The sequence below is a fragment of the Culex quinquefasciatus genome, chromosome 1 (assembly GCF_015732765.1).
Source record: "Culex quinquefasciatus strain JHB chromosome 1, VPISU_Cqui_1.0_pri_paternal, whole genome shotgun sequence".
Classification (NCBI taxonomy): domain Eukaryota; kingdom Metazoa; phylum Arthropoda; class Insecta; order Diptera; family Culicidae; genus Culex; species Culex quinquefasciatus.
The window spans coordinates 73,698,857-73,843,035 of NC_051861.1; the positions used below are offsets into that span (position 1 = coordinate 73,698,857).

Genomic DNA, 144,179 nt, shown 5'->3' on the forward strand with positions numbered 1-144,179 from the left:
TTAAAACTATTCTGGGCAAAATCGATTAAGCCTGTGCCGAGATATTCCAGTGACATTGATTTGGTACACATGTCTACATACAGCCAAACACACAGACATTTGCTCAGCTGGTGATTCTGAGTCGAAATGTACAAATGAAGGTAGGTCTAGGAGGTCTAAATATAAAGTTCATTTTCCGAGTGATTTTATAGCCTTTCCTCAGTAAGGTGAGGAAGGCAAAAATGAAACACGGTAAAAAAATGGGTGATTTTTTATTTAACGTTTTGTCACTAAAACATGATTTGCAAAAAAACACTATTTTTATTTATTCTTTTTGATATGTTTTAGAGGACATAAAATGCCAACTTTTCAGAAATTTCCAGGTTGTGCAAAAAATCTTTGACCGATTTATAATTTTTTGAATCAATACAGATTTAAAAAAAAATCGAAATATTGGTCGCAAAAATTTTTAAGCTTCATTTTTCGATGTAAAAACGAATTTGCAATCAAAAAATACTTTGATGAAATTTGGATAAAGTGCACCGTTTGCAAGTTATAGCCAGTTTTAGGTCACTTTTATCAAAATAGTCGAAGTTATTAATTTTTTTTAAATAAGGGCTCATGTATGCTTACTTTTGAAAAAAAAATTTTTTGAAAAGCTTAGAAAATTCTCTTTATTTTGCTTTTTTGAACTTTGTTCATACGACCCTTAGTTGATGAGATATTGCCATGCAAAGGTTTAAAAACAGGAAAAAAATTATGTTTTCTAAGTCTCACCCAAACAATCCACCGTTTTCTAATGTCGATATCTCAGCAACTAATGGTCCGATTTACAATGTTAAAATATGAAACATTCGTTAAATTTTCCGATCTTTTCCAAAACAATATTTTCAAAACTTTAAAATCAAGACTAACATTCCAAAAGGGTGTAATATTGATTTTTTATCGTGAATATAAAACGCATAGCTTGTTTTTTTTTTGTTCAATAACGAGTTAATTTCCGTTACAAAATCGTTGCAATTTATTTTTTAACTAATTTTATCTTCAAATAAATGTGAATACAACTCAGACTTGATTATTCAAAAGTCTTTGAAATATTAAAAAAATGCATGTTGTTATTCAATATACAATCAACTATTAAAATTTGACTAAAAAGGGATCACAGATCTCGAATTTGATGTTATTGTTGCTGTTATTGTCCCACACAAACCTCAATCAAACTTTGTCAAAAACGGATATTTTTATTCGAGAAATAACTAATCAACAATAAAAGCCAATACACATTCTATGTTAATATTAAACAATCAACAATGGTGTTTACAAGAAATTGACGAAGTTATAGCTTGGTTATCGCCTCCGAAATATTGTTTTCGATCTAAATTAAAGGAAGCTTTAGTAGGTTAACAAAAAGTGTGGTTATATTTATTTGCCTACAGACATGTTTCCACTTGCACTAAAGGTTTTAAAACATAAAACCTTATCATCGTAGGAGAAAATCCTTCACAACGATCACTTAAACAATAATACTCTCTCACGAAAGCTCTCAGTTTTATTTTAGAACCAAAGCTCTTATTCAAAACACTTCTGAATAAAAGTATAGTAATAATAATGGCCGATGGCTTGAAAAAACAGCGATATTCTTCCGCAGCTCAACTGTTTTGTTTTTTCAATGGTGCCAGCCGCCACACCATTCTGCACAGTCCGGCACAATTGCGGCAGCTCATGCTTCCTGTGAGAGTGTGGGGTTGGAGCGGCAAAACAAGCCGATTGTTCCGGACCGAGGCCGGGTTTTGGTCACTTTGGCCACTCCTCGCTAAAACCGAGTGCACAGGATGGCAGGCAGCTCTTGGATATTTTTCAGCAAATTGTTTTAATGTGAATGAAAAGTCTGGCAAAAGGAAAGAATTAAATAAATATTATTTCTACTTTCCGCATTTCAGCGTTTCGTGGTGAACGAGGCTCGAACTCGACCAACCACTTCTTTGGCTCAAATCCGAAATGAGTGGAAGTATAAAATACTGCACTGGGACGTTCATGAATGAAGCCGTTTTTGATAAAATAATACGAAAAAGGGTTAAAGCTGTAGAATATTTAGAATAACCTAAAATTTGGGTTTTGTTCAGTTGGTATCAATTAACAAATATAAATATAAAGTTTTAATTAATTCGTAAATAACACGAGAATACCAAATTTTGGTATTACTTGGGCAAATAACAGCGACCAAATGTGCCCTTGGTTGCCCAGTAATAGATGGTAAAATACCATGAAATCATACCAAAATCTTGTATGTGGAAGGGCACAACAATACCAAACCATGTTATTCCAAGGGTAAAATAATACCTCAAAATAAAACCATTTCAATACCAAGTTGAGGTCTTCTGGATTTTGTACATTGCTTGAATACCAAAACTTGGTATTGCCATGGTTTTATTTTTAGGTATTCCCGCGCCCTTGGAAAATCAGATTTTGGTATTTCTGTGGTCTTTCACATACATGATTTTGGTATGATTTGATGGTATTTTACCATCTATTACTGGGCAACCAAGAGCACATTATGGTCGCTGGTATTTGAACAAGTAATACCAAAATTTGGTATTTTCATACCATTTTTAGTGCAGCAGTTGCAGTTAGTGAAAAAACGGAAATTATTCATATGCAACAGCCAAATCTACTCACCTGATGATTCCATGTTGTTATTAGTGATATTCTTCACCACACCGAATGCATTTGTCATTGATGAACGGCCTCTGCTTGAAGTTCTTGAAGCTTCTGAAAATAACAAGATTGAAAAATAAGTATTATTAAAATGAAACTGAATTGAAATTCACCAAAATTCATTAATCTGTCGATTGACTCGTTTTTCAAAGTATTTGGTTATCCTGATTTAGAGATATTTCAACGTTTTTGAAAAAATATTAGTGGGTATATCACACTAATTTTTAAAATCATCTTTAACATTTTGGGTTTCAAGTCATTTTAGCGCAAAATTAATTAACTCGTAATTTTTTTAACAAATATCCCATAGTTTCAGAGAAAATTGATGAAACCTTTCAATATTCAAATAATACCAAAATGTGCCATCCTGACTTAGAAAATTTTCCACAATTTCAAGTCATTTCTGTAGGGGGTATATCAAAAATGTTTAAAATCAAGTTTGAAATTTCCGGTTTTGAATGAAAGCATTCGCTTTGAGCCATCATTTTAGCGCAAAATTAATTATTTTGTCAAAATTGGTCAAAATTTTCCCATAGTTTCAGAGGAATTTGATAAAACACTTTAATACCAAAATAATACCAAAATGTGCCATCCTGACTTAGAAAATTTTCCACAATTTCAAGTCATTTCTGTAGGGGGTATATCAAAAATGTTTCAAATAAAGTTTGAAATTTCCGGTTTTGAATGAAAGCATTCGCATTGAGACATCATTTTTGCGCAAAATTAATTATTTTGTCAAAATTGGTCAAAATGTTCCCATAGTTTCAGAGGAATTTGATAAAACACTTAAATACCAAAATAATATCAAAATGTGCCATCCTGACTTAGAAAATTTTCCACAATTTCAAGTCATTTCTATAGGGGGTATATCAAAAATGTTTAAAATCAAGTTTGAAATTTCCGGTTTTCAATTAAAGCATTTGCTTTGAGACATAATTTTAGCGCAAAATTAATTATTTTGTCAAAATTGGTCAAAATTTTCCCATAGTTTCAGAGGAATTTGATAAAATACTGTAATACCAAAAGAATACCAAAATGTGGTGTTCGATCATTGACAAATTCTGCAATTTTGCAATATCAAAACAATACCTTAAATTAGTATGATACCACATTTTGCTCTTGCATAATCCTTAAGACAAATTTTAAAGGGTCCAGGAACACCAAAATTTGGTATTGATACCAGAGAAAGGTATTATTACGCATTTCCCTTGTTATTTACCCATGCTCGGGTTAACGACCCCCGGGTCTTTTGTGGGCTCTGTTGCAAGTTTCTGCTCATTTCTAGGCATCCGAAGGTTATGTGTGAAGAGTCACCCAATACCTCCTTTACGCAAATGGACCGACGTTTTACTTCCCCATCCGATAGAAGGCCAGGAGGATAACCACCGCGCCACGAGGCCCTCCAAGAAGGACAGACATTGTGATTATATGGAACAAATCCGGGCGGGATTTCGAATGTTGTTTCCAAACTCAGAAAACCAAATACTTTGTTTGGTTGGACTAGAGCGTCCAATTTCCCGGGGCTATAAATTTCCCGGGAAACGGGAAATTTTCAACCAATTTCCCGGGAAATCCCGGGAATTCCCGGGAAATTTTAAATATATTAAAAAAAGTTCAGAAACAATTTTCAATATACAGCAATTCCATTTGAAAAGAGCCTAAACCAAAAAAAAAGTTCTCCGATCGGGCTCAAAATTTTTCTGGGGGTTCCTTGGCCAAAATAATTAGACCCGTATTTTTTTGTTTGGCCATTAGGGTGGCCTACATCGTGCTAGGGTGGTTCAAAAAATGGCAATTTTCGTCATTTTTCGCAAAAACCACTTTTTTCTAAAAATCATATCTCCGCGCCATTTCATCCGATTTTAGCTGTCTTAGACGCAAAAGAAAGGTGATGAGTTTGGCTATTTGGGAAAAATAGTAAAAAGTTCCAAAATCTAGCTTAACTATTGAAAAAGTCGTATGAAAACTTAAAATGGCGTTTTGACCGTGTCTGGACCAAAGAGCCTATGTCTGAAAATATTTTATCGGATTCCTCGGAAAATTTCACATAACATATCAAAAATTGGCGATGTCGAACCGTACGTTTCGAGATATGATTTTTGAAAAAACTGCGTTTTTCGACGCGCCACGCGCAAAAACGGGAAAATGACGAAATCGGCAAAAAATCAACTTTTTCCACTAAAACTGCGATAACTTTAAAATTTCAGCGATGACCTATAGATGTTATGGTACCAAAAGTTGCGTCTCTCAATTACGAAAATTTTGGTACCCAGACAAACTTTAAAATCAAGACTAACATTCCAAAAGGGTGTAATATTGATTTTTTATCGTGAATATAAAACGCATAGCTTGTTTTTTTTTTGTACAATAACGAGTTAATTTCCGTTACAAAATCGTTGCAATTTATTTTTTAACTAATTTTATCTTCAAATAAATGTGAATACAACTCAGACTTGATTATTCAAAAGTCTTTGAAATATTAAAAAAAAATGCATGTTGTTATTCAATATACAATCAACTATTAAAATTTGACTAAAAAGGGATCACAGATCTCGAATTTGATGTTATTGTTGCTGTTATTGTCCCACACAAACCTCAATCAAACTTTGTCAAAAACGGATATTTTTATTCGAGAAATAACTAATCAACAATAAAAGCCAATACACATTCTATGTTAATATTAAACAATCAACAATGGTGTTTACAAGAAATTGACGAAGTTATAGCTTGGTTATCGCCTCCGAAATATTGTTTTCGATCTAAATTAAAGGAAGCTTTAGTAGGTTAACAAAAAGTGTGGTTATATTTATTTGCCTACAGACATGTTTCCACTTGCACTAAAGGTTTTAAAACATAAAACCTTATCATCGTAGGAGAAAATCCTTCACAACGATCACTTAAACAATAATACTCTCTCACGAAAGCTCTCAGTTTTATTTTAGAACCAAAGCTCTTATTCAAAACACTTCTGAATAAAAGTATAGTAATAATAATGGCCGATGGCTTGAAAAAAACAGCGATATTCTTCCGCAGCTCAACTGTTTTGTTTTTTCAATGGTGCCAGCCGCCACACCATTCTGCACAGTCCGGCACAATTGCGGCAGCTCATGCTTCCTGTGAGAGTGTGGGGGTTGGAGCGGCAAAACAAGCCGATTGTTCCGGACCGAGGCCGGGTTTTGGTCACTTTGGCCACTCCTCGCTAAAACCGAGTGCACAGGATGGCAGGCAGCTCTTGGATATTTTTCAGCAAATTGTTTTAATGTGAATGAAAAGTCTGGCAAAAGGAAAGAATTAAATAAATATTATTTCTACTTTCCGCATTTCAGCGTTTCGTGGTGAACGAGGCTCGAACTCGACCAACCACTTCTTTGGCTCAAATCCGAAATGAGTGGAAGTATAAAAATACTGCACTGGGACGTTCATGAATGAAGCCGTTTTTGATAAAATAATACGAAAAAGGGTTAAAGCTGTAGAATATTTAGAATAACCTAAAATTTGGGTTTTGTTCAGTTGGTATCAATTAACAAATATAAATATAAAGTTTTAATTAATTCGTAAATAACACGAGAATACCAAATTTTGGTATTACTTGGGCAAATAACAGCGACCAAAATGTGCCCTTGGTTGCCCAGTAATAGATGGTAAAATACCATGAAATCATACCAAAATCTTGTATGTGGAAGGGCACAACAATACCAAACCATGTTATTCCAAGGGTAAAATAATACCTCAAAATAAAACCATTTCAATACCAAGTTGAGGTCTTCTGGATTTTTGTACATTGCTTGAATACCAAAACTTGGTATTGCCATGGTTTTATTTTTAGGTATTCCCGCGCCCTTGGAAAATCAGATTTTGGTATTTCTGTGGTCTTTCACATACATGATTTTGGTATGATTTGATGGTATTTTACCATCTATTACTGGGCAACCAAGAGCACATTATGGTCGCTGGTATTTGAACAAGTAATACCAAAATTTGGTATTTTCATACCATTTTAGTGCAGCAGTTGCAGTTAGTGAAAAACGGAAATTATTCATATGCAACAGCCAAATCTACTCACCTGATGATTCCATGTTGTTATTAGTGATATTCTTCACCACACCGAATGCATTTGTCATTGATGAACGGCCTCTGCTTGAAGTTCTTGAAGCTTCTGAAAAATAACAAGATTGAAAAATAAGTATTATTAAAATGAAACTGAATTGAAATTCACCAAAATTCATTAATCTGTCGATTGACTCGTTTTTCAAAGTATTTGGTTATCCTGATTTAGAGATATTTCAACGTTTTTGAAAAAAATATTAGTGGGTATATCACACTAATTTTTAAAATCATCTTTAACATTTTTGGGTTTCAAGTCATTTTAGCGCAAAATTAATTAACTCGTAAATTTTTTTTAACAAATATCCCATAGTTTCAGAGAAAATTGATGAAACCTTTCAATATTCAAATAATACCAAAATGTGCCATCCTGACTTAGAAAATTTTCCACAATTTCAAGTCATTTCTGTAGGGGGTATATCAAAAATGTTTAAAATCAAGTTTGAAATTTCCGGTTTTGAATGAAAGCATTCGCTTTGAGCCATCATTTTAGCGCAAAATTAATTATTTTGTCAAAATTGGTCAAAATTTTCCCATAGTTTCAGAGGAATTTGATAAAACACTTTAATACCAAAATAATACCAAAATGTGCCATCCTGACTTAGAAAATTTTCCACAATTTCAAGTCATTTCTGTAGGGGTATATCAAAAATGTTTCAAATAAAGTTTGAAATTTCCGGTTTTGAATGAAAGCATTCGCATTGAGACATCATTTTTGCGCAAAATTAATTATTTTGTCAAAATTGGTCAAAATGTTCCCATAGTTTCAGAGGAATTTGATAAAACACTTAAATACCAAAATAATATCAAATGTGCCATCCTGACTTAGAAAATTTTCCACAATTTCAAGTCATTTCTATAGGGGGTATATCAAAAATGTTTAAAATCAAGTTTGAAATTTCCGGTTTTCAATTAAAGCATTTGCTTTGAGACATAATTTTAGCGCAAAATTAATTATTTTGTCAAAATTGGTCAAAATTTTCCCATAGTTTCAGAGGAATTTGATAAAATACTGTAATACCAAAAGAATACCAAAATGTGGTGTTCGATCATTGACAAATTCTGCAATTTTGCAATATCAAAACAATACCTTAAATTAGTATGATACCACATTTTGCTCTTGCATAATCCTTAAGACAAATTTTAAAGGGTCCAGGAACACCAAAATTTGGTATTGATACCAGAGAAAGGTATTATTACGCATTTCCCCTTGTTATTTACCCATGCTCGGGTTAACGACCCCCCGGGTCTTTTGTGGGCTCTGTTGCAAGTTTCTGCTCATTTCTAGGCATCCGAAGGTTATGTGTGAAGAGTCACCCAATACCTCCTTTACGCAAATGGACCGACGTTTTACTTCCCCATCCGATAGAAGGCCAGGAGGATAACCACCGCGCCACGAGGCCCTCCAAGAAGGACAGACATTGTGATTATATGGAACAAATCCGGGCGGGATTTCGAATGTTGTTTCCAAACTCAGAAAACCAAATACTTTGTTTGGTTGGACTAGAGCGTCCAATTTCCCGGGGCTATAAATTTCCCGGGAAACGGGAAATTTTCAACCAATTTCCCGGGAAATCCCGGGAATTCCCGGGAAATTTTAAATATATTAAAAAAAGTTCAGAAACAATTTTCAATATACAGCAATTCCATTTGAAAAGAGCCTAAACCAAAAAAGTTCTCGATCGGGCTCAAAATTTTTCTGAAAATTTAGACCCGTATTTGTTTGGCCATTGGCCTAGTGCTAGGGTGGTTCAAAAATGGCAATTTTCGTCATTTTCGCAAAACCACTTTTTCTAAAAATCATATCTTCGCGCCATTTCATCCGATTTTAGCTGTCTTAGACGCAAAGAAGGTGATGAGTTTGGCTATTTGGGAAAATAAAAGTTCCAAATCTAGCTTAACTATTGAAAAGTCGTATGAAAACTTAAAATGGCGTTTTGACCGTGTCTGGACCAAAGAGCCTATGTCTGAAAATATTTTTATCGGATTCTCGGAAAATTTCACATAACATATCAAAATTGGCGATGTCGAACCGTACGTTTCCGAGATATGATTTTGAAAACTGCGTTTTCGACGCGCCACGCGCAAAAAAAATGACGAAATCGGCAAAAATCAACTTTTTCCACTAAAACTGCGATAACTTTAAAATTTCAGCGATGACCTATAGATGTTATGGTACCAAAAGTTGCGTCTCTCAATTACGAAAATTTTGGTACCCAGACATGTATAGGTCATCGCTGAAATTTTAAAGTTATCGCAGTTTTAGTGAAAAAGTTGATTTTTGCGATTTCGTCATTTTCCCGTTTTTGCGCGTGGCGCGTCGAAAAACGCAGTTTTTATTTTCAAAAATCGTATCTCCAAACGTACGGTTCGACATCGCCAATTTTGATATGTTATGTGAAATTTTCCGAGGAATCCGATAAAATATTTTCAGACATAGGCTCTTTGGTCCAGACACGGTCAAAACGCCATTTTAAGTTTTCATACGACTTTTCAATAGTTAAGCTAGATTTTGAACTTTACTATTTTTCCAAATAGCCAAACTCATCACCTTTCTTTGCGTCTAAGACAGCTAAAATCGGATGAAATGGCGCGAGATATGATTTTAGAAAAAGTGGTTTTTGCGAAAATGACGAAAATTGCCATTTTTGAACCACCCTAGCACGATGTAGGCCACCCTAATGGCCAAACAAAAAAATACGGGTCTAATTATTTTGGCCAAGGAACCCCCAGAAAAATTTTGAGCCCGATCGGAGAACTTTTTTTTTGGTTTAGGCTCTTTTCAAATGGAATTGCTGTATATTTAAAATTGTTTCTGAACTTGAGTTTGTGTGCGAGCTTCGTCGGAGGATGACAGGATTAGGCCTGCGCATCCTTTGGTGAAAAAAAAGTAGTGAAAAAGTGAAACAAAGAAGAAAATCCGACGAGTTGGTCGGGTGTCTGGGCCAGGTTGTGTGCGAGCTTCGTCGGAGGAGGGGAAAAATAATGAAGTGTTATACAAATGCCATTTATTAATCATTATATACGCGCTGATCCCTGTTTTGCCTGATGGGATTGGAAGTTTAAAGATAGTTCGAGAACCCGTCTGGTTCTTGCTCTACGTTTAGGCCGCTAGGATCTCTGCCATTCTGAAATGGGTCATTGGAAGCAGCGCGAAGGGTTTTAACCACCTAATACCCGGGACTGAGATATGTTGTATCAGCATAAACCAAGTCTGATACAAACTATACTTTCCCATAATTTCGCTGCCGTGCAGCGGTATTGATTGACCACACACACACACATTGAAAATTGTTTCTGAACTTGTTTCTGATTAATATTAAGCAAAAAATTATAAAGGAATGTAATTCAAATTGTACTTACATCTCATTTGATCATGGTAATCAAAAAATTGTTAAACAAACTCTCTATCTTACTTTGGCAGTAAGGGGTTTATATATATTTTATTAACGAAATAACACCAGTAATTCTATTAAAAATCATATCTACATTATAGTAAATCATTTTCATTATGCAAAATCTTTTTCCAGTTGTTTCAAAAATTAATATCATCAGAAAATATTGTCGACATGAAAATTTCTTATAATCTGATACATTTATGAACTTAACAATGAATATAATTAAACAAAATAATGATAAGTTTTCTCATAATTTTTTTTCAGAGCCTTTTCAAAATATTGGTTCCAAAAAGTTAAGAAATTGTATACTTCCGCTTGAATTTCGGGAATTCCCGGGAAATTTACAAATTTCCCGGGAAACGGGAAATATTTTTTCCCGGGAAATCCCGGGACGGGAAATTGGACGCTCTAGGTTGGACCAATGTGTTTTAAAATATGTTTTGAAAAAATACCATTTAAAGATACTAGAACTTTACTTTTAATGTCTTGCTCAAAGGTACAAAAGTTTTATTAAAATAAACTAAGCTTACAATAACACTTTTGCAATTTAAACTTTGTTCCAGAGGAACAAAGATGGTGAAACCATAAAACGCAACAATGCACATCATTGTTCCTGCTACTCTTCTATTTACCTTCATACTGGTTCAAGTTTATTCCACTCAACTGACTATCCATTCCATATGTCCATACCGACCAGACCAGACCAGGTCCATATCATCCACCCACATAATCCAACTTATCATAATCGTAATTTGTATGAAAAAGTAAGCATTTGATGCATACATGATGACGATGACGAGCTTGGTGCTGCCACACACTGGCAATGGCACTGGATCCACCGGAGAGTGCATCTTTTTTTTCGTAGAAACTCCTTCTCGTTGGGTGCAGCACACAGCTCATCATCGTTTTGGCTGGGAAATGCACCGGTCGGTGCTGGTGAGTCCACCAATAGCAGTTTTCCACGCTGAGAACAGACAGCAAACCTGGTATGGTGCCAAGGTAGGACCTCGGGGATGTGTTCTCCCGAGTATTTTGGGGCTGTCAGTGATACTCGCTTGATGGTTATGAACCCGTGTGTCCTTCATGTGCTTTGTACGATATTTCTCAGTTAAAAATAGTAATACGAGCGATGAAATTTATGAAAATAGCTATCATAAAAATTTTGTATACACTTATCATCAGACAAAACTACAATTTTTTTTTAGAAAAGCCTATAACATCCAGTGCTTTGTTCCCGAGCATGGGCAAATAACAAGGGAAATGCGTAATAATACCTTTCTCTGGTATCAATACCAAATTTTGGTATTCATGGACCCTTTAAATATTGTCTTAAGGATTATGCAAGAGCAAAATGTGGTATCATACCAATTTAAGGTATTGTTTTGATATTGCAAAATTGCTGAATTTGTCAATGGTCGAACACCACATTTTGGTATTCTTTTGGTATTACAGTGTTTTATCAAATTCCTCTGAAACTATTGGAAAGTGTTGACCAATATTCACAAAATAATTAATTTTGCGCTAAAATGATGTCTCAAAGCGAATGCTTTCATTGAAAACTGGAATGATTTCAAACATTTTTGATATACCCCCTAAAAATGACTTGAAATTGTGAAAAAAAATTCTTAGTCAGGATGCCACATTTTGGTATTATTTTGGTATTTAAAGGCTTCATCAAATTCCTCTGAAACTATGGGATTTTTTTTTTTATAAATTTTGATGAGATAGTTAATTTTGCGCTTAAATGACTTCAAGCCCAAAAATTTTAAAGCTGATTTTCATTTTTTTTATATACCCACTAAGATTAAAAAAAATAAAGTTTGAAATTTCTCTAAGTTGGGATAACCAAATACTTTGAAAAACGAGTTAATCGACAGATTTGGCGAATTTTGGCGAATTTCAATTCAATAACACTTATTTTTCAATCTTGTTATTTTTTAGAATCTTCAAGAACTTCAATCACATGCCGTCAATGACAAATGCATTCGATGTGGTGAAGAATATCACTAAGAACAACATGGAATCATCAGGTGAGTAGATTTGGCTGTTGCATATGGATCATTTCCGTTTTTTGCAACTGTTGCACTAAAAATGGTATGAAAATACCAAATTATTGTATTTCTTGTGCAAATACCAACGACCAAAATGTGCTCTTGGTTGCCCAGTAATAGATTGTAAATACCATGCAATAATACCAAAATCATGTATGTGGAAGACCACAGGAAACCCAAAATCTGATTTTCCAAGGGCGCAGGAATAACTAAAAATAAAACCATGGCAATACCAAGTTTTGGTATTCAAGCAATGTTCAAAAATCCAGAAGACCTCAACTTGGTATTGAAATGGTTTTATTTTGTGGTATTATTTTACCTTTGGAATATCATGGTTTGGTATTGTTGTGCCCTTCCACATACAAGACTTTGGTATGGTTTCATGGCATTTTACCATCTATTACTGGACGACCAAGGGCACATTTTGGTCGCTGTTATTTGCCCAAGTAATACCAAAATTTGGTATTCCCGTGTTATTTACCCCTGCTCGGGGTGTTGAAATCAAATCGTCGCCATCGTGCTAACTTGTCGTACGTGCATTTTGGGCCAAATTGAGTTAAGAACGCCATTTTGTGCAGCTTACAATGCCTCACCTTTTGACCTTCACAGATCCCCAAAATTCGATTTCAATCCTGAGATATTCAACAAAAACCGAAAAAACTCCGTGCATTTTTGTCACTTTACATATGAAAGTGGTTTCAATCTTGTCGTGCTATCTTGTCACTCCATGAAAATTGATGTAAGTGCGACAAAAGGGCAAAGGGATTTCAGGCCAGGAAAGTCAGGATGCGTTTGTCGCACGTACAAGCTAGACTACCGTAAACATTTGTAATTATAACTCAGGACTCCAGCAACCAACTTCAACCAAACTTTGGGACAATGCACAGAATGGTGAGCCAAACAAAACGTGTTTGTTATTGTTTACATTGCGTGCTCCCGTTTTTGAATATTCATGGTCAAACATTAAAACGCGTTTTTCTCGGAACGTCAAAATGGCGGGTGCGACAAGATAGCACGACGACGTCGAAATGGAAATCCAGTTTTTCGCGAAAACTTAATACGTAGCTTTGTGAGTGGGACAAACTTGAATTCTAGAGTCTTTTTAAAGGTCCATAAACATACAGTATGTAAAAAAAGTATTTACACCCCTTGGGCACTATGCATATTTTGTGATGAAACTATTACTACGTTTTGTTCAGAAACTCATACTAAACATTTTGCTACAAAAAGCTCGTGAAAAGATGGTTTATATGAACAGTTCTATAACAAATACTATCACAAAAATCAAAAAAGGAGCAAAAAAAGTGTGTACACCTTTCAAAAAATTAACATAACCTTCTTTGTTGACAAATCACCATAATTCCAGTCTCCCAACTCCAAATAGCCATACTTGACTGATTAAAAAAATTATTCGGATTGAATGTAAAGTTTACCAACTACTTGGTAAAAAAGTTAATGGAACTCTGGAAATTATATGTAAAATGTATCTTAACTTATTTTTGCATACTTTTAATTTAACTGAACGTCAATATATAAATAAATAAACATTATGGAGGTGGTATAACACCGGTTTGGGGGTCTTTGTATCGCTAGAATAGATTTTTCGTTGGAATTGGGTACCAACCCGAAATTACGTCGTCGGAAAATCCACCGGCATCCGAACTGGTCTCTGATTTACAAGTCAATCTATATAGAATCGAAAAGGGCGTAAAAATCCGATCTTTTGATACCCATATATCTAGGTTTTCTATATTTAAAAACCCACGTTTTAAATACCTAGGTTAAAACGTTGTTATGGTTTCGTTTGAGGAACCTGCCAAAAATGTATGCAATTTAGTAATTTTTGCTCTCGTAGATCAAACTTACTTTTTGCCCAGGTGTTTAAAAACGTGGGTTTTATAGAAAACCTCCCCAGCAAAGCTGTTCCCTGGAACACGAACTATGAGCTGGGGCGCAAAACGCGAACCAAAATGCACCGATTTTACGGGTTAAATCTCATTAAAACTTCAAAGTCAAAGTGCCAGGTCCTGTCGCAACCAACCAATCAAGCTTATATTTGCGATTCGGACTCAAGACAAGGAACTATTAATGGACATTGTTTTTTCTTTCAATGTTTGGTTGGTTAATTATTAAGAGGAGTGACTGTCTCATGGTAATGGTTCAAAACTATACTTAAATTCAAAAAAAACGTTGCTTAATCCACCTTTAGGTGATTGGTGCCTTCCTCACATTCATAAAGTAAAGACACTACACATCCTCAAAACAGTGTATAAATAACACTTATTTTTATCAAATTATATGAGATCCGGCCTCAAAAAAGTGCATCAAAAACACTAAAGTACTCATAATTTTTGATAGGGTTGTCAGATCTTCAATCTTTTGGGCTTGTTGGAAAGGTCTTTTGATTACCTATCCAACGATGGGTTGCATGATAGATCCGGCCAACTTTTTCATCAAAATATTTGAGATCCGGCTTCAAAAAAGTCTATAAATAACACTTAAGTGCTCATAACTTTTGATGGGGTTGTCTAATCTTCAATCTTTTTAACGCGTTGGAAAGGTCTTTTAAATACCTTTCTAGTAATATATAGCATGGTGGTTTTTCTTACAAAAACCACCCTTTTTACAATCTTCCGAAGTTTAGCTAAAATCGTTTTTTTAGCATAACTTTTGAAGTACTTTTCTAAACTTCATAATATTAACTAGGGTCTTGTGGGACCCCAAGACGGATCGAATGAGATCAAAACGGTCCAAATCAGTTCAGCCAGTCTGGAGATAATCGAGTGCATATTTTTCGGTGCACGGACTCACATCCAGACACACGCACAGACATTTGTTCAGAATTTGATTCTGAGTCGATAGGTATACGTGAAGGTGGGTCTACGAGGTCAAATAAAGAAGTTCATTTTTTGAGTGATTTTAAAGCCTTTCCTCATTGAGGTGAGGAAGGCAAAAAACGTTTAAATGTGAAATATCGAAAAACTTTTAAAATTTGATATATTTGGCCTCTTTTGACTAAATAAGTCTGTTTACCACTCAAAAGATTCGGAAAAAATCTCTTTTTTCAGATTCTATAAAGAAATCCGAGATTGACCACTTGGTCACGGAGACATTTAGGAACATACTGGGGTAGGTTTTTGCCTGGGTTATACAACCCAATCTACAGGTCAGGGTTATCATCACGCAATCAATCATATAATTTATAAATAACAAGCTAAACTCGACAAACTTCGACTTGTCTAAGGATACCAAGTCTTGCTGAGCAAAATTCCGTACACTTTGCCGATATGACATCATGGTATAACAAATACTGTCAAGAGATAATTTATATAAATTTGAAACTAAAAATATAAAACTGTCTCGTTTTTACATTCTACACATTTTACTTTGCTTATGACTTGCACATTTAAAAATATTCTTTGCGATCTGCTGAATCAAATCTTCAGGTACCGTCAGTGGGGGTGAGATTGGGTCAAAGTATTTTTTACGGATTTTACCATTTCTCAGGTTCTTCTCAATGAAACTAAATTCTGTTAAAAGGGTTGTGCAAGGGACACCTTAAGATGACTTTGCTGAAAAAAATCTCGTTCCTAGAACAAATCCTGTCATTTTAGCAGCTGTCTAAAGTTGAGGTACGCTTTAGGCCAAAAATGACCTCTCGAAAAATCAACTTTTTAAATTTTTTGATAAAATTGATCAAAAAGTACCCAGATGTTTTAAAATCTCTACTTCAAACATTTTCGCATGTCAATGCGATTTCCTCGAACAAGAAACACTGTTGGATTACTTGTTTTTACTATCTTTGTATTTGAGTATCATTTTAGTTTCATTTGACCCAATGTCACCCCCTCTAAGGGGTGAGATTGGGTCAATTTTCAAACGATTGCCATTTAAGGTAGAGTCCATCACATTACACCATATTTTGGGAAAATGTTAGTAAACTATCTAAGTCCAATTCTACGATAAAATATGTTCGATGTTATTTAAATTGTTTTTGTGAGGTGCACCGTTTTTTTGACCCATAGTCACCCCCACTGACGGTACTTTAATTTTTCGTTCAACGTTTAATAGTTTTCGAAATGTCAAGTTTGCTTATAAAAATAATGTCTTTCTCATGAAAACATTCGACAGTTTAACTTCCGTCCTTCCAAGGATCCGAAGTTTTACTTCCTCATCAGATAGAATGTCTTATTTAACATGTGTAACACAAAAGCTTATAGGACCTTTTAAAAAAACGCTCTAGATTTGCAATTAAAATGTTTACATGTATTCACAAGCTATAAACAACCTTTGGATCTTTATCGGATTAATATGTTTTTTAAGGAATTTGAAAAGAACAATAATTGAAAATCAACTGTGAACTGAGGAAAACTCGGAAATCTGTCCAAATTATCTCTTTAAAACAAATTGACAAATTAATAAAATTGTTTACGACAAGTTTAACGACTGTAGATTCTGGTTCTGCTTTTTGTTGGCTGTGACAGTCGGGGCAAATGAAACACCGTTTTTTCAAAATTACTCGACGTTTCGACTCTCTGGTTTGAGTCTTCTTCAGGAGGATCTAGGGTTTATTGAAGACATAACTTAGTTTAATCCCTCCCAAATGTGTCCAGCCACTTACTTCGTGTCAGACAGTGTCCCAAGTCCGGATTGCTTACACAAAGCTTGGTCGGGGTGGGGTTTTGGAGATCCTTTCGTCCAGACCGGCTAGCAAAATCGAGTAGGAAAATCAACATATCGCACAAGAAGTTGTTTTGTTCCAGACTCACCCCAAAATAGTAGTGAGGCCACCGTGAAATCTGGAGTTCACTCGATTTTGCTAGCCGGTCTGGACGAAAGGATCTCCAAAACCCCACCCCGACCAAGCTTTGTGTAAGCAATCCGGACTTGGGACACTGTCTGACACGAAGTAAGTGGCTGGACACATTTGGGAGGGATTAAACTAAGTTATGTCTTCAATAAACCCTAGATCCTCCTGAAGAAGACTCAAACCAGAGAGTCGAAACGTCGAGTAATTTTGAAAAAACGGTGTTTCATTTGCCCCGACTGTCACAGCCAACAAAAAGCAGAACAAGTAATAAAATTGTCTAATTAGAAAATGCTTTGGTCAGATCCCGATCTACCGCTTAAGAGGTGGTTACGCTTCCGCCTCGTAAGCGGTAGATCGGGGTTCAAATCCCGGCTCGGACCAACACAACTGGTGATCTTTTCCCTTCTGGAATCGATTGCTTAGTAAAGGGAAAGTAGTGTATCGTCACAAACTGGACCTTATCACGACACCTTAGGGAGGCGACCTATGGAATGTTAACATTAATCCTTACATGTTAACATTAAGTTGAGAATGAAACTGCCACTGAATCCGCTTTGTAAATGCCGGCCCCGATACTCTTCAAGGGTGTTCCCCTCAGGAACTGGGAAAGATTTACTTTTTTTTTGTCAGATCAGAAAAGCGAATCAATTTTAAAAAGTTGTCAAAATTCCGTATAAATCTGTATTATGCGACAAATTCCATACACAAATTCCGGCCTGTTAAAAATCCGCGGAGAGAGTCGAAAATCCGTACGGTAAGGACAAATTCCGTAAATTGGTAGCCTTAGTTTTTTTTTCGTTGGTTGATGTTTTAAGCTGGTTTGCTTATTCAGCATCCTGTGATCAAAATTTGAGTGTACGTAACTTTTCCTATACAATCTGCAGATTTGCTGGAATCGGTTCCAGAGTGGCCAAATTTTTCAATTTTTGGCGTAAGAACCTTCCTTGGACTTATACGAACCCAACGCAACAAAAGCACCTAGATCCGACGCTGCGTATTGAACTGATTCGTGTTCGAACAAACCTGTCGAAATGTTTGATATGTATAGATAGAACACAGACAGTCTGTGGATAGAAGACGACATATTCGAGAAATATTTAGCATGTTATTTTGGTCCCGGACCACCGGATTTGAATTAGCAGCCCTTCCGAAACTAACTACAGAGGACATGATGTCGAATTCAACATCAAGTCTAATATGGCTTCAAACATGTCAAACAACACGCATTTTGACTCAGGAATTGAAATTTGACATCCTCGGAATATCCGTAACATGGTTCCGATGGACCAATTTTGTTAATATCACAAGTGTACCTTCCGACGTGAGTTTTAGCTTGGGAACTCAAATTTTACACCCAAAATCAATTCAAATTTACATCCACAATCCGATCTGATTGCAAAAATGGAAAGTATTGCTTCCGGCATAATAAGATCTTACAGATATTGATGGCCATACTAAAGACGTATAATTTGAACTCTAAACCCAAAATCAGAAACACACCGTTCAAATTAGTTACCCGATTCAGCTCATTATAGGTATTGTTCATACTTTTTTCGGTTTCAATGTTCAATGTTTCACTAAAAACATCAATAATCACAACAAATACAGTTTCGGATATGATGAAAGTAAAAGCCGCACAGAATTTATTTCGTCAAAATCAGCATTTCGTTTATTTTTTCCTTTTTATCTAGATGAGAATCAATTGACTTCAAATCCTTATGGCCTATAGAGAGATTCTGTTTGTTTATTATATACAATTGACAGGGGTTTACAATTCTAATGAAGTATAGGTTCAGTTTTTTACAAAGATTCGTTTACTTGCACTATCTAAAAAGTATCTCAGATCACTAGAAGTAATATTTGCATTTCGTGTTTTAAAATCTCGGCTTTATGTACAATTCCATAGAGGGGGGTTTTGATATAGATTTGATATACTCTTTTCTCTCTGTTTCTTTGCAATATTTTTGTTTTGTTTTCTGTTCTTTTTCTTCATTACTTGTTTCAGCGAAAACTGTATAATATTTTAACTAAGTACTTAAACCACTAGCTATGTATATATACCTTCAAAGAATAACTACTTATCAGTCAAGGGGGATCTTTGCTCTCATCTCGTAATATCTCTTATAATTGTGTTTGTGTTCTCCTCTTGTTGGTTTGTCTAAAACTTAAACGATAATAAAAAATAATTTGGTATATTACACACTCGCAAACTCGGAGTACGTTTTTCTTCTTTTTTTGCCTAATGCTCAATCATCTTTGTAATGCTAGCTTCAATTTCCACCGTGGTTTCAACTCTTCTTCTGCTACTTCTGTTTCTGCACATTAAATGCAATGACTGTCAGAGTTTTCATCTCGTTTTCTTCTGAGAGCTGCTGAGTTTCCCAGCAGAAGGGAAAATCAGATGCACTGAACACCCTGTGCTTGCTGTGTGTTGCTGATACTGCCCAGCTGCACATTGCATTGTACCTGAGCGATGCTCTGTGTGTGCTCCACTACGAACGGCGGGCGAGGGAGACGCGCAGGCAGGTCCACCTGGAATCCCTACAATTGTGTGTACACTCAGTTGAACATTGTAAACAACAATGTTGAGTTAGGCAAGACATTTTTCAATGTGTTGTTTTTCTTAAAACTTGGAAAAAATAGATCATTTTGACCAGCAATTCATAGAATACAAAAAAAAAAAACAAATTTATTAACGAATTGAGAAAAATATAAATGACCAAATTTAATCAACATTAGAAGACTTTTCTGATATTTTTTTATGTCAAAAGAACTATTTTTATTATTTTTATTATTTACTTTGTTTTATCCATTTTAAATGATTTTTGCATTGAATTAAATGTTCTCAATTTATTTAGTTCAACTTATAAACGAAATTAACAACAATCGTTTCCTATTCAACTGAGTGTGACCTTGTGTATGTGCCTGTGCCTGTGTGTAACGCTGCGTCCTTGTTTCCATCGCCGTCGCGACGCTTTGCTGCAGCGCAGCGTCCTCGACGTCGTTTCGCGAGAGTGAGAGCTGAATGCTTTCGTTTTAAAAGGGATTTTTATCTGTTAAGTGGGAGGAGGAGTAGGGGCATGGGAGTAGAGCGGGAGCGTTGGCAAAAACTTAATACGTATATGAAATCTTGTTTCTACATCTTATCTCCCGACAGCGTCGTCCTCTGCAGGGGAGCTGCTTCTTAAGTGGAAACTTTGTCGTACACCGGTTTCGTTTCTAGTTTTTTTTTTGCTAAATCTCGTTCAATTTTACGCTCTGGCAATATTTTTAAAAGCTCAAACCACAAATGCAACATTTTTTTCGGCGCTTTCTCTGCCCTTTTTTAAAAGGATATTTTTTGTGTGTTAAAATAGCTTCACTATCGATAACAATTTCCAAGCGTACGCGCTATCTCAGCTGAGTTTTTTTTATTTTGTGTCGTTTTCTAAAAAATGCATTACAGATTGATTTTCCCGATGCTTTCATAATACAGCGAATTTCTTTTTTTCCGTTGAGTGTATTTTTATATCTCTGCTACAAAGTTTTAAAGCTCAAGCCGAATTTTGTTTTGTCATTAAGCTACGATAAAATTTCGAATTTTCGATTAATACAGACTTCGCTAAGAACAAGTTTCAAGATAAAACACTATCCAATTTTTCTCTTTGTTTTTGGTTATCTCTTCTTCTCACGTTTCTTCATATAATTTTCTCTTTGTTTCGATTAATAAGGCCACGCATTTTCGTCTCTCTTTTACACAAGAAGAAGAAGATTGTTACGTCTGTCTCTCTCTCTTTAAACGGAGGGCGGCGCGCACTGAACGGAGGGGGTGGCGACATTGGCGAAGGCGAAGCGTTGCGGATGGTTGGGAGGGGGTGAGGATCACACATACATACAAGGTGGAGGGGGGCAGCATGAATAAGAGGGGCAGTAGAGCAAGATTTTGTTTTCCACTCCAGACAGGACGAGCGACATCGGCGAGCTTTACTTTCGATTTCATCTAGTTTTTTTTTGCGTTTCGCGTAGAACGTGTTAAAAGTTAGACTTTGTTGCTATGAATTTAGTAACAACACAGTTGTGTAACAACAAAAGGAACTACTGTGGGAATTGTCAAGTACGTTTTAGTGTTAACTATTCGTTTTTTTGCTGTTGGAAATGTTAGCAACAGAGAACAGACATCCCAGCTCGAACCGCAGCCTACTTGTTTGGAAAGTTGCAACGTTTGTCCGTTTGGGACGCTGCTATCGCAGAAGAGAGCTGTCATCTTTAACGTAAACAATCACATGGAAATGCAAATGGTTGCATGGATGTCTGCTTGCTGCGCTTTCGAACGTGATGCAGTAACAATGAGGAGATAGAGAGATAATAAATAAAAACAATGAAGATAATCCTAGGTTACTTGTATCACATTGAAACCTCCCTCGCGGGCGCTCGTCCTTGACTTGGGGGAAATTTGCTCATAAAACACACCTAAGCTGAGGAGGCAGTAAATAACGACGGGATTCCGCGACGCTTACGCTAAACGTGAGTCGCCAAGGCACCCTTCCGCAGATCCCCGTTCGCTGGAAGAATAAACTGCCCCGGGCCGGGACTCGCTCCGGACTGCGTGGGCAGTGTCGGCGTTGGTTGGCTGCTCTGCTGGGAGGTCTGATCCATGCTGGAGTTGGCCGCCGCTGTAGACGAAGACCGAATTGACTCGGGACTCGTTAGGCCGGACGTGATGCCGACTATGCTGCCACCGTTGTTGAGTAACGGGCCGTTGCCGACGCCCAGATTGACGCCCATCGAGAGCAGCGAGTTCTGCTGCCCGCGACCGGCACTGTACGGTGGCGGGGCTGGAGTGACCGCCGGATTGGCCGTACTCGGCGGTGGAAGTGGCGGAAGCTGGGCCGTGCTACTCCGCAGGTACGGATTGCCGTACGTTGCGCTGTACCGCGGATCTATGCTCGGAGCAGTCATCAGAGAGGTATCTGAACAAAAATAAATAAAATAGACCCCAATCAGTCATCAGCCACTCCTCGATCGTCAAAAAACTACTCACTCATTAGACTGTTGGACAGCGAGCCCATACCGTTGCCGATACTCGGCAGTCCGTTGTCCTGCCGCAGCTCCAGCCGGTTCCGGGTCAGGCTGAGGTTCCCGTTTGGCATCTGGTGGTGACTCTGGCTGTTGGTGTTTACGTGCAGCGGCATGTTGTAGTCGTGCGCGTAGTCCACGTACGGCACGTAGCCACCGTTGCTCTGGCCGATCTTGGACTGGAGCGTGCCGAGACCGTCCGTGAAGTCGCCGGAGTAGCTGTGCCAACAAAAGTCCTAATTAGTTTCTTCTTTATACGTGTAAGTTATGAGCTATCCGATTATCCTAGCTATTATCCGGACACAAAAAATGTTATCCAAACCTTGGGATAGTATGATAACTATCCGAACTATCAAATCTCATAAAAAGCCCATTATCATTTTATAAAGGTTGACACACAATATCCGATAACGAGTCTGTATTGGGAAGACATTGAACCCGGATAATAATTTAAGTTTTGTTTCTGTTATGTGGATAACATCTGAATACAGTCCAGACTCGATTATCCAATGTCACGATTATCCAAAGCCCCGATTATTCGAAGTTTCGATAATCTGAAGGTTTGTATGCGACTTATATTTTGTAATATTTTTCTAAGACCTTCGGATAATCGAGTCTGAACCGTATTCGTCATTTTGAATCTTTGCTGGAACAATCTGTTATTGTTTTTAAAATAGAATTTTAAGTCGAATCGAATATTGTCTTGTCCGGATATGCGAAACCTTCATTCAGGATAACAATCTGGTTTAAGTTTTTGTACAAGTATAAACCTTTTACAATCCATTCAAAAACTTAGACTTCCCTAAGGTCATTTTCTGAATTTGGATAACTAAACTCTGGATAATATTTAAAAAACTGTTATGTGTATGCAAGGTTTCCGTTTTGATAATCATTGTTTGTCGAATTGTTTGTCTAAATATAAAAACAATCGGATATCAAAAAAATTCTGGCTTGCAAAAAAAAAAACAAACACTCACCGATAATCACTCGGAATCCGCACCGGTCCCGCCAGCGGAACTCCTCCACCGCCGCCGGAACCATTGTTGCCGCCACTGTTGTTACTTCCCCCGCTGGACGACCCTAGGATGTTCATCGCGAGCCGTGTCGCGATGCTGTCCGTGCCCGAGCACGTCTCCGAGTACTCGTGGTCGCGGTCGATCTTCAGGTCGCTCACGTTCGACGACCGGTCGCTCTCCTTGCACGCCTTCTCGGTGATGTAGTGTTGCTGTGGGTGTGGGTGAGAAAGAGGAACGGGGCAGGTTGATCGTTAGTTGGGATCGTTCGATCGAGTGGTGGTGATCTTACCTCAGGAATTACATCCGCCGGCGGTAGCTTCTTTTTGCTCTTCTTGACGCAGAAGCACATCGCGATGATGATCATGATGATCACCAGAATGAAGCCTCCGATTGAGCCGAAGATGATCACGGGCAGTAGGATCGTGTCTGAAATGAGGGGAAAAGGTGGTGATCAGTTTGACTGTTGACGGTCAGGGCGTTAATTGAACTACCTTTGCTAACTTTGAAGTCGATCTCGATCGAATCCATGCCGTACTCGTTGATCACGGTGCAGTTGTACACGCCAAAGTGCTGCTTCTGGCTGTTGTTGATGATAAGCGTCGATCGTACGCCCTCCGGTTGGTGGTTTTCGAGGATCGTGTAGTCGTTTTCGTTGGTGATTTCCAGCCCGTTGTAAGTCCAGATGATTTGCTTGGCTTTCGGCACGGAGATTGCTTCGCACTGAATTTGGGAGTTGTCGTTGACGGCACCGTATTGCGCTCGCTGCGACCGGATCTGGGGCGGACCCTTGAGGTAAACCGACGCTACGGTTTCAATCTCCGGGAATCCCATCACGCTAGCTTTGCAGAAGTAGTTTCCGGCGGTTTCCCGTGACGCCACGATCGTTATGTTGGCGGTCGTCGAAACCACTCGGTTGGATTCTTCGTGGATCCAGATGACTTCCGGCTGGGGATTTCCATCGACGTCACAGGAAAGAGTTACCGGTCGATCTTGATCGGCTTCGACAGACTTTGGTCGCGATCGGAACGTGGGACCGTAGCTGATGTCGAGAATTTCGCTCTCCTCGCTTTTGCCAACGGCGTTGTGAACTTCGCACTTTACGACCGCGTCGTGAAACTTTTTCGACACGTTGTGAATGATCTAAGCGGGGATTTTAAAGTTAGGACTAGACGGGTAAAAGAAGCAATGGACTTACCATTTCTGTGGTGTAGTCTCCGACGACCAGCTCATCGTTGATGTACCACTTGTAGCTTACGTCGTTCGGGTTGGAGTCGGCGTGGCAGGACAGGCGCACTTCGGCCCCCTCCGGTATCCGACCACCGGCCAGCGCTCCACCAATGACGGAAACGCTAACCTTGGGCGCGTACTTGACCTCGAGCTTTAGCTTCACCGATCGGTACGTCCGATCGGCCGTGTTCTGGGCCTGGCAGGTGAACGAAGTGTTGTGATGCTCCTTTTTGGGGGTCAGCTTCAGGATCGATTTAGCCGTGTAACGGCCGGTATCGGTCAAGGGTTCCTTGACGTACTCGATTCCCTTGGTCATGACGTTACCCAGACCGTCGATCCAGGTGATCTGTTTGAGGACAATCGGGATAAGTTGATGGTACGGAGAGGGGGGTTTTGAGAGGGGATCTTACCTCGGCGGCTGGTTTGCCTCCGACCGAGACACACTCGAGTTCGATTTCGCGATCCTCGGTCGTTACCAGGAAATCTCCCTGGATGATCTTGGGGGGCTCTGGAGGAACCAGAATTGTGATTGAAGCGAAACGCGATCGTATTCCGGGGGTTCCTGTGAGGAAGGGGCAAGAATGACTTTGGGGACTAACAAAAGGGAATCTACAACAAATTTACCATCTTTTCCGGGACTAACTTGGCACTGGTAGCGCGCCTCGTCGTCCAGCATCACCGGGTAGATCTCGAGCGAGTAGTCGCCCTCCTCGTCACTACCGATCATGGAGTATCGGTCGAAGCCGCTCAGGTTGCGGTGCCAGCCGAGCCCAAAGTCATCCTTGGTCCACTGCAGCTGACCGACCTTGGACTCGACCCGGCAGGGCAGAGTCACCTTGGACCCGACGATCGCCGTTTGATCCTGAGGTTCCATTGCGAATCGTTGCACTCCGGTGTGGACCACCTTGGCACCCCGTCCAGCGGGGATCATGGTCAGCAGTGCGAATAGTATGAGGTTTCGTACCGTCGTCATTTTTTCGGAGAAATTGGTTGTGTTTTAGGTTCGATGATCCGATTCCTTTTACGGAACACGGTTCGGACCAGACTCGCGTTGTGCGTTAATTAAAGTTTACAGATGTGTGGGTGCTCAAAAGAGTAGTGCTTATCGGAATGGATCTGCTACCGATTTAGCGACATTGCAGATCGCTTTGGGGCGGCGTTGTAGCAGATCGACGATCGATTAGTGACACAGATCGTGCATCATGTTCCGAGAAGTACGCAGCCAGTCTGTGGGAGAGGAACAGGAGAAAATTGAGAATCAATTAGTTGAAAGTCATCAAAGTGATGGATTAGTTTGAACGCCTCAATCAACGAGAGAATTTGGGCTTACTTTCGGCTGACGATGGAACAAATTGATAATTTGAGCCAATCGCGGGAGATTCTGGCAATGAACTCCAAGAACATAACCTCCTAAATCCACGTAAAGTCGTACAACATAAGGAACACGGTCTGTTAAGAATGGATAAACCAGCGGTAAATCAAATTTCAAACGACACAATACGACTAGATCTCGGTCGTTTTTACGGAATTGGCACAGACAATAGGGCCGAGGGTCATAAAAAGTGCTCTTTTTCTCCAATTTTCCAGACCTCCCCAACGAAAGTGGAATAAATTTCGTCAGAACATAAAATCAAATCTCCTGCTAAAGCAAACACATGAACGAAAAATCCTAAAGTTCGATTGAAAAGTCATAAAACTCGAGGCTCGTTGGAGAAATTTACATGCCGCGAGTTCCCCGCGAGGGGTCCAACTATGGCGGGCTAGAATGACAGAAAAAAAAGACATCATCGTAAAATCCGGCAGCTAACGTTGAATCCGCCCCCCACAACGAAGCCGGGAGTAGAAATCAATTGCGCATTTGATCGGAATTTGTCCCTTTTTCCTCCAGTCGCTAGTCGCGCTTTCGAGACTGCCTTATCCAAGGGTGTCGAATAACTTTATAGCACACAGTCAATTACGTCCAATTATTGTCGCTTTAGACACTGGAAGTGCGCCACCACCTGTTCCTGCCGAGGGAGGGGGAGGGGGGACGCAGGAACACACACAGGACTGACACGATGCCGGCAGGTGATTGACACGCATGGCTTGTTTGAACTTTGATTGGAGGTGATAAACTTTCAAAGGGACAACAACCCTCGTTTGAAAACTGTGAGCGGTAGGTTGGTCCAGAAGTTGAGCGTGAATTAAGATTAAATTAAACTTGTTTTGAGCAAATTTGTTCAAAATTGCAACTTGATAGGATGAACCCTTTCAGTGATACAGCATTTTCGAGATTTGCAACACCCACAGCATACAGTCAAGATTATCTCTATGATTATCTATTATGATATCAGTTCTATTTTTTGTAATTTTGATTTAAAAAGAACATGGGAGTAAAATTATCTTAAACTTGTAAACCCTTTTGAGGGGTTTTTCCTCTCGGTCAGTCAAAAAAAAAAATAAATTATTCGCTCTACAGCATTGCCTTGGCGTTCTCGATTCCTGCTCGAAACTAGGTATCCGAAGGCTTAATTGTTGAGGCAATTGCAAACCTCTTTTTACACCTAAGATTCCATCCCCGGGATTCAAACTGCCAACCTTTGGATTGTTTGTCCAACTGCCTACCAGCGACTCCACCGAGGCAGGACCCAGGGAGACGACTCCTACACCTGGATTGAGCTAACGACCTAAATTTCTAGGTTAGACCGGGGCCAACATTTACTTCCCCATCCGACAGAAGGCGTGGTCAGACAAATCTCGTCTCGAAAAATGCCACCGGGTCCGTCTAGGATCAAAACCAAGCCGACTGGGTAAGAGGCAACCACGCTTACCCCTACACCATGGTCCCGTCTCGGTTAGTAAAAGCGATTTTTGAGTGTACGATATCTATGGGATTTTCTTTTAAGACATTTATCAGTATCTTTTTTTGAGACTTTTATTGTCGAACTCTCATCAGAATTTCAACCTGGAACCAGCCTAATTTGTTGCATCATCGCAGAAACTAATTATCCTCGTCAGGCAGATATTCATCAAAGATTAACCTTTCTCTGCAATCGTCGTCTGAAATTCGTTCAGGGGCTTCCCCCTTGCCCCCTTTCTACGCTATCAACCTCTTTTGATGCATAACCATCATCATCCACCAGAGAGTTAGGAGAGTGAGACCGACTACCCCAACAGAAAATTCACGCCCGAGTGACATTCATAACTTTATTGCACTCACTCATTTGGCTACTGGAATTAAGCGAAAGTGGGAGAGGATGGCGGGTGGAGGTAAAACTCTGCTCTCATCGTGCACAAACGTGTTTATTTTTCATCTGCTTTTCATTTTGCAGCAACTCAAGTGGAATGCCACCCGCCCCCTCTTAAGGAGGTGCCGAGGGGGTGACTTTGAACAGTTTCACTCTGTTTCACTTTATCCTCAGTTGAGTCCTTCGTTCTCAACTTATCCCCTCCCCACTTCGTCCTCCGAGAGCGAATTGAAAGAAAACGCAATTAATTAAGCACAAAAGATAAGGGCTTCTTTGCTCGCGAAGGAGTCGTCGTCGTCGACGTCGTCGTGGTTGGTTCTTGAAACAAGAGAACGAAAAAAAATTGTGTGCCGGGATGAAAGTTTACAGAAACTATTGCACGGTTTACTTTTGAAGAGCGAAGCACTAAAAGAAGGTGGGGGTTTTTCTTTTCGGGGTTTGCGGTGTGGTGCGCGGTTTGGGGGAAATTTACAGTTTGACAAGTTGAAGTGCTGTTTACTCGTGGACGATTGACGTGGTTTTGTGGGGTAGGGTGAAAAACTGGAGTGGTGGTCTTTATTATTTGACGGATTGCGAAACTTTGTACATGTCGGTTAACATTTGGTTAAAATTTGACCCGGTTACGGAATGGGAAAGATGTTTTATTCAGAGGTAATTTTGAACTTGCATCTCTCATCTCTCATCTCTCATCTCTCATCTCTCATCTCTCATCTCTCATCTCTCATCTCTCATGTTAGGTTTATATACTCATGTTAGGTTTATTTACCCCTGACTCAAGGCGGTTTCAAAAACACCCAAAAAGCAAAAACTGGAAATTTGGTTTATAGTACCTTTAAAAAAACTCCAGATTTTATCTCAGAGAATTGTTTGACACTGTTTTGAGGCTGTACTGAAACTGTCAATACATTTTATTAAGACTGTCTTAAAACTGTCCTATAAACTGTCCCAATACTAAAGTTTTGAAATGACTTTTCGAGTAGGTATATTGTAAGTCCGTGTTTCAATGTGTCTCGAAAGCAACATCATATGTTTGCCTTGGAAATAATGAAATAATGAAAATAATTAAGCGGAATTAATTGGGGACACAATGGAGATTTTTCCTTATCCCCTTAAAAAAAATGACCATCAACACTTTTCGTATTTCAAATCCATTTCCTAGTCCTTGGTGTGCGGTGGAGATTGAAGCGGCCGGCAAAGAACGACTGACATGTTGGTGAGAATCTGCTTCAGGTGGAATTGTTTCTATTTTCAGTTATTAATTCCGAGACATCTTGGGCTTATGCAATCATAACGTCACATGGCGAAGTCCAGTCTGTAATCCGCCAAAATCACCGTCTCCTAGCGAAACGAATATTGTAAGTCCGTGTTTCAATGAAACTTTTTTGTGTATTTTTGTCTAGTTATTTTAGGATCCTTCCAGTTGTAATGAGCTGTCAGCTTATAAGCTCTCATGACCTTTTAATCACCTAATGTAACGTTCTCTATCAATTCCCTCCAGAACGAGCAATAAAAACGGTGCTCATGTGTCGAAATGTTGGTGACACCCCTTCCCAAGGACATCCCCCTCAACCGTGCCCTAATCTGATCATAATGAATTGTCATCTTTTCGCCATCAACGTCAAGACGCCAACAGCTTTTGGAAGGGAGCGAGAACGAACCCAGCTTGGTGACATCCCGATATCGTGCTCCCCTCGAACGCCTCCTGATATTCGAGGGCAGGCCCAATCCGCTTTCCGACAATTTCCAGCCCAAATAACACGCACGCATGCTTCCACAGAGTACAGGCTAAAAGCCTAATCTGAGCCGGGGGTGAAGTACCATCACTCACCGAGTCGTGCGAGATTTCTTCTCCTCGGAACCCTTGTCTTCTCGGAAAGATCCCGTCCGCAATGAAGACGTTGCACAAGACGACGGAATCAGCAAAATACCTGGGCGATGTAAGCTTCTTACTGGCTTTTCCTCTATTGAACTTAGCACTTGTAGGAAAATGATCCTTTTTTCGCTCGCCGGAACGGACAGAACCGCAGAATCCGGCAGAGGACGTGGCAGGAGAAAACGGCTCCGTAAGCTGCTTTCCAAATAAATGGACATTTACCACACGACAGTCGTCAGTCAGTGACCACCAGACGGAGGACGGAGGACTTTCCCGACCGGGTTGTCCATCATCCTTTACGTCTCGATTGAGGAAAGCGGAGAAGTTGCAGCGGGGATCTAAACAACACTCAGTTACTTGTGAAAAATAAGTTAAAATTTTTTAGAAGAAGTTTTTTCGAGTGTTCATTCCACCAACACCATGCGGTTAGCACAACCAAAAGCTCTCGCGCACAAGCTTACGCTGCGCAGGCCTGGTTGACAACTGCAAGCTTTCAGCTCAAAATGCGTTCAATGGAATGCTTTGTAAGAGCAGTTCTCTAGGATTTCGGTCATTCGATTTTTTTTTGTATTTTTTAATCCGACTGAAACTTTTTTGGTGCCTTCGGTATGTCCAAAGAAGCCATTTTGCATCATTAGTTTGTCCATATAATTTTCCATACAAATTTGGCAGCTGTCCATACAAAAATGATGTTTGAAAATTCAAAATTCTGTATCTTTTGAAGGAATTTTTGATCGATTTGGTGTCTTCGGCAAAGTTGTAGGTATGGATACGGATACACTGGAAAAAATGATACAAAAAAATTTGGTGATTTTTTTATTTAACTTTTATCACTAAAAATTGATTTGCAAAAACACTATTTTTAATTTTTTTATTTTTTGATATGTTTTAGAGAACATAAAATGCAAACTTTTCAGAAATTTCCAGGTTGTGCAAAAAATCTTTGAGCGAGTTATGATTTTTTAATCAATACTATTTTTTCAAAAAATCGAAATTTTGGTCGCAAAAATTTTTCAACTTCATTTTTCGATGTAAAATCAAATTTGCAATCAAAAAGTACTTTAGTGAAATTCTGATAAAGTGCATCGTTTTCAAGTTACAGCCATTTTTAAGTAACTTTTTTCAAAATAGTCGCAGTTTTTTTTTTTTAACATGCACATGTTTGCCCACTTTTGAAAAAATATTTTTGAAAAGCTGAGAAAATTCTCTATATTTTGCTTCTTCGGACTTTGTTGATACGACCCTTAGTTGCTGAGATATTGCAATGCAAAGGTTCAAAAACAGGAACAGGAAATGTTTTCTAAGTCTCACCCAAACACCCCACAATTTTTCAATGTCGATATCTCAGCAACTAATGGTCCGATTTTCAATGTTAATATATGAAATATTTGTGAAATTTTCCAATCTTTTCGAAAACAATATTTTCAAAATTTTCAAATCAAGACTAACATTTCAAAAGGCCAAACATTCAATATTACGCCCTTTTAAAATGTTAGTCTTGATTTGATTTTGAAAATATTGCTTTCGAAAAGTTCGGAAAATTTCACAAATGTTCCATATATTAACATTGAAAATCGGACCATTAGTTGCTGAGATATCGACATTGAAAAATGGTGGGTTTTTTGGGTGAGACTTAGAAAACATCAATTTTCCTGTTTTTAAACCTTTGCATTGCAATATCTCAGCAACTAAAGGTCGTATCAACAAAGTCCGAAGAAGCAAAATATAGAGAATTTTCTCAGCTTTTCAAAAATATTTTTTTCAAAAGTGTGCAAACATGTGCACTAATTTTTAAAAATGAAAAACTGCGACTATTTTCAAAAAAGTTACATAAAAATGGCTATAACTTGAAAACGGTGCACTTTATCAAAATTTCACTAAAGTACTTTTGATTGCAAATTCAATTTTACATCGAAAATGAAGTTGAAAATTTTTTCGACGAAAATTTCGATTTTTTGAAAAATCAGTATTGATTAAAATTCATAACTCGGTCAATGATTTTTGCACAACCTGGAAATTTCTGAAAAGTTGGCATTTTTTCTCCTCTAAAACATATAAAAAAATAAAAAAAATTAAAAATAGTGTTTTTTTGCAAATCAAGTTTTAGTGATAAAAAGTTAAATAAAAAAATCACCAAATTTTTTTACCGTGTATCATTTTTTTCCAGTGTAGTCCGTATCCATACCTACAACTTTGCCGAAGACACCAAATCGATCAAAAAATTCCTTCAAAAGATACAGAATTTTGAATTTTCAAACATCAATTTTGTATGGACAGCTGCCAAATTTGTATGGAAAATTATATGGACAAACTAATGATGCAAAATGGCTTCTTTGGGCATACCGAAGGCACAAAAAAAGTTTCAGTCGGATTAAAAAATACAAAAATTAAAATTGAAGAAAAAAGACCGATTTCGTAGAGAATTGCTCGTAAACAAACGTTTATAATCATTATTTTACCAACCATACAAATATATTCGTTAAGTGTTATCGCATGGATCGCAAGATTGTAAGGTTAAAAAATTTTCAGCAGTGGAGGATTAGTAAGAAAAATGCCCTGGTGTAATAAATTTGGGATAAGATTTTAAAATAAATAAGGTCTAAATTGTACAAGAAAGATGAATCAAAAACCAAAAATTCAAAATAAAGGGAATTTCAATTTGATTTTTCCAAACCACCGAATGTAACCCCAAGAAAGGTCCTTTGAATTGCAAGTGTGAGTCCGATCCACTTGAGGTGTTTCTTTGACCTCCATCTAGCTCCTCTTTTTCTAGTCCCTGACCAGTCGGTGCGTTGTTTGTGGGTGGACGGACCCCGGGCATCAGCTTCAGAACCAATTTGGATGGATGTCAATTGACGAAAATCTAATTTCTAGTGAAACCTTTCGAGCGCAAATCGAACGATGACGATTGGAATGGATGTTTGTGGACTGCTTGGGCGAGCAAAAAACCTTGACAAGGATTAATTTGAGAGGGCAATGAAAGAGCACAAGTAAGTGATTGAAAAATGTTTTGATACGGGAAGAGTCACTTAGACTTGATGGGCACTAATTGAATGGTATTGAGCAGATGTGGTTTGATGGCAATTTCAGATTGTTATTCTTAGAATTTTATAAGGACTTTTCTCAAGCAATTGATCATCTTGAATCTTGGAATCGACGAACATAGCATACACAGAGCAATCCTGTTGAATTTGGCCCAATTGATTTTTGGTTAAAATTTGTGGAGGAATTTGAAAAGAATAAAAAGAAGCAAATGGTTGAAATTTGAGTGCAAATACGCAAAAAAGTGTCAAAAATCGACCGTTTGGATTACTTAATTTAGAAAAAAAAAATGACAAGGTTGTTTCTACACAGTGGACATGGCCATCGGCTTATCCCCGTAAGAACGCCGATAATCTGCCTACTAGCTCGGTCGTGAGAAACACCTTTGCAATCACCCCTCGGGGGGCCAACCAGCAATCCATCATCCTTCGCTCCCCACATTGGCACCTTACAGGAAGCTCAGGGATTCAGGCCCCCTTGTCCGACGAAGACGACGACACAATTGGGGATGAAATCCCTGCGGCGGCAGCACGTTTACGTTTTCCCAGGCGGGCGCCCTTCGTTTTCTTGTTGTTCCCCTAGTTTACGTTAATTTCAGATAATCGATGCGTGATAATCGCTGTTTTGTCCTTTTTCCGAAGGGGCGGTCCCCAACCCGAGACCCCATCCTCCCCTCTTTCTGTCTACACCCTAAACAAAGGCTGGCAGCAGTTTTCCCATAAAGCCGATTAGTACTGTTTCGTGTGCTGGAGCTGGTGGATCCCGTTGTCGGAAGGAGTAAAGACAGTAAGCCAAAGCACGGACTACAATTGGCCGCCCGAAGGGCCGCCGTCGCTTAACTTGCATGCAAGCAAAATTCATTGTGTTGTACCAACCGCCCTGTCCTATGTCCCGTCCCAAGCGATGATGCATAGGACCAACATGCCCGCAAACCCACACACACACACACGTGCTCTTCGGGCTAAATGGCGCTAAACATCAACTTTTGCTGGTGTGTGTGTGTGTGTGTTGGTGTCGGCTCTTCCCAATCCTGGAGAAACAATCCCTTGCGGGTACCGACCGTCGCCGTCGCCACCACCCCCGCCAGCAGGCGACAAGCGGTGGAGTGGTGGACAAACATCAAAAACGGCATCAGCAAACAGCATCCCTTCCTGCTGGTTCCCATCCTACCCAGAGCCGGGGTATGACTGCGGGGCGGAGGAGGCTTCCGCTCCAATGGAAGGCGCCGGAAAAACAGTTGTCACACAATGTACACCTTCTTCTTCTTCTTCTACTTCGTCTGCGCGTCCCCCCTTAAGGCTAGGGCCATCCTTTACTGGGGTTTTCCTCTGCTGCGTTTGGGAGGAAAAGGGGGGATGGGAGGCGTCATGAATGATAAAACTATTGTTAACTGTTTTTCACCCTGGTGTTGGAATGACGGTGGTGTTGGTGGAAATTGCTATGGATCCTTGCCGGTCCGGAGTGTCTAGTCTCTGTGTATACACAAATTGAAGGTATAGGTACTAACACAAACGTTGCAAGAGGAAGTTTTCATTGCTAACATGTGTCCATGTGGCGGGAAATCAGCTGATGTGGAGTGGATTTTGAGCGAGGAGTGTGCGTGTGATGTTTAAATTTGAATAAATTTTTGGGTAATCAGCGCTGATGAGATTTAAAGTTTGGTACAACAGAATTCACGTGGTTTTATTGGACGATTTTAAATTCGCACCTATGTGTTTCACTTTTGAACTACGCTACATTCAAATGTCTCTGATTAGAAAATTCATCGAATTACATTTGTTATTTATTGATTTGCTTCAAGCCATTTGACTCAAAATTACGAAAAAAAATTCAGTCTAACTTATTTAAACTTATTACTTATACAAATTTATGCCATTTCAGGGCTTTCTGTGGCATTTTTTGTAAGGCTATTTGAAAGCAAGTTTAAGAACACTGAATTTAAGCAATTGTTTAAAAAAAATTGCAAAATGCCCAAATGTAGCCTGAATTGTTTGTACATTGGCACTAAAAAGCATTTTTTTCAACCATATGTTTTGTTACTAAAACATGTGAAATCTGCAATGACGATAACATTTTTTTGAAAAATACGAGTTGTAGGTTACTAAATTGCACTTCATTTGCCCCCATTTTTTTCGTGAATATGTAATAATACGTATTTATTCTGTATAATTTTCTCCGTAGAAATGCCAGCAAATATGATGCGATTTAATATTCAAAGAGTGTGTTTGTCCTCCACCTGAAAAATAACGAGACACACCCGAACAGACGGTAATAACTAAATTCATGCCATTTCAATAACAAATACTGTTAAAATATCAAAAAGTGTTATGCAATATTCTTGCAAAATCCATTTTTGCATAAGAGTTCAATAACAGTTTATGTTATCATAACGAAATTTGTTATTGGTCTGATATTGGTTGAAAGCCAAAACAACTTTGGAAAAAAAAAATTGTTATGGAAGAAAAGCTCAAACCGTTTGGGATGATCGGATTAGTTGTTAAAATAACTAAAAATAATGACAAAGATTTGTTCGAAGAATAACTAAAATTGTAGTGTTATTAGTCTGTTATAACAATAACAATTCAATAAAAAAAATATCATAACGACGAATAACAAATCTTGTTATAAATAACATAAAATGTTATTAGTTCGGTATGTTCAAATATCAAAAAATGTTATTCCCAAGTTATTTCCGTCTGCTCGGGCAGCCAAATTTGAATACACTTAAAAAAAGGTACAAATAAAATGAATAATTTATATTTTAGTTGGACCGTAATTTTCAACAACAAATCCTTTCCTCGAAATAAGATTAGTGCCAAGCTCGATGCATTGATCGAAATTGCTTGAAATCTATTAATTTAGAAACGCAGATTTTTTTTAAGGAAAGTATTCCAATTTATGAAAAAAATAGCTTACGTCGCATCATTAAATAAACGATCAGAATTACAAACTAGTGAATCATAATTAACCGTGTAACTATCCCAGCTCAATGCCCACTCAAGGTTGTTCAGGGCAAAAAGCTGCGACAATTTTCATTCCACTACTCCAATAGAGAGAGCTTACAGTTTGAGGTGTCGGAGCCAACAAGCAGGGTTGCACTCTCAATAGTGTCATAATTCCTCCCCACCCGAGTGGGTAGGCGACGGCCATGCAGCGGTCGGTCATTCCGGTTAACTTGGGGCCGCGGTGACGGCGCTAATTGTGGGTGGTTGCGATGCACTGACTGCTCCCCACAGCAGGCCATGACCGTCTCGGGGCGATAAAAAAATGCAACGGAAACTAGATCGTGCCGGATTGGTGGCGCCACCTCCACCAGGATTAACAGCGCCATTTTTTATCTCCTCACCCAAAGTCATCAAGTTGGCGTTGCAACAGTGCGAGCAGTGCAAGCGCTGAGGAATAGGTTTAGTTCGTGTTCGCAAAATCGTCCCACTTGCGTTGACTGCGGTTTCAAGCGAGCTGTTACAGATGGGACAGGGTTGCCACTTTTGGTCTGCCACAAAGCGAACGTGGCATGATCCTGTGAGGAGCACTGCAAAGTCTCCCCAGGATATCGTAAATTAGCGCCAAACGGGGTGGAATATTGGCTAATTGCGTTGGTTCTTGCGCTCGTCGTTTCCCACGCATCGGTGGCCACCACCGCACAGAGAGTAGCAGGTCCTACTAGAGCAATGCAACGGCGTCCAGCTTGGACGTTTGATCTTTCGACGAGGATGAGCTCTCGCGTGTTTTCAGGCGTGGGCCAGAACTCGATTGCAACCTTGCGATGACGTCAGACGTTTGTCTATTATTCCCCCGGAGGCTATTTTGCGAGCGCGGGATTATGATGTTTGGTTTTAATTAGGAACTCGTGCGCGCTTGCGGGGGTTTGTGCACAGTTGCAATTGAAATCGAGACACGGATTGGGCTTTAGGGGGGTGTGGACAGTGGAGTTTGAAATCAAAAACTAAAATCCACAGCTACCGTCTGTTATTGAAAGGTGCAGTTTTGGCTAGTATTCTGAATTATCTCGAAAACTAACATGAGCATTTTGCTTTTCATCAGATCCAATAAAGAAAAACATTCCGTATTTCTAAGACAGAGAGGAACCACTAGATTCTAGGGGAAATATATTGTTATATACACTGTACACAAAAAAATGTTCTTCCAAAAAATCACCATCAAAATATGAATTAATCAAAAGTTATTTTCATGCCATTTAACATGAATAAATTCGTAAATAATACAAAAAATCTCGGGTGAGTTTTCAAAAAGCCGTAAGAGCCACTGTGACCTCTGACTGAATGCTTTAAAAGAACAAAAATTGATTTAGAGGTTTTTTTTCTGAATTTTTTTTTCTTAAAGATCTCTCAGCTAGATAAATCTATTTAGATATTTGACCCTCACTGCAAAAGCATACGAATTGATCTCAGTTGAAATGTTCTCCAAATCTCTGAATTGCAAATGTAACATCCTGGAACAGAACTGTAAAATCCTAGTTAAACACTTATTTGAGCTGAATTTTGTAAGAACAAACAATCGTTGTCCCTAGTAATTGAACAGTCCAAACCAGTTTCTGAAAATAAATTCGCAAATCGCCGACATTGTTCAACTATATATTTTTCCATGTAATTTTTGCACGCTGAATATGAAATCTACCCTCAGAATTGAGCCACTGTTTAAAAGGAACAATTTTTGGTCATATTTTCTGTTTCTATGTAAAATAATCACATAAATCCATAATAATACAATATACTACCAAAAATCTTTTCCTTTCGGAAAAAAACTTGTGGTGAAAACTTGCCTACAGAAATGATCCTGTGAAGCACAGTCTTAAAAAAAGACTGAATTGAAGTTTCTCAAGAAACACTTGATGAAATGCAATAAATTTAAATGTAAATTGATGTGTGAGCTACTTAGCAAGCCTTCGTCGTGAATAAGCCATCTTCTGAAGTTTAAATTATGCGATCATTAACTCGGCGCGCTCCACATTCCCTTAAAGGGGCCGCACTATCAGGATGAAATCCGCTTACCCAAACAGGTCCTGAACCAGTTTTTAATGTCCTAGACGAACAGAGAGAGACAGCGCGCGCCGATCATCGACCCGGCAATTATTTGCATTCCAACGCACTTGTTTTTCCCACCCTGCTGGTGACATTGTCCACCGATGCGACCATACCGCTTAAATCGATACTAATTGCCCACACGATCACCGCATGACCATCGCACAGTTAGGAATCTGGCCCGTGGGCAGTTTGAACAACCCTTGCGGGAATCTAGCGGTATTGAAATCTCATACCACAGTCACCGTCACCGGAAGATCGTCGGTCCAATTAGTGGCGAGGTGCGCGCGTTCCTGGGACTTGCCTTGGCGGCGTGCCGTTCTAGTCTAATTTGCACCCTTTTTCGGCGACCAAACGTGCCAAATTTGTTCATCAATATCGTCGACATGCGTTGAGGGTCGTGGTCGTGAGGACCACTTTGCACCTCCCGTGGACGCCAATCGCTCTCACTTCAGCGGGCTTCGCTAGAAAATTATTCTCAATCTTGGAATTGGCCAATTACTCGACACGGCAAGAGGCCGACTTCTCCAGCCTCAGTAGCAGCTGCTGCTGTTCTCTCTCTACATGATAGGCCTCCGAGAGTGGGTTATTATTTATTGCCATAAATTTTGGAATCGCCTTCGAAGCAGAGCAGACCAACAACATCAACGACCAATAGCGCGAAAAAGTGTAAGAGAGCGAATCTGCAGCAAAATCAGAAAAAAAAAAACAAAAAAAGTCAAAGTTCCACGCGGTGGCGGCAGGTCGTTCTGAAGACCTGACGGTTGTCGCAGGGTCGAACTTTGGGTCCCGCCCGAGGGCAACACGCAGCCTGAGTTCGAATCTGGTCCCCCACCCGTTGAGAGTTGGTCGTGCGACTCTTCTCGAGACTCCTCAGGATGCTGCTGCTGGGTCATATTAATAACAACATCCGCGGTAGGGGGGCAGAGGAGATTGGGGCGGTCAGTTGAAGAAGATGAAACCATCAAACCAGCAACCAGCCAAGCAAGAAGCGCACGGTAGGAGCAACAGTCCAGAAGAAGGGAGAAAATCAATACATGACGGCAAACGACGACGGCGGAGGCGACGCACACAAGTGTGGTGGTTTAATTTGATGCGCTCGCCGTGGAATAAATTAAAGGTAAACACAGAAAGGGGCAGCGGTGAAGAGAAGTCGCGCTGGGCTCGGCTGTGAGCAAGCAAAGTGGTCGACACGCCAGAGAAGTCGATGCGGGATGGCGGGAGATCCTTCCTTTCGTTAAATAGGGTTCGCAAGACTTAGTAAAGCTTCGAAAATGAATAATCAAAATCATTTTATTCAAGCAAATGAATGTATAATTTGCAAATATCCGTGAAATTTAATTATGAAATTTCAGAGTTGAACAGATATGGATGATTTTTGTTTCGATCCATTGATTTACCCAAAACTTTAAAAAAAACTTATTTAAAGTTTTTTTTAAGCAAAATTACCTTAACAAAATTGCAAAAGGTCTGATATATCATCAAAATAATTTGTTGGCAAGTTCTGTGTCTTTTTGGATATGTGAACAAAATTTAAGAAAACGTCTAACAGTCATAACACTTTTAAATCTGGCTAAGACAAAAATAGTAGTTTATGCAACAAGCATGTTTGGGCTCTATTTGAAATATTCTGTTTTTTTTTATTGAATTTCCGTACCGTAAAAATGGTATTATTTCGGGATTTTTTCTCAATACTTCGATATTTTGAACATTTTTCGAAACATTAACATTTTTTTTGTTTTCCTCTTATAAGACCGTTGCAAATATTTTTCAAAGTTTATGCCGACCCACCCCCTTCAAAGGCAGCCTGACTAATCCGGGGCAAAACAAAATATTTTTTCGAAAAAAATCAAAATGTAGAAACCCCCACCCCCTTGAACCTTTGACTTTGGTCAGAGCCGAGGGACATAAACTTCAAAAAATATTTGCAACGACCCAAAAAAAAAAAAACAAATTTAAGGCTTGTTTGCTTAAAAACGGTTTAAAAAACGACATATACTATTGAAATTTCTAAGAACTGATAGCACATTTGATTTGATGAATTTTCGTTGTCATTTTTAAAACAGCTGAAAAAACATAAACAATCTCATAACTTTAAAAGTGACATAATTTGATTAAAGACATAAATTAAAATGTTTTTTATTTGAAGAATACTTTCAACCAGTCCTCATTGCAAACCCTACCACCACACACCACGCCAGAGAGATCGCTCAAATCGCATCAATAAGCCGAAAATTAACCTCGCAGCAGCATCCTACCTCGTCCCTAATCCCCCCACCTAGTGCTACCATCGTCCTCGCGCCGTCACTGCGCGTCGTTGCGCTGCATGGAATTATGAACCAGAAAAACAGGATCTCTACACACACACACACACACACACACACACACACACACACACACACACACACACACACACACACACACACACACACACACACTTCTACAACTCGCGCGGACTCAATCTCGCCGAGGCTTCCTTCATGCCCACGGAGAGTGGTAAGCCCAAGTGTCACTTAGGGTGACCAAACGGTTTGGACCTTGAACGATTTCATTTTTTCATTGCGTTTATTCAAACAATTTACTTCAAAATTTATACAAATAGTTGAGAATTTTAAATTTAGATTTTCTTTATCATCATATTTTTAAGATCATTTTTGTCGTCACCCTAGTGTGGCTCCATCCCAGAAGTATAAAATATAACTTGCGTGTGTCGTTTTGTGTATGTGGTGTTGTACACTTTGCTCTTAATTTCGTGATTATACCCGTGATAGCCGTCGTCGTCGTCCTCGACTTGGTGTCTTCTTGGCTGTTTTCCACCTCATCGGTTGAAAATTTCCACTTGCTCTCTCTCTCCCCCCTGCAGCAGCCTTATTATTATTATACTTTATTTTTCCACTCCCTCCACCTTCCTTCTCTCGCGCGCGCCACCAATCTCCCCTGATATTGGGATTGACCGCAAATACACACCTATATGAAGCGGTTTGACCAGGTACCAGCATCAACATCAGCACCCGACGTGGTCCTTTGTTGTGGACTTCGCGGATGCAGCATAATCATCAACAGCAGCAACATCGGCGGAGCCCTTCGGGGCACATTCAAGAAGCTTCGCAGCAAACGCAGTGCAGTAATAATCGGACGACCGAAGAGAAAACCCCCGAAGAAGGATACTGTGAGAACTTCTGGCAGGTGTCTCAAGTTTCCGAGCGAGAAAGAAAGGAGGAAAAAAAAGGCTCCGCGAAGAGGAGGAGAGGCGGAAAAAATCAGGTTATTCGCTGCGAGGAGAAAATGGATAACAAGAAGAAAGAATTAAAATAACCTGCATCCAGTTGATTACACGTTACAATCCCGATGGTAATGACTTTTTTGTACTGCTCGTTGCGTCTCGCTGTCCGTTGAAGTCTCTGGCCCTCAGCGTCATTGTCATAATTTTTCATCTCGCGTCGAGCGAGCGATGTTGGAAAGTTTTTTTTTTACTTTTCTTGCTGAAGAGAGCAGCGAAATTCTTAAAAAATGGATTGAATTATTCGTACATCAACACATTCAAATATCCTTCGATTTATTCAGTAAGTGGCAATATCCGCAATATCCGTACGGTTATCCGCATTATCCGGATGGTCATCCGCGTTATCCAGATAATTATCTAGACTAACCGAAAAGATATGAAAAGCCTGAACCACCTACAGGTGGATTCAGCCATCTTTTTTTTTCGAGTGTCCCCCTTTCTTTCCTTTCCCGATTTGGAAGAAACCTTTCTGATTGGTTTGACATCGCACAGCTGCATGCACTGCTTGCTCCCGCAACATCGCCCCAAATTCCGACCGAGAGTCCTGTTTTCGACGAGGTTCACCACGAGAGCACTTAATGATTGAAGGATTTTGACCTCCGAGGACCACCGCCAGAAAAAAAAAAACTTTGCACAACACACACACAGGATTTGTGCTTTTGCGCTCAATTTAATCCTTCTGCACTTTGGCAGGCTGGCATTTGCTGAAGCTTGTCATTACACTTCATAATCACCTCTCTTATTTCTGATGCTGTGGCTGCTGTTGGTGGTGCGTTTTTCCTCTTGCCCTAAGCCGGTTTGCCGTGGAATGTCGTCGAACGTCCGTCGGTGATAAATTACAGTGTTGCGAAAGGACTTCTTCTTGCGCATTTTTTTTTGTTCTCTCACTTCAAACCGCACACGAGGACGTAATCAGTCTTGTGGTGCGAATCTAGTCCCGCCGAGGGCCGCAGAAATGTTGTAAATGTCGCTCGATACGTTTTACATTACACGACGCGCAGTGTCCGAGCGTGTCGCGAGCGCAAAAATGTGGTTAATCTTGTTTGTGCCTCGCAGGAAAAAGAGAGCAGCATCCGCTGTAATGAAGATGCACACCGCTCGATAACATGTCAATGCTGGTGTGCATCGCAGCTCTGCGAAACTAGTCGTCTAGTCCGGAGGAGAGACCGGCGAGGACCCCAGGCCAATGGGACAGAAGAGCACGGGTTCGAGAGACATCCCACTACCGCGTGATGACTATTCACTTAATAAATGGCGAACGCGCATTAACTTGGCCGTCCCCGTCGTTTCGCGCGCAACGGTTTTGGCCCTCGACGCGATGATGGCCTGGCCAGGGCACGGATGACGATAATTGAAACTCGAGCTCGCGCCGCGTAATGGAGGTCAGGAAATGCGTGCAGGAGAGTGCAGTTTTTGGAATTTCTCTTCTGATCGGGGAGGGTAACGGTCATCGATCGGTGAAATTTGTCCTAATTGCAATGGAATTAATGAGGTGAAATTCAATAAAATTTTCTATGAGACGAAATCATCATATTCACTCAATTTGAATACGTGTCAAATTCACCTTAACTAGTTTTGTTATTTTAGAGACTGTGAACTTCCAGAAACGATAAATAAGAGGCGCTTACTTTAAATTTCAACATTGAAACGTCAACTTCGAGTCGCCAACATTAAAATGTTACCTTAGACACACTAAATGAAAGACGACAATTTTGAGACGCGAAGATGCTAGCTTAGAGACGCTTACTTCGAGACGCCTACTTTGCGTTACTAACTTTAAGACGTGAACTTTGTGACACTGTTTTCTAAACAGCTCTTTCAGAAATTCTGACACTGAAAAGCTTACTTTGAGACGCCAACTAAGAAATACTGACTTTGAGACGCTTACTTTGAGACACTAACCTTAAGATGCCAATTTGCAATCTTTTAGACATCAGGTTTGAGACGCTTACATTGAGATGTCAAATTTGTGGAATATACATAAAAACAGTTGCTTGAAACTCTATCTTTGTCAGGCCTACATTGAGTTATCAACTTTGAGACGACTATTTTTGTAGGTCATCTTCACGAGCTTGAGACAATCAAAACCAGATAACTAACCCAGCTGTTAATCAAACCTTTAACCTGGTCGATCAGAACCACAACTTAGGGCAATAATTATGTGTGTGCCCCACAAAAGCTCACAACTACCAAACTCTTTCACCGCAGAGCTCCCGGAGGCCGGCTCCCAAGGGAACTTAAAGTTGTTAAAATTTTACTGCCGATCTACGACAACGACCCGACCCCACAATCTCCCAGCGGGGGTGGCTCGTGAGTGTTTTGTCAATTTATCGTAGTCTTTACACACACACCGAGCATATGTCTATGCTCCCAGCTCACGTATGTCGCGCTGGACTAGCACCAATATGCTTCCAACGGCAGAAACCAAACTCCCAGCAAAGCCACTTGCTCAAATTATCATATTCGTACTGTACTGTGAAGGGGGGCACTTTCCGGAGTTGGTAAGCCCATTCGCAGAAGAGCTCAAATAAACTTACAACACCCTCGGAGGATTGGGGCGCCCGCGTCGTATTATATGTGGAGCATCTTCATCCAATATACGGCATGGCCAGGATTCTGGTCTTGCTGCTGCTGCGGCAACTCCCGTGGTCTCGTGGCAATCCATTTATGAGGGCGCCGGAAGAGGCGCACAACCAAACGGAATCAACTCAGGAATTATGATGTAAGTACATCATAAATATGACACTGCGCTGCCCAGAAGTATAATCTAATATGCAAGTACTTGCTGCTACCGTCTAAGGCAGCGCTCCCCAGAGCGCGGCTGGTGTAGCTCGTTTTCTTGTTATCTGCGCCGGGCGCTGGCGGGAAAGAAAAGTGAAGATTTGTGCCTTTCAAAACGTTTTGTCTTGCGCCGCCAGGGCAAACAAAGAAGTGATGGTTCCGAAGCACGGAATTGGCCCTGGCCGACCAACCAACAACGACGACGACAACGACGTCCTCGCGACGACAAGAACGTTACCGATATCGTATAGCAGAAGCAGACGGTAGCAAAACGTAGCAGAGTGTGTTGCACTTCTAGGCTTTCCCCGTGGAATGTCATAACTTTACGAGCCACTCTGGCTGCTGCCATGAACATATCATAATCGGTTGACAGGCTATTTGAATTCTGCGGCTTGGCTTGTTGGAATTTTTTGAAAAATTGTCACCGCCGTAGCCGGCGAGACACGTGTACAGTTCCTGATATCTGGTTTTTGTTGAGTGAGAAAAAAATGTTTAACATTATTGTAGAATCCGTCAAATGGAATGTGAAAAAAAAGGTTGAATTGTTTCTTAACGCTACATCAATGTCTCTGAGCTCTCTTGAACTAAGCTTGCTGGGTTGCCTCGTTATCAGAACGGATTTCGAGACGCTTACTTTGAGTGACCAGCTTTGAGGTTCATAGTTTAGGATGGTCACTTTGATAAGCTAACTTTGAGTTATCAGCCTTCAGTCACCTAGTAAAAGATATCTTTGAGACGCTAACTTTGCTAAAGAAATTTAAGTGCAAAATTGTATAAAACAATCACTCAAAATTCTTGAATCTTGAAAAAGGTTTTGAACGACATTTTGTTTCAGATTTTCTCATTTAGGTGTAGCCATCACGTCTACGCAATGCTGTTCAACAAAGGGACAGTCGTAGTGTCACACCGCGCCGGGCCGGAAGCTGTCAAGGTGTATCTCACCAAACCGAACCTTCACAATCCCGGGGATCGCCCCGGGGGGAACGTTTATAGCACTCTTCCAAGCCGTCGCTACGTTTCTCGCATTCCTCCCTCCGCTGCGCGCGCCTGGTCATTATTATTTTGAGGACAGGAAGATTTAATTGTCAGCATCCGGAAATTAACTTGTTGACGCTTTTTGAAAAATTGCCTTTTAATATCTTGCGTCCGCGACGTCGTGGTCGTCGTCTCCGAAGCTTTGTCAACGCAAACGCTGAAGAACCTTCGGATCGGCCCGGAGGCCAAACGGCCGGGGACACGAAAAAGACACATCAAACTTCAAAAGATTTTGTTTTCCACTCGGTTGCGCCATCCCGGCCGCCGGAGCCTGGGGTACTTTCATTTCAAAATTATCTCTGGCCCGTCCGTCGTCGAAGACGGCGATGTTGTTGTTGTTGTTTTGAGATATTTTTTGTGTTTGTTGCTTTTCAAGGCTCCGGCTTTTTTTTTTTTGAGAACCTGAACCAAACACCTGCCCCGATGTTACGAGCGCGTCGAAGAATTGGGTAAACTTTCGAAAAGGTCACCCTCGGCAGTGAGTTGTGGTGTTCAATTTCTTGGGGTTTAATAACTTGGGCTCCGTGTGTTGATTTATTGGAAAGATAGGAGGCCCGGCGTACAGGCGAGAATCGAGGCTCGTTTTTGCAAACGGGTTGGGGTTGTAACTCGAAAAAGAAGTCTTACCGCACACTTTGCGCGCGGTAGCTCGGCAGCATCTCGATCTCCCGATCAAGACCTGCGCGATCTGAACATGTACGTTAACGTTATTATTTCTCTTTGATCGTTTCTTGCCTCCCTTTTCCTTCTCTTCTCGGCGAGGGCTCCAGATCTTGGAGGTTCGATTCGCGTGGCCGCCACACTGCTGCCGTGCTACCGTTAGCGGATCGCTGCTCCGCTACCGAACTACCCTCCCAAGAACAGCACACGCAAGTCTTGCGGGCCTGTGATCTGTCATTTATCCGATTCCCGCAACAAATCAATTCCGTTGGCTGACGCACTTGGAGAATTAATCTCCTAATCAGAGGGCTGCGCGCATGGCCGCCATGAAAGGAAACGTTCAGAAGAGAGTGGTCACATGCGACCTCACAGCTCTTACAGGTTGATGTGCGCGCGGAGTGGAGTCTCACACGCGCCCGTGTCTACCTTCAGCAACAACAACGACCGACGGCAGACACAAGCCCCAATCATTAGGGGCGTGAAATCAATTCCGATGGAATAATGCCCTCCTATCTCTCTTCTCTACTCTCGTGTGGTGTCCGTTTGTATACGGGACAGCAAATGAGTTCGGACCGGATGGCCGCCAAGATAAACGGTCATTTCTTGTAGTTTCTAACCACCAACCCAACAAACCAACAATCGTTCAGAGTAACTTCTGTCCTACTACGCGAGAGGGCACATTTCCTCCCAACTCCAAAAACAACGCTCCGACGGTCTGTATATATCAATTACGTTTGATAGCTTTGTTTGTCTCGAAATTGAGTATTATTAGGTGGCTTAAAAGCTTGGGCTTCGATTGTTTCAGGCTCCCCGTACTTTTTCCTCCACTTCAACTGTTAGTGCTGTATTAGTGCTACTGTTTTCGGGACTGTTTAAGGCTTATTAGCGATGATGAGGTTTTGGTTTCGATGATGATAATCGTACGCACTGTTCTCCATGGGTCCGTTGGACTCGGTCCGTTTGAACACACCACGCGAGGGGCAATTGATACACAACTACCTCAACCTCCTGGTTCGAATATCGATCGACAACAAATTGCTGCTGCCACACATGTGCCTGGCAGGCTTAGGGGGAGGTGATACAACAGTGACTGCGACGGCTATCGAACAGTGCTGCCAGCAAAGCAGGACAAAGGAAAGTTGGTCAAATGGCTTGGCACTGATTTTACTTTAATGACTATCTTTTAACTGACGGCTGCGGTGGGTGCCAAGTTTCTGTGAATGTGCTTTTGAACAATGCTGTATTTACGTAGAAAACTGCTGAATGTTGAATTTAGCTCATTAAACAGTGTTTTCGATCACGGTAAGTAGTAATATCGAAAGTAACTATGAGTATAAGTTAAATTTATCAATTGCAAAGTTCGAAACTGCCTATTTTTTGTTGTTGTTTATTTGAATTGATTTTTTTTGTATTTTTAACGAAAGAATTTAATCGTACCTTATTAGCTAAATAGAAAGTTCAGCCAAACCATCGTAACAGCAACTAATGGTCATTGATTTTTCATTTGCTTGTCCTCGATACCAGCCCCGAACCAAACTGTGTAACCATCAACTTTTAATCCCCTGAACAACTGCATTGTAACCCCATAGGGAATAGTTTCTACCATGAGCTGTAATTAAATTTCTTACAATCAAAGTGCAATCGGAGCACCTCTCCTCTCCCTCCCTAGACATCCCGGATGAGCCAGAGTTTCAAAATACCGGTAGTGGTTCCTGCGGTTACTGCAGGATCTCCTTCTACAACCCCTGGAGAATCCGTTGGCTTCCCTGCCGCCCCGTTCCGAGACATGCACTGAATGTCACCCGTGCTCGTCGTTTGATTCTGATGAAACTGACGAAGAAGCTGCGGTTTCGAAATTATGCCAGGCTCTCTAACCAGAGTGAGGTGTTCAATCTTTGCTGTCCCCTCGGTCTCGTTCTAGGATCCTTCTTGAACTTTTCCAACTCCAATTGCGGCGACCAGCTCGCCCGGTAGGTGTAATCGAGTCATTCTTGGCAGGCGAAGCAGGAAAGGGGGCTTGTTTCGAAAAGTTTGCGGTTTTGGTCTCTGGCAGCAGCAGCATATCAAGCTGCAGGGGCTTCAATCATGCGATCGAATTAAAACAACATCCCCCGAAACCAGACCAACCCGACCAGACTAGGTCGTCCAGATATCTCGACGGCATCGTTGCTCGTCGTGGATGTGGTTAGTGACGCCTTCGATGTCGCTGGGTGGCACTCGAAACCACTTGTAGGACACAGAATAGGGAGGAGGGGGTTCGGTAGAAAAAATGGAAGTGATATCAAGTCAATCTTTTACCGCTTCAGCAGCCACCGCATCGTGCATCGTTACCATCAGGGAGAGTTAGTTATTTGCTACGCACAAACATCTTTTATACCCCCTCGGTACACTCAGTCGTTAAAAAGATTGATTTGATTTTACAGCTCGACATTTTTTTAGGTTGATGTCAGTAAACGCTTAAGTTTCGTCAAGGTATGATAGATTTGGACTTCTTAATTACGTCACAATCGACCGAATTGAATTTTAGTGAATTCCCTGCCAATAAATAGTATTATTTATTTCAGGCATATATCTATGGAATCATCTTGAGCAGCCATGCGCACCCACGTTTATTTGTGGGGGTAGACTCAAAGTTAACAACTTAAAGTTGTCTACTAAAAGTTAGCGACTAAAAGAAAGCCATTCATTGTTAGCGACTCAAAGCTAGTGACTCAAAGAAGTCTACTCAAAGTTATCCACTCAAAGCAGGTGACTGTAAGTTAACTACTCAGTGTTAGCCACTCAATGTAAGGCACTTTAAGTTACTGAAAGTGTTCAACCCAAATATGATGTGTTTTTATTTCACTTTATCATTAATCTTTTTTAAGAATTTATTATTTATTATGAATCTGAGTGTAGATTGCGACGACGGGGACAGCGAGGTAAAAGTTAATCGAAGAGTCAGATTGAATTACATCTCGACTTTGCTGCTGCGGCGAAGAACCGGCCGGCTTTGGGCGAAGCCCAACGATGATGCTGACCTTTTGCGTCTGATGGGCGCTTCGACCACACTTCTTCGACATGCAGATCTGACTCGTTGAGTGGGTTTTCGGTTTTGGGGATATTTTTTGTAACTTTAGGGATCTGATTACCGACGGCCACAGCATGACAGGCGCGATCTTTGATAGGTGTCTATCGCAGAGAATAAATTGGGCATCGAATTTGTACTGATTCGTCCTCAATTTAGGAGGAAAATGATCCGAAAACATCTGTTGGCACAGTGTGACTGACAAGTGTCTAAATTTAATTTCACACCACGTAAAATAATTCACATTTTTTATGCAGTAAGCAATTCAGATCCCAGCCCAATCCCTAGATTAGCTTTCCACCGCCCAAAAGCCAATCGTTCACCTGGCTCACACGCCTGTCAGCGCCAATGTAATCTGTCAAACGGCTCAATGCTTTTTTGTTAGCACCACCAGCACACGATGTAACACTTGTCAGCATTCGAAACCATATTTCACCCGCGGTGGAGCTGGCGCCCGCCAAAAACTTTGGCGCAAAGTCATCGAGGTGTGGCAGCGGTGACCAACAGCCGAAAACGAAAACTTTGGTGACATTTTTGACATTCCTTTGGTGCTACCTCATTTCCTTTCCGCGGGAGGTTTTTTTCTGTCGTTTTCTTGCGTCGCAGAATTGAATTTAGGAGGGAGGAGAGAAAAAGAACAAGAAACGACCGCGGCAACGCATTTTTCTAGCGATGGAGAATGGTGCGCGCTTTTATGTTATTGTCCATTTGCCGCAAAGTAATGAACTAGCGTGGTGCAGACACAATATGAACGTACGCAAAACGTAGTTGGTTCTTTGTGCGTACAAATTGACGCATATTGATAGTGACGGAGAAGTGAAACGAAATTTGTGGTTTTACTTAGCAGTGTGTGAAGCCTTTTTTACATTTTTTATTACCAACATTGATGACTACAGTTGCTGGTTACTTCAAGTTGCTGATGACCATCAGTTGTTGGTGACCAATTGTAGTTTTTTCCAATCAACTGTTCTTTATTGAAAATCCAAAATATACAATCTGTCCATAACCTCAAAGTATGTTTAGAAAATTACAAAAGTGTTTTTTAACAAGTTTTTTGTAGTTCCATCGTGTATCTCGCAAAGATTGCTCAAATTTACTTAAACTTGGTGTACCATAATATTTTATGTTAAAACAAATTACGTCGCCTATTAGAAAAAGTCCTGCCTTCAATCTACTATCCTTACTATCAATATCTGTTGCTAATATTTCTTCAGGATCATCGATCATTATTTTTAATTTTACATTGAGTACATTCTTTAGCCAAATCCAAACAATTACTGATCCTGTACAATATTTTATCCTATGCTCCGTAGTATCGATAGAATTACAAAAATCACAAATATTGTTTTCTACACCTCTATCGTTATTTCTAAAATGCTTAGATTTTGTACAAATGACGTCATTCATTACTAAGAAAAGAGCCTCTCCTGAATTTGATGTCAAAAAATTACTACTAATGTTTCCCAAATAAGTTTCCAATTAAGGAGCTGACTGAATGTTGTTGATGACCAACAGTTGAAGACCAACAGGTGATGACCAAATGGTAATGAACAAATATTTTGATGGCCAATTGTTTTTGATGACCAATAGTTGCTGATGACCAAAAGTTGTTGATAACCAATAGTTCGTAGCCATCGTTCTAACTTGTTGTAAGTGCATTTTTGGCCAAATTGAGTTAAGAACGTAATTTTTTACAGCTCTTTTGACCTTCACAGACCCTCAAAATTTGATTTTAATCCTGAGATATTCAATAAAAACCAAAAAAGCTTGTCACTTTTCATGTGAAAGAAGTTTTAATCTTGTCGTGCTATCTTGACACAGCCTGGAAATTGATGTAAGTGCGACAATTGGCCAAAGGGATTTCAGGTCAGAACGCGTTTGTCACCGATACAAGCTCGACTAGCGTAAACATTTTCAATTATATCTCGGGACTCAAACTTCGGGGCAATGCACAGAATGGTCAACCAAACAAAACGTGTTTGTTATTGTTTACATCGCGTGCTCTCGTTTTTGTTTATTCAAGGTCAAATATTGAAACGCAAGGTCAAATATTATTTTTTCTCAGAACGTCAAAAAGCGACATACGACTTGATAGCACGACGACGTCGAAATGTTGTTGAAGAACTTATGCGGTAGTTGACCAACATTTCAAGCTAAAGCAATACTGTTCTTTTCAGCAGATAAAATCCATTACAAAGAAAGACAACGTGCTCGCAAGCCAGCTTCAAGTATTCTCAACTGCGCTAGCTTAACGTCTCGAGCTCGCAAAAAAAAACTCAATCTACCAAGCGCCCACGCTGTCGCCATCGAGGCAGGTGAACTAGTCTGATACAGTCAGTACCTCGTCCAGACCAGATCAGACGGCCCCAGGGTTGCCGAGGAGGTGGCGCTGGCTAGCCGGGCCAGGCGCAGATTAATGAAATTACTTAGCAAATTGGGGTGGACAGCGGATCGCTGGCGACACCACCGCGACCGCCGCACGTTGGATCATGTCAATTTTAGTTATCTAAACACAGACACGGGCTAGTTTTGGTTGGATTCGCGCATTCTTTTGGGCATGAGTCTCAGTTTGACTGAGGGGTTTTTGCTTTTAGAGGGCGATAAGATTAGGTGCGCTTAGGTCAAATATGCGGCTAGCTAGTTAGCTCAATTGGATTTTAAGACCGTACGGAAGTTTCGGTTTCACCGAGTTATTACCGTTTGGTCCGAAAAAACAACATCAGCTGACCAGCAAAGACAGGTATCTACAGGTATCTACAGTGCGTTGTAAGGGGAAATGTTTGTCTTCCTGTTTTGCCAGCTCTCGTGGAATGTGTACCGAAACGTATAGTCCGGAAAGTGCGTAACAGACGCCGAGAGGAAACGAAAAAAGCTGTTTAGTCTTCCCATGCTGCTCGTTTGAGGTCTTAACAGGAGGGGCTTAATTTATGCAACCGCACCACCCTAAGCAATGGGGAGCTTTTCACAAAATCTATGAACAAGTTTTTTTTCGGAGCAGAGCAGAGCAACCTGTGTGTGTGTGCGCCCGGAGAGGAAAGCCAGTGCTTCGGCGGCAGTCACAGCCTCACATTAATGGCATATGTTTCCGCTATAAATTTCATGCTTCAGTTCAGGGTGTTTGTGTTTGTAGGGGCGAATGTTTGTGTGGAACTTCGTATGATCTCAAGTGCAGAGGATTTGAAGTTTTTTTTTCTGCTCGTGGAGCTTGGACATTTCTACTTTCCATCCGGTTGTCGCTTTGCTTTCTGCTAACTGTATATTTCGTTTGAGTAGTAATACCAGTAAACATGTAACACGCTTCACTAAATGTCATGGAAATACTTTTTTTTACTGTTCACCAAACTATAACAACATACAAGTCATAGTTTTCAGAAAAACAGATGATCAGAATGCTCTCTGCTACTACCTTCGACATCCGGCACCCGAGGATGGAAAAAGATCGAACTACTGCGAGCAAAATCAGCCCAAGCCCAGGTGACCCAGTTTGTACGCACACAGGTTGTGCTGATAATGAAGATGTGGTCAGACTCCGGAAGCAGGCCGCGCAGATTTGAACGACTTTTCACAGTCAGCGGTAATATGGGATGGGTTGGACCTTTTAGCAGTAAGATGTTAGACCTAATGAGCAGCTATTAGCTGGGACTCGAAGAGACGATCAGGTGGTTAAAAAATGTTTTTTTTCGCTTGAAAGTTTTGGGGTCATTGGGTGTCATAAATAAGTTAGTTTAATATAATTTCCCAACTGTTCTGAATCTTTCAAAAAAGTCAAAATAATGAGAGTTACAACGTTTCTTTGAAAGCAAATCCGGCTTCAAATTCCAACAATTCATTTAGAAAAACAAGCTGAATATTTGATATCTCTTCAAAACAAATCGATTCAACAGCAAAACGATTTCCAACTCACCATGAATTCTTAATATCAAGTTATTTTCAACTTTCCAGTCGCAGCGAAATGTACTCTCACTCTCACCTGTTCCCCGCTCGAAATCGCTCGCCGCATTGCACAAACCAAATCGATCCTCAAATCAGAACGACGAATTCATCCCGGTCACGATTGAACTTTGTCCCACACACAACCCACAAACCCAAACAGAAGCTCCTTCCCCGATTTCGGGTCCATCGCCGTGCAGCACACCACGTGAGGAACCTGTTTCGAGTTTCGATATCTAAAATTGCTCCACATAATGAAGTGGACTCGTATACAATTTAGATAAAGGACGGGAATATATTACTCCACTTTTTTTTTTCTTTGTTCGTCTCCGATTCCATCTCAATCTGTTTTTATTTCTCCGCTTTCATTTATTCAAAGTCATAAAGGCATAAATATTTTCAAATCAAATCCCCTGGAAACAGGTAGATTAAACTACGCCATCCTCGAGATAAAGGAATCATGGTCCTTTTTGTCCCGAATTCTCCCATCATCATCCAGTTGGGGGTGCACATGCTTCACACACACACATATTCTATTTTAATGACATTTTTTTTCTTTTTCGATTGCTGCTCAAACGTTGAAGTCAGGTCCTGGAACAAACAATTTTCCCTAAACCACAGACATTCAGATGATTATTTGATGAAACAATAGCAACATCATTTGCAGGATGAGAAACTCGCAAGTTTTGTGGCAAGTTCAAGCAATTCTCGGGTCATCTTTCCGAGTGACAAACCAATAAATAAGGTATGATAGAGTCTGAATTGAACGTTTTAAACCACTTAGAACCACTAAGTTTTACATCTATTTGTCTCTGCCCTATCCATGCGTGTGTGTTTGACGGTTTGACTGTCGCGCCGCGTCGATCGGAAATTTGATCCATTTATCGAAAATCTGGATTTTTTCGTGTGTTCTTTTCCTCCAACCTTTTTGTAATATCTTCTTAATTTCAATGAACGGAGAAATAACAACAACAACAGAGAAAAACAAGGTTCGAAATTTTCGAAACACGCACACACACACACACACACACACACACACGCTAAGAGGAAGCCATAAAACGATTTTGCCGAGCTGCCTTCTTGGGCTTCACACTGCTCGGGTTGGCAGTGATGCCGGTTTTTTGGTCGGTTAATTTGGCTCGATGGAATCCGTAGCGAAAATCAGATTTTTTGGAGCGCACGGGTAATGGTGATACTGCAACAAAGTATCACTTTTCAGGAGCGGGCGCGTTGCACTTTCAGTGTCAGTTTGATGTTTCTAAACCCCCTTCTTTTCTCGGGACAACTGGAAGAAGATTAAGTCCGGACTGGGGTGAGGACGAAACCAGCAAACGGGTTGTTTGGAGGGCCATACAAGTGCTGCTCTATCTTTAGGGTATCGGGTAGTGATTTTGGAAATAAAGTTGCTTTTAGAAGCGCGGCACTAAAATTGCGCCGAAATTGCACCACTTTCCACACTCACATAAAACTGTGATGGCGCACGTGGAAAATCGACCGAGCAAAAGTGTGAAAGAAATACGGTCCCGGGGAAAACTGTCTGGCTGTGAAAAGAAGTTTTCCAAATATATAAATTTCAAAGATAAAATCGGATTCAGACAAGGATCCAGTTGCTGCTGCAGTATCTCTCGACGGTTGGGCATCAGAGCAGAACTCAACTTCACAGGGCCGCATCCTCCGGAAGCGGAACGGACAAACGCGATGGAATGAAGAAAAAGCGAGCGAAAAAGAGCATAATCACTTGAACGCTTCTCACTGGGTGATGGCAATGTGTTCTGGTGTTGCTACACAGAAAAAAATAATGTAAATGTGGAAGCTGTAATTTTGGAAGGTTGAATATTACCTCTTTTATGATGTAATTTTACCTCAATTTAGACTGAAAAAGTGACATTACACCAGAAAAGTGGTAAAATTACACATTTCCAGAGGTAAAATTACACCTTTTTTCTGACATAAAAGATGTACCCCTTCCCAGATGTAATATCACCATGATTTTTTTTTCTGTGTACAGTGAAACTTTGGTTATGAGACCTGTTCCTTATTAAAATAGCAAAACGACAATTGTTTTGTTATGTTTTAGGTGTGAAAAACATTTGGGAGCGTTTTGAGAGAAAAATTATTTGAATCGCCAATTGAGAGCATAATGACCTAAATCTTGTCAAATAAAAATAAGCTAGTAGAAAACGCGTACAACAAGGAATTATATTAATTTTGCTTAGAGTTACTCATAAAAATGTGCGAATTAATATCTACTCATTTTGAGTGCAAAAATCTGCTAACTTTATGCCAAATAAGGACCATTTTCCTCTCAAGTTGAGCCATCTTTTAAAATATCCCATCACTTAGGGTGGCTCAAAACCGATACCACCCCCTCCATCCAGTTCAAAGTGGCGTAAAAAATGAATTGATGCTTAGCCAAAGCAGCACGGCGGCGGCGTCTTAAAAGTGACACGCCGGCTGTGAAACGTGTGTAAACATTTGGAAGAAGTTGCTGCATTTTCGGTACTGGTTGGCAACATATTTAAGAAAAGAACGTCAAAGGCGACCAGCAGCGGGACAAGATTGTTTCGTTTAGAGCCAAGAAGAGTCCGGTGATGTTTTTGTTGTTATTGCTTCACGTGATGCTGCTGGCAGAGAGCGAAATAAAACTCAAATTGAAACGCAGGTAGAAAGGGATGAGGGGGGAGGGACGGAGATGGGTTAAGGGAATACCCCGAAAGAGATATCTTAATTTAACCCGGCCGTTTTTTTGTTGTTTTTGTTGGGACCCTGCTTCTCACCTTACGGTTACGGTCATCCGAATCAAAGGTCGTTTCGTTTCATTCTCGGTGCGGTCCTTTCAGGTTTTCCAGCAGTGGTACACACAAAGCGGAGACCGAGAGGCGGTGTGGAAATAAAGTTAGAAATAATAATAAAACTAAATGAATTTTAAAATAAAGATGGAGAATTAATTGAATCATTTCTCTTCTCGGGGTTCGTCGTTCGACACCGTGCACCCGACCAAGGAGTGAGACCCAGAAAACGCTAAGTGCTTTCGGGGGACGTAATTTATGGTTTTTTAGAACAGCACACTCACGGCGACAAAACGGCCGGCCTCTGGACCTCTCGAAGGGGGTACAAAAAGTGTTTGCCCTCGTCGGTATCTGTGTGTGAGAGGGTTTGTGTTTCCAAAATATACATCACCTCTCGTTTTTTATGGGCAAAGTCGCCGAGCTGCCAACGACAGAGATAAAAGTGATCTAATTTTAACCACCTTTTCTCCTTGCCCAATCTTTCCCACTTGTCGTCTTATCTTGGTAATGATGCTGGGAACGAAAACATCGGGAGCTGTTTTCTTTTTGTGAATGGAACTGCACGTGATGTATTTGTATAAATTAAACATTATTGCGCTTTAATTGATTGGTGAGATAAGTTGTTCTTAAAGTGAAGGGAAGACGAGTTGAGAGCGATAAAATACGCATTGGATCTGCAGTGATAAATACAAACCTTATTATTTACAATAAGTATTAGAAAGCTTTCTCAAGAGCTAAAATCTAATGGTGTACAAAAAGGAAATTTAGGAAGTAATTTGCATCCAATTTTACTCATATCTCGATACATTATGAAAGTAATGACAGAGTGTCAAATTTTATGAAATTGAACAGAGAGGTATTTCAAATAAGTATTCAATGATTTTTAATAGCCACTTACTCTCAATATCTCATGGCAGTGATGCCAAATAAGCACAACTTAAGACGCAATCGCACGGAGCGAAGGCGCCGGATACCCATATTTACACTTAAAATTTTTAGAGCGCCCGCTGCGGGATTCGAACCAGCAACCACTGGATTGTGAGTGCGCGGTCCGATTGATCCACACGGGCGGGAAATATTTTCATATTTCGATGCCTCTGTGCTCTCTTATGCTAACTAGATAAGAAAACCATCAAGCTTAGTACAAGAGAGCACAGAGGCATCAATTTGTCCTTGGAAGGTTATGCAATTTTTGCTTTCATGATCATAGAGTTATTCAGTGTTGTCAGATTTTTCAATTCAAACCTTCACTCTATCGACTAGAATTCAGAATGCTTACCTTAAATTGTACTGCATAGTTTTATTGTAAAAAAACCCTTTTTAAAATAATTGTGTGTTGATTAGGATGCATCAAAAATTACTTTTTGGTGGGCATTCAGGGGTTTGTTTCGGTGGGCATACTGAGCCCAAATCCAAAATATGAGCTTAATTGGACGTAGCAGGATCTACCAATGCAACATTTTATTCTAAGTTCCCTTCAAAATTTTCTCATAAAGTTAGAAGCAAAGCAAAAATTAGAATTAATTAGTGTTAAGATACAGCATGAGCATTTTAGATGGAGGCGGTGAATAAATAAAAAAAAAAAAAACAAAAAAAAAATGCAGATTTCATTAAAAAAAACTTGTACTATTAAAATAAAATCTATCACGCATATTTTTGTAAATTTTTATCAGGGCACTTTTCAGCTTTTTGAAAGTTTTGAATTTTGGGATCCCAGACAGGAAAAAAAGCAGAAAACGTTACTTTTTTTATTTTTTTTACTTTTTTGGTGAAGAAAGCATTTCGTGACACTTTTTGCTTCAATTTTTTTAAATTAGAAAGTTTAGAAGTTTATTTTTAAAGTTTTCATGATTAAGAATTAACTCAAAAGTGATGAAAATGCATGTTTATGCGAAATTTATGCGAATATAGGAAATAAACTTAAAGATTGAAATGAAAAAAAAAAGATTTCGTATTTGATACTGTTTTTTCTTAGATATTCGGAGCTGAGCCAGAAAACTTACAAAATCCAACATTCATAATTTTGTGTGTTATAAATCAGCTTGACCGAAAATGTTAATTGATCATATCTGGATTTCAATAAATCGCCCATAAAAAGTTTGGTGGGGTCATTTAATAAAATCACAACATCGCTAACAAGCATCGACCCTTAAGATCCGCTGAGAAACCGGCTCGTTAGTATCAATCCGATCCGGGCCAGCTGGCTGGCGGTCTTGCTGGTCCACCTGTCAATTGTCGCTTATTTCGCCCATTAATGGACATTTGTTGTTAATTTACAAGCCCCATTTGTTACTACTCCGAGGCCGCTTGGCCGTAAAACTTTATTGTGCGCCTTAAAAATTCAAATGCGCACGATTAAGAAATTATGCCCAGATTTTGATTATTCATATTTCGCGGGTCGCGCGTAATTTATTGTTGTCCGCGGTTTTCTGTAAAACTGTTGCACACTAGAACCCCTCGAAAAGGGGGAGGGGGAGCGTGCGCGCATTATAAAAACAGCATTTGTTTATTTACGGCCATTATAAACACATACACACGAACGGAGCTGTTCCAGACGGCGCCACTGTCACGAGATTTTTTCTTTTTTTTTTTTTGCAAGCGCCCTGTCTACCGTTTTGGCAGCCGTTTTTGGTCTAGGCAATAGACAAATCGAGAAAAAAACAGGGGGCTCCTTGAAGAGAGCTTGTGTGTCCACGCGCGCGCTCTCTGTCGGGCCCTCTCCTGGGCACCAGCTCTGACAAAGAACTGGTCTTGGCCAAGTGTTCCGCAAACAGTCGGGTCGAGGAGTCAGACACGCGATGATGGGTGTCACCACATGGCTGGACTGAGCGGGGGGTCAGTGGGGTGAAGCCAACAGAAGGTGTCTTCATGATTTGGGACAAGTTCTGCTCTTTGATCAGAACCAGAATGTTTTTGATTAGGGACAAGATGTACTCATTAGCCATCGTAGTAAAAGATTCTAAATTCAAGTTATGTTTATAAACTTAAAGACAGCCCGTTTCACCCCAAAACCCCAAACTTTTGAAAACAGCAAATTCACCGTTTTTCAGCGCAAGAGCCCAACTTTTTGACGCCTATCGATGGAGGAGGCAAATTTCTATTTCCCGACTTCTGTCCCGACTCTATCCGTTCCGGGAGGGGGAAAGAGGTAATAGAGCGGCCGGTTTCCGAGATTAAAATGATTAATGCTCTCCTCCGCGACGGTGGCTCCGCCACACCAAACCACCAAACTCTGGCGCTGGGCTTATTTTTTTTTCATTAAATTGGACTTTAATTTTGCATGCATAATAAATTTCAAACTTGATTGGGGTGCGCGCACGGGACGTGCCCGGTGACGATGGATGGATGCTGGATGCTGTTCGCCGGAGCCCCATGACACGGCAACGACACGGCAGATAGAAATCTTTTATTCGCGCAACCTTGGAATTCGTGCGTGGGTGTCAAATGTTGTTATAGCGGTTTGTTGCCCCGCGAAACGTTGGTGTGGCCGGTTTCGTAAAGACATAACGAGACTTGTGACGCCCGGGTTTTTGCTGTTGGCCGACGAGAATCGAGCCTTTAAAACCCGACCGAGGGCCACACACACGCGCGTAAAGTTCTGAGGTGCCAAGGTTCAACAGCTTTCGAAAACTTCAAACTTGGATTTCGCCTCCAAGCCGAGTCAGCGATTTTCAGGAAGAGGCCGCAGATAATGCGTATCCGATGAGTCTTCAGAAAATATTAAATCTCATTAACAATGTGCCGACGCGGGACGTCGGGGCCAGGGTTTGAGCCGGGCTACCGCCTTGAGAAAGCCCGGGAAGGGCCACCCATCGATTTTTTTTCTTCCCGCGCGCACGAAGGTCAAAAAGAAGGATTTTTATTGAGATGTTTTTCTTCTGTCGAGCCTCTACTCGAGCTTCGATAGAGAGATGGAGAGGAGAGATTTTAATTAGATTACCGCTGGGAATTGACTGGTTGGGAGGGCAGGCCGTCCTCGATGGGGTGATGATCGGATCGTTTCCCCCGTCTAATGATTCCCACAGAGTCGTTGAGATTTTTGAGGCGGGTGGGTACTTTGAATCGTTGCTTACCTGGAAAGAGGGGAAAAAAGTTCGTTAAAAATTGTCGACTGTTTCGATTTACAATGATTCTATAAATTATAATTTCTTCTGCGTTGCTTGATTGGAATCACCAGGAGAAAAAAAACTTTTAAATGTTTTTTTTTAGATACACGTTAAAAAAAATATGAAACAAAATTGACTCTTTGGGCATGGCCTAAAATGATTTCCAAATGTTAGTATAGATATGAGTCATGCTTTGTCCTTTCAACATCCAAAAGTGAGTTAAAGATGAAACAAGATTTTCTTTTGTCACCATGAGTTAATAAAATGACGTGAGATAAGTTTTGCTTTTTAACCACCATCAGTGTTTAAACAAGGTAAAATAATATCTTCACATTGACTATCATCAGTGAAAAGAATATGTGGGACAAGTTATGAACTTTGGACATCATTTGTGAACATGAAACAGGACAAACATTTTGCTCATTTTTGATCAACGTTGTTTAAGATGTTTACAATTCAGGATATCAAGATATCATACTCAAATTGTTGCCGTGATACAAATCAAACGATAATGTGGGACAAAGGTTCACATTAACTAGAATCAATCCCAACGAAGATTTTAAAACTGGTTCGTGAGTGTCAAAAAACCAATTTCCGCCATATGATTGTCGAAATAACATATTGAGGCAACAGCTGCCATCATCGCACAAATCGCGGGTGTGTGATGAATCCGAAATTTTCATCAACAACAACAGAACCGTCCCGCCAACATAATAACCATCAAAGGCGGAACGATGCTGCAGCATATACTTCGCGTCGTTTCGAAATGCACGCCATCAATTGACCCTGCTGCTGCTGCAATCATCATAATCATCATCGCAGGGCGTGCACACCATCCCAGTTCAAATGTAAACCATTTTCCACTTCAGCTCGGGCTGTTGATGCAAGAGCTATGCGATGTCGATTCGCTCTCTGTAGGGCTAATTGAAGCTTCTGGGGTTAACGGAGGACGACGAGGGATCGTTAGCTATCCCCACCCGAAAAAAAACAAGACGTACTCACAAACACTCAGCTACATTAGTGAGATTCTTTTTCCCAAAAACAACATGCAACATCAAAAGCCGAGAGGCAAAACAGCATAAACCACTTTAGATAATGTTCGAATAATTTCACTCTCGGTTTCATCATCATCCTCATCATCCGCATCATATGGAGCGGACTGTGATGTGAACCAAAGCATAAGACCACAACTCGAAACTTTCAAATCTGGCCCGACCCCCGGGTTGGGGTTTCCCGGCTCTCTAGAAACTCCCAAAAACCGAGATCTATCGTGCAATAAATTTGAATCCCAACGAAACAGCACTGCCAGTCCAGCTCCATCAACTGGACCTCTCCAAACTAGAGAAAAGAACGGGAAATGGCCGGGGAAGTGGGTATCCCTTGAGCTATGACTTGGTTAGCCCCAGCCAATCCCGATTCCGTTCTCAAAAGTGAACAGCTTAAATGACAAAGAAGTGGTTGCGACGACGATGACTCCTGCTTTACACCATGCTGCAGTGAACGTCTTATCTTACGTGCAGAACCGCTTCTTTCTCATTAAAAGGAGAACGCAAGAAGTGGGTTGTGAACGAGTGCTTCTCGAGAGGGCATCTCACCAGGGCAGGGCCCCACCTACACCACCCACTCGAAGAAGGTGCTGCAGATGCACTTCTGGCGAGCTCCGAAGAGCACAGTGAAAAATAAAGACGCAAGTCTGATACGGACATTGAGAGAGGTTACTTAACGCTACAAGATGCTACCAGACGTTTGAAGACGCAGTCAGACGACTGAACGACGTCATCAGACACTACATTTCATCCTACAATCTCACAACACTTTTCACAGTGCGGCTTTGCACTTTGCGAGTTTCCTGCAAGAATTGTTGCTCCCCAAACGTGCGAACCTTCGTTTTTGGTTGGCACTTTGTGAAACACGACAGCAACAGCAGGGATAAACTTTTTCAAGGATTAAATTGGAATTTCGTTTCGTTTTTTCGGTTCTCGAAACTTTCCTGCGATTTTGTCTGCGACGGCGACGGTTCACATGTAATTTATGTCGGCAAGTTCGGCACACTTAGAAAGGGATATGCAGAGCGGACACGTTAATTAGCCGTTTGAAAGCGCAGATGTGGAGGAATCTTCCCTCTTTGAACAATATATAATCAACGAAACCGGTTCTGCGAATCCAATCGGCGCGAGGTCGTTTGAATCGCCAGAATCCCTCAGAGGAGCGGAGATGATAGCCCCGCATTTGGTGCTGGCCGGAGAGGGCGCGCGAAATCTGACACCATATCGCAATATTTACGCCCCCGTGCTGCAGCAGCGCGTTTGATTAACATGCGCGGAATGTTATCGACGACACCAGAGTCCAGTGGAAAAGTTGTGGGCGGATTCGTCGGGACAGATATCGGGTGAAAAAAAAAGACAGAGTCCCTCCCGACATTGGAAACCAATATCGATTCAAATTATGAAACATTATTCTGAGCCTGGTGTGCACCCAGAAGAGGGATGCAAGTCAAGAATTAGGGTCACTACCAGACGCTATCAGACATTTGAAGACGCTATAAGACGTTTGAAGACGTCTAATAAAGCAGACGGTTCAATGTGAAATTATCTCGATTTATTAGTTGATTGGTTTCTTGAAAAAATTAAACTGATTTATTCTCTCAATACCATTTGACTACCACTGGGAGATCTTTTTCCTTTCAGGTAAGTGCTACGGCAAATTCTTGTACGGTTTTGGGTGCACAACTTTTCAACGTTTCCTAGAAGTGTAGAAAACTTCATTTTTCCTCGCGCGGAAGCCCGTCATCGTGGAACAACTCGGTGTGAATTTGACGCATTGTGTCACCATTTGGCACCGCCAACGCCGATGGTGTTCTGATAGTATCGTGCTGAAAAAACATGAATTCATACATTCCACGAAGGCCACGGTTCCCAGGCCTTGAACTGTCGTTCCAGAGAGAGGGAGAGAGTCGGTTGTTGTTCCGCAATTTCCACATAGATGATGCATGCTGGAACTTCCCCACCAGTACTGGGTAGTGCTGGAAAGCGAAAGTGTGGCCCAGTCTGATTGGTATCCCTCCCTGCCTCTCTCAACCCTGAGGTTGGGTGTGAATATTGAAATTGGCAGCTGCAGAGTGGCTTCCCACCCTGGTGTGGCAGCGGCGGTGACCTGCCCTGGTGGGAGTTGATATCACGGCCTGGCACAGGCGGCGCACATATGGGGAATTTTATGGAAATTGCGGTATTTGTGGGTGATTTAATGTTGAGCAGATACTTCAAAGTCGGTCAGGTGCAGGCAGCGTTGGCTGTGGCAGCCGGCGGCGACGGTGGTGTGCCCTTATTGGGTGGCCCATCGAAGGTTGAGAGCGTTCAAGTTCACTCAGGAATCGATACTGGGCCAATATTTGATTTTTGGTTGTTATTGGTTATGCATTATTTTTGCATGCGTAATAAGCTTTTCTTGGAACTTGCGGAAAATATAGATTCCCGTTTGCCTTACAACAGTTTGAACACTCGAAAAATATCAAATCAGCTCTCGAAATCATTTTCAGTGACAACCAATCCCAGAATCCAAAGCGGCTCTAGGTTTGAACCTCAAATCCAGAATCGAACCTCAGCCAAATCCGGTATCAATTCTAGAACCACATCTGAAGAACTGTCAAAATCACATGTACAATATCGCCATGAGCTGCTTTCAGTGTCTGAACCAAATCAGGAATCAACTGACAACATTTCTATTGAATCAAACCATCATGAAGTGAATTTTATTCCAGAAACAAGAATCAAAACATTGATCGCAGTCGAAGTAGCAGTCGCAATTCAGTCCAAACATCTAAATCTTATTAAAACTGAGTCTGAAGTGAATGTCTAACGGAGCTTTGAGCACAGAACAGTATCCGGAACTATGAAATTTGAAGCCTCTAATGTGTCTTCAATCTCCGATAGATGGAAAAATGTTCGTATTAGATTCTGACAATAACTTGAAAAGCCTCCAACCTGCATCTGTTCGACGACCTCAATAAAATAGAGGGCTATCAAAGTTGACCCAGACTAGTTTGTCCCGTCAGAAGGTTCCCAAAACCCCCTGCGCCACCTTCCAATTAACTCCGGAAAAGCGTTCACACACATACAGGGTGTTTGGTTCATGGATGCGGATACTTGCTGGTCCCCTAGAGGACCCCGAAACATGAAAAAAAGTCTTCTACGGCATGGTCGAATTCTCATCCTAAACCGAGTTAAATAGAATTTACTGTTTTGAGGAGTTTGTACACTAAAATCGATTTATCTCATGATTGTGATCACGAAAAGCTTCGCTTCTGAATTCATGCGAAAGCTGAGTAAATTTCACGATAAAAAATGATTTTTGAAATTTTTTAAACTTTACTTAAGTCTGCCTACAGAGCCTTTACATTTTTTTCTTGCCCTGGTGTTGTTAGTTTTTTTGCATTTATTTTGCGTAAATGGCAGGTAAATGGTTTGTTTTATGTATCAAAACGATGCTCCTAGATCCCCTCTACAAATCTCTCTAAATAACCATTTCCCGATTTCTTTTCCTAAAGCCGCTATTTTAATTTTATTGGTGAAAAAAATCGAAGCCAGAAAACCTGAAATGGTATCTTAATAAATCAAACCGACGCCTGTCAGAGCATCGCGCAAAGCATACTTGATCGACGCGCGCACGCGGCCGCATGTTTGCTGGAAGGAGGGTGACAGTAAGAAAACAAACCACGTGTGCCCATTGCATTGTGGAAAAAAGTTCGTTTCAGAATTGTTTCATTACCGGAGGTATTTTGTCTCGCGTTCTTTTGGCAAACAGGTAAAAACAAAAGTTAAGGGACGACTATTTAAAGGAAAGAAGGTGTTAGTTATTAAAATGAGTTAAGATGCAATAAGTGCGGCATATGGTCTCGTTGAAGGATTTCCACTGTTGTTCAGTGTGCTGATCGTTTGACCCACAATAAATAATTAAGCTGATTAAATCAAACATTTAAAACAAGCCCATTGACAATGCAAGTAAAAGTTTAGTTAGCAGGAAGAAGATACTTTGCTTTTTTAGAGTTCTACTTTTTATTACATTACAAAAAGGATAAGTTGAATTGTTTAAATCCAAGATGTATCTAAGTTATTTCTTGTGTACATAGGACAATAGCATACATTTCCATAAAGCACCAAATTTTGGCTTATTAACACCCTTTTGTTTATTTAAAACTTTTGAAAAGCGTTTTTGATTGAATAGCTCAATCATACATAATTCGGAATGTGATCATAATTTGATAAAAATTTAAAATCATAAATTTCAAAATAATAGTGCATAAATTTGTTTTTAAAGAATTTAAGAATTTCCCTGGGCCTTGTAATTCAAGGGGCATGATTTGATCCTAGTGCATTAGTAAAAATTTGGGTATAAATTCTTTTTTATAAGCACTATGGACACCACCTCATGCTACGAGAACTCGCTTTGCCGCAGCCCCAGGGCTTAAGCGTTGACCGATAAGCTGTCTTCGTGAACTCGGTAGTTCTCCGATAGTGAAAATATCACAATTGCACAAGACACCGCTGCTTCTGTGACTTTTTCACTATCACAATGTGGGATTTAGGTAGGGACTTCAGGATAGTACAATTGATTTGTTGCTTAGGCTTAGCATTTAAAATAAATCTGTATCCTTTCCAAATCTAATTTAAGAATTTAAGAATTTAAGAATTTAAGAATTTAAGAATTTAAGAATTTAAGAATTTAAGAATTTAAGAATTTAAGAATTTAAGAATTTAAGAATTTAAGAATTTAAGAATTTAAGAATTTAAGAATTTAAGAATTTAAGAATTTAAGAATTTAAGAATTTAAGAATTTTAGAATTTAAGAATTTAAGAATTTAAGAATTTAAGAATTTAAGAATTTAAGAATTTAAGAATTTAAGAATTTAAGAATTTAAGAATTTAAGAATTTAAGAATTTAAGAATTTAAGAATTTAAGAATTTAAGAATTTAAGAATTTAAGAATTTAAGAATTTAAGAATTTAAGAATTTAAGAATTTAAGAATTTAAGAATTTAAGAATTTAAGAATTTAAGAATTTAAGAATTTAAGAATTTAAGAATTTAAGAATTTAAGAATTTAAGAATTTAAGAATTTAAGAATTTAAGAATTTAAGAATTTAAGAATTTAAGAATTTAAGAATTTAAGAATTTAAGAATTTAAGAATTTAAGAATTTAAGAATTTAAGAATTTAAGAATTTAAGAATTTAAGAATTTAAGAATTTAAGAATTTAAGAATTTAAGAATTTAAGAATTTAAGAATTTAAGAATTTAAGAATTTAAGAATTTAAGAATTTAAGAATTTAAGAATTTAAGAATTTAAGAATTTAAGAATTTAAGAATTTAAGAATTTAAGAATTTAAGAATTTAAGAATTTAAGAATTTAAGAATTTAAGAATTTAAGAATTTAAGAATTTAAGAATTTAAGAATTTAAGAATTTAAGAATTTAAGAATTTAAGAATTTAAGAATTTAAGAATTTAAGAATTTAAGAATTTAAGAATTTAAGAATTTAAGAATTTAAGAATTTAAGAATTTAAGAATTTAAGAATTTAAGAATTTAAGAATTTAAGAATTTAAGAATTTAAGAATTTAAGAGTTTAAGAATTTAAGAATTTAAGAATTTAAGAATTTAAGAATTTAAGAATTTAAGAATTTAAGAATTTAAGAATTTAAGAATTTAAGAATTTAAGAATTTAAGAATTTAAGAATTTAAGAATTTAAGAATTTAAGAATTTAAGAATTTAAGAATTTAAGAATTTAAGAATTTAGGAATTTAAGAATTTAAGAATTTAAGAATTTAAGAATTTAAGAATTTAAGAATTTAAGAATTTAAGAATTTAAGAATTTAAGAATTTAAGAATTTAAGAATTTAAGAATTTAAGAATTTAAGAATTTAAGAATTTAAGAATTTAAGAATTTAAGAATTTAAGAATTTAAGAATTTAAGAATTTAAGAATTTAAGAATTTAAGAATTTAAGAATTTAAGAATTTAAGAATTTAAGAATTTAAGAATTTAAGAATTTAAGAATTTAAGAATTTAAGAATTTAAGAATTTAAGAATTTAAGAATTTAAGAATTTAAGAATTTAAGAATTTAAGAATTTAAGAATTTAAGAATTTAAGAATTTAAGAATTTAAGAATTTAAGAATTTAAGAATTTAAGAATTTAAGAATTTAAGAATTTAAGAATTTAAGAATTTAAGAATTTAAGAATTTAAGAATTTAAGAATTTAAGAATTTAAGAATTTAAGAATTTAAGAATTTAAGAATTTAAGAATTTAAGAATTTAAGAATTTAAGAATTTAAGAATTTAAGAATTTAAGAATTTAAGAATTTAAGAATTTAAGAATTTAAGAATTTAAGAATTTAAGAATTTAAGAATTTAAGAATTTAAGAATTTAAGAATTTAATCATTTAATCATTTAATCATTTAATCATTTAATCATTTAATCATTTAATCATTTAATCATTTAATCATTTAATCATTTAATCATTTAATCATTTAATCATTTAATCATTTAATCATTTAATCATTTAATCATTTAATCATTCAATCATTTAATCATTTAATCATTTAATCATTTAATCATTTAATCATTTAATCATTTAATCATTTAATCATTTAATCATTTAATCATTTAATCATTTAATCATTTAATCATTTAATCATTTAATCATTTAATCATTTAATCATTTAATCATTTAATCATTTAATCATTTAATTATCTTTTTTAGGTATCACGAATCCGAGGTACATTTTCAGTAACTCGTGACGGAGAGGCAACTATTTTTTTGAAATCATGATAAATTTTGATTTTTTTTTTGTAAAGTTGCGTATAGAAAAATGGCATGGGTTTTTATTTTCTGTTTTGATTAATTTTTTATTTTTATTATTATGATTTTTAACTTTAATTATTAATTTTTTGGAATAGACATTTTTTTGATTAACGAGTCAATTGATACTTTTATTAATTTGGTGAACTTGAATTCAGTTTCATTTTAATAACACTTATTTTTCAAACTTGTTATTTTCAGAAACTTCATGAACTTCAAGGATTAGCCGTTCATCAATGACAAATGTAATCGATGTGGTGAAGAATATCACTAAGAAAAACATGGAATCATCAGGTGGGAAGATTTTGCTGTTGCATGTGGAGCAATGTGATATCATTTCCGTCATCAGGGGTGACATTGGGTCTGGATGAAGAAATTGGATCATACAAAAATGCAGAAATTTGTATGACCCAATCTCACCCTCAGACCCAATCTCTAGCAGAGATAAATAACACAGGAATACCAAATTTTGGTATTACTTGGAATACAAAATTGTTGGTATTCCCTCGCCCATGGAACATCAGATTTTGGTATTCCTGTGGTCTTTCACACACATGATTTCATGGTATTTTACCATCTATTACTGGGCTACCAAGGGCACATTTTGGTCGCTGTAATTTGCAAAAGTAATACCAAAATTTGGTATTTCCATGTCATTTTAGTGCAACAGTTGCAAACGGAAATGATATCAAATGCTCCACATGCAACAGCAAAATCTACTCGCTTGATGATTCCATGTTGTTCTCAATGATATTCTTCGCCAAATCGAATACATTTGTCATTGATGAACGGATTATCCTTGAAGCTCTTGAAGCTTCTGAGAAATAACAAGATTGATTAATGAATGTTATTAAAATGAAATTGGAAATTGGAAATTTAGGAAGTAATTTGCATCCAATTTTACTCATATCTCGATACATTATGAAAGTAATGACAGAGTGTCAAATTTTATGAAATTGAACAGAGAGGTATTTCAAATAAGTATTCAATGATTTTTAATAGCCACTTACTCTCAATATCTCATGGCAGTGATGCCAAATAAGCACAACTTAAGACGCAATCGCACGGAGCGAAGGCGCCGGATACCCATATTTACACTTAAAATTTTTAGAGCGCCCGCTGCGGGATTCGAACCAGCAACCACTGGATTGTGAGTGCGCGGTCCGATTGATCCACACGGGCGGGAAATATTTTCATATTTCGATGCCTCTGTGCTCTCTTATGCTAACTAGATAAGAAAACCATCAAGCTTAGTACAAGAGAGCACAGAGGCATCAATTTGTCCTTGGAAGGTTATGCAATTTTTGCTTTCATGATCATAGAGTTATTCAGTGTTGTCAGATTTTTCAATTCAAACCTTCACTCTATCGACTAGAATTCAGAATGCTTACCTTAAATTGTACTGCATAGTTTTATTGTAAAAAAACCCTTTTTAAAATAATTGTGTGTTGATTAGGATGCATCAAAAATTACTTTTTGGTGGGCATTCAGGGGTTTGTTTCGGTGGGCATACTGAGCCCAAATCCAAAATATGAGCTTAATTGGACGTAGCAGGATCTACCAATGCAACATTTTATTCTAAGTTCCCTTCAAAATTTTCTCATAAAGTTAGAAGCAAAGCAAAAATTAGAATTAATTAGTGTTAAGATACAGCATGAGCATTTTAGATGGAGGCGGTGAATAAATAAAAAAAAACAAAAAAATGCAGATTTCATTAAAAAAAACTTGTACTATTAAAATAAAATCTATCACGCATATTTTTGTAAATTTTTATCAGGGCACTTTTCAGCTTTTTGAAAGTTTTGAATTTTGGGATCCCAGACAGGAAAAAAAGCAGAAAACGTTACTTTTTTTATTTTTTTTACTTTTTTGGTGAAGAAAGCATTTCGTGACACTTTTTGCTTCAATTTTTTAAATTAGAAAGTTTAGAAGTTTATTTTTAAAGTTTTCATGATTAAGAATTAACTCAAAAGTGATGAAAATGCATGTTTATGCGAAATTTATGCGAATATAGGAAATAAACTTAAAGATTGAAATGAAAAAAAAAAGATTTCGTATTTGATACTGTTTTTTCTTAGATATTCGGAGCTGAGCCAGAAAACTTACAAAATCCAACATTCATAATTTTGTGTGTGTTATAAATCAGCTTGACCGAAAATGTTAATTGATCATATCTGGATTTCAATAAATCGCCCATAAAAAGTTTGGTGGGGTCATTTAATAAAATCACAACATCGCTAACAAGCATCGACCCTTAAGATCCGCTGAGAAACCGGCTCGTTAGTATCAATCCGATCCGGGCCAGCTGGCTGGCGGTCTTGCTGGTCCACCTGTCAATTGTCGCTTATTTCGCCCATTAATGGACATTTGTTGTTAATTTACAAGCCCCATTTGTTACTACTCCGAGGCCGCTTGGCCGTAAAACTTTATTGTGCGCCTTAAAAATTCAAATGCGCACGATTAAGAAATTATGCCCAGATTTTGATTATTCATATTTCGCGGGTCGCGCGTAATTTATTGTTGTCCGCGGTTTTCTGTAAAACTGTTGCACACTAGAACCCCTCGAAAAGGGGGAGGGGGAGCGTGCGCGCATTATAAAAACAGCATTTGTTTATTTACGGCCATTATAAACACATACACACGAACGGAGCTGTTCCAGACGGCGCCACTGTCACGAGATTTTTCTTTTTTTTTTGCAAGCGCCCTGTCTACCGTTTTGGCAGCCGTTTTTGGTCTAGGCAATAGACAAATCGAGAAAAAACAGGGGCTCCTTGAAGAGAGCTTGTGTGTCCACGCGCGCTCTCTGTCGGGCCCTCTCCTGGGCACCAGCTCTGACAAAGAACTGGTCTTGGCCAAGTGTTCCGCAAACAGTCGGGTCGAGGAGTCAGACACGCGATGATGGGTGTCACCACATGGCTGGACTGAGCGGGGGGTCAGTGGGGTGAAGCCAACAGAAGGTGTCTTCATGATTTGGGACAAGTTCTGCTCTTTGATCAGAACCAGAATGTTTTTGATTAGGGACAAGATGTACTCATTAGCCATCGTAGTAAAAGATTCTAAATTCAAGTTATGTTTATAAACTTAAAGACAGCCCGTTTCACCCCAAAACCCCCAAACTTTTTGAAAACAGCAAATTCACCGTTTTTCAGCGCAAGAGCCCAACTTTTTTGACGCCTATCGATGGAGGAGGCAAATTTCTATTTCCCGACTTCTGTCCCGACTCTATCCGTTCCGGGAGGGGGAAAGAGGTAATAGAGCGGCCGGTTTCGAGATTAAAATGATTAATGCTCTCCTCCGCGACGGTGGCTCCGCCACACCAAACCACCAAACTCTGGCGCTGGGCTTATTTTTTTTTCATTAAATTGGACTTTAATTTTGCATGCATAATAAATTTCAAACTTGATTGGGGTGCGCGCACGGGACGTGCCCGGTGACGATGGATGGATGCTGGATGCTGTTCGCCGGAGCCCCATGACACGGCAACGACACGGCAGATAGAAATCTTTTATTCGCGCAACCTTGGAATTCGTGCGTGGGTGTCAAATGTTGTTATAGCGGTTTGTTGCCCCGCGAAACGTTGGTGTGGCCGGTTTCGTAAAGACATAACGAGACTTGTGACGCCCGGGTTTTTGCTGTTGGCCGACGAGAATCGAGCCTTTAAAACCCGACCGAGGGCCACACACACGCGCGTAAAGTTCTGAGGTGCCAAGGTTCAACAGCTTTCGAAAACTTCAAACTTGGATTTCGCCTCCAAGCCGAGTCAGCGATTTTCAGGAAGAGGCCGCAGATAATGCGTATCCGATGAGTCTTCAGAAAATATTAAATCTCATTAACAATGTGCCGACGCGGGACGTCGGGGCCAGGGTTTGAGCCGGGCTACCGCCTTGAGAAAGCCCGGGAAGGGCCACCCATCGATTTTTTCTTCCCGCGCGCACGAAGGTCAAAAGAAGGATTTTATTGAGATGTTTTTCTTCTGTCGAGCCTCTACTCGAGCTTCGATAGAGAGATGGAGAGGAGAGATTTTAATTAGATTACCGCTGGGAATTGACTGGTTGGGAGGGCAGGCCGTCCTCGATGGGGTGATGATCGGATCGTTTCCCCCGTCTAATGATTCCCACAGAGTCGTTGAGATTTTTGAGGCGGGTGGGTACTTTGAATCGTTGCTTACCTGGAAAGAGGGGAAAAAAGTTCGTTAAAAATTGTCGACTGTTTCGATTTACAATGATTCTATAAATTATAATTTCTTCTGCGTTGCTTGATTGGAATCACCAGGAGAAAAAAAACTTTTAAATGTTTTTTTTTAGATACACGTTAAAAAAATATGAAACAAAATTGACTCTTTGGGCATGGCCTAAAATGATTTCCAAATGTTAGTATAGATATGAGTCATGCTTTGTCCTTTCAACATCCAAAAGTGAGTTAAAGATGAAACAAGATTTTCTTTTGTCACCATGAGTTAATAAAATGACGTGAGATAAGTTTTGCTTTTAACCACCATCAGTGTTTAAACAAGGTAAAATAATATCTTCACATTGACTATCATCAGTGAAAAGAATATGTGGGACAAGTTATGAACTTTGGACATCATTTGTGAACATGAAACAGGACAAACATTTTGCTCATTTTTGATCAACGTTGTTTAAGATGTTTACAATTCAGGATATCAAGATATCATACTCAAATTGTTGCCGTGATACAAATCAAACGATAATGTGGGACAAAGGTTCACATTAACTAGAATCAATCCCAACGAAGATTTTAAAACTGGTTCGTGAGTGTCAAAAACCAATTTCCGCCATATGATTGTCGAAATAACATATTGAGGCAACAGCTGCCATCATCGCACAAATCGCGGGTGTGTGATGAATCCGAAATTTTCATCAACAACAACAGAACCGTCCCGCCAACATAATAACCATCAAAGGCGGAACGATGCTGCAGCATATACTTCGCGTCGTTTCGAAATGCACGCCATCAATTGACCCTGCTGCTGCTGCAATCATCATAATCATCATCGCAGGGCGTGCACACCATCCCAGTTCAAATGTAAACCATTTTCCACTTCAGCTCGGGCTGTTGATGCAAGAGCTATGCGATGTCGATTCGCTCTCTGTAGGGCTAATTGAAGCTTCTGGGGTTAACGGAGGACGACGAGGGATCGTTAGCTATCCCCACCCGAAAAAAAACAAGACGTACTCACAAACACTCAGCTACATTAGTGAGATTCTTTTCCCAAAAACAACATGCAACATCAAAAGCCGAGAGGCAAAACAGCATAAACCACTTTAGATAATGTTCGAATAATTTCACTCTCGGTTTCATCATCATCCTCATCATCCGCATCATATGGAGCGGACTGTGATGTGAACCAAAGCATAAGACCACAACTCGAAACTTTCAAATCTGGCCCGACCCCGGGTTGGGTTTCCGGCTCTCTAGAAACTCCCAAAAACCGAGATCTATCGTGCAATAAATTTGAATCCCAACGAAACAGCACTGCCAGTCCAGCTCCATCAACTGGACCTCTCCAAACTAGAGAAAAAGAACGGGAAATGGCCGGGGAAGTGGGTATCCCTTGAGCTATGACTTGGTTAGCCCCAGCCAATCCCGATTCCGTTCTCAAAAGTGAACAGCTTAAATGACAAAGAAGTGGTTGCGACGACGATGACTCCTGCTTTACACCATGCTGCAGTGAACGTCTTATCTTACGTGCAGAACCGCTTCTTTCTCATTAAAAGGAGAACGCAAGAAGTGGGTTGTGAACGAGTGCTTCTCGAGAGGGCATCTCACCAGGGCAGGGCCCCACCTACACCACCCACTCGAAGAAGGTGCTGCAGATGCACTTCTGGCGAGCTCCGAAGAGCACAGTGAAAAATAAAGACGCAAGTCTGATACGGACATTGAGAGAGGTTACTTAACGCTACAAGATGCTACCAGACGTTTGAAGACGCAGTCAGACGACTGAACGACGTCATCAGACACTACATTTCATCCTACAATCTCACAACACTTTTCACAGTGCGGCTTTGCACTTTGCGAGTTTCCTGCAAGAATTGTTGCTCCCCAAACGTGCGAACCTTCGTTTTTGGTTGGCACTTTGTGAAACACGACAGCAACAGCAGGGATAAACTTTTTCAAGGATTAAATTGGAATTTCGTTTCGTTTTTTTTCGGTTCTCGAAACTTTCCTGCGATTTTGTCTGCGACGGCGACGGTTCACATGTAATTTATGTCGGCAAGTTCGGCACACTTAGAAAGGGATATGCAGAGCGGACACGTTAATTAGCCGTTTGAAAGCGCAGATGTGGAGGAATCTTCCCCCTCTTTGAACAATATATAATCAACGAAACCGGTTCTGCGAATCCAATCGGCGCGAGGTCGTTTGAATCGCCAGAATCCCTCAGAGGAGCGGAGATGATAGCCCCCGCATTTGGTGCTGGCCGGAGAGGGCGCGCGAAATCTGACACCATATCGCAATATTTACGCCCCCGTGCTGCAGCAGCGCGTTTGATTAACATGCGCGGAATGTTATCGACGACACCAGAGTCCAGTGGAAAAGTTGTGGGCGGATTCGTCGGGACAGATATCGGGTGAAAAAAAAAGACAGAGTCCCTCCCGACATTGGAAACCAATATCGATTCAAATTATGAAACATTATTCTGAGCCTGGTGTGCACCCAGAAGAGGGATGCAAGTCAAGAATTAGGGTCACTACCAGACGCTATCAGACATTTGAAGACGCTATAAGACGTTTGAAGACGTCTAATAAAGCAGACGGTTCAATGTGAAATTATCTCGATTTATTAGTTGATTGGTTTCTTGAAAAAATTAAACTGATTTATTCTCTCAATACCATTTGACTACCACTGGGAGATCTTTTTCCTTTCAGGTAAGTGCTACGGCAAATTCTTGTACGGTTTTGGGTGCACAACTTTTCAACGTTTCCTAGAAGTGTAGAAAAAACTTCATTTTTTCCTCGCGCGGAAGCCCGTCATCGTGGAACAACTCGGTGTGAATTTGACGCATTGTGTCACCATTTGGCACCGCCAACGCCGATGGTGTTCTGATAGTATCGTGCTGAAAAAACATGAATTCATACATTCCACGAAGGCCACGGTTCCCAGGCCTTGAACTGTCGTTCCAGAGAGAGGGAGAGAGTCGGTTGTTGTTCCGCAATTTCCACATAGATGATGCATGCTGGAACTTCCCCACCAGTACTGGGTAGTGCTGGAAAGCGAAAGTGTGGCCCAGTCTGATTGGTATCCCTCCCTGCCTCTCTCAACCCTGAGGTTGGGTGTGAATATTGAAATTGGCAGCTGCAGAGTGGCTTCCCACCCTGGTGTGGCAGCGGCGGTGACCTGCCCTGGTGGGAGTTGATATCACGGCCTGGCACAGGCGGCGCACATATGGGGAATTTTATGGAAATTGCGGTATTTGTGGGTGATTTAATGTTGAGCAGATACTTCAAAGTCGGTCAGGTGCAGGCAGCGTTGGCTGTGGCAGCCGGCGGCGACGGTGGTGTGCCCTTATTGGGTGGCCCATCGAAGGTTGAGAGCGTTCAAGTTCACTCAGGAATCGATACTGGGCCAATATTTGATTTTTGGTTGTTATTGGTTATGCATTATTTTTGCATGCGTAATAAGCTTTTCTTGGAACTTGCGGAAAATATAGATTCCCGTTTGCCTTACAACAGTTTGAACACTCGAAAAATATCAAATCAGCTCTCGAAATCATTTTCAGTGACAACCAATCCCAGAATCCAAAGCGGCTCTAGGTTTGAACCTCAAATCCAGAATCGAACCTCAGCCAAATCCGGTATCAATTCTAGAACCACATCTGAAGAACTGTCAAAATCACATGTACAATATCGCCATGAGCTGCTTTCAGTGTCTGAACCAAATCAGGAATCAACTGACAACATTTCTATTGAATCAAACCATCATGAAGTGAATTTTATTCCAGAAACAAGAATCAAAACATTGATCGCAGTCGAAGTAGCAGTCGCAATTCAGTCCAAACATCTAAATCTTATTAAAACTGAGTCTGAAGTGAATGTCTAACGGAGCTTTGAGCACAGAACAGTATCCGGAACTATGAAATTTGAAGCCTCTAATGTGTCTTCAATCTCCGATAGATGGAAAAATGTTCGTATTAGATTCTGACAATAACTTGAAAAGCCTCCAACCTGCATCTGTTCGACGACCTCAATAAAATAGAGGGCTATCAAAGTTGACCCAGACTAGTTTGTCCCGTCAGAAGGTTCCCAAAACCCCCTGCGCCACCTTCCAATTAACTCCGGAAAAGCGTTCACACACATATAGACAAACACGCTGCAACAAAGCAAACAAAAAAAAAGCCATTCGCACTCTCGCTCTCACACACACACACACACACACACACACACACACACACGGAGGTGTCCTTTTCGATTGTGCACGGCTTCAAAGCGTATCACACACAGTTGGACGTCGGTCTGTCCGTTCGTCTGTCCAGCGCAATGTCCCCGGGGCGACGAATGCGACACTTTCCGTTGTTGCAGCAACATCTCATTTCGGTTTATGGACGTCGGCTACCCCTCGACTCCGCTGTCGGGATGACGCCAATCGTTGGGGCGGGATCGGGTGTTTTGAGAGAGAGCGTGTTGGAGTTTGGTAGGGTGGGTGGGATACCTCAATTGATTGTACAGTGATGCCCTCCCGCCCTGAAATCTACGGAAGAATGCACTGGAATGGACAGCAAAGAGTAGGGTGGTTTCTATATTTGGGATGAAATAGATATTGAAAATTCAGCTTTGGTTCAAATTCTGTATTGAGTTTCAGATTAATTCCTAGATTCACGCCAGGTTCCTAGAATGATATTTTTCGATAGGCTCCAGATTCCGGATTTGAAACTGGAGTTATACCAGATTTTTATTTTGATTCTGACTCTAGTTCTTGTTATTGTGATTTCTCAATATATGACATGACAAATAAACGAGTCTAGTTGACATCTGATCACCCTAACCCAACCAAATCCTCCCTCTATGCTGACTCGCACCGAAAAAAAAACCTCAGCAAAATTCCGTCACATCAGCGAAACCTTATACATATGACCACACGTGCACCGACTCCCGACCTGAGAGCTGGGGCAAATTGCTATGATTCTATGGGGTTGGGCCAGGTTCGTCGCTCCTAGTTCATCGGTAGGTCGAACAATCAAGGGCAAGGTGTTGGGTTGACCTCCCCCAATGGCGGTAGCAGCAATCATGCGAAACTTGAGCATAAAACAGCACCTCCCTCAACTGCGCGGCCTGGCTTCCAACGGTTGATGAAGGAGCGGCTCCATGGAGCGTAAAATAAAAGAGTGAAATTGCTTTCGCTTGTGTCGGCGGGCCCGGGCCTAGCCAGAGGAATGTTTTGCAGCAAGTGCAGCACGGTCGATCAAACCAACTGGAAGACAAAGTGATACCCATATACAGAAAGAATGGAGAATGACGACCGACTGAACTGGAAAGTGAAAGATCAAAACAAAATGTGCCAAGTGACCCCTAGCGCGGAAGGCCACAGAATTGGGCTGCACGCCCAATTGTATTGCGAAATCGAGCCTCTGACGTCTGAATCAGACGTTTCGATACAATTGGTTCGAATGGCGTTACAACTAGATGGTTTTGAGCCGCGAATCGATTTTTCAAGAACCAATTGGCATCCTTTGAGAGGAGGATTCCTTCCGGAACTCAGCCTATCTGCCCGAATCGATAGAGACGATAGAATTTCCGCGTTCAGCCGGTCCCAAAGCTATTTTAGAACTCTTTGCGTTCACCAGCCAGCAAACGGAAGGGTAAATGGAAAATTAATACTGTCAACGACGGGTCGTCGAGATGAGACGCCGTCCGGGAACCTTGGAGAGAGCCCAACCCCCGGGCGGGAAGAAATAATTTAATAAGTGCTCAGGGAAAGATGAAAAGAAATTAATTATGAATGGTTTGACGAAGACGGAAATTAATAGCCACTGGTGGAAACTCCTTTGAAAAGTTTGCGTCTTGGTCGGGACGAAAGGGACCCCGGGGAGAGAGGGGAGGATTGGCCAAAGGGTGACCAATCTGGTGCGCGCACACGGAGTAGCAGCCGCCACCGCCGGGGGGATTGTTTGGCAATTAGGAAACACAAATAAACGTCCCCGCGAGGGAAAACGGACCCCGATTTGCGCGCGGAACTGGACATCATTTGCGAGAAGGTCAGCGGCTGCTGCAGTTTTCTTGGGAAATATCCTCCGGGGTGTTGGTTGTTCTGATTTTCCGAAAAGCGCCACGGGGCTGTTGGGTTTGAATTATTGTGCAGCAATTTTGAACGCAAATTAAAAGACAAATTGAAGACTTCGAAATCCCGAATAAGGTTCTGAATTGGTTGAGAAATTTTCTTCCAATTAAAACAAACAGCTTTATCTTTTTGAATAAGATTTTGAATAAGGAGATTGAAATCTACTCAGATTTTATCACTAATCTATCATATCTAAGATAAGAGTAATACTTCGCCAACTCACACGAAATCGGTAAAAGTTGCCCCGACCTCTCTTCGATTTGCTTGAAACTTTGTTCTAAGAGGAACGACAAAACAAGGAGAAAGAAAAAAAGATAACTCGTGATGCATGCAGTTTTTTAAGCATAACTTTTGATGTGCTTTACTAAATCTTATAAAATTCAATAGGGACTTATGGGACCCCAAGACGAGTCGAATGAGACCATACGGTCAAAATTGGCTCAGTCAGTGATGAGATATTCCAGTGACATTGATTGGGCGTCCATTTGTACATAAAATTCTCTTTGACATCACATTTACAAACCACCACCATTTCAGACTGTAAATTATTGTAAAACACGTCTTTTTCGAATGTTCAAAAATGGAAGGGGTCGTACCGCCCCTCCGTCACGAGATATCGAAAAAAATAGCTCAGATAAGGGACAAAAATTACCCTTTAGGACAAAGTTCCACGCAAATAGAAAAGAAGTCGGGGCAAGTGACGTGTGAGTTGGCGCTGAATTACCCATAAACACAATTATTTTTGACGCTGGAGTGTTTTAATAAATACTTTTATTTGGACTAAGCTGCAAACAGATAAAATCTTGCCGAAATTATATCAACCCTGATCGGAAACCAGAGAAGTGATACTACGATATCAACACATCTTGTTGCAGCAAGACTCTGAATTTGACATTAGCACATAAACTCGTTATTGACTTTTCATAGCCAAACGCCTCAGATTATCATCTTTGTACCGGTTTAGTTATTAGGATTGAAATGATTCCACTCCCTTCGGAAACCCCTTTAGAAAAAGTTCAATAGCTGGAGCATTTTCGAGAGTGCTCGACATTTATGCAAACCCAAACATCCAGATAAATAACCGTCATCTGTTCTACAGATCCGATGGCGGGGACGAGCTGGCGCAAGAGATCGACCCCCTCGGGCCGGAAGTCAGACCGAGTTGTTTATATTCGAATGGATTAGGTTTCAATTCGAAAAGTTCTTCTTCGCCCTGCGGCCGTTATGTCTTTGAAGCTCTCACAGACTGTGTTATCATTTTCTCTCCCTGCGTCTCCTGCTGGCTAGACCGGGTTGAGAATCGGTGCACGTTCCCCGGACTGAAACTTTGGCGCTGGAATTGCTTTTCAGTTGGGAAAACAAACACAAACACTCCTTCGGGGAAGAGAACACTCTTCCCGAAGGATAACAACAATAAATGCATCCGGAACCTTTTGCTGCTTACTCAATGTCGCTTTCAATGTGTTTGGCATCACTTGCCCAAATCTAAAGCTTAAGGGGTCTCAATTATTCTGCGATGCTACCCGTCCAGAGCCGGACGATCGGTGGAATGGTTTTATGATGGCGGAAAACCGTCAATTTTACGACCCTACCGCTGTAAAGTCGTTATCGGGAACCCATCTCTCATCGGATCCTTGGGGCTGGGAAGGGGTCGAAACAGCTCCTCAACAGGTCCGCTTCGAAAGTCACCCCCCAAAAAAGGAATTCCAATCACGGCTCAACGGTCGTCTGAACCGAAAAAAATAACCCATCCTTTTATTCCGAAATTGTACTTTTATTGATCTTTCCCGGTTCGCTTTGGGATCCCCCCCCCCTCCCCACCACTCCGGAACGGTTACGGTCGGTTGGCGTGGATGAGACGGAAATCCCTTTCCGATTTGGTGTTATTTGTTTTTGTACTTATTAATGAGTGCCAATTTCGGGGCGATTTTTTCTGCGCTGTCGTCTTTTCGCTTTGTACCCTAATTTTCGCAGCCTGGAGGCGGGATAAGTCCGGAATCCCGGCGACCTTATCCGGCGGCGGTGGCTGCTGATCTTGAAAGTGATATCGGTTCGATGAATTCCCTCCCAAAATGATACAGTAGTTGATCCGGCTGATGATAGGGTACGGCTTGAGGGGGGAATCGATAATTCTAGGTCTACAATATTCAGAGGGTTTGAGTGTTTTCGAATGGCTTCCAATCCAGACGATTTATGTGTAACAACTGCACTTTTGGTTCAGAATCTCCGAGGAATCAACATAAATCCCAACTACAGCATCCAGCTTTAATAACAAACCAGATCCCGTAGCAATGTGTTCATTTTAAACTTTATGGGTCGGCCATTAAATCCGTCAACGACGCCGACGACGACGCCGACAACGCACACAACAAACTGTCACACACGTTGTCAGCAGAGCCGCCCCTTTCCTGCTGCCCTGTAGCGCGCGTCCTGGTGTGTGACCTCGACGCACACGTGTGGGCGCGATAAGACCTCCCTGTCCTGTCACCTCAACGAGAAGGGGGCCAAGGGGGTAAGGTGGCGCCGAAGCAACTTTATCAGTCGAAACGAGCGAGAGAAAGAGATAGAGAGAGAGAGATTGCGTTCAGGCTCATATGTTTCATTGGCTTATTTTTATTTGGTGTAATTTGTTTTCCCACTTCACGGTTGACTGATTTTATCGCGGCCGCGTCCCTGATGCTCCGTAAAAAATTGGTTACACCAGAAACGAGCAGGCAAGTGCCACTGTTGATGCTGGGGCACAGTGGGATTGGAACTGGGACAGAATCAAATTGAAGTTATTGTTGAAATGTTTTAGTTGAAATTGGAGAACGGTATGATTATTTGTTTGTTGGTATTGTGGAAAACCGATTTACCTTATTTTGAAAAAAAAAAAAAATAGTTGGGCAAATTAAATTTTAAAGTGTATTAATTTTCATATTCATATCACTTCATGAAAATTACTGTGGGTTTCCATTAGAAAAAAATGTCTAGAAATTGATTTTAATGTCATAAAATTTTATCATTTCCCAGTAAATTTAAAAGTTTGAAGATCTGGCAACCTTCTTTCAAGTTTCGGCTTCTTAAGTGATTTTTGTTTGTTTTGCTGAAGCCGGATCTTTTTTTTTTAATATGTATTAACGTGAAGACTTCCATCATTGTCATGATTTTTCGTTCAAAGATATAAATTTTGCGTTGCTTTCAATATTTTGACAAAATTCCTTCAACCATTTGTTTAGAATAGTGCCCTACATATGCTGATTCCTTTTGGCGACGATTATCCCATTTCTTGTAAGGTTATGGAAATCGTCATTAATCAATGATTGCTAACTAGAACATCAATGACTGTACCACAAAATTATATAAATTTTGAAACATAATTGCTTTAGATCAAAAATTCCTTCAGTGGCTTCAAGAAGGCAACAACCGGCACATGCTGATTCATTTGGGTGCAAAAATTCGTTAAATTGAATTTAATACAGAATATTTTATAGAGATGATCAATTTTCTTCGAAAATGATCAACGGCTTCACCTTAAAACTATATCCAGATCCATCATCCGAATTTTCATTGGATCAAATCAAAAGACCTTCAATGAGTCTAAACGTTGAAGATCTGGTAACTCTGTCTTATGTTATGGGCACTTATAAGTGTTACTTAAATGCGGCCGGATTTTGATATAGACCTAGAAATAAATTCTAGAAGTGAAAGTTCAAAAAGTGGTGTTAATCACTAGACTGAAACTTCCTCAAAAAGATTGTCCGACTAAACTATTTTTTTTTGATTTATGAAAATAATAAAATCTGTTGATTGTAAATATTGCCCACCTTTCCCATTTCCACCGTGCAACATTTGGTCCCTGTTGGGGCTCTCGTTCAACGTCCGAAAGGGTCAAAGACCACGCGCCGGGGAGCAGGGTGCCCGCGAAAAGACACGTGCACGTTGGAGGCTGAGACCGTGGCAAGAGCATAAAACCGAAAAATAAAATACATAAAAATTTAACAGCATTCTGTTGTACTACGCGCGCGGGGGTAAACCTGGACCTGGCGCAACTCTGGCTGGGGTGGGACGGGGTCGAAAAAATAAACATGGTTCCAGTGCAGTAGCAGTGCAGTGCAGTGACACGGACGGTAAAGGATTAAAATCTAGGACGGTTGAAATAAAATTTCACTACGATATGGTCCAGCGCAGCAGCATTTGAGGATTTTTTGGGGGAAAAGGGACAAGGTTTGGGGGAAAAGGGACAAGGTTTGGGGAGGGAAAACCATTTCCAACGATGACGACGACCGACGGGCCTCGCTGAGTGAAACAACAAGAACATGTCACTTTCATTAGTTTTAATACTATTGGGGTAGTTTTAAGCCGATACGGTTGCAGTGGTATGGAAAAAAGGCTGATGCTGCTGCTCTCTGATGCAATCAGGTAATGTCCGGAAAATTCGGTGCAGCGGAAAAAAGCATCAGCGCTGTGTGCCTGTATGTGTGTGTGTGTGTGTGCGGTGGGTTTAAATTTTCAAGTAGCGTTTTTCCGGCGCTTTGGTTGCCAATTTGAAGAATTAATGGCCAGTGGAAGCCAACCGAACCGAAGCCTAATTGCAAATGAGTGTGCATCTCCGGCTGGCTGGGCGGAAAATGGTGCTGAAAGCTTTTCAGAACCCGGATTTTTTCGGGGAACTTTTGCTGTGAGCGTTTGAATGAGTGATTCTAACCGCTTTCATCTATGTCACCGTACTTGATGGCTAATGGACTTTACGGGTAATTGAGCTTTAATTTAAAGGCAATGGAATTCCAACATAATTGCATTTGCACTTTTTAACTTAAAATAATCATTTCTATGAAGTTGCGCTAGCTGAATTTAAACTACGTCGTAAATACTTAAATTCGAACAAAGTTGTGAACGTTCCACGTTCAAAAACTCTTTGTTACACGCGATTGCTCAATTTCCGCCAATCGGAAGTTCATTGAACGCGTGACTCATCCGTTATTTTGACATTCCCCACACCACCACAACAATCCAACTACAAAACAGCACTTGACTTCCGTTCCGGCGGCGCCGAGCAAAAAAAAAAAAAAAAAAGAAGAAACAAGCAGATTCGCCAACATCTCGCACAGGAAGATCATAAATAACCATTGGAGTGTCACTTTTTTACTCCTTGTCTTGTCTCGTTTGGCCTCTCGAAAAACTTCCTAAAAATAAAGAGGGGAGACGACAAAAATTCGCACACATTTTTACACACATGGTCGGTTTGATCTATTTTGCCCCCGTCCGGAATGTATGAACTAGTTTGGTGGTGCGGCTTTTCCGGCAGTGGTTTTTATTGCCTCCGGAATTCGAAATACTGTCCAAATTTGGCTTCTGACTGGGCCTGCCGTTTCATCTCAGATAATATGTCCGCTCGAGCAGAAATGATGAAAATTAGTTGGGACTTGCGTGAGCTTCGAAAGGGAATTGGAGGACTGATTAGATAAAAGGTTTGAAGGGGGAAAATGGAATAAAATTAGCTGATATTTTTTCTGTGTAAGATGCTGGAGTATGAAATTTTCCAATATAGTTCCTACTCTAAAAAGAATTTATAAAAATGAACACATTCAAAACTTATTATTTAGAAAATAATCGAATCTGAAGTTTTCATATAGTTCGTTTAATTATTTCGACTCATTTTCAAAACTCTTTTGGAATATTGACAAAATCATAAAAAAAACAGTTTCGTAAGTAAAGTTAATTAACTATTGAAACTTTTTAGTATTATTGAAAATATTTATTAATTTTTATATTGTTTAACTGGTTTTTTATTTCCAAAAATAAAAAGAAAATCGATAAATTGTAACGATTTTTCACAACCTTGAATTCAACTCATAACAATAAAATATTGTTAAATAATATGAAATCTGGAAATTCTTGAATAATATCACCAATTGTTTGTACTTCGGTTCATTTTTATTTAACGAGCGTTTGTTTTGACTCATTGTTTTTTTTGCCATGGAACCTCGTTTCCAAGTAAACTCGAGTCTTTAAAAGGATTTTTTTATGAAATTTCAATTTCCAAAAAATCATTGAATCCTGCTGTTTACTAAACCTGTACTCGTTTGAAGGAAAATTGAAACAATACTCAAATACAACGTTTTCCTCAAATTTGATCAGTTCAAGCATTGGGAGTTGTTGGTCTACCAGTTCAGTTTTAAAAATAAGACAGTTCTTGATGCTATTTAAGTTTAGTTCCGAAATCAAGTATTATTTCAATTTGCTGAATTGTAATACTTTTTTTAAAAGAAATCAAACATCAATCATCACACAAATTAACATGAAGTTGAAAACTTTAACTAAACACACATTTACATGATAAGAACACAAAAATAAATATAATGTATAATCATAATCATTCTGAACGTTATCACGTGTAATAAAAAAATTGTTAAAAAAAATATTTCGTGATAATCCTTTAGTCACTTTGTTTCAAAATTGAATGACTTATTGATAATAGAGACCCTAAATAGGGAGACTGGTCTAAGTTTGCTAAATCGATCTGGCAACGTAAGTTTTGAGCTTGGCAACACTGATAAGTTTTGCTGGGCGTAAAGGCAAATGCTCGTTTGGATACGTCAAATTCACTTCGACCAGTCTCCCTATTTAGGATCTCTAATTGATACCTATATAATTTAAAAGTAATTGTTTATTTCAACTGGGGTAAAAAAATGATTGTTTTGTTATACAATGAATGAATTTGTTGTGTAAGGAATTTTAGTTCCACTCAATATAATCTCCGAAAACAAATTGAAATCTCTTTTATCGCCCTAACTGGACCTATCTGTTACTGTAGAAGAATTTACGATTTCCCAAGAATCGCTGGTGTAAAACGAAACAAGTGTTCCCCCTTTTTTCAAAACATCATGTTCGTAATAGCCCAAAATGTCTTCAATCATTGCGCCCGTCCAAAAAGTGCATAATTCAATGAAACTCGATCGTTGAAACGAAAACAAGCCCCAAGATCCAAGTGAAGTGATTAGCCGCTCTCTGCTCTGCGCTTAGAAATGGAAAACCCCGTCTAATTAGAATGGTGCAACGTCGAGGCTTAGCTGCTGCTGGTTATGTCATAATGACTTTCTAGACGCAACCATGCGGTCGAGGGGCATAAACAACATATTCCATTTTTATGGACCTCTGGCCCGCCGGTCTGGTGCGACTCACAAAACCATGTCCAATCATGTCAAGTCAAGAGCACGTACACTCTCTGAATTCGGTGCATAGCCAGTCGGCCGACCGGCGACCACATGTAAAATAACCTCGTCATTAAAAAAAATTCTAATCATCTTCATTTCCCCCGTCTTCTCCGAGGAAAACGGACGAGTCTCGCTCATTTTCTAATAATAACCATTTTCGTGATGAAATGCGCTCGCGCGAAGCGGCGACTCAAGCCGGAGATGAGAAAAGAGTGGCGATAATCTCAGCAGTGAGCGTTAGGGTGACTAGCAAAATTTGATTTTTTTTTATTATTTTTCTTAAACTTGAAAAATTGCGGTAAAATATCAAAGTATGAACTGAACAGCTAAATTCTAGAACTCATTTTGAATTATTCCTGAAAAACTAAAAGATCTTTTTTCGAAAAATTGAGAAAATTCCTCGCCACCCTATCGACCATTCACTTGTCGGAGTGTCAGTGGTCATTAATCGGAAGCTGCCAAAGGGACTTCAAATATGACAACGGTGCTTCGTTTTTTGTTCCTCTTCTCCCTCTCCCTTGAGTGTCGAACTGCCGAAGATGATGACGATTGATAGATCGGTAAATTGATGCGAAAAAAGTAGAAAAATTCCACCCCGATTCGATTCGGAATCGCGAGCCGTCCTCCGTTTCACGAAATTGGCTTGGGGATCATTTGTCTTCATCTGCGCTCGGAATCGACCGTCAGTCGCGCGCAGAGAAGAAGCCGCGGCGGCCCTGACTAGGCGGGCGCGCGCACTCGACTCGACATATCTCAATCTTAATTCGACTAATTCCTCCGCGGAGACAAATATCGAGGTTGATTAGTACGGGCGGTGGTATTTTTCGGGGGAGCCGAAACTTGATGTATTTATGGGCAAAAGGGCGGCTATATGAGTGCTGTGCTGGCAGGTTGCCAAAGTGAGACAAATGGATTTTAGTTTGCTGTTGGAGTCGAGTGAACTTTTACTGTTGCGCATAAACATTTTTGATTCTTGAAAACCATGCTCGAGAAATGTCAGCTCAATTAACGATACGTTCTCAGAATCATGATATTTGCGAACGCGAGAATATTGCCTAGAAAGCACAAATAAATGTCAATTTCGTTTTCGCAGACAAGCAGTTACCTTTATTTCAGCAAAAGAACGCCGAATTAAGACAAGAAGTGTTTTTCAGTTTACTAACTACTTTACGTTTCAAAACATTCAATTCAGATCAAAATTTAATATGATTTCGTTTTTTACAAGCAGGCGTTTCTGAACTACAATCCAATCCCGACTCGGGCTAAAATCTAAACAGATGTAAAAACAAATTTTCAATCAATTTTTGATCTTCGGAAAGCATTGAAAATAAGCATTTAGCAATTACAAGTTTGTTTTGACTTGCTATATGAAACTTTGCCAATAATTGAAACATCATTGGTCCTGTTATGACTAATATCCGACATATTTTTGTCAACAGTTGAGCACTCAGTTATTTGGTCGCATCAAAAATACGTCGCTTCAGATGATCTAAATTTTTCATTTTTTTTTTTGCATCATGATAAAAGTATCAAAAGTTGCTAAGCACTTAAATATTTTACAATGACAAATATCGGATTATTATGAACCAAACCTCAAATTGATGCGTAGTTAAGTCAATGTCAAAATTTTATTCAAGAAATATATGAGGGTCATTCCGTGTCAACTGGAAACAATTTTGGGCCTGACCTTAACCAATTTAGACCAAACTTGGAGGGAACGTTCATCTATCGATAGTTAACAGAAAGTGTGGTGCCGATTTTGACGATCTTCTAAAAATCTTTTTATTCTTTTCCTCGTAACTTTTCAACTATAAGACCAAAAGACATTCTTCTGAGTTTATCAAAGGAATTCATTTTTTAAAAAAAGTATCAACCCTTGAATGCCTTCCAATATTGTTTCTTTGCAGTTTATGGTTTAAAGCGTGATTTTCACCCATTCCTTATATTTATATACATTTTAACCCAAACCATTGCCGAGAAACAGCCCTCAAAAAATAAATACTTAAATTTCCTATATGATTTATAATTTTATTGTGCCGGGAAAGCAAAACAAGTTCAATTCTAATGAAAATGTAATAAGTTTTAATAATTCAGTAGACCAATTTCATGGAATTTTCTTTTGCACGGTTTTATTCTGGGAAACCTTAAAGCTCAAAACAGGTCTATAACAGGAATTGACTCATTGTGTAAAATGAACACAAAAACATGGACTTCCCGTAACATTATCCGCTTGCAATTCAAATAGCCATCGCTTCTGTACAACATAGAGTAAATACGAAGCGGTACACAAATTCGCTTTTGTTCCAATGGTTGATAAAATTGAAATGCCAGCATTATTGTCGAATTAAAATCCACCCTTCCCTTCCCTTTTCCCCACTTACTCACTCGTCCTGACGTGATGTGTGTGTAACAGAGCAAATCACCTTACTCAGCAAATTATCATTTTAACACCGACCACCACACCCCCAAAAAAGCTCCCCGAAACAAGCTCACATGCGACCACGATATATCTGTAACGAACGCGCGCGCCCGTGTTTATTCTCGGTTATTATATTAGCCAACGCAGCAAAGCTCACGTCCGGTTCTGTTTTATAGCTTGCTTTTTTTTTTTCTTCCGCCCTTATCGGAATGGTCTCCCCTCTGACCACCCGCACTTCTCCTGGGAGTCACCACCCCCTTCCAGCCCGCAACAGCTGTCTGATTTTCCACCGTGACGTCGTCGTCCTCGACCGAGGCGCGCTGGCGTTTCCAGGAAAATTAAATTCAAAGCCACAACATCGTTTTCAACAAAACCAAAAGCTTACTCTCTACACTGTGCGTCAGAAAATTTATGACGAGTTTAGACAAACATTGCATGACTCCCTGATTTACAGGATTAAGGTGATATTTCGGTTATTTATCCCTATTTCAGGTAATGCACCCATTGTGGGTCTATTTGGTCCAATTTCTATTGTGATTTAACTTAAAATCTGATAAATAGTTTTCCTGGGGTTAGTTTGAAAAAACATTAATAAGTTTTAAGTCCAAAATATGTAGTTACATTGTCTATTTTGAGTTAAATAAATGAAATGAAATCTTCAATCTCTGTTTTAATTTTTTTTTATTATTTTTTCTGTCGAGCAGTGTACAACAACCAAATCTTCAGCTCCACACTGTGTGAGTGGAATGACCCAGCACTTTGTGGGTTAGGCCGATAGCATTTTCCGCTGGGGTGGAGGCGCCCAATCTTCTGATTCCTCGCCCCCCACGATGGGGGTGGGTTGTGGCACACGTGTGGCACAGTGCCACACACCTGGGAATGTTATCGATCTGGCTTCTTTCGTGTCTTGGCTCGGCTTCCACGAAACGCGCACCCTGGCTAGGGTTCCGAGGGTGGCAACAACACACAAAGGACAGAAGAAAAACTAACTTCCTTGACGTGTGCTAGAGTGTAGGTTTCTGTTTATGTTTAAAAAAAGCAAAGTTAAACATGTGCGGCTCCAGGTTGATGTTTACTTGTTTTGAAAGTGTGGCTGGTAGGCGGTTAATTGTGCAGGAATTTGTTTTGTTCTGGGATATTAAATATTTTATGAAAATTTGATATTTGGTATAAATGTTTACATTTTTTCGTGATTGTGAAATATTATTGGTTTAGGGACAATTAGTACAATCAGGACGATTTAGCAAATCAAATGTCGATTTTGAAAAAAAATACAGTTAAATCGAAAAGAATGTTGTCGATTTAGGAAATAATTAAATGTTTACAAATTCGACAACAAAGAGTTACACAGCAAAAAAAAAAAATCGACGATAAATTCGGATTCAAGCCTAGCACCAACAGTAATGACTGGCGCCTTAACCCGCTCGGCCATCATCGCTCATATATGCTTGACATTTCGGTCAAGTGGGTGGGCTAAATATTTAAGGGTGTAAAAATACATAGAATTTCATAAAATAATGCAAAGTTTATTTTACACTCAAGCCTTTTACACGTAGCTGGATTACTACTCTTTTAGCTGTGTACCGGATTTGCTTACAGGATTTCTATCCGACAATTGTACAATTAGACAATTTATAAATATATTTTGAAAATTAAACTTACATTATGGATTTTAAAATCGGTTTCGAAAAATCATCTTTACGGCCTTTCTTAACAGAAAGTATTTTGTTTGACATTCCGCCCCTGTTCGCATAAATGTCCCAGATTTTTATCACATTTGAGGTTTGGTTCAAAATCATGTGCACTTCCAGAAAATTTTAAAATACTCAATCTTAACATTTAACACATATTACAGTGGAACAAAATTGCCTTGATTTTTTTCTCAACTTGTTGTTTAGTTGATCCATCGTAAAATGGCATCTCTTCATTATTCTCTTTGACTAAAACGTACATTTAAAATTGTTTTTTTTTTGTTTTATTTTGCTCACTCAGAAATATATTCTATTTACATAATGCCAAAACATTTACATATCAAGCATAAACTATATTAACATTTTACTTTTAATGTGATGCCGTTGATCATTTTCGAATCATCACTCGAAAATGCTCTGTATTGAATTCAATTTAACGAATTTCTGCACCAATGAATCAGCATGCGCCGGTTGTTGCCATCTTTAAGCCCCTGATGGAATTTTTGATCTAAATCAAATGTGTTTGTGGTACAGTAATTGACGACCTAGCTGGCAATCATTGATCAAAGAAGGTTTCCATAATTCGCAAGGAATGGGATAATCGTTACCAAAAAGTATCAGCATGTGTAGGGCACTGTTGTGAACAACTTGTACAAGAAAGTTTTTCAAAATATTGATAGCGACGAAAAATTTATATCTTTGAACGAAAATCATGACGATGATGGAATTCTTCACGTTTAAACCTCTACTGTTCAATATTTTTTCGATTTTTTTTCCCGTATTCAAAAGAGCATTTTAAGCAACTTTTGTTCTACGACAAACTTTACTTTTCTTGATGTTTTTCCTGTTTAATTTTTAGTATTTTAATTTGCATTTATCTTTTTAGTTCATGTTTGTTTTTGGTAGTATTTGGCCTATTCTACCACCTACCATAATTACATTTTGCATATTTAATTTTTCATGTTTTCACATTTTCTGAAATAAAATGGCACCATTATCTTTTAAATTGTTAAAAAATGCGTAGAGGCATCTGGGACACTACAAAAATTATTGGATAGTTCTTTTTACTAAAAATATAGGAAATGTTAGTACGAATAACAGCCAAAGTTGAACCCTAAAAAAATACATTTTTAGAAACATAGGCAAAGTCCCATAAAGTAAGTCAAGCTCCTACGCTTAAATTTTCTAAAAATTTCAGATTTCTTCTTGCCAATGCTTTTTAATGATCAAAAATTGGTTGAAAAATTGATTTTTGGCGATTTTTTTTTAATTGAAGCCCGTTTAAAGATGGAGTTGGATTGTAGAGAGACAACCTTAATTTAAAAAAAAAATCAGACAAGTTTATTTTCCATTTACCGATTCATAACATATGTTCATTTATGTTTTCTTTTCGTAAATATTTTTTTACTTGACTTTGAATTGTTCAGAGATTTTAATAAAACCTCCATACCGATTCGTCTCTATACAGAAAATAAGATGATTAGAATTCATTCATTCGAATTCAAAAATGATCATTCAAAACAAAATATTGAAAAAGTTTGTTTTTAATTTTGGTATAAACAAAAGTAAAGGGCCTCATATCGCCTTAAATTACACAATGCATACGCAATGTTTGTTTGTTTGATGAAGCTTTGTCAGATAATGGAACATTTTTTTACCAAAGAAAATATTTTTTACTAAGTGAGGTTTAACTTCATTTATTGCAAATTAAAAATAATACTTTCGTTATACTCCCATAATTTTTGTCATATTTAAAAAAATATGTAATTGATCTGAAAGGATTACGTTTATTACCATTGAAACCCTTTGAATTTGTACAAAACTGCGTAGACGGACATAACCCAATGCTTAGCAGGAATTGCACAAGGAAAACCACCCATCAACCCTCTCCAATCAAAACAACACACCGACCAACCCACCAACCGACGACGACCTGATGATATTTTAACTGACATGCTAATACGTTCACTTCCCGGAAGGATCCACACAGGCCTCATAACGAGGAGCTGCCGCAACGCGTAAAAGGCAAACAAAGAAGGCTAGGAATTTCCCAGGATCAACATCACACAAAACCACCACCCACTGCGAATTTCACTCAGACAAGTTAAAAGAAGAAAAAAAAGCGCCAGTTTAAGGTCTTACCTTGACATCGATTTCAGCGCTGCTCCGGAAGATCCTTCAAACTCTGTCGTATTCTTTTCCTTTTTTTTTCTTAGCTCGTTTCTTCTGTCTCGTTGGCTCCAAACTCAATTATCCAATTATTCTTCCACGTGGCTAAGCGTTGCGATGTTGTGTTTTGCTTGCTTCTAAACTTAATTTTCCGGTTTTTCACTTGAATTCACACTCTCTTTGCTGCTGCTGCTGCTCCTCTGTGGTGTGTTTCGTTTGATTTTGGCACACCACAACTTCACATCAACTCTCGGCGCTGCTTTCAGTTGAGGGACATTTGGCACAGTTTCACTGTTGTCGAACTTGTATCTTCCTTTGCGTGTGCCCTCCTCGTTGCGAACCACTCACGTCAGAATTCACTCACATTTTTTAGCACTACACAAAGTTGAAGCGTCCAATCAGATTTTCTGCGCGCCGTGTTGTATTTTAATTTCCCCCCCTTTGACGCGCCTTCAAAAACACTTCTTTTCTTGTTTTGCTGAATTTTCTTTTGAGCAGTGTCGAGCTTCTTTCCCGGCGTTTTTGTTGCAGCACTGGATTCAACCTGCCCAAAACGGTCCACGAGTTGGGAAAAACTTTAAATTCGTTCTCCTGCTCTGTTCTCTCTGCGGCGGCCGAATTTTCACCTTCAAATTTTGTAGGTTATGTCTAACTTTTCACCCCCACCGTGTTGTTCCCGCGTCTCACTTTGATGCAAACTTCCCCAAACTCTTCATTTCCCTCCACAGTTTGGAGAATTTTCCTCGATTTTCTGGCCTCTATGTTTGCTCTCCTCACTGCTGCTGCTCTTCCTCACCAGCGATGCACATCCTTGCCCTGGTGCCCTTTGGAAAATTCTCTCCACTTTACCGTAGTAAGCCGTGACCGTCTCTTGACGGCAAATATTGACAGTGACACATGCGGGTCGTCGTCCCGGGACGGACACAGACACAAAAACGACCAACCAAGCTTTCCTTCACACTCACGAGTTGTGAGCTCGCTGGCTCTGGCTCGTAAACAAAAACATTAAATCGATCGGCGTGAGCGTTTTTCACGAAACTGCGTTCACTAGAACGTTTCTCAAGTGGGGAGCAGTCACTAATCACTTAAAATTTTTAAAATAACGCGCCCGCGGATCCTGCAGGGATCCTTAAAAAATCGACAAAACCAAAATCTCTCCAGGTTCTCGTGAATACTCGTTCACGACGACGAGCACGGGAGCAGTGCGTTACGACGTGCGGAGGATACGCGACGACTGCGACGGCTGTTGTATGCTAACTAAATTATGCTCCAGATTTTTCACTGCGACAACCCTCCCGCCAGAGACCCGAGAGTCGAGCCGAGTGGTCGGCGCTCTCGCGAGCGATGTTACGTTCGGGTCGTGCCACGCGAACCCGAAGAGCGGCCGTTCGAAGCTTGCGCGTGGCAGGCTCGGAACCGAAGAGCATGCCATGGGCAGCGCGAGCAACATAAAACGCAACGACGAACGCGAGTGAGAAAATGAAGAAATATGTTTGACTTTAATCTCAGATAGCAGCAGGCAGTGTGTGTGTGCCTTTTAAACTTGACTCCGCCGATGACGATGACGTTTAATGACGATGATGAGCGTTCGTCCCTCGTGAACCAGCTCAGTGATGGCGCTCGCGAGGGGTACGAAGAAGGAGCAGGAAGAGACGAATGAACACAACGAGCGGCTGCTGGATGAGCGGTTCGCGTGGCACTTCCAAATATGTTGCATCAAAGTTGTTGTCGTTCGTGGCAGAGTATTATAGTTGGTGGTGGCGCTACAAATGTGACCAATTACGGAGTTACGGGTAAGGAAGGAGGGCGACGCTGAGGAAACGCACACCGGTTTTTGCTGGGATTGTCGATGCGAATGGAATGGAGTTGAAGTAGTGGGCAACGTGAACATGTCCGTTGGAAGATCTTGGTCGAGATTTTTGCTGCATTGGGGCGAATGGATTGAAGAAGTGCGCGCGTGAGAATTAATGTTAAGACTGGGGGGATTTCTGGACTGTGGTTGTTTGTTTGTTGTTGTTGTGCCCCCGAAGGTGTGAGCGGAATGGGTTCGGAAGGTGTTATTTGTTTGTTTTCTTTGGAGCGAGTTGTGACGGGGACGTTTGAAAATGCGAAGCAGTCTGGTGTTTTTTTAAATGATTTTTAAAAAACATGTTATAAAATTAAGTCGTAGTATCGAATGTTTCAAATTATTTAACACTTTTGAAATTTCTTTCATTTTAATGAAATAAAGGCAGCAGGTTTGGCCGAATGGTTAAACTGCCCGCTTTGTAAGCGGATGATCATGGGTTCGATTCCTATCTGCTCAAACCTTCCATCGGATGGGGAAGTAAAACGTCGATCCCGGCCATGGTTGTTGCTCGGCCGTTAAGTCATTCCGGGTATGGGAGTTCTCTCCCTGCTATAAAGACAAACAACACACCAAACCAAGCCTTCTCCGGTCGAACCCTGGGGTGGAAGGTTCCTTGGAGTAAAAAGAGGTGTGGGTGCCTTCCCCATTCATGGCTTCGGACTCCCAGGTTCGAACGGAAACTGGCAATAGATACCACAAAAAACCTGGGGGTAGTAGTGGATGGCAGGGCTGCGGAGTCGGGTCATATTTTGAACGACTCCGACTCCGGCTCCGGCTTTAAGCTCCAACTGACTCCAGTTCCGACTCCGACTCCGGCCTACCAAGTCTAGCTGACTCCGACTCCGACTCCAGCTTTCAACAAAAAGTTGACTCCGGCTCCGACTCCGACTCCGAATCCTTGTCAGTATTAAGAATATCTAAAAAATTGTATGCATAATATCACTCACATGTTCAGTTCACACTTGCGCGAATACCGTTAACCGGGGTGACATTGAAAAGTTGGATTTTTGTTTTGCAAAATGATAAATACGATTTTTTACAAATAGAATGGTATGAAACCAAACAAAGCTTAGTAGAGAAGTGTTCGGATTATCTCAAGAAGTAGTTTTCAAGCAGTTTTGAAAAGTTTCGAAAGTTTATTACCTTGAATTTCGAAAACATTGATAAATAAGACTATTCAAATACACTCTAAGTATCATGTTTTTCTCAATTAACCCTCTACTGCCCAAATATTTTTTTCGAAGATTTTAACTTTGCCGTGTTTGGGATGTCATTTTGAGCAAATTTTGTCCTACGAAAAAAAAAATACTTCTCTTGTTTTATTTTTTTCTTGTTTATTTTTTAAGTATTTTAATTTGCATTTATCATGTTAAGTATATGTTTGTTTTTGAGAGTATTTGGCCTTTGCTTCCACCTCCTATCATTTCTTTTTGCCTACCAAGTTTAAATTTGAATTTTGTTGTTTGAATAATTGGAACTTCTTATTTAATTAACATGAAATTTACATTCACTTTATTAAAAGTTTATAAACTAGCTAAACAAATATCTAACTGTTTTTTTTTTTCAAATAAAGCACTTTAAAAAAGAAACCTAGTCTTCATGTCCGATATGCCAAATAAAATCAATTTGCAGACTTTTAGTATTGTATTGAATATTTAAAAAACCATATTCAATATCACCAGAGGAGAAATAGAGCCTTTCTTACAAAATGATGAAACTCCGACAAATATAGTGGTGCAATTAAATATTCAGAAACAAAATGATACCACCCAGTGAGAATTTTACCTAAAGCTTCGAATCTTTATAGGCTGAACCTCGAATGCTTTTTTTTTAATTTCATGGGTACATTATGAGTCGCAAGAAAATTATATTTAACTAAGAAAAACGTATTGGATTGACATTATTAGAAAAAATAAAGGGTACTCAGTCTTAAATGTTAGTCTATGAATATCTTAAAAAATATGTATCGATATTGCAATTTGTCGATCTATTATGATAAGCCAGAAAGAACACTTTCACGCGCAGCGTAAACGCGCAAGCGTAAATGTGCTGGCGTTTATGCTTCGACTTGACGAATTGTCGATCTTTCGAGCGAGAACGAGCCGGGACTTTGAATTTGATATTCAGTATATGATTTGTATAAAAATAAAAATTTAATAGGAAAAAATAGGGTAAAACTAAGACGTAAAACACTAAAATGGCTATATCGCTGGACATAAATTTTGGAAAAGCTTCAAATTTTGGGCCTAAGCAGTTTATGGCGCATGTTTTCGAATGTTTTTTTTTGTTTCAAACTGAATTCTTTTAATTTAATAGTCCCAAGTAACATTTTTTCCAGGAGTTCTACAAGAGCTCTTCAAGATAGCTACAGCATAGCAGTTTGGACCGCGGTAGGATAAAATTCTCTTCAAAACTTCTTCAGGAGTTTGGAAGAGTACTTGAAGAGAGTTTTATCCTACCGCGGTCCAAACTGCTATGCTGTAGCTATCTTGAAGAGCTCTTGTAGAACTCTTGGAAAAAAATGTTACTTGGGAGTGTTATCTTTAAAATAGTCCAAAAAATACCTCTTAAAGTGTCTTTGACCACATTAACTGGTCGAAAATTGTGAATCGAAAAATAAAATGTTCGTCTCTGACCCCACGGCTACAAATATGAAATATAAAAATTGTGGGTTTTACGAGATTTTCCAATGATGGAAGACACAGATTTTTAAGAGCGGATACAGACATCGCACAAGTATTTCAGAAAAAGAGCTCTCAAAAATCAGGCTTTGAGTTCCGGGTTTTGGGCCAAAATTCAATCGACATAGACATAGAATTTTTTTCTGGAACGATTCCCCGCCGTGCGCGAATTTTTTAAGATTTCTGAGAAAAGCGTTTTTCCAAAAGCAAACCTTAAACCTTTCTTTTGTAAGAAAGGCAAAAAATTGACTGCACAACCATAATTGTTTGGTATTTTATGAGTTATGACACTACAAACATGGGTAGGAGAGGATTAACAGGTGATCATTTAGTGACCATAGTGAAAAAAAAACACAATTAGAGCTACCCAATCCAAATAAAATGCATCACAATCATACTGGCATCTGATAAATATCTTTAATCAAAAAATAAATGAAATGAAAAAAGGTCAACGCAACGCAGTGCACGTGATTCAAAAAATTGATTTAAAATATGTAAAAGTTTTGGGAATTAGCATGCATTATAAACTGAACAATAATTAAGTTCATAAATTGTGTTAAAATTTAGATAACTCCGACTCCGGGTTTATCAGAAATTTTCGACTCCGGCTCCGACTCCGACTCCAGCTATTCGAGTTTTGACGACTCCGACCTCTAAGTCCCCAAAAAGACCCGACTCCACCGACTTCGGCTCCGACTCCACAGCCTTGGTGGATGGTTTGATTTTTTGAATGAAATAAAAATGATAATGATTGCGACACGTTCCAAGATAATGAATTAATGAAACATTTTTTTTGTCGTTGATTCCCGAAGAGTCAAATTCAAGTGGTTGATTTTCTCCCCCCAGTTGGCCTAGGTTCGATCACAGTCGGCCCCGGTGGCATTTTTCGAGATGAGATTTGTCTGATCACGCCTTCCGTCGGATGGGGAAGTAAGCCCAGCCAACATTTAGACTAACAATACCGTAGTAACAGTTCAATAGGGCAAATCTGCATTTGTAAACAAGCAGTCTATCCCTCATGCTCAAGTGACAATTCAAGTAAAGTAAGAGGGGGATAGACTGATTGTTTACAAACGCAGATTCGCCCTATTGAACTGTTACTACGGAATACAAAGGTCATCAGTTCGAATCCTAGGGTAGATGTGAACTTGTTATTAGACTTTTTTTTGTTTAAAAAAAAATATGTCACTTTAACATCGATAACTTTCATTTTGAATAATATTTAACATTAATGAATATCTTGTTTATATCAAATGATTTAAATTCATTAAAATTGTCGAGACAAACATTTGTTTAGCTTTTCAAAATATAGTTTCATTGAACATAACTTTTAAGTTTAAAGAAATAATCATAAAATAGCTATATTCATGGATACTAATTTGTTTTTGTTCAATTGAAGATTCTTAAGTTACATTTTGACTTTTGAATTTTATGTTTTTTTTTCTCTCCTCTTGTGAATACTTAAATTTTTCTGGTCTCTTTTCTAATCACAAATCAGAATTATAAGCTCAACAGGTTTCCTCTCTTCCTTGTGTTTTAGAAGACAATCACGCATAAAGTAAAAACCACAGCAAATTAGTTACATCCTTTCTAATGATTATGTGTCTTTCTCAGCCCAATTAGCACTAGTGTCTGGAGGATCCAAATTAAATTTCATGCCTGGTCTTGTTCCCTGAAATTATAAGTCCACACACACACAAGAGTGTAAGTGTGTCCTCTTGATCCGCGCCGTTGAAGGAGCCCTATAAACTCATTAACCCATTTCCTAGCCCAGGCAAAGGGAACATCAGGAACCGTCACCCGGTCGAAATTAGGGTGCGCTCGGAACAAGGCACAAATTGTCAAAATACATTCATTCGATTAAGTTTCATGAATATTCTAGCCAGGACAGCCCCTTGATGGGTCGTTCACACCAGCCGTCAGTTGTCAGTGTTGGAAGATGTCTTGCGGAGTGGAGCCTTAGCGCGCGCCGTTGTTTAATTATTCACTGTTTCCCGATACTCGATAAGCTTTCACACATATGTGTGACAACAGCAGCAGCAGCAGCAGCCGGTGACAGTCAGCATAGGCAGGCTCGAATTGTGGAACTTTCGGGCTGGAAAGGAAACACGGCTAAATAATTAAGCCATCTTCATTGAGCAGCCAGAGCAGCCAATCATCCAGATGGCATTATTGCAAAGCGACACAACATTCCCAGCATTTCGTGCAACACAGCAAAGTTAGAGGAAGAGATGTCGAGGCCGCGTGGTCCACATCCTATTTCTGAGTCGTGGAAAATAATATGGGAGTAATCAATTTTGGCATTTCTTGACCTAACCTTCCTTGAGTTGCGTTTTTTTTTAGTTTGAGTCGTCTAAAGAACCTTTGCCGAGTTTAATGAAAACGACGGGTGCTGATGAAAAACTCGCAGAAAAAAAAATTGTTGCAAAAATCATTTTTTTTCAGCACTCATCGTAAGTATTAATCTCGGCAAAGGCTCGTTAGACGACTCAAAATGAAAAACGTTACTTAATCCACTTTTGCGTAGTTGGTGCCTTCCTTTTATTTATAACGCGATCGCAGCATCTAAGGACAGTAACAAAAATAAGTTATGAATAAAAAACGTTACTTTATTTACATTTAGGTGGTTGGTGCCTTCCTCTCATACAGTATGTAAAAAAAGTATTTACACCCCTTGGGCACTATGCACATTTTGTGATGAAACATGTAAACAATTTAATGTTGACATAAACCTAGTACTACGTTTTGTTCAGAAACTCATGCCGAACATTTTGCTGCAAAAAGCTCATGAAAATATGTTTTCTATAAAGTTATATAACAAATACTATTAAAATAAAAAAGGTGCAAAAGTTTGTACCTTTCGAAAAATTAACATAAATAAAGTTATTTGTTGACAAATCACCATAAATCCAGTCTCCCAACTCCAAATAGGCATCCTTGACTGATTAAAAATAATTTGGATTGAATATAAAGTTTATTAACTACTTAGTATAAAAGTTTATATAACTCTGAAAATTCTATGTAAAACTTATCTAAACTTAATTTTCAAACTTTCAATTTAACTAAATGTCAATATATTACCATAGAATTGCTAAATAAACATTCTGGAGTGGGTATAACACCGTTTTGGGGTCTTTGTATCGCTAGAATAGATTTTCGTTGGAATTTCGTACCAACCCGAATTACGTCGTCGGAAAATCCGCCGGCATTCGAACCGGTCCACAATTAACAAGTCAACCTATGTGGCATCGGAAAGGGCATAAAATTTCCGATCTTTTGATACCCAGACATCTAGGTTTTCTATAAAATCCACGTTTTTAAATACCTAGGCAAAAACGTTGTTATGGTTTCGTTTGAGCAATCTGTCAAAAATGTATGGAATTTCGTAATTTTTGTTCTCGTGGATCAAACTTACTTTTTGCCCAGGTATTCAAAAACGTAGGTTTAAAAGAAAACCTAGATGTTTGGGTATCAAAAGATCGGAAATTTTATGCCCTTTCCGATTCCACATAGGTTGACTTGTGAATCGTGGACCGGTTCGGATGCAGGCGGATTTTCCTACGACGTAATTCCGGGTGGTACGAAATTCCAACGAAAATCTATTCTATCGATACAAATACCCCAAAACGGTGTTATACCCACTCCAAAATGTTTATTTAGCAATTATATGGTAATATATTGACATTTAGTTGAATTAAAAGTTTGCAAAATTAAGTTTAGATAAGTTTTATATAGAATTTCCAGAGTTATATAAACTTTTATACTAAGTAGTTAGTAAACTTTATATTCAATCCAAATTCTTTTAATCAGTCAGGATGTCTATTTGGAGTTGGGAGACTGGATTTATGGTGATTTGTCAACAAATAACATTATTTATGTTAATTTTTCGAAAGGTACATACTTTGCACCTTTGTTATATTTGTTATAGAAATCATCTTTTCATGAGCTTTTTGTAGCAAAATGTTTGGCATGAGTTTCTGAACAAAACGTAGTACTAGGTTCCTGTCAAACTTTAAATTTTTTACATGTTTCATCACAAAATGTGCATAGTGCCCAAGGGGTGTAAATACTTTTTTTACATACTGTATATAGAGTTATTCAAACACGAATAAAGAATTCAAATGCATTATGGTATAGCCTCCTGCTCGGATATAGCTTGCAATCTGCACACCGACTACGACCCCGGCCAAATGGCAACCAACATTCCAGGCTGGAACGGTTCTTGCTCGACACCGTGCACGGACACGTTCAAGGCAATAGGTATGATTTATTGTAATTAAATAAAAGTGGCAACAAAATAGAATAAAAAATTAAAAAATACAGACGACAAGATGAATTGAACCTGTTCCCGAGAATGAGCTGAGCTAAGCTGAAACACGACTTGGAAAAATGGAGTGAAAATCCAACCTGGCCGCCATATGTCTGTCCGGTCTGGGTTGAGCCGTTGAGCTTGCTGGTGGATGATGATGCAGTGCACATATTTTTCTCACAGATCAAATTGAAGATGATGCGCGGTTGGTTGTGAATGCACCGGAAAGTGGTAGTTTATTCTTTCGTTTTTTTGCTACTGCTGCTGCGGCGTGTCTGGTGACATAAGAACAGATGAATGAGAGCACTCGTCGAGGGCAGTGACATGACTTTCCCACTTTTGACGGTTGGATTTTTTTTTATTTTGGATATGGTAATGGCTTCAATAAAAAAGTAGTAGAATACTAAAATATATCACCATATTGAGTGACATACAGTTGTCAAACAGATATTAAAATCTAATTTTTTATCCGGAAATAAGTAGTCTTTATATTCAGAAATAAAACATTTAAGATTTAAAGCAGTATAAAGACACCAAAAAATTATGATTAAATTAAATATGACGAACGCCTTATCAGAGTGTCGCCACAGCAGAGTTTTGATACAAACTAATTAAATTGGGTCCTTAAGCCCTACGTTAGTTTTCATGTAAAATGGTGAAAAAACACGCTTAGAAACCATTTATGATTTTCTCATCAACTATTTAGGTTGCTGCTGCCCATATTAAGTATGCAGAGTATTTTTTTATTCTAATCTTATTTCTTAATGCGTACATGGAATATGAAAACATTTTTAAATCAAATAAAAATGATGCGTTTCCATTAATGTAGTTATAAACGGATGGAAATATTACTGAATGAATAAATAAATTAAAGAATAAATGAATTATGAAATGAAACAAACTGAAACAAACTTTCTAGGAATAAATTTAATTTAATAAATAATAGATAATAGATTCTACTTCTCCCCTTAATTACAATCATACAATAACTCTTAAAAAATCCAGTGCTTGTTCTAGAAATCACGAAGAAACGTGAAAACTTAACACGTTGCCTTGTGTATGGGATAAACTTACCTTGCGTTTTACCCAGTCTGCTGTTTTTGCATGTAGGACATTTAAGCGAACATGGACAGTATAACCCAATTTCCTATTTTGAATTTCGTTTCTAGGTTCTATTAGTATCCAGAATTGTGCTTTAGTTATATTATTTTCAAAATTCAGATTTCCCCTTTGAGTTTTTGAGCAGTTGATTTTTTCAAATATTTGAACTATTCTGGATAGTAAAAGTAGAAACAGTTCTAATTCAAATCGGAATCATTCAGCTACAATCAGATCACCTCTGTCGAGACCAATTTCGTTTCGGGGAAATTCAATTGCGTTTCTCAAAATGCGAATTTATTCACTAGCAACGAACCACGTGGTCTGGACTGCGATAACAAATAACGAACAAAAGCTGACAAATAACGGATGTCACAAAACGCAAACACGACCATCGAACATTCTGGGAAACCACAAATTCGACCACCAGGACCACTTGCGGCCAGTGGCCAAACTGCTCAAAACGAATACTGTTAATGAAATTTCAAATCGAATCTCTTCTAATTGGGCTCCCATTCCACCGATTGTTTTGGATGCTGATGGTTGTGTTCAGAACAAACTACACGATGTGCTGGAATCCGAGCTGGTCCTGGTCTGTGTCCCGTTGGGCATGTTTGGGTGGTACCACCTACTTTTTAATTTCGTTGCCAAAAAATCTGGAGCCCATCTCGAATATCTGTACATATATAAAAACCGGCACACAAACTGTGTACCAGCGGGATGCTCTCTGATTGGAAATTGGCTCTCTTTGGCGCTGTGTTGTCCCCACGAAACATGGCCCCAAACGGCAAATGGTGGCTGGCCAAAGCGGGCCTTGTCTAAAGTAATTAGCATTTTATTCTGCCAATGTCGTCTGTGTGGAGCGGAGTGTCTTTCCGGGGTGGCTCTGGTTCCGATTTGTTGGTTGCAATAAAAATCAAAGTGTGGCCGATTTCAGGGGAGATGGGGGAAATATTTGCCTTCTCCTTCAGTGATCTAGACTTGGGACTCTGATTGGACAATAGATTTGGGCAATATTTCTGAGAGAAGGTGATTTTTGATTCAATTTCAGCATTCCATTAGAATGCCCATAAAAACATGGCTGACCCACCAGGATTTATTACATTTTGCTATAATTGAGCAAACTTGTATTTTTAAACTTCAGGATTAAAACATTCAGCGAACAGTCTAATATTTTTTAAATTAGTGTTATTTACAAACAAGATATTACACTATTACGGACAGTTTTGCCTTTCTTGTAAATAAGGCTTTCACACAAACAATTATATGTGGATTAAAAAGAGAAGGTGATCAGGCCGTCCCAAAAAAAATGAAAAGTTGCCAAATCTTCGGTGCTCACCCTTAGAATGATAGATTAAGATGTCAGGAACAATGTTTTCATACAACAAAAAAATCCCAAAAATGGTTTACAACTCGCGCGCAGAGCTTGAATGAAAAATATCTCGGCTTTGCGTGGACCTCAATTGAATGTTAAAAAAAAGCAAAATGATCTCCGTAAAATTTACTATAAGCTGAATGCATTAGTTTGTGCTGCAAAATTTTTTGGATCGTTTTGGGAGGTGAATTTTGAAAAATTTTGGCTAAAAAATACAAATTTTTCTTCCTAAAACGTCCTGCTATGCCCAAACACAAGCTTTTATGGACTATGTCTGTACAGAAATTTGTTCAGGGGACTATAACTTGAAGCTCAAGGCGACCAAATTTGAATGACTTTAGTATGATTGTTACGCGCATTTCTGAAAAATGCTCGAAAAATGCACTTTTTTCATTCAAGCTCCACGCGCGAGTTGTAAACCATTTTTGGGATTTTTTTGTTGTATGAAAACATTGTTCCTGACATCTTAATCTATCGTTGTAGGGGTGACCACCGAAGATTTGACAACTTTTAATTTTTTTGGGACGGCCTAATGGTGATTCAATTACCTAATGCAAAATTTGTTTCAATCAAGACGTTTGCGAAATTGTTATGAAATGTTAGCAAATATTTGTGATGATTTCACGATCTAATTTGTTTCACATTTTGATTCTAAAATCAACGTTAACTGGTCTTCGTAATAAAACTAAACAATTTACATCATATATGTCTCTGGAAAATATTCGGTACAGTTAGAACTTACAGTTAGGCGTCATCCATAAAGTATGTCACGCAAAAATCGGCCAAAAACCCCACCTCCCCCCATCGTCACATCTTGTCACACCTACGGTAACCCTCCCGCCCCCCTAAGAGCGTACGTACTTTATGGATGACGCCATTAAACAATTTTATAGAAAATTACTTTGAAGTTATGAATAGTTAAAGAAAGCTGCAATTATCATTAGGTGGAATAAACTTAAATTGCTACGATTATTAAAGAAATTGTTTCCAAATAAATAAAAACCAAATTTTTTGCTCTTGTTCTTAAGCAAGATCTTAACTGCCTGTAAATTAAACTGCAAGCCTGCGAGACTTTATCAATCGGAGTATCTCTATTGTGTTTGAATGCATACACTCACACTTTATCAACAGGATAAATGTTACTATAAAACAGTGGCGCCAGTAGCGGTTCAACGGCATTTTTCGTCAGTGTTATACCACATGGCCTCATGTTTAAAATTTTTAGCAAATTTGCAAATTTACAAAATTATAATATTTGAATTTTATTTCTATAAAAAAAAACAATCAAGAAACCAAAATGTTATGTTTTCATACTAAAATTGTGGTTCAAAAGATCACTATGTCAACGAAACAATACATGTGTGTAGTTTGAATATATCCAAAGGCTCTCCATACATGACGCCACTCGACTGTTCGTTGCACCGCGATGAAAAGCTAAGAATGGCACGATGCACTTACTTTCCAGACACTTTTGTTATTGAGCACGTTCACCGCCGTCGCGAGTCTAGGCTTCAACGAGATCCAACGAGAAACAACAACAAAGAGTTGGGGTTTCACTGTAGTAGTAGACAGCAACATTTTAGTGGTTTGTTGCAGAAGAGGGGCATTTGTTTCATTGTTGAACGAATTTTTATGTGTAAAGTAATGTGAATAAGGTTGGTAATGAACTTTGTTTTATTATTAAAAAAATGCAATTTATTTTCAATCAATTTAGATGTTGTTACCTTTCAATAAATTTTCAAAAGTCTCAATTTTAATGTTTAGATGACTTATTTTGTTGTGTTTTGACTTTAAGTTTTTAAAAAAGTATGTATAATGATATGTTTTCTGTTTTCTGCTTAAAAAAGGTGCAGGTGGTTATGTTCTACATGACCAATATGACAAAGAACTTTGTACAAAACTCCTAAAAAATATTCTATTTTATTTTATATTTTTAAAACATTGCCTATGTATTTAATCCTAAATAATTTATTCCTATAAAATGTTTTCAATCTTTGGCACCTCTGTGGAAATAAATTGCCAAAACAAGTATGGTTCGGAAAATGTCCAATCAAAATGGTAATTTTCATGTCCAGTATCAAAAACCATGAATTTTGGTACCCATATTGCCCCAAGTCGAATAGTTCGATTAATGTCCCCCCGGTAGAACCTTCCCGAGGGCAATTGCCACTCCGGGTATGGCCAATCCGGTCAAAATGGCCATTTTCATTACCAGTTTCAAAAATCATGTATTTTGATACCCATATTGCCCCAAGTCGTATGGTACGATTAATGCCCCCCGGTAGAACCTTCCCGAGGGCACTGGCCACTCCGGGTGTGGCCAATCCAGTCAAAATGGCCATTTTCATTACCAGTTTAAAAAACCATGAATTTTGATACCCATATTGCCCTAAGTCGTATGGTTCGATTAATGTCCCTACGGTAGAACATTCCCGAGGGCACTGGCCACTCCAGGTGTGGCCAATCCAGTCAAAATGGCCATTTTCATTATCAGTTTCAAAAACCATGAATTTTGATACCCATATTGCCCTAAGTCGTATGGTTCGATTAATGTCCCCCGGTAGAACCTTCCCGAGGGCACTGGCCACTCCGGGTGTGGCCAATCCGGTCAAAATGGCCATTTTCATTATCAGTTTCAAAAATCATGAATTTTGATACCCATATTGCCCCAAGTCGTATGGTACGATTAATGTCCCCCCGGTAGAACCTTTCCGAGGGCACTGGCCACTCCGGGTGTGGCCAAACTAGTCAAAATGGCCATTTTCATTATCAGTTTCAAAAACCATGAATTTTGATACCCATATTGCCCTAAGTCGTATGGTACGATTAATGTCCCCCCGGTAGAACCTTCCCGAGGGCACTGGCCACTCCGGGTGTGGCCAATCCAGTCAAAATGGCCATTTTCATTACCAGTTTCAAAAACCATGAATTTTGATACCCATATTGCCCCAAGTCGTATGGTTCGATTAATGTCCCCCCGGTAGAATCTTCCCGAGGGCACTGGCCACTCCGGGTGTGGCCAATCCAGTCAAAATGGCCATTTTCATTACCAGTTTCAAAAACCATGAATTTTGATACCTATATTGCCCCAAGTCGTATGGTTCGATTAATGTCCCCCCGGTAGAACCTTCCCGAGGGCACTGGCCACTCCGGGTGTGGCCAATCTAGTCAAAATGGCCATTTTCATTATCAGTTTCAAAAACCATGAATTTTGATACCCATATTGCCCCAAGTCGTATGGTTCGATTAATGTCCCCCCGGTAGAACCTTCCCCAGGGCACTGGCCACTCCGGGTGTGGCCAATATCCTATAAATGTGGTCCCAAGCCCATTGCCCCAAATCATTCTGGTCCGGTGACCGTCCTTACAATCTTCATAAGAACAGAATTCCTTCCAATTTAGTGCACAAACTGTGTCTTTCAATGTGTGCGTGTGTGTGTGTGAGCAATAAAATTACCACCGTGGATCCGCTTTTGTCGAAACCTCGTAAGGCACTGAATTTTTCTGAGGCTATCTGTTGGCTTAAATAGTTCGCATGAAATGTGGCAACATGGTGCAAATTTTGCATCCTCTCCTGTTTTCGTGGTACTGTCACGCGAGAAAGTTGCACCACTGTTGCCACATTTCATGCGAACTATATAAGCTAACAGATAGCCTCAGAAAAATTCAGTGCCTTACGAGGTTTCGACAAAAGCGGATCCACGGTGGTAATTTTGCTCACACACACACACATGAAAGACACAGTTTGTGCACTAAATTGGTAGAATTCTGTTCTTATGAGATGTAAGACGTTCACCGACCTGAATGATGGGGCAATGGGCAGGGACCACATTTATAGGATATTGGCCACACCCGGAGTGGCCAGTGCCCTCGGAAGGTTCTACCGGGGGAATTAATCGAACCATACGACTTGGGGCAACATGGTATCAAAATTCATGGTTTTTGAAACTGGTAATGAAATGGCCACTGATTGGCCACACCGGAGTAACAGTGCCCTCGGAAGGTTACCGGGGATTAATCGTACCATACGACTTAGGCAATATGGGTATCAAAATTCATGGTTTTGAAACTGATAATGAAAATGGCCATTTTGACTGGATTAACCACCAGAAGTAAAGTTCTAGGGGACATTAATCGTACCATACGACTTGGGCAATATGGGTATCAAAATTCATGATTTTGAAACTGATAATGAAAATGGCCATTTTGACCGATTGCCACGCCCGGAAGTATCGAAAGTTACCGAGACATGTCGTACCATACGACTTAGGGCAATATGGTATCAAAATTCATGGTTTGAACTGATAATGAAAATGGCCATTTTGACTGGTTTCAACCACCCAGAGTGGCGTGCCCTCGGAAAGGTTCCGAGGGACATTATCGAACCATACGACTTGGGCAATATGGTATCAAAATTCATGGTTTTTGAAACTGATAATGAAAATGGCCATTTTGACTGGATTAACCACCCGAGTGGCAGCCTGGAAGGTTCTACGGGACATATCGAACCATACGACTTGGGCTATGGGTATCAAAATTCATGGTTTTTGAAACTGATAATGAAAATGGCCATTTTGACTGGATTGGCCACACCCGGAGTGGCCAGTACCCTCGGGAAGGTTCTACCGGGGGTACATTAATCGACATCATTTCATTACAAGTTTCAAAAGCCATGAATTTTGATACCCATATTGCCCCAAGTCGTATGGTTCGCTTAATTTCCCCCCGGTAGAACCTTCCCGAGGGCACTGGCCACTCCGGGTGTGGCCAATCCGGTCAAAATGGTCATTTTCATCACCAGTATCAAAAACCATGAATTTTGATACGCATATTGCCCCAAGTCGTATGATTCCGTAAATGTCCTCCCGGTAGAACCTTCCCTCAGGGCACTGGCCACTCCGGGTGTGGCCAATTCTGCCAAAATGGCCATTTTCATCACCAGTATCAAAAACCATGAATTTTGATACCCATATTGCCCAAATTTGTATGGTTCCGTAAATGTCCTCCTGGTAGAACCTTCCCTCAGGGCAATGGCCACTCCGGGTGTGGCCAATCCTGCCAAAATGGCCATTTTCATCACCAGTATCAAAAACCATGAATTTTGATACGCATATTGCCCCAAGTCGTATGGTTCCGTAAATGTCCTCCTGGTAGAACCTTCCCTCAGGGCACTGGCCACTCCGGGTGTGGCCAATCCTGCCAAAATGGCCATTTTCATCACCAGTATCAAAAACCATGAATTTTGATACCCATATTGCCCAAATTTGTATGGTTCCGTAAATGTCCTCCCGGTAGAACCTTCCCACAGGGCACTGGCCACTCCGGGTGTGACCGATATCCTACCAAATTGTTCCCAATAATTTCGGTATTCCGGTGACCTGGCTACCGTCAATAACTTCTTGGACCTCCTCGCAAGTTCGTGCACCACCTGTCACGCCGAGGGCTTGCGACGGTAACGCTACATTTTCGAAAATTTTTGCATTGACACCGCAGATAGAGCTTTAAGACAAAGTCCTTTGTCAAAAAGTTTTTTTATGACATGTTTTTTTCTGAATATGATGTTTTTGTGGGTGGGCTATAATTTGACTTAGATTTCAAGACGTCCAATTAATTAAGACACAAAATTCACTAAGCAACACTTCTACTCCATTCAAGACAAAACTAGTGATGCTTCTCACAATGAGAATCCGCTCAAGACCAGAAAAGACCCGTCTCTTCTCATTGTTGCAATCAAGCTGTTCTCTCCGTTTCAAAAGAACCCAATTACTTCTCCGGGAATAATGTCTTCCTGTTGATGAAAGTGGCCCGATTTCCGGATCTACCGCAACATACAACGCCGTCCAGCATCATCAACCCTGGAACTGGACCAACCGTGCTGCGGTGGGAGAAGAAGTTCATTCCCATAAAATTTTGATTTAAACAAATGATGCCAAGGCCGAAAGGTGTACACATTCGAGTAGAAGGAGCTCCAAGCCAAGAATCGGTTTCTGCTCCGGTGGTCGTCTTCGTCGTGTCTTCGTGGAGCTCACTTCCTCTGGCCCTATTATTGCCGTGTAGAACACATAAAAGGGAAGAAAATTGTTTTAATTTTCCGTTTAAATATTGCATTCCATTTTCGGTTCTTGTTTCTCTCGGATCGGATGCACACACCAAGAGAGCGAGAACCATGCCGAGAACGTTTTCTCACTCGGTTGGAGAAATCACGGAACGGGCGTTCTCGCTGTTTTGTTGCTGCTGAAAAATTCTCTGGAAATGGTACTTAGAAATCATACCTTTCTTTGTTTTTCAATTGTATTTCATTGGGTACATTTCGTGAATTAAAGAAACTCTTATTTGGGTCATCATGTTCAATTTCCGTAAAAATTTCAAAATTAAATTTTAGTTCAACTAAACCTCAACAACACGGTTAATGTATCGTTTTTTTAAATATATCGCATAAAATAAATTTTTCATTTTTAGTTTACAAATTTTTGCTTTCTGATCACTTTAGACAGTTTTATAGAAGAGGAGATAAAACCATGAAATGAAATTCAATTCAATTTGTGGCCTATCAGCACTATGCCCTCAACTACTACTATCAAAAAGTACCTAGCATTTGTCTTTCTTTGTTGACTTTTCATGAAAGTGATTTGATGGAAACATTCTGCAAAGGTCAGAGAAAGGCTAAGAATGGACATATTTCCCATATATTTCGTAGTTTAATGACCTATAAAAGGAAGATTTACGTTTCACTAAATTACGTTTTAACTATTAAAAATATTATTATTTTGTTAATTCGAATTCCCAAAGAATGGCTCACATGTGGTACTCGCGTTCTGAGGGAGCCTCCGAAATTCTAGAGAAGTTCCAATTTCTCGTCTGTGCTGTGTCATTGGTGTATGATTTTGCTGGAAGTCGCGGCGTCCGCCGCCACCGAGGACCACGCGGGAAGAGTAAAAATGGAAGTTAATGACCTTCACGATATAAATAAACCTCCGCGCGCGCGACTGTCGGTCTTGGGGAAAAATCCTCCGGTCCGCGGTCCTTCCCGGCATCAGTCAGTCGTGGAAAATCGTCTACAGCGTGGCGTGGCTGTGGCAGGGTGAAACAAACAAATAAGACCCAAATGGGAAATGATCATTAGGAGGGTGGAAAAGAGGCAGAGGAGGGGAGAGAGAGTGGCAATATGTATTTGTACAGACAGAGGCGACCGCATTTCCCGGCGTGTTTTTCTTGCTGTTGTTGTTGTTGTCGTCGTATTCGTCATTAATTCAAATGTGTTTGCTCCCGCGTGGTACTTCTAACGTGGGATGGACGACTAGGAGATTGTGGTGGCTTTTCTTACTAACACATATTCGCTGTAAGTACTCTGCTCTGCAAATATAGACTAGTGCGGTTAAGTAGTTCCAGTGGGGTGAAACTAAATCGAATGAAAATATCAGGAAGGTGCTGTTTCCTATCCCTCGCCTAGACCAGACCAAAATCCATGATACAGCTGTCAGACCAAATCTGTCAGACCAAGACTGTCAGACCAAAGAGTAAAAAGTAAACAATCGTGGTCTTTGACGAAGGTGCACACAAATCAAAAACAGAAAATTTGAAAAAGATTTTTATTTATTTTAGTTCAATAACTGGATTTGGGCTGAAAAATTAAATGTACGCCAGAAAATGATGCAATAGTGCGGCGTCCTGTACACCGACAATTAAATAAGCAGTTAAGAGCCTTATTCGTCCATTTTAATTTTTGATCTCGTTTTCGGTTTACACCTAAACAATCTTGAAATTATTTATGCGAATTAGTGATTTTTCTCATTCAATCATTCCCTTGGAAAATATTTGATGATTTTTTCAATTTATTGAGTTAATTTTTTAACCTGTTAAAAAAATCAAAATTGTGGACAAAATATTGGAAAAAAGCTTAAATATCCGTAGTAAAAGTTTTCAAATGAGCGTAACCATAAATGTAAACAACTAGTCTATTCCACTTGCTCACGTGACAGTTCATGTTGAGTGTGAGCGGGATAGTATGAGCTTGATTGGAATTTTGCCTGTAAAAAGACATTTTTTCATAAATGACATTATTTAAGACACTTTGGCCACTATTGCGCTTGTATCATTAGCGTGAAGGCAAGAAACTTGCTCAAGTATGAGTAAAAATAACAATGAAGCCTTCAAAAATCGTCTTTTTTTTAATTCGGTCCTAGCAAAACAGATCGCCACTTTTCCAGCGACAAAAACGATATGTTTTAGCTGATAGGTCGAACATGTTTAACAAACACTGACATAACTAAAACATGAGTTATTAAATTGTATAAAACCAAAAAGGGTTGAAAAATCGCTATTTCTCACGCCGTTGCAACGTCACGGAGTGATCGATGTGGCAATTGAAAAGTTCGTCTTAAAATTAGTTTTTCATAGTCACTACTTGTAGAAAATTCAAAATATCTTTAATTTTGATGTTAACAGCTTATTTGTGACCTAAAGAATGCAATTCACCAAAATTTAAGTTCAATTTGTGCGATTCATAAGCTAAAATGAGTGTCCAGAATTCGAAGCAAACGTGTCCGGATGTTGAATCAAATTTTATCAGTGTTCGGAATTCGAAGCACAACAAGTAATTTTAATTATAAAATTATGTTTGTATTGGAACCCCCGTCTTTGCAGGACTTGGCCATGACCATAGTAAGTAATTTTTAATTTAAAATTATGATGAAAAATTGTAAGAAAATATATATTTTGCATACATTCTCTTGAAATTGACTGTTTACAGTACATCCTGATTATATTTGTATATTTCCAACTTATCAAAGGCCAGCTATAGCAAAATAGATACAAAGTGTCCGAATTTCGAATCATGACGTTAGTCTTACCATAAATGAAGTATGTCCTCCGCTGAACATCACCCCAGCTGGCCCTAATTGTCGCACTCCCCTGGTTGTTTGGAGCAAAGTCTAATAAAAGCCTAGAACGAAAGACTCACCGTCGTCCGTGTCCATGAGACTGAGTTGCTGGCTGTGGGCCTTCGCGGGTTGGCGGTTGCTCTGCATTTCTTAGACTCGCACCCTCGCATTTTACTCTTTTAGCAGCAGCAACAGCAAGGGGACGATTCCTTGTTTTCCGCGGCTCGCTGCTGCCACAAGTCGTAAAACTATTCCACGGAAGCATACATGACGCATACTTTTATTTCACGGGCTGGCTGGCTGCCATAAACACTATTTGACTCTAGCCTAGTCCTTCTAGTAGATGTTTTGGGTAGGGGAGGTGATGACTAATAGAAAATGATGGCATGAGGGAGTACTCAACGAGTATACGGTGAGTGATGGTTCTGAAACTAATAGAAAATTGTGGTAAGGCTATACAACGTTTGAAGATCTGTGTTAGTTGATACTACAAGTTAAACCGTATTAATGTGAAAAAGCGGTACTTTTTTTCTTGTTCTCTATTTTTAAGTATATTTTAATCGTAGGCGATACCAAAATATGGTCTATGTTATTTTATTAAAAAAATAATTTAAAAATCAATTTACGAAATTTGCCTTTGTATTGGACTTTTCTGTTTTTGGCTGTGCAGCAAATCTAATTCAGTGAATTATTTTCTGATTTAAGCGGTGAAATTATATGCTAATCTCTGCATTATCACAGCTCACCGCTCCCTCTGCCCCCATTTTGGGTGCGTAAGGGTGCCTAATTAATGAATGTTTCCCATCAGCCCCAGCCAGCAGTGCTGGAAGCAACCTCAACCCTCTCCCCTTGCAGATGTCACTCTTCCTTCCCCAAAGTCCATTTGACCAATCAAAGCAATAAAAACCGGATTATCAGCCGCGCGGTCGCCGCGGAATAAATTGAATTAAATCAATATCTTTTTCCGTCCTTAATTTAGCATGATTTATTGAAGCATTTCTTTTGATCAACGACGATGAACTCGTGGCGGACCAGAATCGAAGCCACACGATTGATAATCAGAGCCATCGGCCCCGGCCACTTCCGCTGACATTTCCCTGCCGCTTCCCTTGGCATGGCCCCGTGGAGCGGCCACGTTTTATTGCCAACTGGTCGGTTGGTTTGTTTTACTTCCTTGCAACCTTCCAGTTCAAAAAGAAGATCGCGCAAGAAAGTGTCTGATTTACATTACTATGGACGGTCCCCGGGCGGTGGCCGCGGTCCAACCTTGGCCAGCTGCTGCCGCGACGGACGGGACAGCTGGGGCTGCTCGGTCCGACATTTCTTTTAATCATGCTGATTTTTTTTTTTATATTTTTCCCTTGGATTTCCGGGCCCCTTGGCGTGCGTTGATGGGATGACGAATGGACGAAGCTAGCGACGCAGGAATGGACTCCAGCTAAGTGGCTTGTGGAGTGCGAACTGGGCACTACAGCTGCCAACAGAGGGACGAGCGCGCGCGTACAGGTTGACCCGTGGAATTTTCGTTGTCTCTGCGTGAATCTCCACCTGGAACGAGGGGGGGGGGGGGGGGGGGAGAAGGGAGTTTCCCAGTAGAAAATTTGTTTTGATTTGTAACAGAATTCTTGCTACATGGTTTATGAGCAGAGAACATGATATATGTAAACAAATAAAGTTCAGAGAGCTTGATGAATGAAAAAAATACTTTAAAGAGATAAAATCTGGATTTTTTTTTAAAAGGACCAATAAACCAAATTTCAGTTTTTGCTTTTTGGGTGTTTTTTAATACCCCTGACTCAAGGCGGTTCTAAAAACACCCAAAAAGCAAAAACTGGAAATTTGGTTTATTGGTCCTTTTCAAAAAAAAACTCCAGAAATCAAATATAAAAGTATAAAAAGTAAGAAAAAATAGAAACTACGTAGAAATTTGTCGAACGTAACAGAATTTATTTCATCGCCTTTTTAAAACTATATCTTTTTGCAAGCTTTTGAAATAAATAAAATAAATTAAATGCGTGCTTTTGAATGCTACGTTTTTAGGAATACAAAATAAAACATAACTTAATACGAACCTCCAACAAAGAACGGCTGTGATCAGTGCAAGCTACAACCAACAGCAGAGAAAAACGTTAAAAAATATGTACAGTGGATCTCCCACGAAAGTGATAAAATCTAAGCTGAACAAACTCAGAAGCTGCCAGTAGTTTACTCCCAAAGTATCGATATAAGATATAAAGCAAACACTCGCGCTATGGCCGAAGTGTGAACCAGAAGTGCCCAAATCCCTGAAGAACACATCGGAGATAATTCTTTTACTACCGCCACACTATTATTCAGCTTCATTATGGGGAGCCCCATCCCTCATGGTGAACGTGTACGAGCAGCAGCAGCAGTGTGTTGGCAGCTGGTTCGGTAGCCAAAAAATTCCAGAAGCGCGTTTCTCCTCGTCGTCTTTCGTTTGAGCTTACTTTTATTGCTCCCACCTAGGAAGAGGACGTGGGTTGTATTTCTTTCAATTATCTATTTCAGCGCAGATGCCTACTATTAATTCTCCAGCATCTCCCGATCCACGTCCACCCGACCTTCCCTTCAATCTTCCATCGACCTCAACCTCGGCCATTCATCTATCCATCGCGGTTGGGACCACAAGGAAAGCTCGGTTCGGTAGTAAATCCGGCATCTATCGCCCACCCACCCTCGCGCGCTCGCTCGCACACACCCGTGTTTAGGGCCACCTCTTAAAGGTTGAAATAATCTTTTTATTGCCTTCCCAGCAGCCCAGCAGCAGAATAGCAGCTTGAGTCGTAAGGCCCTAACACAGCATCCAGCTACTAGACTTTTGTTGAGTTGTTTGGACCGGGAGTGAGATCTTCACTCAATCAATCGGAAAGGTGGGCATCACGACGGTGCCGGTGGATTCGTGCGACCTGTACCGGCGTGATTGCTTCAATTTTCGATTTACAACAGTTTGAACTGTTGGGGGATTGATGATAGGAAACCAATCGGAATCAATTTCTGGTGTGAGTTTCTCACACGTGAAATAAAGAACTCTAGTCTAGTTCACCTCCGACTTAGCGGCTTCCGGATTAGTAAACTGCGTAGAATTGATATAAAATTAGATTTTTAAAATTTTGTCATATTATGAGTAGTTTTTCGAAAACTTGAAATCATGTATGTGTGTGAGTTCCTCCTCCAATGCAATTATCTGCAAAGAGTAAAAAAATATTAATATTTCAAGAATGATATCATTTGCAATACACAGAAAAAACGTTACTTAATCCACCTTTAGGTGGTTGGTGCCTTCCTCACATGCATATAGTATACTGGGAAACCTTTTTTTACGCAGTGACGTTACGATTTCTCTTATGGAGCACCCGTGGCTGACTGGTTACGGCTTTCGCTTTGTAAGCGAATGGTCCTGGGTTCGATTCCCATCTGCTCCCAACGATAAAATTAAGGAAACATTTTTTAAAAAACTCTAAACATGAACGAAAAATTAAAGTCGCTCGAACCGGGGTTCGGTCCCCCGTCCTTTGGATTGGTAGAATTAGGAATACTATTACTACAAACTATATACACGCTGGGCCTTTGTCCATTTGACAAGGGCTCGGAAGTTCTAAATAACGTTTGAATCTGATTGATGCAAACGTTCTTTAGGGCGGGGCTTGTCGATTCAAGCTGAGGTACCTCGCGCATGGCTAGCCTGCGTAGAAATGGGTCACCGAAGCTCGACAGAGCTAACACCGTCCAAATGCCTATGCGAGTTATTTGCATGTATACAAAATCTAAAATACATGGAAACAACTCAATTTGTAAGAAGCGACCGCGTGGTCCCGTTTGGTTGGTCGCACACACACACACACAGTGACGTTACGATTTCTCTTAAACCATACAATATTTTTGCAAGCTTCAAAAAGCATTTTGTAGATCCGAATAAAATCTTCAAATTGCTTTGAAAAGATTGCAAAAATGTTGCATTGTTCCAGATAAATCTAAAAATTTGAAAAACAACGTAAAAAATCGCGTAAGAACGGTTTTGGTCCGTTCATATAGTTATGCTTGGATTAAACTTAACAGCACAGCCCCCTATTCGTCGATCATCGGCTGTCATTTTTCATAGATTGAACTGAACTGCACACTGCCAGTGTTCGGAATGGCAATTTAAGTGGAATAAATTGAAAACTCCTTTATTTGACGTCCTAGCCAAATGGTGTCTTTGGAAGGATTGTTGTACTTGATAAGGGCTATCTTTTGAAGTTATTGACATACAGGGTGACGACCTTCCAGGGTGTTAACCAAAAACTAACTTTGTTGGATGACATTGTAGGGCTTTGGTGTCTTGGGCAAAGTTGTAGAGAAAAATTTTTATGAAAGTTTGTCGAAGGCGCCAAATTTGTAGCTCTTAATCTTCTCGAGATATACGCAATTTTTGCAAAAATGGTCCAAAAAAGCACTTTTTGGTGATTACTGAAAATGTTAGCATTTAGCGGCCTACCATGTTTTGAAGAGTTGTTTATCTAATCTAATCTAATCTAATCTAACACAAACGCAGCCAGTCCGATGAAAGCATGCTGGAAAGTCTTGTGATTAGATTACGCCCCAAGCACTTTTCTTGTCATTATTAATAATTACAGTACATCCGAGAACACCCGAAAATGTATTGCAAAAATTAAAGCGGCCAGCCCTACTACGTTGTGTTTACCGCAGAGAGGATTCTGAGAACGGATCACATTTCACAGAATCTACAGGGGAGGAAGGATGCGTGGACATACCGTACCAAACGCTCCCCATGTTTTGAAGAGTTGTTTATGACATAAAATTACACATCTTTGCTAAAGACAGAAAAAATGTTTTGAGCCTTTACTGAGGAGTTATAACCATTTTTAAGTGATTTTGAGCCTATTTTCAAGTTGCTATGTTTTTAAAATGGCGCATTTTGGAGCAAAACCGAACAATCAGGGATCTGACAGGCATGCACTTTCCCGAAGTCACCGCCAGCGGCGCTGTCAATGTTGTTTCCCTGGGGTTTTTGAAAATGTTATATGAAACAAATTAATTAATTTTCATCTTAAAATTAATTAATTTTAATTTTAATCAACTCTTGCTTATATATTTAAGTAAATGGCAAGTATTACGTACAGATTTCCTCATTTATTATTTATAAGACCGATAAACAAAGTTGTTCTAGAACACGTAATATTAAACTAAAAATTAATTATATTCAGTTTCCTTGAAACTAAATTAGCTTTGTAAGATTCTTCCTGACTGTTGGTTTAAATTCAATTACACTTTTAGAATACTCAGTTAATTTAACATTTAAACATAATTCAACCACGAGTTTGATCAACATATTTAGATGATTATTCATTGCATCACTATTACAGCCATCAATTATATTTTATATTTAATTACACCAACAAAACCGCATTTATAGAAAAAAGAAAGCAAACTGAATAAATGACAACAGTGACATTGACATAGTCATTCATACGTGTGCTACAAGTTCCTTAAATAATATAGTTCAAATCTGAGCTTAAATGTAAATCGTTTAAAAAAACTACAATTGCTACAAGTTATTTGAACGTTAGTTAAAGTTCAAATCTGAAATTAAATGTAAATCGTTTGAAAAAAAATACATGCATACAACCTTTTCAAAAACCTCGCTACAAAAACTTGGTTCGATCTTGGTTCGATTTTGACTTCACTCGCTTTGTATGTGGATGACTGTTGTGACGTATCCGTACGAACAATGCGCATGAAAGTACACACTTTCAACTAGGGTAGGGTAGTCATCAATGAGACACTTTTGCTTTTCAACTTTCAACGATTTTTTAATTTTTTCATCAGCATTTTTCAATGAGCTTTCTGAGCTTTTTGACCAAAATATGAGATCGTTCCGACATCTACAGCCAGAGTTATTCAACTGTCTCATTGTAGACGCACTAGGCAGGAACAATGAGACAATCTATGAAAATCAACATTTTTCTAGTAAAACATCATGTTTTTGTATTGTTCCATTGCAGGTGACTTGCCTTGAACATTTGAGAGCAATTTTGCCAACATGAAACTTCAATTAACAAAAGCTTTACAAAAAGTATTTGAATTTTGTAAAATCCATATATTTATAACAAATAACATTGTATTTTTGTTTAAATGAAGTTAAACTCTAAAAATATGCCAAAAATCACTTTTAATGAATGTTTTGAAAAATTTCCATAGATTTTGAAAGTTTAATGAAGAAAATTTAAGTGTCTCATCGTTACCCATGGGCTGAAATGAGTGGGGAACAATAAGACAGCCCTGGATTCTGGGTTTATTCTAAATTTTGGCCAAACCTAACGAAAGGACATTGTAGCCCAACTCAATCCCAATAGATCGTCGAAAGAAAGTTTGGAGAAATATTAGTTTAGGTCTACGAGCGAAAAAGTATTTTTGTCCATGATTAACTTTACACCCCAAAATCAAACATTTATGAATAACTTTTCAAGGAAGCGTCCATAACCAAAGCCACTATAATGGCAGACGTGTATCTAGTAGACACACCTTTCCCCCATATATGAGCTTGATTGGTTGAAACTACGATTTTATCATTGTTCCCCGTGTCTCATTGATGACTTACTCTACCCTACATTTCCTGAAAATATTTCCGTGTCTATCGGTGTCTATTTTTAGATATCTCAATTTAAATTTGACGGTTTTCAATCAATTTATTTATAAACGTTATTCGAAATCATATTGAAAACAAGGTGAAAATCGGTAAAATGAAGGGTAAGTTAATCGATTTTTATGGAAAATACATTGTGTAAGCTTAAAATTATGACACAGTAATCTGAACGAAATACATTTTTTAAATCGATTCTAACGTGTTATAAATGACGGAAAAAAACAAATCCGCACCTTATATTTTTTTCCAAAACTTGCAAATAAATAGATATGTTTATGATAGGAATTCATTATTTCTGAATGTTTATAATAGTAGTTTATGCAACAAGTTGCAAAAAGAGGATTTTTTCAGCACGGGTCGTACATTTATCCAACGAGGTTCACCGAGTTTGATAAATACGAAGAGTGCTGAAAAAATCAAGTTTTGCAACGAGTTCCATACAACATTTTTTGCAATTCCAAAAAACACACACTGAGTGAAATTTTATGTAAAATTTTCATGTATTTTGTCAATAAATAGTTTAAATCAAAAAAATGTTGAAAAGTGTTACTTTTCGAAACAAGTGTTGAAATGTTCAACTTTTCAGCACACATTGGATTGCTGAAAAGTAGAACTTTTCAGCATTTATTTTGAAAAGTGTTGCTATTCGATTCTGTTATTTTTGGTACAGAAAAGTAGGCTATTTCGTCCTTCAAGAATGACAGGAAAAGTAAGTAGTTTCAAAAAAAAAATTGCAAAAAAAAATATAAAAAAGAAAAAATATTTGCAATGGCCCTATTGCAAATATTTTCCTCATCCCCCTTTAAAATTTCAAAAAAAAAGTGAAGGAGCAGAAACAATTTTTCACAAAAATTTGAGTTGCCTTGAAAAAACTTGTAGAATCGATTGTAAATTAATCAGAATATATTTAGACCTAAAATATTTCTGCAAATTTTGAACCACAGATTGGAAAAATCATAACAAATTTGGGAAAAAAGTTTGATGAATTAAAATTGATATTTTGCATTTTTTAAATGTGTTATTGTTTAAATTTATATTGTTAAGATTTATAAAGGTTTTTGTGATACTTTAACTTCAAATTCTTGAAAAATAGGCTTTAATTTTAAAATCTAGTTTTAAGCCCTTTCCCCTGAACCTCAAAACAGAGCCGAGATACAAAAACTTGAAATTCAAATTTTACTAGCCTAGAGTCGTGAAAAAAAAGAAAATCCAACATTCACCCAATTTTAATTTACAAGAACTATTTGCGACAATTTATGAATAACCTGAATGGGTGAACCATTAATTTACGAATAATAGTGAACTTGATTTTTTTGAAAATTAATTAATAAACAAGATTTGTGGTAAACTCATACCAAGATCTTATATGAAGTTCAGCTGTTGTCTCTTGAATTATTTCATGGAATGGATATATTTCTCAGCGTGTCATCCCCTCAAGGAGCAATCATCTATTTTAGAGTTCCCAGAAATTTCCAGACAACTCGAACGCCAAACACTTTGGCAAATTGGAAATTGCATCCGCAGGCCACGAAGCTCGCTCGGCTTGCTCTTTGGAGTGTGCTCCATCCGTTCCGTTCGCTGTATCCAAATCGGCGAATTAATCTCTCAAACCCATCTCGTGCCGAAAGCGCCAGCAGCAATCACACATCGGACAACCAAGAATTAATATCCTTCAAAACCCCCGCCTTTGGACGGGACACGGCCTGGACTGACACCAACCAATATATCACGCAACGCACCGCGGAATGCCTCAGAGGTGTGGTCGACCGCGTTTCGGAGGAAGATTCCAGGCAGAAACCGGTCGTCACATGCGAGAGTGCGAGATATTTCGAGATTGAGCCTTTATTTACATTTATGGTTGCACGGTCGATGGGGCGCGAGCTTGCGTGTGTGTGCCATCACCGCAAACCGCGCTCTGCTGTCCGGAACCCGTGCCGATGTCCGGACACCCGGAACGACAAACTTCGTACCGTCTTGCCGCGCTACTGATGCAGGGCAAACTTTTCGGCAAACATTTGTACAAGAACGCTTTTTACGCGCCAAGCAAGCTTCGATAGGGTGGTCGTATATTGAACTCCACAAGTCGAACATAGTTTAATGTCTGTGTACAATTTGGGACAAATACAAGTTTGTAGACATTCAGCAATCACCCTAATGAAACCTTTTTATATTTCAGGTCGCACCTTTGTGTTGACTGGTGTTACCGGCCGCGCTGATCCGTCCATCCATCCATCCATCGGGCGTTGACGAAAAAGGTTTTGACGAAACAAATCATTGGATTAAGTACATCTCGTTGCCGCGACTGCTGCTGCTGCTGCTGCTGCTAGTCGATCATGTGTCGGGGGAAAAAAGGGGTGTCGTTGTGTGTTGTTTACCCCCAGAAAACCAGTTCTTCACGGATCAACACCAGGCCGGCCTGCTGGCTGAGCTGAACCTGGGCCAGATGATGGGTGACTATAGGTCATGCGTGGGCGGATTTCTTCGAAAAAGGCATCGCACACGGCAGAAAGCTTTGCCTTCTGCCTCGGCGTCCATGTGTGTGCCATCAAGCAAATTTACACATTTGCTGCCTTGTTGGCTGTAGGACCGCGCACCCGAGAGAAACAATTTGTTTCCTAAGCGCTATAAGAGGCTCCTTAATGGATGCCCCGGCGAAGTATATTAAAGAGCTTATTGTGCGCAGATTGAAATAAATTAATAACGAACGAAGGCATATTTCAGGATATTTATATTCGTGACAGGTATTTTGAACGCTTTTATGACCCGAACAACCTCAACCAGTGTAAATCTAGCTTTATTCGTTGGCAAATCGTTTCCCATAGAAGTGCTGGACGATGACAACAATGGATTTCTAGAATAACATGTAGCGTTTGTTCTGAATATAAGACTTTTCCTTAAAACGACGTTAGATTCAAAGATTTAAAGATTCAAAGATTCAAAGATTCAAAGATTCAAAGATTTAAAGATTCAAAGATTCAAAGATTCAAAGATTCAAAGATTCAAAGATTCAAAGATTCAAAGATTCAAAGATTCAAAGATTCAAAGATTCAAAGATTCAAAGATTCAAAGATTCAAAGATTCAAAGATTCAAAGATTCAAAGATTCAAAGATTCAAAGATTCAAAGATTCAAAGATTCAAAGATTCAAAGATTCAAAGATTCAAAGATTCAAAGATTCAAAGATTCAAAGATTCAAAGATTCAAAGATTCAAAGATTCAAAGATTCAAAGATTCAAAGATTCAAAGATTCAAAGATTCAAAGATTCAAAGATTCAAAGATTCAAAGATTCAAAGATTCAAAGATTCAAAGATTCAAAGATTCAAAGATTCAAAGATTCAAAGATTCAAAGATTCAAAGATTCAAAGATTCAAAGATTCAAAGATTCAAAGATTCAAAGATTCAAAGATTCAAAGATTCAAAGATTCAAAGATTCAAAGATTCAAGATTCAAAGATTCAAAGATTCAAAGATTCAAAGATTCAAAGATTCAAAGATTCAAAGATTCAAAGATTCAAAGATTCAAAGATTCAAAGATTCAAAGATTCAAAGATTCAAAGATTCAAAGATTCAAAGATTCAAAGATTCAAAGATTCAAAGATTCAAAGATTCAAAGATTCAAAGATTCAAAGATTCAAAGATTCAAAGATTCAAAGATTCAAAGATTCAAAGATTCAAAGATTCAAAGATTCAAAGATTCAAAGATTCAAAGATTCAAAGACACAAAGATTCAAAGATTCAAAGATTCAAAGATTCAAAGATTCAAAGATTCAAAGATTCAAAGATTCAAAGATTCAAAGATTCAAAGATTCAAAGATTCAAAGATTCAAAGATTCAAAGATTCAAAGATTCAAAGATTCAAAGATTCAAAGATTTAAAGATTTAAAGATTCAAAGATTCAAAGATTCAAAGATTCAAAGATTCAAAGATTCAAAGATTCAAAGATTCAAAGATTCAAATATTCAAATATTCAAATATTCAAAGATTCAAAGATGGCATAATTTCATTTATTAAATCATTTCTCTGGATTTCTTTCGGCCACAACAGATGAAGAGAAAACCAATAAGAGTGACCTCAACCAAGAGAATTCTGGTCTCACTGGCGTGTGGCATTGCGTGTTTTTGCCTGCCCATCTGTTCCAATCAATTGAATTTTGCTTCCTACCATCTACTGAGGAGTGGTATTTTTCCCTCCGTAGTCTGCAGCAGTTACTGGATAGTAGAGTACGATTTTATTATAAATTCAATAAAGGCAACAAATCAGATAACGTCAAGATATTAATATGATAATTCGTGATAAATGTGCCTCAGAAGTCGGAATACTTTCGATCATCGAGCGCAGTGCCGTTTTTTGTGCTCTCCCTTAGTTTCTTGCCAGATCATGCTGCTGCTGGCCGGAAGACAAAGAAACGGCAAATTCATTCCCCGAGAGTAACCAGACGGCGCGCACTTTGACGAAAAAGGTCACTCCTAAGGCGTCCAGGATTTGCGTCGCCTTTGGCTGACCTTCGTAGCTAGAGATTGGCAAAACACCTGCACTTTTGCGGAACGAACCAGAAGGTCCAGACTCAAGCTTTCAATCTAACAATGCCCACAGCGTTTTGCATACAATTTTGCGGCCGCGAACTGGTTCGCACCGATAGTAATTATAGTGTGGCGACGACAAGTTCAAGCCTAGACTAGACCACTAGTGGAGATCGATTGGTTGCCCATAGTTGGAAAGGATTGGTTGGACGGCTGGCGCTTATTGTGAAGCACTCAATTTCACGTGAACGCTGGTAGAAATCGGCTGGCATAGTCTTGGATTCAGACCTTTCAAGCAACTTAGTAGTTTAAAAAATAGTATTAAGGCACATCCTTCATTTGAAAAAAAAAAAAAAACACTTTTTGATAAACTGCTTATATACGGAAATTCTTACGCGAGTAATAAAAAAAAATATACCAACATGATAGGCGAACATCTCCAAACCCACGCTTAAACTTGAGAATAATTATGCAATAGTAAAGTGGATCACGTTGTCTAGAATTGTAGTCTATGTTGTGTGCTTCTGTCGATTGATCAGCCTGGGAGTGAAAACTGGTCTAGCCAGCTGGAGCTATGCTGTAATTAAAACAGAACATGACATAAAATTCGCTGCGCTCAAAATTGATACGATAACATCCAATCACAATTCCTAGCTATAATTTGCCCGAAAGAGCCTCTCAACCTGTTTCGTGGTCGCTCTATATAATTACAACAGAACGACGCTCCATCTTTCAAGTCTCCATCGATCCAACAAACCGGTTGCAGTTTTGTAACAATCTATCCCGGCTCATTCAACTTAAACCCTCAGTTGCATTTTGTCGAAGACACCAAAACCAAAGTGACACATTGCCGCCACAAGCAAGGCCAAATCAAAGTAAAATATGACCTCTCCCCAAAGTGGAAAACTTTCCAAGTCAAACAAAGTACATTCCAACGCACCTCCCCAGCCACCCCCGTTTTTGGTAGAGCTTTTTCTTACGAGACCAGGCTCTGCTTGTTATCTCCCGCGGGAACAGCTACCGAGTGAAAAAGGTGAAAACTTGTCCCCAGGAAAAATGGAAAAAGGTCCTGAAACTTTCGCACTATGGTGGGAGCCATGCAAGAGCAGGAGATGCCACCCTCTTCTCCATCTTGGTGCACAAAAAGAATCTAATCCCTTCGCTGGGAATGATTTACGGCTAGAAATTTGTTAATGACCACATTTGTTGGACGGACGGCAAGTTCTTAACTTTGGGAAAGTTTTGTACCTCTCTACGCGCCAGCCAGTTACATTAAATTGCGGTAAACGTGGTAGACGGTGTTGAACTTGGTACAACTTCAATCAGTTTGATTGCATTTGGGACCCAACCAAATGCCGTATGTATGTTATTTGTTTTATTAAGTAAATATTTGAATTTTTGAATCATACGATCATGAATCTGAAGTTTAATTTGAAATTGAGTTAAGACAAACCAAAATAATTTAAATTACCATGAATTGCACCACATTTAAACAAGCTCGTTCATGTAACACAATTCTAAGTACTTCCAATGTTTGTCGAAGAAACACGGGCAAATCCCTCTAATTTCGCCGAACATGCTAAAATAATTAATCACACGTTATTATGACAAAACAACATTGCAACCTTTAGCCAGGCCTGCATTGCATCACGGGTGGTATTTATGGAAAACTTAATCCGTCAACATTTACCAACTAAACACTTTGCTCCATTTCCTGCCGACAATCTAAAGCTTTCGGTACACATAAATTGCAACCATAAACCACATTTAACCGTGCTTGGTTTGCTCGTCCTGAACTTACGTACACACACGCAGCGCAATGGAAAGTTTCCCAAATCCAATCCAATTCAACATTGTGATCTGTTGTTACTGCAGTTTCAAACCACTTGAATTTTCTCACCAACAGCCAACAGTCACATGTGGTCCTTCGACACGGTGACCAGGACAGCGTTCCAGATTGGTTAGCAGCACGTCCATCCGGAGCTGGTAACCGCAAGAAGATGGTGACAAAACGACAAAGCAAAGAAATATGATTTGCGATTATGACATTGGCTCGAAAGTCCTAAAACAACAAACATATGGCCCTTTTCTTGTTTTTTCCTCCTCCTTCCTTCTACTCGTCCCAAAAAGAGACTTGCACTACTTACTGCTAAGGAAAGGCAAGTTTGGTGTGATGAGCTCATCCAAATCCAGGCCCTTCTTCCTTGGGATGATGGTACAAGGACAAAGTTTCGATAAAATATTATCACACAGCGTCGTTGTTATCCTGGCCCTGGTCAGAACTCTCACTCTTTCTCTCTCCTCCCTCAAAGGACTTATCAGGCGCTCACCCTCTTGTGTCCTTTTGCTTTTTCGGTTTTTCTGCGTTGTGTTGTACACATCCTCATCCTCTTGGTTAATATCCATTTACAAGAGATGACACCAAGTGCACATCTTCATCACCAAATCTAATTACGGCCACTTGAGTTGATTATCCTTCGGCAGTCCTGCGCGCCATCCCGTGTTCCGTTGGTCCGATACTATCGACACTCCTCTGTTGTGTTGCCAGCAGAGAAATATTTCGGGAGGGCAGCAGCAGACCAGAAGGGCCAAAGTCAAGCTCGAGCGAAAGAACTAACAGGACACACTCTTGTCGAAAAATATTTTTAGTGCCACTTGACATCGACATCGTCGGTCCTCCCCCACCAGCCAAGCAGAGCCAGTCAGAGTATGCTAGTGGCCAGAATATCCCGGAGTTATCTCTTATTTTTCGGGGCTGAGGATAAACAAACAACGTTATCATCGACATCACTGGCTGGATGGGAAGCTGCTAGTGTGCATATGTGGCTCAGAATTTGGCAGGGGTGCTGGAATTTTACCCAGATGAAGTTACTTTAAGGCACATTCACGTGCTAACGGAGTCTTCTTGAAAATATTTCCTATGATAAAACTTTGTCAGGTTAAGTCTATATAAAAAAAATCTTGAGTGGTTCTCTACGATCTTAAGCCGACTTTTCTGTGTATTGTTTACTTTACATTTCCTATGTCAAAAGAAGTAATTTTGCATCATTAGTTTTTTTACTGTTTTAAAGCAACATCGAATTTTAAATTGTAAAGTACTATTTATATGTTTCATTATAAAAATAAGATTCAGCTACAATCTGATGTTGTTGATGATAAAAAAATATATATATTTATGCTAAAAACCTTATGGAAACTGAAGATCGAAGACTTCACTTCACTTCAACATTCAACGTCGACATAATTTTTAAGAAATATTTGCAATAGCTTGAAAAAAAATTGCAGAGGTTTTAAAACTGTTTTTGTACTTTCTTCGATGCTACTGCGGGAGTTGGCGGAGAATGTTTAGAACCACATTTTCAATTATTAAGGTACCGTCAGTGGGGGTGACAATGGATCAAAAAACGATACACCTCTCGTAATTTCTTAATGACAAAAACAATTTAAATAACATAAAAAATCTTACAACGTAGATTTGTTCTTAGATAGTTTACTAACATTTTCTCAAAATATGGTGGATTTTGATGAACACTACTTTAAATGCCAATAGTTTGAAAACTGACCCAATCTCACCCCACAGAGGGGGTGACATTGGGTCAAATGAAACAAAAATGATGCTCAAATACAACGATATGGTAAAATCAAGTCATCCAACAGTGTTTCTTGTTCAAGGAATCGTATTGACAAGCTACAATGTTTGAAGTGGAGATTTTCAAACATTTGGTTAGTTTTCGAGCAATTCTAACAAAAATATTTGAAAAATGATTTTTCGAGAGGTCATTTTTGGCCAAAAACGTATCTCAAATTTAGACAGCTGCCAAAATAACAGGATTTGTTCTAGGAACGAGATTTTTTCAGCAAAGTCATCTTAAGATGTCCCCTGCACAACCCTTTCAACTGAATTCAGTTTCATTGAGAAGAACCTGAGAAATGGTAAAATTCGTAGAAAATCACTTTGACCCAATCTCACTCCCCAGACCCAATGTCACCCCCACTGATGGTATCTTTATTATTATAGCAGGATTTTTTTTTAATGTGTATCCTTTGGTATTGATATCTTAATCACCATAAAATACTTAATATTACTGCTCATAAACGATGTTTTTCCCAGAGACTTAAACTTACAAATTCAGAACAGATCAATCTGTATGTTAAAGGTTAAATTACATTTATATAATAACTGGTTATTATTTCAGATTTTAGTAACTAAAATGATTGAAAAGCTTCAAAAAGAAATGTATTATTTACTAAATACTAAGGCAGCACTTTCCATTTCTGAGAAGTGTTTTTATATTGTGTCATCACCTTATATTCCCTTTTTATCCATATTATATTATACAAGCTTACCCCGACAAACTTCATCATGCCTTTTTTCGATTGTTGACGTTTTAAGCTTTTTTGCCCACAGGAGGCTGACTCCTGTGATCAAAATTTGATTTTATGTAACTCTACCCATACAATCTGCAGATTTTCCGGAATCGGTTCCAGAGTGGTCAAAGTTGTCACGTAAGAACCTTCCTTGGACAAACAAAGAGCACTTCGACTCGACGCTCCGTACAGAACTGATTCGCGTTCGAACAAACCCGATGAAATGTTTTATATTTATAGATTATATGACATTCATACAACATTGCACAACAGACTTACACTTACACTGATGCAGCAAGAACACAAAGACAATTCGAATTCAACCTTTTCATTGGTCCGATGAAATTCCCCTTTCCCCCTTTATCCAAACTAGAGAACCTTCAAAGAGAAATGACATGGCTCTCAAACACAACAAAACTTGCTCTCCGTCTCTTTCTCACTCATATGCTTTTAAACGAAAGAACTCAATTTTGACAAGTAATTCAAGCGCTGCACTGAGTGACGACGCTTCTCTCTCAGGTTCTCTAATCCAAACTAGAGAACCTGAGAGAGAAGCGTCGTCACTCAGTGCAGCGCTTGAATGGAGTACCCGACGCGATTGGTAGTGAGCAATGTATTTCTTATGGAGCGAACTGTCAAACTACCAGTCGAATCGGGTATTCCATTACTTGTCAAAATTGAGTTCTTTCGTTTAAAAGCATATGAGTGGGAAAGAGACGGGAGAGCGAGTTTTGTTGTGTTTGAGTGCCATGTCATTTCTTTTTGAAGGTTCTCTAATCCAAACCATCCCACGATTTCCGTTCACTCTAAAAAGTCGCGTGAGTTCCCCGCACTTTTGCCACTATAGTGAACAAAAAAAACAAATCCCGGGACTGTAATGGCGTAGTAGCCTTGGAGCACAGTGTGGAAATTTACGTTCTCAGATATTTTTGGTTGTACCGGGCAACAGTCAAACTGTCTAAGAACATTGAATTGATCATGGTACAGACCCGTAATGCTACACCCAAAATTCCGAGTCGAGAGAATCGCTCTCTCAAAATTTGTTGAGCGCTCAGCGCAAAAATCGAAATTTTTATTTAATGCTACCAACACACACCACCATAACAAATGTTGCGCTAATAGAGGAGAAAATTGTGACGTCAGAAATGAACTCAAATCACTCAAAGTTCATTTTGTGAGTGACTTTAACATTTTGGCTAGAGAACCTTCAACACCCTTACCAAAAATCATGACTTTTGAGTTCCAAATCCCACTTTTCATACGATTTTTTGAGTTCAGGTACTACAACCATAAAAATGGTTATATGGGTTGAACTGGAAAAATCGTATGAAAAGTGGGATTTGGAACTCAAAAAGTCATGATGTTTGGTAAGGGTGAAAGAGAAATGACATGGCACTCAAACACAACAAAACTTGCTCTCCCGTCTCTTTCTCACTCATATGCTTTTAAACGAAAGAACTCAATTTTGACAAGTAATTCAAGCGCTGCACTGAGTGACGACGCTTCTCTCTCAGGTTCTCTAATTTTGGCCTAGTATGACAGCTACCTCGTTCCCAGGTTTTCTGTGGGAGAGAAAAGGAGGCGAATACTTTATGAAAATCATACCTGTCAAAATTCCCAGCCTCAAAATTTTGTCGCGAGTTGCTTTTCTACTCTATTGAAACAATAAAACTCCAACAAGTGTCATATATCGACATCTGACCACATCTAGGTGGCTGTGGTGGTCGAGGCAGTTAAATCACCGGGTTAGCCTTTCAAATCTCTCTGGTTCGATTTCTGTAGTCGACACTTTTGGTTTTTTGTTTTGACGGATGAACTTCTTATGCATATGAACCTCGAGAGAATAATTCTCTCGCCCATCTCGAGCTGTGTTCTCTGTGTCCGTAAATGGTACAACAATTCTCTTGTCTCGAGGCCATTATTCTCTCGGAATAGCGCTGTCCTGTTTTGGGTGTATGTTATGCTATGCTATGCTATGACAATTTTTAAATGTGTATCCATTTTGTTCAAAGTTGATGGGCAGTAGAAACATATTGTTTTGCTATACTGGATATGTCAAAATTTTGCATAAGTTAATATTTGTATTACCTAGATGATGGTCACTGTTATGATATTTTTTGATATTTTTTGTATATTGTGTGTTCAATTTAAGACATTTTTAAATTATACACACTATCAAGAATCTGGAAGCAATTCGAATATGATTGATTTATAACATGTTTCTTAACAAATCCCACTACATAGCATCCCTGGTATAAATCAAAGGACTTTCAGCCTCCAGGATCGCAGGATAACTGCAAAGGTGCGAAGTGGCGAGGACATTCCTATGCGATACAAGGGTGGGAAAATCCATCCCAAACCTGCCACCACGCCATTCCGCTCAGTGATCGAGCATCCACTCTTCCACTCAATCAGCGCGAGTAAACAAGGTGGATCAATTTGGCAGAAGGACGGAACTTTTGTACTGGAGTGCTGTCGGCCGAAAAAGGAGGAAAAGCAGGAGCGATAGTGAACAACAACACTACTCGTCAAACTGAACTGAGTTCGGTGACATATGGTTTAATTTTTTTATTTAGCACATGTAATCAACGTAAAATCTGTCGATGTTGCTGTATCAAATCCCCGGAATTGTTTGACATTTCCATTTGAATTATGGCTTGTTTTAAGTGATAAATTCAGCGTAATTTATAGTCGGTTTACAACGCCATTTCGAAAAGTGATCGATTCCAGCGGGGAAAAATCCATTACGTTTGCCACATATAATACAATGTAACGTCAGTCAGTCAGTCCCAGCTTATTCGCTCGCCACGAGAACATCTTCATTAGGCGGTGGCAGAGGGCAATAAAACCAGTAGGATTTGTCTGTCACACGCAGCTCAGCTGTGGCGCAGACTGTAAGCCCCCTCGCGCGTAGTCACCATTACTTCTGCTGCTCCTGTCGAACCCTTCGACCAACCTAAAGCTCCTCGCAGACTACCGTGCTGAGCGGATTTTATCAGTAACCTCAATCGAATAAATTTTAATAAAATTGTTGAAACAAAATCAGCTCGCAACGGTCCCCACTTCTCAACAGGGTTGTCGTCGACGAAATCCGTCCACGCTCTCTGCGGAATGTTTCTGGGACAGAATTAAGACAAAAAGCCAATCTCGAAATCCTTCCAAAGCTGATGCTGCTGCTTTCTTCATCCCCATCTCGTTTTGCTGGTGTGCCAATCAAAACGAAACTAGTGTGATACAGCCGCAAAATATAAACACACGCGCCACTGAAGATTCGCGTGCACGCGAACGAATCCAGTCCCTGAGTGAGGTTTCGTCCTTCCTGCTCCATCTCGGAGTAGGTGGGGGGGGGAGGTGGGTTGGGGTTCCAGCGGGGTATAGTGGTATCTACTGTATTCTGAATTTTATGCTAAAATCAAGCGGAATTCAATCCAAGCTAAAAAGCCAACAGTGTTTAGCATCGTTTCTCTGGTGGCACGTCGTCGTCTAACCCCGTACTCCCCGTCATATCGAATTCAACCGCAAACAGGCCAGCCTCGGACTTGTTGTTGGCAGTAACGAAACAAAGGGAAAAGCCACAGAATGGGAGCAATCTGAGAAGGCAAATCTCGCTCCTCAGCAGGATCTGCGCGGCCTGAAATCGTCGTCGTTGCGACCCATCAACAACAATACAAGAAGTTGGAATAAATTCGCATAAAAACCTTTAATTTATAGCCCCAGGACCAGTTCATCTCGAGCGAGTTTCCTCTCCTCGTTGTGGCCAGCCAACAGCAGAAACCATGGGCTGATCTTACCTTCTGTATTCGTGCGATTGGCAGCCAGCCACGCTTAAGAAGTTATGACCGCGCGCCGCAACGACGGTTCTGGTTGATTTTTGTGCCCGTTTATCCTCCTTTTTTGCGCAGGATGGACTGCACAGTGATGCAAATATACTTGGCCAAGTGAAACAGGTGTTGTCTAGAGAAAATTGTCTGTGGTGGTTTGTACTTGTCCTAATTTTGAAACCGTTTCATTCAAAGCTCAATTTTTGTTCAAGATGAAGCGGTTCTTAATTATTTTAAGAAAATTATCACTCATAAACGCTACGCTTCTAAATTTAAATCAGAGGAATGGGATTGAAGTGGATTTTCAATGGTTAAAAATGGGATACAGTTTTGGTATTTTCGCGTTCTTGCGAGCAAAACTACTCTCTCGAGCTCTCGCAGCGAGTCTTGAGCTACCGAGACAAACTCACCGATTGCCCTTGCTCTCCTCCGCTCGCGAGCGGGCTTTCTCGCAAGCCAGAATTGCCCGTTCGCGAGAAGTTGATCGTGTTAAAAACGAACAAAAACAACCCAGCGATTGAAGTTACACCTCTATACCATTGCCTGGTTTGCATTCATAAGCCTGATAAACAAATTGATAGCTTGGGACGAACGGCTAGCACGAGGCGCTTGCGAGCGATCGCAGCGAAGAGAAAAGTACTTCAAGTTCTCTCTCTCGCTCGCTCGCGAGAAATGCTTTTCTTCTTCTCGCTCGACTTTCAACACTGCTAAAAAATTAAATTAGATGTGAATCTATTTTGACCAGTTTACAACTTAACTCGGTTCACAGTTTCACACCACAAAGATGGCTCAAACAAGCTCAACAGTTGATTATTGCTGCCACAACAAAGAACGGAGATTATTGCACCGATTTGCACTGTAAACTTATGAAAAACCTCGTTTTCACAAAATAGTTTGAAGAACTGTTATTTTGTTAAAATATGAATAATTTCTCCTCAGATTATTTTTTGTATAACAATGGCTTTGTTTTACAAAATTGTAAAGTAGTAAAGTAGTTTGACCAACTTTACAGTGCAAATTCTACAAGTGGCGTGCAGTCACGGATGCTGGGCTAAATGATATCTCGACAAGATGAATCTCTGACGGCCAGCCCAGCAGCCGTCGTCCGCGATCCGGTTCTGTTCGTGGTTGGGAATTCAAAACGCACCTGCTCTGCCACCGGCACTGTAGTACGAGGGACCCCTTCACGGACTCGCTCGCAACCCGTTCTGTTGGAGATACCCTCAAGGGGGACCACCGATTCCCTTCACCCAGGACCTGGAGATTGAGGTTGGCCACGCACCACGGCACCGGGTGCGTTCGGCTCTCGAACTTCGGCTCAACTTCGGCTAAAGTCGGGCACGCGAATTGTAAATTTTTATTGGCCATGATTGGTCGCGTCTTTTACAACACAGCAAATCTCTTTCTTCTCCGGTGGAGGCTGCGCTGCGTCCTCGGCTTGTGGCGGTTTTATACATATTTTATCGTTTTCCTGCTATAATGTTTTGCTTTTTCACCCCGACGCAACTGCTGCTGAATGTTTTGCTGGCCGTACCGTTTTCTGCACAACCAGGCAGGGTAATGATGGTCAGAAGAAATAAAGATTTTTTCCGCTCCCTGACAGCGAATGTCAGTCAGCGTTGTGGATGATCGCAAGTTAATTGAGTACGAAGCGTATTTAAATTTTATGGCGCTCCTCAGCCCAATCGAATGCAATTTTAATGGGTGGATATATTTTACGTTCGATTGACTAGCGGGAAAGTGGGATCGCCATTGTAAATAATTTCAATACTTTATGGTAATGCGTTGAATATTGTATTATAATCGCTGCCGATGTTTGCACAAGCCAGCCTCGGCTGTTCGTTTTGCAGACAAAGTGCAAGCGATTGTCAGTTTACGGATGTTAATGGACGATACAGCAGCTGAGTTGAGGTCATCTCCTTAAGGGTTAAATGTTAATAGTTAAACACTTAAGATAGTAAACGGAGTGATGCAACAAGTTATTCAAGTTATTATGCCACTTCGACTGTCTTTTTTTAACTTTCAATCTTCTTATGGTCGCGAGAATCTTTTTTGAGCAAATTGATATTCAATGACTTCGACCTTGTTATTGGCCCATTAACATATTTAAGCTTGAACTTCACAAAAAAAAACATATAATTAACAAAGTAAAGTAAAGCATAGGTTTCATTAGTTTTATCGGCGTTTTAATATCATTTCTTTGAAGATATGCATTTTCGGAGGAATTCTAATTTTGTTTAACGTTTCTAAGAAGAAACTGCTCAAAATATTTGAACTCCAATGCTTTCTACAGAATTTTCGTCAAGCAAAATTTGAATTGGTACACTTGAAATACACTTGAAAAACTTTCAAATGAATGTTCATTTTCACCAAACTAAACACTATTTAAAAACGTTACTTAATCCACCCTTAAGTGGTTGGTGCCTTCCTCACATTTAGAGGGAATGCTATCCAAAATAGATACAAAAGGGCGGACCTCTCAGTGTTCTATCAACTTGATTCATTATTCATACTGTTAAATACGTTGCTATGCAACAGAAAGACAGTTTAGTTGTAGCGGAAAAACTGTTTATTTGCATCCGACGGGTTTGCTAGTCGGGATTGAACTGACTTGCATCAGCTGTGCAGGTCAAGGCCTGCTACATCTCCCCCTTAAGAGATGTCGTACACCGTGGAATCCTGGACGGTCGAACGGGACGTCGTGGACCAACAGGAAGTATCGGCGTCTGCGGCTTCGGCGGCGTAACGGGCTTGTCGGTGGGTACGGCATCTTCAGGCAGCACAAAGTGGTTTGTGCCAGATCCACCTTCCAGTGGATCTTCGGTTCCAGGCAGGGCCGGTGGTGCGGGACTGTCCGGAACAGGAATGTCGATCTCGATGGGAGCTTCAGGTTCTTCCTGGTCGGCTAACAGAATCGGTCGAGCTTCTTCGATCAGGATCTCCCACGGTAGACGTTGTTGGACTTGGTCAGGAACTTCAGCATCGTAGCGAGGGCGTAATTGGTTGACGTGCGAACTCACGATCCTCTGTCTTCCTTCCAGGTCCAGCTGCACGATGTAGTTAACGGAACCTTTCCGTTCGACGACACGGCCGGGAATCCAGGACTTGGTGCTGCGCTGGTGGTACTCGGCGTAGACCAGGTCATCGTCCTTGAACTCGCGTTTGACGGCTCCATGCCGACGGTTGAACTGCTCGTTTTGCTTGTGGTTGACGGCGACCGGTGTGGCAGGAACAGGCTTCTTCAGCAGGTCCAGTGTGGTGCGCACCGGTCGTCCAAGGAATGCTTCAGCTGGAGACGTCATGTTTGGTGTGTTCCGGTTGGGCGTGGAACGGTACACCGACAAGAACGTTTGCAGGTGCTCCAGTGTGGGCGAGCCTATAGGATTTTCAGATCTTCAATCTTTTGAACTCGTTGAAATGGTCTGTTGATTATTTATCTAACGACAGGTCGCATGATGGATCCGTACTACGTTCTAATAAAAATATCTGAGATCCGGCCTTTGACAGTGCGTGGCCGCATGGTTACGCTGTCCGCTCTGCAAGCGGATGATTCTGGGTTCGATTCCCATCTGCTTCAACCTTCCATCGGATGTGGAAGTAAAATGTCGGTCCCGGCCTTGGTTGTTAGGCCGTTAAGTCATTCCAGGTGTAGGAGTCGTCTCCATGCCATAAGTACAAACAACACACCAAACCAAGCCTACTCCGGTGGGATCGCTGGCGGTGGTTGGACTCGCAATCCAAAGGTCGTCAGTTCAAACACTGGGGTGGAAGGTTCCTTGGAGTAAAAAGAGGTTTGGGTGCTCTCCTCATTCAAGCCTTCAGACTCCTAGGTTCAAGCAGAAACTTGCAATAGAGACCACAAAAGACCCGGGGGTCGTTAATGTGAATGTTTTGATTTTTTGATTGATATCCGGCCTTTAAAAGTTCACGAAAAACACTTAAGTGCTTATAACTTTTGATAGAGTTGTCAGATCTTCAATCTTTTGAACTCGTTGGAAAGGTCTTTTGATTACCTATCCAACGACAGGTCGCATCCCAAGTAACATTTTTTTTCCAGGAGTTCTACAAGAGCTCTTCAGGATAAATACAGCATAGCAGTTTGGACCGCGGTAGGATAAAATTCTCTTCAAAACTTCTTCAGGAGTTTGGAAGAGTACTTGAAGAGAGTTTTATCCTACCGCGGTCCAAACTGCTATGCTGTAGTTATCTTGAAGAGTTCTTGTAGAACTCCTGGAAAAAAATGTTACTTGGGATGATAGATCTGGACAACGTTCTCATCAAAATATCTGAGATCTGGCCTCCAAAAAGTGCCTAAATATCACTTAAGTGCGTATAACTTTTGATAGGAATGTCAGATCTTCAATCTTTTGAACTCGTTGGAAAGGTTCTAAAAATGTATAACATGACGGAGTTTCTTACAAAAACCACCCTTTTTACAATCTTCCGGACTTTTGTTAAAATCGTGTTTTAGCATAACTTTTGAAATACTTTACTAAACTTTTTTATTTTCGATAGCGACTTATACCCAAGTAGCAAGAAAAACATCGCTCTTTATTTTGTTGTTGAACAATTGCTGCATAAGTGTTTTTATTCGGTTATTTTTGAACAAGTGTCAAAAAATTTAGTCAATTGTTCACATTTTGACCAAAAAACCATTGTTCAACATGGCTGTGTAACATCAATGCCACATCTAGCAACGGATTACGAATAGTTCATTTTTAAGTTTATTCTGACCTCAATGAAACATGCTTGTAGAACTCGAAAAGCAAAATGACATTTGCAGACATGATGTTTCATTTCAGTTTGCTAAACGTGATAACATAGTAGATTTGACCTTTGGCTTCGGCTGGGATTTCTCGTAAACAAGTTGTTTATGTGTAGTCGCGTTCGTGTTTTAAATACCGAGCAAGAACATGTTGACGAAACAAGCACAGATAGTTCTAAAAATAGAAACAGCTTATGTTCAAAAGAAGTTCAGGCAAACTGTTAGTGAACTTGGCAAAAGCTACATGACCGCAGACTTCTTATTGACGTTTAAGCCTGCTCATCCAACGTGGAAAGAAGCAGACGCGCGCCCGGACTTGACATTTGGAGTGATCTTGGGTTCGATACTTGCCCTGAGCATTCTTCATCAAAAAGGAAAACTGAAAATGCAGCACCGGGAACCAGCAGCAGTAGTAGAGAAGTACTAGCAAGCGATGGTAATTAGCACTCAAAAATAATTGAAATAAAAAATCCCCAAAGGTATAATTAGGAAATTGAATGATGATTGATATTTTTGTTTTATCCATCAATCATATTATTATCATTCATAAATGGCGTATCCCTGTCCAAACTAAAAAATTACCAAAAACCTTGAACGTATTTTATGAAAAGCCAGTTTAACATTCTTGTTTGTCACGATATGTTCTTGAACGGTTATAAAAACGTTTGCCTAACTCCGTCCTGAATCTTAAAGGCAGAATGTTGTTAAACGGTTCTAACGACGTTATTCAACCCGGTTCAGAATCTTATAGTCAAGAGTTCTTATGACATGTTCAACAAACGTTCTCTATGCAAGTAGGACGTGCGCTGGTAAAACTTAATTAAACCACGCACATTTCTAACAGGTTATGAGATGTTCAACAACAGAAAAACGTGCGCTTTTTCCAGCGTTCAAGAGTTCTCAGGGACGTTGGGAAAACATCGTAAATGAGTTCAACAACAAGTTCGGAAATCTTTTGGTGAACAAAGTGTGCTACTTGGGTAGGACCCAAAGATGGATCGAATGAGACCAAATCGGTCCAAATCGGTTCAGCCAATACCGAGATAATCCAGTTCAATTTTTTTATATATTTATTCCCACCACACACAGAGACATTCGGCTCCCCTCCCACTAACATTTACACACAAGATCCTCTGTAACCAGGTCCCAGCACCGAAAAGGACCTAATAAAAATAATTGTATGACACACAGAGACATTTCGATATGTATACGTGAAGATGGGTCTAGGAATTCAAAGTAAGCATTTCGTTATTCGAGTGATTTTATAGCCTTTCCTCATTAAGGTGAGGAAGGCAAAAATCAAATTTAAAATTTAACCCAGAGCAAAAATGTAAATTTTGACAAAGGTAGATTACTGTCGTTAATTCTATTATGGGCAGTATAGCTACAAAAATGATGCAGCACACTCCGATTTTCTGCCGAACTTTGACAGAATTCTGCCAAAATTAGATTAATTTATTATTCGGCAGAACTTCGGCAAATTATGAGTCTTTTTGCCAAACTCCCAGTAAAAGTTTTAATTTAATCATAAAATGAAAACAATTAATTTTTCCTGTGGCCTAAGAATTTTTGTATAGATTGAATACAGCTATTTTACGGATAATTTTTTCTGGAATTTTGAAAAAAATCTTATAAATATGTATTTTTAGTATAACTCCTTTAATTCTAAATATTCCAGAACATCAAGATGTTTGTAAAACCATCGAAATTGAAATTTTGGTGCAAATATTATTTTTGAGTGAATTGTACAAGTCACCCAATTTTCATCACTATGATTTCGGTACATTCACGTGACAAAATGACGACTTGACTTCCCAGTTTTGTATGAGTATCTAACTCTTTTTTTGTTGCAATATATTTTTCAGAACGAAATCGAACTGATAATCAGTGGATCTGAGTTTGATCCGATTGTGTCATCTCTCATTAGGTTCCTACTGTTTGCTAGCAAACCTGTACAGCCTGTAATTCGATCTAGTCGGAACATTTGATCCTTGTTGAGCTTCTGAACAAATATTTGCGGTTCCACAACCTGTCACAGAGGAATAACAATGCGCTGAGCAAATCCGTTCACACTAGCTTTTAATCCAATCTCACGCATGGCTGCCGAAAGGTAGCCAAGCAGCCCTTCTCGAATTGACTTTCTGGTCTAATCAAGCATCGATGCCGCCGCCGTCGCCACCGGTGGACCTCTTCGGCCTTCAGGGCACCCGACAGATTGGCCATCGATGCCGCCACTATCTACTGTTGGTTGCCGCCGAGGGCGAATAAAAAAATTGACTCATTCTGAAAATGGCACTTCGCGCTAATCCGACCTGAAGTGGTTGTAAATCATTTGACTAATTAAATCGCTCCTCGGGCTGCAGCCATTTTTTCCGTCCGCGTCCGTCTCCCCGGGGGGCAATCGCTCGAACTATCTGTCCCGGCCGGGGTAGGATCACGACCGACGTGCGCGCCCCACGGTTGCTACGGTCAGATGGGATTACCCATGGGCGAACTACTTGACCAAAGTGGAAGTTCAAATGTTGGACTCTCGGCAGTCAGTGGTCAGTGACCACGGTTGTGGTATTAGGGTGTAATATGGTTGTATGGAAAAAAATAAAGTTGTTCAAATTTAGTGAGCACAGCAACTTTTCAGTACCTTTTGGGGTCCTAAACAACTCCCTAAAGTTTAGGAACGATTGGATAAGTCCCCACTTTGCGCAAAGCGATTCAATTTTCCATATAAATTTGTATGGAGAAAACAATTTTTAGATTTCGATATTTTAAAATCCACGTTTAACGCTATATTAAAACCGGATTCATATTTGGATGCTCTGGAAGGTGCTCTACAACTTTCCTGAAGAGAGTATGGTGCTAACTTGTTCCTATGAAAGATACAGCGTGTTCAAAACTCGTCTAAAACGTGTTTTTTGCTCGAAAAGCACGTTTTAGACGAGTTTTGAGGACGCTGTATCTTCTTTCAGGAGCAAGCTAGCACCATACTCTCTTCGGGAAAGTTGTAGAGCACCTTCCAGAGCATCCGAATATGAAGCCGGTTTTGATATAGCATTAAACGTGGATTTTTTAAATATGAAAATTCAAAAAAATGATTTTTCCCATACAAATTTGTATGGAAAATTGAATTGCTTTGCGCAATGTGAGGACTGAGCCAATAATTCTCAAACTTTGGGGAGTTGTTTAGGACCCCAAAAGGAACTGAAAAATTGCTGTGCTGGAAAATCGATTTTGATATTACACCCTATTGTGGTATTTTGAGGGATGTTTTTTTGTTGCTGCTGCTTTTGCAGAGCTAGTTAGCTGACGCCCTCTGGCGATGAGCGAGTTAATTATTGAGTGATTGAAAGAGTGATCCGCGTGAGCAAACCATAAACCATTTCCGCTGAGGCGCAAAAGGCCACATTTGGCACGTTGGAATATGCGTTGGCTGGTGCAGTTTGAGGCAGCAAAGATATAAGTCCAGGAAACGGTTTATGCTTGGTTGTATAACTTAGTTTCGCCCAATTATCAACTGTTTTGCATGATGATGCAAGATTTTGTATCAGAGAAAGATTTACTTGTTCATGAAAAGTTTGAATTCGGTTGGATACATGGTTTCATTTTTAAACCTGTTATCAAACCGAGGAAAGATTTTTGACATATCTTCTGATCTATCCATCATTCTATGTTTTGACCCGCATTGTTCACATTGTTGTTAATTTGCAAATTAACAGGAACAATAAATTACAAAAAAAATTGAACACTTTACCTTTTATTTTTTTCATCATTTGTGAAAGTTGATCCATCAATACATTTTAGTTTCCAATCTGTCTACAACATTTAAATATTAAGATTTTCTTTCATCTCCATCTCTCCATCGAGGTCATTCGAACTATGCGTTCTACTCCATTCATCATTCGATTGATCTTTGACAACCTTGACAGCTTCCTTTAATTGTCACTGTCGAAAGCCACCGCATCGACGACATCAGCCGTGGCCAGAGGGAAACCTAATATAATTTCTAAAACGTGGCGACGATGGGGGCCTTACCTTAGGAAAGGCGGTCCGCATGTGATTTGTCACCATTCAAACGTTATCCATTGCATCCATTGTGGTTTAAAATAGCGATTCAGAGAATTTCCAGCCCTCTTATCCGGTTGGAGGTTGCGCTGGTGTCAGCTTTGAAATCAAACAAAGGATCGAAGAGTCAAATTTCATCCCAAGGAGAAATAGCTCGCATACGGAATGGTCCATGGTCCCAAAGTGACAAGACAAATGTGAAGTCGATGCAGTCCCATCCGACGGAGCCAAACTCCGCAGGGGACATTCCAATTCGAACCAAGCAGCTTCTGGCCAAGGCTCTACTGGAGTGCATTATTATACTGTTGTCGTCCTCAATGGGTTCTCTCACGCGAAACCATCGAACAGCGTTATTGTGCATCATGATGGTGAAGAGAAATGTCTTCAACTTATCGCCTATCGCGTTACAAAGTAATGTGTCCTCGTCCTCTGCCAAAGGAGAAATTTAACAACGTGCCCATTAAGTTTGCATGATGTTCGCTCACTTTCGAGTACCTCACTCACTCGCTGACTTATGGGACTCCTTGGAAGAGTGACTCAAGTGCACAAACAGGTTCAAGGATGTTCGCACTTGACATGGGTCGCACCATTGGGATTCGTTTTTTTCTGTTGTAAGTGTTTTAAGATCTCTGATAAGTGTAAAAGTAGAGAAGTAAGCAACTAGCGTTTATCGGAATTACTGAGGACTGCTTCAATTTTACACACCTCTGAAGTGTTGCTTTTCACCAAACGTCCCTTGAACCTTTGGAGTTTTTTTACATAAATTTCTTCTAATTTAAAACAATTCTCGCGTTGATGCAATTTTTCCTCAGTATTTTTTCCAATTTCCAAAAACATCCAAAAAAATTTGCAAATTTTAATATGCCAATCTTAACCCTGTTGACGAAAATACTCGGTAAACCTCGTTGGATAAATGTACGTGCTGAAAAAAATCTTCTTTTGCAACTTGTTGCATAAACTACTATTTCGAGTGGGACTTAAACACGCAACTCAATTACATCTATTAAATGTGAATTTTATTCGAATGTTTGAGATATACAACAACAATTGTTCTTAAAATCTAGGTCAACATCAATTCAATAGAGCGTCAACGAAGAAAAAAAAATTTTTCAGAGTGAACCTTCCTGTAAAACGGAACGATTTTATTCCTTTTCTGCATAATTACAAACTATTCGTTTTTTCATCTCCCTCCAATACGAGCTCAAATCATTGAGCGGAATCCAAAACGGAATCGGGAAATGGTTTCTTTGCAATTGGAGTTTCCCGTCTAGCGACCGAGAAGCAGAAAGAAATCTTATAGAACTACTCCTACCAAATGCTAGGGCGAACCATTTTAGGGTCAAAAAGTCTTCGCTTTTGAAATGACAAGGAAAAAAAATGAAAGTAATTACTTCTTTCCGAAATAAATACATATCCAAAGGAAGCCCCCCCCCCCTCCGACTTGCATTTAAATGGAACGGAAGTCGTCAAAAGGCGCTCCCTTAACGAGAAAATCACGCCACGAGAGTCTTTTTAAAATTGATAAATTACGCTTCAACTTTCGAAGACGGCAGGACGGACGGAGGTGCAGTCAGTCACGGAACTTACAAAAAAACCCACCGACGGAAAACGCCTCGCCGCTGACGGATATCGTGGTATGGAACCTACTCCAAAGAAGGTTCCCTCTTTTTTGTTCGCCGTAGCCCTCCTCATTTTGGGTGACGGCTACTCACAATGCATTTTCCTTAGAGTTTTTTGCTTTTTTTGTTGTACTGAGGAGGGGTTTTTTGTTCGAGTGTGACTCACGCCAGGCTTTGAAAATAATCATTCGTCATTTTTTCGTGAGTTTTTCTTCTCTTTTTAGCTTTGGCGTGTCCTGTGACAGCATGTTTACCCCACAATTTTCGTCCTGAGCCGAGCAGCTACCCGGTAGTGGAACTAGTTTTCCCTTCAAATTGTGAAAGGGGACACCCCCGATAATAACAACAACAACAACAACAGCAGCAATAATAATAAGGGTAACAAACTATTCACAAAAGTGTGTATGCGCGAGTGTGGCGGCACTTTGGGTCTGATGGAGTGGGAATTTGGACACCCGGAATGATTTGACAGGTTACGCGTGAGGGGACATGAATGAATCGCACCGACCAACTACCTCCAGACGAAGAGGGATGGAGAAGGGTTCGATTGATGGAAGGGGGCCATTGAGGAAATGACAATCATTGATTGCATTAGTTTGATGATGTGTGCCGCGAGGAAAATCTTATGGTTATGAATGGATGAGTCATCGTAGAACTTTTTATTTTTGGGTTATACAAAAATTAAATTTTATAGTAGGATAGGGAATACCATTTTTAGAATAGAGTGTGACAGGAGTTAAGCCAGAACAAGTATTTACCAAAGTAGGATGTTTGAGTTACAATTCGAGGTTTTCAATTTCAATTGGTGTTTATTAGAATTTAACAGTTCTGCTCCAGGATGTTGCATTTGCAATTCAGAGATTTGAAGATCCTTTCAACTGAGATCAATTCATAATCCTTTACAGGGAGGGTGCATGTTTCTAAGTTTATATTTTGCTACACAGAAAAAAAAAATCATGGAAATATTACATCTGGGAAGGGGTACATCTTTTATGTCAGAAAAAAGGTGTAATTTTACCTCTGGAAATGTGTACTTTTACCACTTTCCTGGTGTAATGTCACCTTTTCAGTATAAATTGAGGTAAAATTATATCATAAAAGAGATAATATTGATCCTTCCAAAATTACAGCCTCCAAATTTACATTATTTTTTTCTGTGTAGCTGCGGGCAAAAAAATATAAAAAATAAACAACTCAACATTTGAATGGAAAAAGTGTTTTAAAGTGCATTTTACACCTGCCCAGGTGTTTTTCAGTCATTAGTTTTCAAAATATCAAGTATTATTTTCTGTGTAGCTGCGGGCAAAAAAATATAAAAAATAAACAACTCAACATTTGAATGGAAAAAGTGTTTTAAAGTGCATTTTACACCTGCCCAGGTGATTTTCAGTCATTAGTTTTCAAAATATCAAGTATTGAAGACATTTTTTTTTTCACCGAGAAAATACTTTTTGCATTGCTGTACATTGGAATTCCACAAAAATTGAAAATATTTTTGATCGACATGCTAAAAATGATTTTAAACGCAGGAAAATGCATTTCTAATTGTTTTTCAGTTGGTTAGACTTCTATTTTCTTTAAAATTTTGATGTTTTTGAAAAAAAAATGTTTTGCCCCCTGATTTTCGAACCGATTTTGAAGGGGCGACATAAACATTAAAAATATTTGCAACGGCCTAATGGATTGTTTGAAAGGATTTTGAACTACAGTCTAGAATCGTTTATCCTTTATCTCAATTAAACATAGTTGATTATCCAAAATTCGACTGTCCGAAGGTTTTCAGAACTTCGGATAACACAAATTCTCTGCATTTCCTATTCTATGGGAAATAGAACATGGTTGTATGGACATTTATTGCGCTTCTTGTACATAATACAAACGAACCATCCATTTCACCGACCCACAGGTCTTTTGTGGTATATAACTATTGCAAATTTCTACTGAATCTAGGAGTCCCCGAGCGTGCATTATCCTTTGGATTGCAAGTCCAATCGACTTCACCGGAGGCCTATGCATAACTCCAAAGTGCTCGATACTTTAATCTAAAAATTAAACAAAGCCAAAAATCAAATCAAACCATCCACATTAACGACCCCGGGTCTTTTGTGGTCTCTATTGCAAGTTTCTGCTCGAACCTAGGAGTCCGAAGGCTTGAATGGGGAGAGCACCCAAACCTCTTTCTACTCCAAGGAACCTTCCACCCCAGCGTTTGAACTGACGACCTTTGGATTGCGAGTCCAACCACCGCCAGCGATTCCACCGGAGTAGGCTTGGTTTGGTGTGTTGTTTGTACTTATGGCATGGAGACAACTCCTACACCTGGAATGACTTAACTACCTAACAACCAAGGCCGGGACCGACATTTTACTTCCACATCCGATGGAAGGTTGCAGCAGATGGGAATCGAACCCAGAATCATCCGCTTACAAAGCGGACAGCGTAACCATTCGGCCACGCACTGCCACAAAGCCACAACATTTAAATTTCTGAAACAAATATCTTTTTAAATCCCCGTTAAAATTCAAGGGCGGAGCGCCAGATCCTGTTACGTTCAATCAAGCTCATATTTGAAATTTGAGCTCAATCGTTCACCGGAGCAAGCCCCTGAATGCCCGCAAAAAATAATTTTAGTGACATCCTAATCAAAATGCGAAATGATATTGTACTAAACAGAATTATGCCAAATTACTTTATATCAAATGGGATACACCCGTCCATCTGTAACGCCAATTCACTAGCATTGTTGACCCAGTAGTGTTTTTTGGAATGTGTGCTTGCTACATATTTTCAAGGCTCTTGACAATGACGACGTTGCGAAAAAGTTCATTTTTTCACAATTGTTTATTTTTTTGCGCTTGACGACGTTGCGTAAAATCTTTTCAGTAGTTTTTAATACAATAAACAAGAATGTAAAACAATACACACACCCAAAGGAAAAATATACATCAAAATCTGCAACAGTGGATTTGCTGCAGAAAATGTTACATTTTATAACATTTTTTGCAGCAAGCTCATAGCTCATTTTTGCCCGCGTGTAAACATGTCAGCGATCACTCAGTCGCCAGCCAGCGACAAGTTAAGACGTGTTGTCATCTCGCGTGCTTGCAAGTTTTTGACGGATTGAGGTGGAGAAATCCTCCGAGAAGGAAAAGTTTCGGCCCGTCCGCGGGAATAAGAAGCGGAAAAAGTCCAGCGAGGTCACTGGAATCGTCATTGAAGGAGAAAAAGTTGAGGAGACCCTGCTCAACAGCAACAAATTCAGCGCGCTAGCGGGCGACAAAAACAACAACAATGCCAGTGAAGCAGGAGGAGGAGACGCCCCGGCGGTTCCAGAACCCAGAAAATCTGCCGGTAATTAAAAGCAACCAC

The 144,179-nt window shown here is 39.6% G+C and overlaps 2 protein-coding genes and 1 long non-coding RNA gene across 3 annotated transcripts; all 3 read right to left on the minus strand.

Moving 5' to 3' along the window:
• Positions 1–16,685: 16,685 nt before the first annotated feature.
• LOC119765321 lies at positions 16,686–17,054 on the minus strand. Its single transcript, XR_005276644.1, has 3 exons — positions 17,017–17,054; positions 16,869–16,954; positions 16,686–16,808 (listed from the first exon to the last, which is right to left on the minus strand). It is a non-coding gene; the product is annotated as an uncharacterized LOC119765321 (long non-coding RNA).
• Positions 17,055–18,699: 1,645 nt separating this feature from the next.
• On the minus strand, positions 18,700–92,078 carry LOC6041848 (irregular chiasm C-roughest protein). Its single transcript, XM_038255262.1, has 9 exons — positions 90,782–92,078; positions 24,980–25,582; positions 24,766–24,917; positions 24,324–24,701; positions 23,620–24,268; positions 23,418–23,554; positions 23,090–23,337; positions 22,078–22,331; positions 18,700–22,006 (listed from the first exon to the last, which is right to left on the minus strand). Exons 2-9 carry the CDS (start codon positions 25,326–25,328, stop codon positions 21,555–21,557), a joined length of 2,619 nt encoding a protein of 872 aa, XP_038111190.1. The 5' UTR covers positions 25,329–25,582; positions 90,782–92,078; the 3' UTR covers positions 18,700–21,554.
• A 40,931-nt stretch (positions 92,079–133,009) lies between these two features.
• Positions 133,010–133,672, minus strand: LOC119770399. The gene has a single exon (XM_038265195.1). The coding sequence runs from the start codon at positions 133,670–133,672 to the stop codon at positions 133,010–133,012; it is 663 nt and encodes a 220-aa protein (XP_038121123.1).
• Positions 133,673–144,179: the final 10,507 nt, after the last annotated feature.

Coding starts and splice junctions, on each gene's coding strand:
- LOC6041848 (XM_038255262.1), bottom strand. CDS start 25,328: ATGACGACGGTACGAAACCTCATACTATTCGCACTGCTGACCATGATC. Junction 23,555..23,619: donor CGACTTCAAAGTTAGCAAAG/GTAGTTCAATTA, acceptor CCCTCATTTCAG/ACACGATCCTACTGCCCGTG. Junction 22,332..23,089: donor CGGATTCCGAGTGATTATCG/GTGAGTGTTTGT, acceptor TTGTTGGCACAG/CTACTCCGGCGACTTCACGG.
- LOC119770399 (XM_038265195.1), bottom strand. CDS start 133,672: ATGACGTCTCCAGCTGAAGCATTCCTTGGACGACCGGTGCGCACCACA.